At 50.7% G+C, this 131,358-nt stretch overlaps 1 protein-coding gene across 1 annotated transcript; it reads right to left on the reverse strand.

Annotated features, from left to right (window-relative positions):
• Positions 1 to 50,008: 50,008 nt before the first annotated feature.
• Tsnare1 (t-SNARE domain containing 1) lies at positions 50,009 to 120,597 on the reverse strand. The gene is given in 13 exon segments (XM_036207575.1): positions 50,009 to 50,143; positions 50,145 to 50,183; positions 51,088 to 51,204; positions 55,830 to 55,886; positions 56,524 to 56,600; positions 57,770 to 57,959; positions 58,180 to 58,296; positions 58,819 to 58,876; positions 72,732 to 72,816; positions 73,602 to 73,634; positions 78,802 to 78,948; positions 100,097 to 100,228; positions 120,553 to 120,597. Coding segments are annotated over 12 exon segments (1,143 nt in total). The 5' UTR covers positions 100,185 to 100,228; positions 120,553 to 120,597.
• Positions 120,598 to 131,358: the final 10,761 nt, after the last annotated feature.

The following is a 131,358-nucleotide window of genomic DNA, read 5'->3' on the forward strand; positions in this document are numbered from 1 at the left end:
AGCTGACCAGGGTCCAGGCGCTCAGTCCTTCCACATCAGAATGTCTCATCTCAGTTTTTGCTGTACAGGAGATCTCAGGGTGGCCAAAGATGCTGCCCCTGTGTTGGAAAGATAAAGTCTGAACTAACAGGCTCCTAGCCTGGACTCTCCCCTGGCTATAGACTCTATCCATGGTACTTAGACTTGGCTGTGCCATCAGAGGCAAGTGTACCACTGGGACCTATGGTGGGCTTGGGCAGGGGCATCAAGAGTGAGCAAGGCACTAATGTTCCAGCCATATATCAGTGAGGCGTGGTGGGGGCCTTGGAGCCATGAAGTCTCCCATCTCGGCTGACCCTGCATCTGGGACAACTGTCAGTGTTTTCTGTGATGGTGGAGTGCATAAATGAAAGAATGAGTGAATGGTGATGGAGGAGGGACATAGAGCCCAACTATCCTGTTTGCTCCTGAGTGACTGGGCTGAGAGGTTCCAGGGTCTTACCTGGGTTTCCTAGCAAGCTGAGGTCAGAGCTCAGAAAACAGGGCATCCTGGTTATTCCTTTCCCTCATTTGCATACGGATGAGTCTCCTAGGCTCCTACTGCCCCAGCTAGACCAAGTTTCTGGGTGGGGGACAACGCCAGCTGTGTCTTCTCTGCTTCCCTGGCTCCTTCAGATCTTCAAATCTCAGGGAGAGAGGGCTACGGGGTAGGGGACTTCCAAAACATAGCTGCCAGGAAAGCCTACATTAGGTGGGATCCCCAGAATACAATACAACAGGCTAAACTTTGATAAACAATGAGCCATTGGTTGACTATAAGACACCCTGAGTGTCATCTGGGGCATATTACACTAGATGACCTATTCTATCTCTGAAATTCAAAAGTCACTGATCATGCTTTGTGGAGCTCAGTCCCATAGCAGGGGGTACTACAGGCCAGGCTCTCCCCAGTGTTTCTCAGAACCTACATCTCTGTCCCGCCACACCAACATGCCCAGTCATCCACATTGAATACAAGGACTGAATCAAGGAGAATTGCCAGCAGCCTTGAGACTGTCAGGTACCAAGACAAGTTCCATCCCAGAGTCCAGCACATGCTGTGAAGGACACAGCAGAGCCATCTGAGGCACTCACTGTTCTGTGGGTCTGCAGGTGCAATCCCTTCCTGCTCTGGTCCCAGCCCTTGCAGCTATCATCACAGGGTTCTACCACCATTACAGAGACAGTGCCTAGCTCCCTATACCCTTGGGGCCTCTCCTCTCCAGATGGAGAAACTTCCCTGTACCTCCTCATCTTCTGGAGAACACAAGGGCTTATCTGAGCCTTCTGACCTCTCATGTGACCTCTCAAGGGTCAGGGATAATTCACAGCCAAACAACCAGCTCAAGATTGAGTAACCAGGACCAGGCTCAGGGTGTAAGCAGAGCCAGGGATCAGTGTGTAATCAGAATCAGGGATTACAAGTGCTCAGGTCACACTCAAGGGCTGCTCCTGAGTTCTGCATTTGTAGGGATGAGTCCTAACCATCTATGGGCTACCTGGGCTACCCCATTGGGGTTCAAGATCTCCTTGGATCATGGATGACACACAGAACTTAAGCCTGGTTTGTCAGAGCCAATGTTCCTCAGGTGACTACAGTGTCCCCATCTACATTATCATCCTGTCTCACTTATCATGCTGCCTGATGGCACTGGGCACCCAGCCTGCTGGGAGCCTCAGCCACAAGAGAGGTGTATTCTGATGGGCAGGGGCCCTTTTGTGTTGGTAGGGTGACACTGGCAGTCTGCCAGGCTCCAGGCTGGTGCACCTGACTGCCACCGTCCTGGAGTAAGGATGGGCATGGCTCAGTCCCACCCCTCCTCACTGGTAAGGAAAGACATTGGGTCTGCACAAGAGGAGAGAGAGGAGCGGACACATTCTCATTCGGCTGGCAACACCCTCCAAAGAGCTTATTAGAAATTAATATTTAATTCTCTTCTGTGGATTTAGCTTAATTATTCAATTTATTATTGCAATTACTGAGAAGCACCCGGAAGCAAAATTGCTTGCTTTGAACCGGGGGGAGAGAGTCAGGGAGCGGGTAATCTTGCCGAGAACATCCCAATTTTCAGAACGTTCATTTTGCAGCCGTCACCTTAGGGATTCCTCCTTGTGTCCCTCTGAAGTCTCTGTTGCTGCAGTTTTAAAAAAAATTAAAAATTAAAAAATTTTTTCCTCTGCTACTCCTGCCTCCTGAGTGTTTTTTCCTTGCATCTATGGGGAGGGGGCACTGAAGACAGGGCCCCAATTCTCCCTTCTGCATGATTATGAAAATGCCAAGAGAAACAGAGGGAGAGCATGAAAAAGAGGAGGGTGGAGGAAGGAGGGGCAGGGAAGACGAAGCAAGAGCCACACACACAGGACCTCTGAGCTGTGTCCCATGCCCTCATCTCCGGGCCCTGAGGAGGGAACGGTCTCATTTTACAGATTCTGACTCTGACAGTGCTCTACAGAGATCAGCTGAGTGTCCCTGTCACCTAGGTGACTGTGGGTGAGCCCAGAGCCACCACCCAGTGCAGAGGAGATCTGCCCTGAGTTTGGAGCTAGTGTCCTATCCCAGATATCTACACTTCCTGCCTGGTCATTTCCTGGAGGAATGTAAAGGTCATGGAGCAGGCAGAGGCAGGTTGGGTGGCCTTCGGGACTGAGACCATACGCAAGAAGAGGAAGAAAGTTCTACCCTCCTTCCCACCCTCCCCAATGGGCTTCAAGGCCACCAGGCAAGCCATCCTCCAGGTCTCCACAAAGGCACAGTACTTCCAGGACATCCCATGGCTGCTATGTGGCTGAGTACTGTCCCAAGGGCAGGAGTGCATGCTGACTGAGGGGTGGGGATGGCTGCTACTCTGCCTGGAGATTCAGAGTAGAGAATAGAATAGGGAGAAGGGCAAAGGTTTGGATGGAGTGGTTCAGGTTCGAGGCCCAGGACTTGGTGGTCAGCAGAGGGGTTGCGGTCCACTTCTGGTTGGGGATGCAGGTCACTGTCCAGGCTGGGACAGTTCTCAGAGGTGTGAAGAGCAAAGCAGGCCAAGTCAAGGCTGAGTCAGAAAGACAGACCTATTCCCAACTGTAGCCCCCAGGCTCCATGACCTCACCTACCAGGGATTACCAACACCCTATAGCGCTGAGCAGGTCAGGCCTGGGAGGATGCTGCCAGTTCCACCGCTCAGAGGCCCTCCATGCCAGGTTCACCTGTCCTTCATCCTTATCCCTTTCTGGGTACACACTCACCCAGCAAGGGTCTTCCCCAGCCTGTTGCTGGCTCCTCCCAGCCCACATGCACAATAGCCTCTTCTCCTGAACACAGCCTGTGGACATCCTCCCTGTCCACCGTGAGCTCACTGCATGGCATCTCTGTGCCAGCAACCGGCAGGTGGGCTGTGTCCGTGAATAGGCAGGGCAGCTACAGATACAGCAGACAGATTGCAGAGCTAGCTGCCTATGCTGAAAGCAGCCTCCTGTAGGCATGTGCAACTGGTGTGAGGACCCACCTCCCAAGGGTCAGAACCACTGCAAGGGAGGGAGTCCATGTTCCCACTCCACTGATGAAGAACTTGAGGCTCAGATAAAGGAAGCCACAAGGCTACAGCCCCTCCAGGCTCAGCACTGTCCAGTCTCTTACCTGGTTCCGCTCTCATGGGTAGCCCACCATACAAACTCCATCTCTCCTGGGCCAGGAGCTCTGAGAAATGGGCATGGGACCCAGGTATCAACCTGGACCAGTGGCTGCCCACAGAAATCAGGCCTCAAAGGTGGAGGTTGCCTGGTCAAGGAGAACAGGTCGATAGTCACTCAGCAGTATGGCTCAACCCAGAAGGCTGGCACCTGCAAGCCATGGTCTCCAAGCCAGAGATTTACATTCAAGCCACAGTGTCCCTGACAGCCCCATGGCAGAGGGTCCCACAGGAAGGTCCTGCACTCACACAGATCAGCCTGGGTGCTGCCCTGTCCTCTGAATGCCACCCATCCCCTGAGCAAGCCCTTCAGCTCTATTCAAAGTGGCTTCCTCACCAAAGGTGGGGAACAGTACCCCCTTTTCTGGCTGATGAGGAACACCTACTAAGCATGCTATGAACAGAATTCTGGCTGCAATGGCTAACTCATGGCCCAAGCTGTGACAAGCCCAGGTCCAGGACTGAAAGCAGACATCAAGACCCTTACCCTGGGAAATCAGGCATAGATGATCATGGCTCTCCCAGCATCAGGCAGCTCACACAGGTGCATAAACATGTACACACAGGTATGTGTACACACAAAAGCATGTGGGGCATATGGAGACCAAGATTCCTCCTGCAGGCTTTGCAAACAGAAATCAATAGCTGTGGGATCGATACTTCACGGCTTTCAGAAAACATTAAAAACATGATTTGCTATGCACCTCAATTTAGCCCTTTACATTTTTTGTGCTTGTGAAAAATACTTCATTGATCACTGCCCGGATACTGTAATTTTCTATTTATTGTAGCCCAGCCTTGCAACTCCCACAGGGAGGCAGGGACCTGTAGATGGAGTGGCTGGCCCCACACCCCTCACTCCCACCATATACTCATGGGTCTTGTGTGGGCTGAGCCAAGCCAGGCCTTCAGTGTCAGAATCCTGTCTCTGGGTCTTGCACCCTGGGAAGTGTAAGCCACCAGTAGCCAACAAAGGGCTATGTGAACAGAGGTCCTGAGGTGACAGCCTGGGTCGCACCAGGCTCACATTCCCCCACTCCTACTCAGTTTGGGCTGCAGCTTTTGGTGATGACCTGATTGGAGACCAGGGTTAGACAGAGTATCCCCAAAGGACCATGCCCAGGCCTGTCATGTGTGTGTGTGTGTGTGTGTGTGTGTGTGTGTGTGTGTGTTTCAGGAACCATTCTGGACTGGATCTGGAGCCAAGTCCAAAGGTTAAGAAGCAGGAGACCAGCCAGCTCATACACTAAGTACAGATCCTGGTCCCACAACCTGGATGCCTCCCAAACAGATCAAGCTATTCAATTGTCTCACTTATCCAGAGGGCCTGATCCAGCTGGGGGCTCCACAGCCTTTGGTTCATAATTCATGTGCTTCCATTCACTTGGCTATTTGTCCCTGTGCTTTTTTGGGCTTACACAGGGACACTTTGCTCAGTCTGGAAGGAGGTGACAGGACCTGCCTGTACTGAATACACCAGGTTTAAATGAATCCCCAGGGGTGCCTTGATCCTGGAGGACATGGGAATGGAGGGGAGGGGCTGGGGGGAAGGTGGGGGTGAGGGCGGGAGTGGGGAGGACAGGGGAACCCATGGCTGATGTATAAAATTTAAAACACATAATAATAAAGAAAAAAATTTTAAAAAAAAAGAAGCAGGAGACCTATGAAGCTGCCTGAGCTGGAGTCAGTTGGGCATGTGGGACACCCAGCTTCCTCCCCTCAAGCTGGGGGTCTTGGTTGGAACCCTTATTAGCACTTGGGTCTTTGTTGAAGCAGAAGATGGTGCCTTGGACTCCACAGGGGACAGCTGATCCTTAAATAAAGCCAAGACAGGCAGAGTCTGCAGTCAGAGTTCTGGTGAACACCAGTCTTCACCTATATTTCCATTTGCGTCTCTGTGGTCATTATAAGCCTAATAGCTCTGGGCTCAAGGCCAAGGATCTCAAGGAGAAGAAATACAGTTAGGCAGTGCTGGGGACTGATCAGGGTGGGAGCAGATGGGCTGACCTAAGAGACTGACCACAGCTGGACTGGAAGCTGCCGGAGAAACACGTGCTTCATCTATATCCAGAACGGGGCATGCAGCTCCCCAGACAGACCACGGTGGAGTGCCTCCCCATGCAGCTACTACTAAGACAAGCTGGGAGAGATGGGCAGCCAGTCAGCTGTGGAGACAGGGGAGCTGGGAAGTCCACTTAGGGAAGATGGGTCTGGCCTGGAGTTGGGAATGCTGTCCACAATGAGCTTGGGGGGAAGCCTGATGACCAGCTCGGTGTCCTTGATCTGCCTTGGTGTACCTAATTGCCAGCCCCCAAGTCAGTCCTCCTTATGGTCTGAGTTACAGCCTTGCTAACCTACGCTCCAGGGCCAGATAGGGAAGCTCAGAGAGGCAGGATCTGAGTGCAGATGTCACGGCAAGCGTGTGGCAGAGCTGTGTAAGACCCTGTCCCTGGATGATGTGAAGGCATGCTTGGTCCAGAGAGGCCACTTTCAAGTGGGGGTAGGACAAGAAGCATATCAGACCGCTCCAGAAGAGCTTCCAGCTTGGGTGAAGAGGGCACCATGGATCATAGCCTCTTTGTAGGTGCAGGCTCCATATCAGGACCCAGGATGGTCCTCATGGCCAGCAGGATATCTTGGCTCCATGGTGCTGGCTCACTGGCCTTGATACCATAAGCAGTACAGCACCTTGTTTCAGGCACTGGCTAAGCACATGTTGGAGGAGGGTCCCGTCACATCCCATTGGCAGCTGAAGTGGTGGCTTAGAGATGAAATGGCCCAAATCACCACCTGGGGGATTACAGAGCCAGACGATACTGGGAGCTTGGCACCCGATTTCATGTCTCTTGCTGTGTTAAAAATGCCTTAACCAAAAGGCCACTGAAGGGAGAAAAGGGTTTCTGTCGCTTAAAATTTCAGGTTACAATCCAGCACAACAATAACCAGCTTGTCATAGCCACAGTCAAGAGCAGAGAGAAATAAATGCATGTATGTATGCTTGCACACTTTCTTGCACTCAGCTCCATTTTCCACTCACACAAGTCAAGAGCCTAGGGAATGATGAGCCCACAGTGGGCTGAGTCTTTCTACATTAATTAACTTAAGACAATCCCCCCACGGGCACACCCACATGCCAATCCAATCTTGACAATCTCTCATTGAAACCCTCATCCCATGTGGTTCCAGGCTGTGGTCACCTTGACAACTAAAGCCATCACACCAGGCAACAGGGCCAGAACCTGGCTTCATGCCCCTTACAGAAAGATGACACATTTAAGCTGGATATGCTCATATGGGTGCATGGCCCTTCCCAATACTAGGTCCCCTAGGCTAAGATGGCATCGGGGGTGGGGGGAGGGCACTGTGTGGATCTCCTAGATGCCAAGGGTTACCCCTTAGCATATCAGGGAAACAGGAAATCCCTGCCTGTCATCACTGTTCCTCTCTGTGACCTCGAGTGTGTGCACTTCCAGGCTGTGAGAGACCAGTGCTGAGAGACTAGAGAGTATACATCCAGCTGCAGCTTGACTTCTCAGTGTCCAGCCCCAAAGCCCAGGCAGTAGCTGCCTTAGCCTGGACTCATGTTGTCTGTGGTCAGTGTGTATACCATATTCTGCCTACTCTGGCATGCTCCTCCTTTTTGGAAAAGCAGGCTGCAAGGGTTTCAATCTATCATCCCACGGTAGGCCTGTCTCCTGATATTCTTCTGTGCCTACACTACCTTTACATCTCACTGGGCTTTATAGGGTAGGTGAGGATGACCCCTAGGGAGCAGGAAAGAGATCCTAAGCCACGGGGACAGCTGAAGGGTCCCAGGCTTGAGCTGAGAATGTACTGCAGAGTGGAAAACGTGCACCTAGCCTCCTGTAGCATCCCCCACCATTGCCCACCCCACCCCACAGCCTCCTCCCCAACTCATCCACCAACAATCACTGGAGCCTTTTCCACCAACTTCAAGGGAAGAGGCGGGCTCCATGGTGACAGCAGGACCCAGGGGTACCAGATGCACGGGCTGGAACATATGGCAGAGCAGAGGCAGGCCTTTGATGTGAGCTCCGCAGCCCCCGCCTCACTGCACCAGCCTCTCTGGCCCCTGCAGCCAGCACAGCAGGACTGGGAGTTGCCCAGCAGGAGGATCTGAGCTCCAGCAGCTGACCCATGCCCACACCAATGCCTCCCCATGGGCTAGACCAGATCGGGTGGGGCACCACCTGCTGTTCCTCACTCCACTCACCCACACCCTGTAGACCAGAGACCGACCACAGCTGTGTGCTGGGCTGATATTTCCAGCTCCCTGGTGGAAAGGCACAAACCACGTTCCTAACCTTGGCAGAGTTGAAGAAAGCTTGCTTCTGGAGGTGAAACCCAAGGTCCTCTAAAATCCCACCAAATCTAGCAGCACTTAGGGAGACAGTACAAGGGACTGAAGAGACCAAGAGTGGCTTTTATGAGGTTAAGTCTTTAAGGGGATGGGAGAAACCCTGGAGCCAGGCAGATGAGCTGCCGTAAACTCACCACTCGGAGAGCCAGGGAAGCCCACAGTATGGGACCCCCTTGCTGGAGAAGTTACCTTGTCCATGCCACATCCTAGAGACTGCCCAGTGGTCACACTGCTGCCCACCCAGCACATGTCCCCAGAGACAACACACAGGTTCTGTTGGGACACACAGGACCCAGCTTTAGCCACACTGTGTTGGGAGCCATGGCTGTGATGTTGCACCCAGCTGAGCACCACCTTCACTACATGGGCCACATCATACCCATTCCTGGTGTTCCAGTATCAGGGCCCAGAACATGCCTCACAGTGGCATCAGGTGACCCAGAACACTGCAAACTGCCCACTGACCAGCAGGGGCAGCAAAGAACCAGTGTTAGGAAGGGACAAGGCAGAAGGGAAGCAGAGAATGGAGTTACCTCTGGTCTCTGGGCCAGAGGAGCCCAGGTATGGAAAAGGGATTTTCATTGCATCCCAGACGGAGTCAGAGACAGCCATGTTTCTGAGTGAGGCAACACTTGAAAGCACAGGAGCATCTACATCCTTAGGGGGACAGAAATAGGCAGAGTATAGCAGAAAGTATGAGGAAATCCCTTCAGCCATCACCACCCCTGGAAGGGGCTCCTAGCTCCCTGAGTGTTTGGTCTCTCCAGCTATGGACCCCTAGAGCCTGTAGTTAATTACTCCTAGGTGACAGCCTGTGGGAGGGGCTGAGCTGAAGGATGCTGGCAGAAAGGATCCAAATTAGCCTCAATTACTCTCTTGATTGGGGACAATTAGTGTCAACTGCAGGGTCAGGGGTCATGGCATAGTCACTATTTAGTTAATTAGGATTACTTCTGATCACCTCCAAAAGGAGGTGGCCCCCATCCCCATTTGCTCCTTAACCCCTGTCAGAACTGGGGGGATTGCCAGGACCTTTGGGGTGCATAGTCAAGGCCTTGGAGGGGACATAATCAGCACCTTGGGGGCATGATCAGAGCCTTGCAGGGCATGGTTGGAGCTTTGAGGAACATGGTAAGGGTCTTGCAGAGCATGGTCAGGGCTTTTGGAGAGACTGTTGGGGCCAGCTCCTGCCTCCTCATGCCTTGTTCCTTTCTGGAAGGTTCCTGCTCAGTCTTCAAAGCCCTCCCTCCCTCCAGCCCTGCTCTGGGTTGTGGAGCCATTGGAGTCTCCATCTGGAATGTCTTCTGAACAGATTTCTGCAGTTCCTCTCCAGCTCACCTCCTCCCTCATCAGCACTGTGGAAGAAGAGGATGAAGTTTAGCCAGGGTGCTCTTGTAGAGAGGATGATACAAGTGTCAGGGCCTTGGTGGGTAGAGACTCCAGGCCTATCATTGCCCTCACCCAGAGGTTGGACCAGCCCTGTCTATTGTTGGGACAGGCCCCAAGACCTCAGCAGACTCCTATCATGTGAGGACAGACAGATGCAGAGCTGTAGTACCAAGGACCATCTTCTTAGTCCCTGTCTAGCAATGTGTAGGCCTGGGGTATACAAGAAACAGCCAAACCTGGCAAGAGGCAGCAGGTGGCCAGACAGCACAGGCAGTTAGCCCTCACAAGTGAAGTCCCCCTCTATGACCACCTCCAACCTGCTTAGTGCTAGCTCTACCACATAGTAGGCAGTTGAGCCCTGGGCAGTGGAAGAATAGCCACAGCATGAGAGAGAAAACAGCCAAGAAGAAACTCAAGAGGCAGAGGGCTTAAACACACAGGAACACAGGGATGGAGGGAGGTCACAACCCACACAAGCAGAGTAGGCATTTTGAGGTAGGCTGAGCCAAGAGTTGGCAGAACCAAGGTCTTCCGCCTGTAGGGACACCTGCTCCATCCAGAGTGGCAGCAGCTAGTCTCCACAGTCCAGGATGGGGCACACCCCAAAGAGGGCTAATGACTAAGCTGGGGCCAGGTGGTGACATGGGTGCTGGACTCTGGATGCTGGCCCAATGCCCTCTTGAGAGCCAAGTGCCTCTTTGCCCACCTTCCCCACCCAGCTTCCCATGCCCTGCCCCCCTCATCCCACCCCAGGAGCTGTTTCCCCTTGCAAATATATTCAGATCACATGACATAGGAATGCATTTGGATCACATGACACTTCAGGAACATCTATTTATATAAATTTAGACTCTGTTTCAAAAGAATTATTCAAAATCGGAGCCATTTGGATGAATGGGCATGGGACGGATTGTTTCTTAAGTATTCACATCAAAAAATGCCCAGATTGCCCCATTTCTAAGTGGATTCCCAACTCTGTAATTACCGAGACAGGCCGTCTGAGAAGAAGGGGCTTCAGCAGGAGTGAGAGAGGACAAGAGAAGGGAATGAGGGTGAACACAAGACATTTTATACATGTGTGAAACTTTCACAAAAATAAAAATCAATTCAAAATGGTCTATGGACTTAATAGTACAACATAAAATTATAAGACTACAGAAAGAAAATATGAGAGAGAGAGAGAGAGAGAGAGAGAGAGAGAGAGAGAGAGAGAGAGAGCTGGGTGTAATGATCTGAGCACTTGGGAAACGGAGGCAGAAAGATCAGGGATTTAAGACCAGCCTCAACTATATTCAAGCTCTTGGCCATCCTGGACTGCATGGGTCCCTGTCTCAAAAACACAGCACCAAACAGACACACAGGAGGGTCAGATAATAATTCAGGACACAGGTGTTGGCACAGTTAGAAACTTCAAAAGCACAGGCAGAAAAAGCAAATGTCTTAGTCAGTGTTCTGTTGCTGTGAAGAGACACCGTGACCACGGCAACTCTTATAAAGGCAAACACATAATTGGGGCTGGCTTACAGTATGGAGGTTTAGTCCATGATCAGCATGCTGAGGAGTATGGTGGCACATAGGCAGACATGGTGCTGAAGAAGCTTAGAGTTCTGGATCTGGATCCACAGGCACCAGGAACAGAGAGAGCCACTGGGCCTGGCTTGGGCTTTTGAAACCCCAAACCCTACCCCTAGTGACATACTTCCTCCAACAAGGACACGCCTCCCAATCCTTCTAAGTAGTGCCACTCCCTAATGACTAAGCATTCAGATATCTGAGTCCATGGGGGCCGTTCCTGTTCAAACCACCACAGCAGACAAAGGAGAAAACATTCCACACAGCATAGGAAACAGCAAAGCAAAAGAGAGTGGGTGAGGAAAAGAACCTGTCATATAGTCATCCAGTAAGGGGTTAATACATGGGGAAAATGATCCCAACAGACCAGAAGAAAAACACAACAGCCAACAGAGTCTGGAAAAGTGTGCAGTGGCCATCAGCAAAATGTAAGCCCAGGCTGGCGGTATGGCTCAGTAACAGCTACCATGCACCATTTGCCAGCTTTGGGCTCCATCCTCGGCACTGGGGGACAAGCCGTGTATCAAAGTGACAGTGAGGTGTCATGTCACCCCAGTTAGAATGGCTGCTATGGGAAAGACAGAAGCAAATGCTGGTGAGGATACGAGGAAGGGGACCCATGTGCGTTGGGTGGAAATGAAATCAGGGCAGAGATAATGGAAAATGCAGATTCACTCAAAATACTTGAAACAAAACTACCACACATTCGGCAAAGCTGCCACTAGGTATAGAGTAAAGGAAACAGCACCTGCACCCCACGTCTGTTCCAGTGTTACTCCCACTAGTCCCTACCAGAATCAAACTGCATGTCCATGGACCATGTGATGAAGAAACCCTGCTATGTACACACAGTGTAATATCCTCAGTTTCCATCATGTTCAGCAAAATAAGCTGTGGTGATATTTTATTTGTGCTGAACTGTAGTGATATTTTATTTGCATGTTAATAAATAAAGTTTGCCTGGAGATCAGAGGACATAGATAGCCAGCCACAAATAGAAGTCAGGCAGTGGTAGCACATGCCCTTAATCTGATCACATGGCAGGCAGAGTCTCTGTGTGGTCAAGGACACAGCCAAGTGTGGTGACACACGCCTTTAATTCTAGTACCAACCATAGAGACCTAGAGGTCTGTATAGACAGGCAGCGACAAGGAAATGAGGTGGCTGGGCTTAGAGTTAAATGAGAAGGCAGAACAGCAAGGCAATAAAGGTGCAGGTTAGACAGGAAGAAGCTGGTTCAGTTCTCTTGGGAAGCTATGGCAATATGGTGAGCTAAGGTTAGTTGGTGGCTATCACTCTGATCTCTATGGTTTGTACCCCTGTATTTGGCTCTGTGTTTCTTATTTAATAAGACTATTTAGAAATTCATCTACAATAAGCCAAATACAAAAAGGGATGTGCACACTGCACTGACACCCTCGTGTGTGGACTCTGGACCCACTGACCTGGCAGAAGCAGAGTGAACTGGTGGCCATCAGGGACCAAAGAGGATATGTAGTGGGTAGCTGATCCAGCTTTGACCTGCAAGTACTACCTCCATCGAGGCTTCGGTAACTGTCACGCCTATAAGGCGGGGCCAAGAGAGAACCCTGAAGACCTGAGATCCCCATGCGCTGGCTCTTTTGGTTCCTGGACCCTGGACGCTGGAGGTAGACTGAGCAGAGTTCTCCAGAGAACACTGCCGGACTGTGCTACACCTTTCCAGACCCTGTAAACTATCCCTTCACTTGTAAGTTACTCCACAAAACAAACCTCCCTTTTAACTATGTGGAGTTGCCTTAATATTTTAACCAAAAAGGATGGGGGTGGGTCAATCAAGGGGAGGGACATTTTGATTGGACAGGAGGGCTAGATCTCAGAGTTCAGTTGAAAGTTGATGCCCGTATGGTTGTTTATCCTCCTTGCCAACTTTACTAGATGAAGATCACCATGGAAACACATCTCTGGGCACGTCCATGGAGGATACTTCCTGAAAGGCTTACCTGAGAAGGGATGACAATAAACAAACGTCAACCTGAATATGGGGAGCACACTCCATGTGCTGGGGTGCCAGGCTGGATAAAAGGGAGAGAGCAAGTTGAACACCAGCTCTGTCTCTCTCTGCTTCCTGACTGTGAGCATCATGTGACCAGCCGCCTCACGCTCCTGCCACCATACCCTCTCACCATGATGACATTTTCTCATAGCAAGAGAATAATAGGCAGAGGGCATTGTAAAGTCCTCCTCATAAAAGCCACAGTCAGCTGAGGGGATGAGTGTTCTAATTAGCTTAATTCAACTATTCCACAGTGCATGCCCAACATCATCATCATCCTGAGGCTACAAATGTGGAGCTCGGCATTTGTCCTGTGTGATACAGAAGAGTAAGGGAACCTTGGAGTGTTGCAACTGGGGAGCAGGAGGGAGATGTCTCCTCACAGGAGGAGCCTGAGGGGGAGGAAGAAATGGCAGACACAGAATATTAAGAAAACATTAAGTCTTTCGAAGAAACGAAGGTAGGAAGCTCTCAGGCCCTGAATGTAGGGAGCTTGCAAAGGAGGCAGGATCCCAGATCATCTGCAGACCCGGAAGGCAGGGCAAAAGAAAGGCAGTCCTCACAGCCTGCGTCAACTCATGGAGATTTGGACCTAGATGGGAGCTCACCATGTGTGTGCAGACATCCCTCAGCCATTAAGGCATAAAAACCCAACAACCCAATCGTAAAGATGGGCAAAAGGCATGAACAGACTTTCCACAGCAAAGGAAACACAAATATAAACACATGAAAATTCTAGCCTCGTTAGTAATCAGGGAAATGCAAATTAAGACTACAATTAGATACTATTTTACACCCAGCAGATTGGCAAAAATTAAGGCGTCTGACAATATGGAATATTGGAGGAGTGGGAGCCGGTCAGAGCGATGAGCTCATACACTTGGTGGAGTGGGGGTAACTCTGACCACTGTGGAGACATCCAGCCTCCGTTGATAAAGTCCAGCCACCCACACACTCAAGACCCATGTCACAGGAGAGGACACATCTACAGAGGCCCTGACCCCTGACCCCACCAGCAGCCAGCCATGAGGGCCATGGCAGTGCTGTTCATGGCAGCGAAACTCGTGTCCAAATTAGGAAACACTCACACTATGTAATGCCAAGCCTGGTGAGAATCTGAAGCTAACTGCATACAGCACATGGCTGCAGCCCGGAAACAAAGCTGGATCTGAAAACGCCAGTCTCAGAAGACGCAAATATTGTGGCATGAAGCAACACTAAACAATATATTGTTTTGCAGTAAACACATTTTACCAACATTGTCTGTGCAAAATGATGGAAAACTATTTGAAACCACACAAAAGCAAGGAAATGACAGACATGAAATTGAAGGAACAGAAAGCAGGGTAGGGCTGGGTGCTCACAGCTGTGCATGGCAGACACTCCAGGTCTTGGGGCAGGCTATGGTTAACAGAAGGTTCCAGAACATTCTTCCATGTCATTTCTTAAATATATGCCATGCACACCCTTGCAAAGATGTCAAATAGAATATAGAAGCAAGCAATCATGAGCTGCTAGTGCCTGAGTGACATTGAGTCTGAATGTGTCAGTTATAATTTTACCATGATTCCAAAACCCAAGGGTTGAGTTTGTTTCCTGTTGCTGTGATAAGACCATAACCAAAAGCAACTTGAAGAGGGTTTATTTCATCTTAAAGTGTATAGTTCATTATGAAGTCGGGGCAAAAACTCAAGGCTGGAACCTGGAGACAAGAACTGATGCAGAGGCCATGGAAGAATGCTGCTTACTGGCTTGCTCCCCATGCCTTGCTCATCCAAGACCACTTGCCCGTGGCTGGCACCACCCACAGTGGGCTAGACCCTAACACATCAATCATCAATTTTTAAAAATGCCCTCATAGACTTGCCTACAAGCCAAGATGATAGAGGCACTTTCTCAGTTGAGGTTCTTCTTCCCAGATGACTCTAGCCTGTATCAAATAACAAATAAAAAACAACAGTAACAACACTTTTAAAAAACCCACCTAATCAAGATGTGGAAGATTCTTACTTGTGAATACCATTCCATCAGCCCAAGATACACTGCAAGTAAAAAGATGAGGATTCCCACATTGCATCAGAAGCCTTCCTATCCTTTGGTCCCAAAGTCCCTACATAGGAGGTCCCACAAAACGTGTATCTGCCTCATCTCCACTGGTATCAAGGTCTGGCTTCCCACAGAGGGCCCCAGCACAGTCTCTGAGCTGTACTGATGGGCCCAGCCCTCTGCCACATCATGTGAGGTTCCTCCTCTTTAGCAGGACTGCTGATAAGCTCAGCTCCTGACTCTCCCTGTCTTCCCATCCCACCTCTCCCCATCTGAGGAATCAGTCAGTTGCCAAACTTCTGATGTGCCCTGCAGTGTGTTCTCCATTCCCCTCCTGGGCACAGCTCTGGCTTCCTCTTTCATTCATTCATCATCATGGCACCAGCATCCGCTCCCCTGAGTACATGGCAGACTGACTCCCTGAACCCAGCATCAGCACAGGCTCTTACCAGCTTGGTAACTCTCTAGAGAAAGGGAGGCTTCAAGTGAGCTGAGCAGGCCCTGCAGTGTCCACACCCTCACATGCTACTCTTCTGCCAGGCTGTGCCATGGGAGAGAGAAACACGAAACAGAGAAGCAGAGGCAGAGCATGTTCAACTGAGCAAAAGGAGATGCGAGCGCGCGCGCGCGCGCGCACACACACACACACACACACACACACACACACACACACACACACACACACGGGGCACAGGAGGTGACAGCTAGGTTAGCTCCAAGGCTGGGGTGTCTGAACAGAAATGCTTGGAGGCTAACACCAATTCAGGGAAGACTTCTACCTCCCCCCTCCCCCAACACACACCCCAAAACACCCAAAGTGGGCTGTCTTTCCTTGGGGAGAGGAGGAGACTGATGAAGTATTTGAGCCTGAAGTCTAAAACAGAAAAATACAGATTCTCAGGGTCCCAGGCCCATAGACTGGGACAGGAGCTGTCCGCGGTGCTGAAGCCACATTCCTGAGTCCAGTGCCCTGGCATGGGACATTTCATGCAGCAAAATGCTACTGCCCAGAGTCTCATAGAAAGCAACTGATGTTGGTGTTGAAGGGAAGTCCTTCCACAGCCCCTCACCTTCCTTGAGCAGGACCAAATATTGCCTCCTGAACCCCATGACCAGGACCTCACCCTGAGCCTGTGACTCCCCTCAGTTAGTACTGTAAACAGCAGCAGTCACAGAACTTGGCTCTTGCTGAGGATGAGGATGAGCAGTTAGAGAGAAAAGGCTGAGAATGTGGTCTTGCTCACACTCATTTACATTACATACCTATGCTGGGAATAGTGACCCTGGGGGCGTAGGGTTTAAACAGGGAGTGGTACATACCTGCCCATTGCTGGGCAGTGCCAAGCAATTCTACCTTATAGGAGCACCATCCAGGTCTCATCCACTGCTCCTAGAACTTGCTATGGCTCTTCCAAGGACCCTGTATTCTCTGAGGTCTTGGCAGGGCTGGTACCACATATGATTCTTTAACTGCAGATCATGTTTGCTATCAGGGTGATTTGCTTGATTTGATTTTATTTGATTTGTTTGTTTGTTTGCATTCACTGTCATGAGGTAAACAGATACAAAGCATAGCTTCTTCAGGAGGCCTGGATCCACGAGGCATTGGCAACACACGGGAGATGGAAGGGCCACCTGCTGTGCGGTCAGACCAAGATGATGAATGAAGATCTTTAGGCTACCTTTAAGTTTGTATCCCCGCCCTGGCTGTGGTTTGGGATGGTGCTAAAGGTGATAGTATGGGTAGAAGATGTGCTGGGCACTCTGGTAGCTATCTGTAGATGCCTTAATTCAGTGAAGGGACTGTCTCCCAGGTGAGGAAAGGACAACTCACAGATAATCAAATGCCAAAGTCAATGTCATGACTGGTGTCTTAGGGCTTCTATTGCTGTGGTGAAACACCATAGCCAAAGCAACTTGGGAGGAAAGAGTTTATTTGGTGTACACGTCTACATAATAGTCCATCACTGAGGGAACTTGAGACAGGAATTCAAACAAGTCAGGGATTTGGAGGCAGGAGCTGATGCAGAGGCCAGGGGCGACCTCCTTCACAATGTGCTGGGGCCCTCCCACATTAAGCACTAATTTAAAAAGTGCTCTAGAGGCTTTGACTACAGTCTGATTTCATGAAGCATTTTCTCAACTGAGATGCCCTCCTCTATAGCTTGTGTCAAGTTAACATAACCCTAGCCAGACCATAGAAGTCACTTATCCCTAGTACCCTCCCTGGCCCACTGTCCCCCATAGTTCTGAACTGGCTCCTCAATCAGCTTACCTTATGCCTTCTCTATGCCTTTAGCTCACCTCAAAAGGTATGTGGGAGGCCAGGAGGCTGGATGATTCCCAGTGTGGATTTCACCTGCTCTCCAACAGGCCCTAGTGGAAAGTGATACCCAAAAGAGTATCTGCCTCCTCCTTGCTTGCCCCTTGCCCTATGCCTCAGCCTGGAAGAGCATCCATCCTCTGGCACAAAACAGGGTTCAGCCAGACACATTGAGTATATGATGAATTTTTCTTTCTTTCTTTCTTTCTTTCTTTCTTTCTTTCTTTCTTTCTTTCTTTCTTTCTTTCTTTCTTTCTTTCTTTTCTTTTCTTTCTTTCTCTTTCTTTCTTTCTTTTCTTTCTTTTCTTCCTTCCTTATTTCCTTCCTTTCTCTCTCTCTCTCTCTCTCTCTCTCTCTCTCTCTCTCTCTCTTTCTTCTTTCTTTTGTCAACTTGATACAAACTAGAGTTATCTAGGGAAGGGGAACCTCAATTGAGAAAATATGTGCCCAACAGATTGGCCTATAGACAAGTCTGTGGTGTGTTTTCTTTATTAATGATAGATATGGGAAGTGCCACCCCTGGGCAGGTGGTCCTGGATGGTGTAAAAAAAAAAAAAAAAAAAAGTAGGCTGAGCAAGCAAGCCATGAGTAGCAAGTCAGTAAGCAGCTTCCTCCATGGTTTCTGCTTCAGGGCCTGTCTCCGTTTCCTAGCTTGAGTACCTGCCCTGATTTCTTTCATGATGAGCTATAAATTTTAAAAGGAAATAAATCCCTTCTTCCTCAAGTTGGTTGTGGTCAGTGTTTCGTCACAGCAACAGGAAGCAAACTAGGACCACCGGGTAGCATTTGAGGAGGAACAGGGCCGGCAGTGGACCCAGCAGGAACCAGACTCAGTGTTGAGCAGAAAGAGTTCTAAAGCCAGACAACAGCCCACCAGCACCAGAGTGTGACAACTCCTGTGAGGTGGCTACAGGGATATTGGTAGCAAAAGAAACAGTAGTCATGATTGATTATAAGTGAAGGAACAGTAAAGATCATGCCTTAAGCCTGGGAACTAGAGAACAGAGGTTCCTAGCTCACCCATCTGCTGAAAAAAAATGGGAATAATTGTGGTGGTATTGTGTTCCCCAAAATATGGTGCACCCTAATAAACTTATCTGGGGTCAGAGACAGAACAGCCACAATATTAAACATGAGGCTAGGCGGTGGTAGCACATGCCTTTAATTCTAGCATTCCAGAGGCAGAAATCCGTCTGTTCAAGGATACAGCCAAGCATGGTGACTCGTGCCTTTAATCCCAAGGAGTGATGGTAGAAAGCAGAAAGGTATATAAGGCGTGAGGGACAGAAACTAGAAGCATTTGGCTGGTTAAGCTTTTAGGCTTTGAGCAGCACAGTTCAGCTGAGATTCATTCCGGATGAGGACACAGAGGTTTCCAGTCTGAGAAAACAGGATCAGCTGAGGAACTGGCAAGGTGAGGTTGCTGTGGCTTGTTTCTATGATCTTCCAGCATTCACCCCAATAACTGGCCTCAGGTTTGATTTTATTAATAAGAACATTTAAGATTCCTGCTACAAATAATGTGGGAACACCTGGCCATGGTTCTTCTGGCTGGAGTGTGTCACCATCTCTCTTTCTTGGCCCTGTGGCAATCTGGGGCATGGTGGTCTGCATTCTATGCCTCATTCGGAATCAGTGTTAGCATTAATGTGACCACCCTCAATGCTATGGGCATGAGTGATTTCCCAGAATTCTTACCCCTTTCTAACCAAGCTACAGCAATGTCCTCCCCATCCACTGTCAGGATTTTCCCGGAGATTGAGGAGCAGTGTCTGACTGCTGCCAGGACCTGGAGCATGGCTGTGCCTAGTGGCTGTACCACTGTGGTCATAGATTTTAGGGCATAGGAGGCTGGCAAGGGAGAGAGGTAGACACGAAGCTCAAGCTGTCCCACTTGATTTCCTTAGCCCCTTCAGATCCAAGCTGGGAATGGAAGGACTGAGGGGTGCTGCTGTGCCTTTTCCAGAAGACAGTCAATTCCAAGCGGATTCCTGGCGTTGCATTTAGGCTCTCTTGGCAGACAGTGCTGGGGCTACAGGCTCTGTCCAGCCAGGAAGCTGGCGGGGCAGAAGTCTGGCTGATGTAAGGCTTTTTAATGAGACCGATCCATATCTGTACGTGGCAGAGGGAGCTTTTGTGGCTGAACTCTGCTGGGTTTTCCAGGCACTGGAGGCTGCAGATGGTTTCCCCGGGGGGCCTTGCTTGTGGGCTGGGCTTCCAGGCAGGAGCCCCACCCCACCCCCAGCCTCCAGCCACTGCCTCGCTCTGCAGCCTGAAGCAGCCACCCAGACCATGACCTGGGTCTGCACCTACACATGGAAACCCTTCCAGAGGGCTCCAATCCCCTCTTTACACAGCTAGCGTAGGAGTGGGGGTGGGGTGCCTTGTTTCACCTCTTCTCTAGCTAGCCTTCTAGAATATCCTAACTTTATAAAAATTGCAAAAGTCTATGAGGAAAGTGTGGGCATCAGCACGACCAGGACCCTGGCTCTCCCAAGCTTCGGTGTCACTTTCACAGACCTGTGACATTCAAGGAGGGTCAAGAGAACAAAGTCCAGCACTCACAGCACTGAAGCTCTGTGTCCCGTGCCCTCCACTGTCCAGCTCTGCTCCAAGAGAGCTCTGAGAAGGCCAAACCAGCCCCTGTGTAGAATCCTAGGCACACCCTCTAAGCTCAGCCCTGAGCTGAGATGGCAGGGAGACTGGCCTCTGCCCAACTCTGAAGAGCTTGAGGCTGTGAGTGGGGCAGGCCCAAGCAGAGCTGAGAACAGTTTGTTTGGGGAACCAGATTGATCCTATAAAGAGGCCCCTAGTGGTTGCAGGGTAGTGAGACAAGCTGGGACCTTGTTCCCACCTTGGAAAGCTTTTGAATAAGATATGAGCAGTTCAAAGACAGAGAGTTTATTTTCTCTATTCACCCAGTGCATTGCACAGTGCTTAGTATGGAGACCCTTCTACTATCACGAGATCACCATCATCAGCCAGTACCATCATTAACCATCATCACTACCATCACCATCACCACCAATAAAAACAAGGATCACCACCATCATAGCGAACCATCAGCACCATCAGCACCATCAGCACCAACCATCACTATCATCACCAACCATCACCATCACCATCACCATCATCACAACCATCACCATCACTATCATCACCAACCATCACCATCATCACCAACCATCACTATCATCACCAACCATCACCATCATCACCAACCATCACTATCATCACCAACCATCACCACCATCACCATCATTACCAACATCAACCATTACCACCGTCATCACCAATCATTCCCACCCCCATCACCAGCCACTACTACGTTCATTCTGACAATGACACCACCATGCTACACATTACTGCCCACACTACGCTGTCAATGGGCCCATTCTACCATTTCCACTACTAGCACCAGCGGGGGCTGCTGTGCTTCACAGGTAGCCCAAGGCCTCTGTGGTGTTTAGTTCACAGCAGAGATGAAGAAGGGGTTAGCAGTGTGCTCCAAGCTGGAGGTAGAACACAGTCCTGTGACTTGGGGACAGCACTCACTTACTAGGTAAACATCAACAACTGCCCAGACTCCCCAAGATTTCTGAATAAGAGGACCATGCGCCATCCCTGAACCATCCTGAGTAATCATAAGTTCGGTCCCATCTAGAGTTCTCATATAGTATCAGCCTCTAATACTGCTTGCTGAGGGAGATCAAGGTGCCAGCACTGCCTGTGGCCCTTGTGGTTGCTCTGAGATACAGGTACTGGGGAAAAAAAAGAAGAAAAAAAAAGAAAAAAAAGAAAGAAAAGAGATTTGCATGCAATTTGAATACAGCTGCCGAAATAAGCCAGACTCCCTACCACTTCAAAAGTGTATTGTTTCTGCCTTGAAAGGTACCTTCCTACGCACACCCATCCCCCAATCTCCCTCATGCAGAGACCCTGACTGGGACCATGTCCCCAATTCCCTGCATCACCTCTTTAAAGAAAGCAGTTCCCACTCCTGGCTCAGCCCCAAGCCGAGGGTTTACCTTAGATAGCAACCCTACCATCTGGGCCACAGCCTTCCCACCTCGGGCAGTCCTTGGCTAAAGCCATGTGAAGATGGACAACATGAGGGCTGATCAATGCTCTCCACCATTCTGGAGCTACCAGGACAGATAGCCCTGAAGTGCATCTTGCCAGCCCAGGGAGTTTCTGGGAGCCCTCTCCTCTCCTCTGGGTTGCCTTCCTCCCCCAGCGCTCTCTCAGCCTACTCCTCCCAACCACCCATCCCAATTCTCTGCTCAGGATCTGGGCGGTGCCTCACTGCTGTAAGACATTGGACCTTCACAAAAAAGGAAGCTGGAAAGGCTAGGCCTCCAGGTAGGGATTTCAGAGGTTCTCCACAGGGTAGGACCCCAGAAGACACTGAGCTGATGAGTTCTAGGGATGGCTCAGGGCCTGGAGGCCTAGCCCTCAGGCACTTCACCCTTCGCCCAGCATACCCTTTCTACCTTTTCTGTTCCTCAATCATTTCCTGGGGACCCAGCCATCTCCTAGAGAAACCTTCTGCTTCCGTCTGGCACTGCTTATGTGTGGCTGCTTATCCTGCCCTTGAGTGAAAGGAGCCCATGCCCATGCACACACGAGCCTGCAAACACACATGTCCACATACAACACCTATGTTCTCGTGCTTACATAAATACACTTGGCTGCAGCATGTGCACAAGCACATGTGAATGGACATGGAGACACACAGGTGCACATGATACACACATGGGTATACACAGGTCGCCACACAGGTCACACATACACCCACTGCCACCCTAAGCAGAACCAGCACCTGTTCCCCAGGAGGTGAGGGGGTGCTGGATGAGCATTCCTTGTCTCAGAAACCAGCCTCTCTGCCTCTCTGTCCCCCTGTGAATCCTATTGTGGGGACAGAACAGGAAGGCAGTGACACTCATTGATGCTGGCTCTGACAGGCATGGCTGCTCTTCAGGCTTTGGGGGGGGGGGATCTGAGCCTACCTTCACCTTCCTACCCTGGAGGCATTTGCAAATTGATTAGGCCACATTGACTTATCCCCCATCCTTCTGCTCTCAAGACCGGCATCTGTTTAGCCACTCTGCAGTAGCTTCTAGTAGACCTCAAGGACACTTCTGGCCCTTTCCATCCAGCACAGAACACAGGCGATGGGAACAAAGCCAGGCTCACAGACAACCCACAGGAAGTTCCCCATCTCACTGAGCAGAAGTGTCTCAGGGCTGAGGCCAGGACATTATTGTCATTCAGACCAGTATCACTCCCCCACCTCACCTACCAGACTCCAAGCTTAGGCAAGGGCTGGCTGTCCCGCGCAATGGCTGCAGACTCGGCATGCCCGGCACTAAGTCGGCTGACACCCCAGCGTCAGGAGCCACTTTGCCAGGTCCCCCCTGTCTGTGGGACAGACCCACTCAGGCTGGGCTCATCATCCGGCCGTGGGAATATTGAATACAACAGCCAGCCTCAAGCCGAGATCTGCACGCTCAGAAAGAGCTCTGGACAGGCCGAGAGAACTCTGGGGTGAGGTGGGCAGGACAGAGCACAGGAATGAGCCTGGTCACATACAGTCTGATGTGAGAGCCCCGGGTGGCAGAGGACACTGGGGCGGGCTGGCATTCTCTTCCCCTGCACTGGGACTCTAATATTATTAAATACAGGATGATTGGTTCAAGTCTTTGCCTGGGGTTATTTTTCTGCTCAGCATTCTCCCAGGGACGGTAGATTAGGTAGGCATCCATCTCTGGGGACCTCTTTAAGACAGGAAAGGGCCCCAGCCTGAGAGTGCTGAATTCAGACAGGTTGCCCCCCTGAACCCCATGCCCACCCCCACAAGCTGCCTTTCACATCGCCTGGAAACACAATTCACATTTACATTTCTCAGCAGTCTGGGAAGAATCTATAATAATCTGATCACCAAAATGAGATGCTCCAGCATTCTTTCTACCCAGCGACACCACATACCACCCAGCCTCAGCAGAATCCAATTGCTGTTTATTTAATCTGGTCAGCCTCCAAATTAAAAGGCAGCCTCCTCAGCCTTCAACACACACCCTCCCACCCTACCCCGTGTAGGTTCCTACTCAACTCTGGACCCTCCCAGGGCCCTGTCTGCCTGCAATCTGCCTAGGATGCCACTAGCCGCCACTCCTGGATCTCAGAGGTACAAAAGGGAAGGGCCTAAGAAAGCCATGGAAGGAAGTCAAGTAGAAGGAAGTCTCATCCCACACCTTCCAACCAAAGTGCTCTGGGGGAAAGGGCCTGATCCATGGGTTCAAAGCCCCAGTGGCCTTTCCAACCAGCAGCCCAGACCCCCTCCCTACAGCAGCTCAGGCTCCACAGGACCTTCATAGCACCTGGTTTCCATACATATGTCAGCCTCTTCTTTCCAAGACACTGCCACTCAAGTGCAGCTCAGGGCCGTCCCTTCCTCTGGGAAACCTTCCTGGTTCCCAGAGTCCATGGAGAACTCCTTCCTTAGGCCTCTGCTGCCATGAACTCAGGGTCCCACATCTGACTGGCATCCAACAGAAGTATGAGGCATGTTGAGCTTGTTTTATCTGATTTTGAGGAGAGGAAAACGGATGAAGTGGGGAACAACTGCAGAATGATGTGCTCAGAGTGGACAGAGAGAGGGAGGCCAGCACTGGCTAAACTCTGCAAGGCCAAGTGGCATGTAGTGTTCGCCATAGCTCCATGAGGTGACAATAACAGTTCTCACCCTACTGGCCAGTCAAAGGTCGGGGGGATCATGACTCAGGCTGTCAACACCAACAGAGCCCCCTGCAAACAGTATTCACTTCAGTACCCAACAGACTACTCAAACAGGACTCAGCACTCCTGCACTCACAGAGTCTTCTAGAAGAGTACCCTGATGAGTATCCAGCACCCCCTTACCAGCAGAGCCCCCTCACACAGCCCCAGCTTGGTTCTCAGAAGAGCACACTGTCTTGAAAGATAGATTTGAAGGGTCCTACTTGCTACCACTTCTGCTGGGCAAAGCTACTCAAAAATGGTACTAGACGGACAGGGCATCTCCAATGGCCATTCCTTCACTCCCACTGTATCTGGGCAGATGGCTCCCAGAAGCCCTCAGCACTCAGCCCATCTCCCAGGACACAAGGCCAGTCACCTGATCAGCCTGCTCAGGGCTGCAGGGGTCCTCCACAGCCTGGAAGATAGGGTCCCAGCCTCCTGTGGCCAGGCGTTGTATTCAGATTAATGCTGTCTCGGGCCCAAACTGGCTAAACTCTGCAAGGCCAGTCAACACACAACGTTCTCCACAGCCATGCAAAGGTGACAATAACAGTCCTCACCCTACTGGCAGGTTAAGGAGGCGTGTTCTCCAATCTTCTCTTCTTTTCCAGCATGTCCATAGTTATAAGTCTTCATTCACTCATAAATGTTATGTTTGCCAAACTGCTTGAATAATGCTGTTGGAATCTTGTTTGGGTTGTTTTGAGCCTATTAGTGGACCTGGAGAGAGTTGGCAGCTAACAGCACGACTCCACCATTTGTGAACACGTCACGCATGTGTCCACCTTCTAAACATCTTTGATAACATTTTGTCATTTTCTTCAGAGGTTTTCCCTCATATTTCTATGTGGTTATGCATTACTTTTGTTTCTGCTAGAAATAGTGTGTTTCAAATGGCTTATTGACTACACACAGCAAGATATTTTATTCTCACAATTTGATCTTAGCATGAGCCATCTTACAAAGCATGTCTATGATTCCTGCTTCACCTAGGGATTCTATGAACAATGACTCTTTACAGCCTTTGTCTTCTCTTCCATACAGAGCTAGCTGGGACCCTTAGCTTGGTGGTGGTGTTCACTACTGCTTGGCTTGGTAGATCTTTCTTATCAGTAAAGCAAATCCAGACTTTCTTGTTTCCCCGGTTTTCTATTTTTTTCAATCTGTTATTGGAATGACCGTCATGGACTCCCCAGGCTTATCCTGTTAATGTGGGGAATTAGGTTCATGGATCAAATGAACGCTAACCAGTGTAAAGTCACCATGGTGTGACTCCGTCTGGTACACAGTCCACACCGGATGCTGTCTGACACCACTGTGTTTCGGTTCATGGCTCCTCGCTTGGATTCATGTGACAGATTGTCTTAGAAGTTTTATCAGCTTTGACTTCCTGACATACATTAAAGAATGCCCCCTCTTTTCCTGAGCTCTAAAAAAGATTCTCAAAGTTGGCATCTCTCGCTTGAAAGCCAGGCATGCACTTTTGAGATCACCCAGGTTCAAGGCTTTCATGGGGGGGTGGGGGGGCAATGTGTTTTCCTACTGGTTCTACTTCCTTAATGGGCTCACAACTATTGAGGCTACTTAGCCTTGAGGCAACATTGGCAAGCTGCGTTTTTAAAGGATCTTGTCCATTTCCCCCTCAGTTTCCCAGTTTGTTGGCATGATTATTCTTAGGATTTACTTACTATCTTACAAGGTATGCTCTCTAGAGTTCTTGGATCAATCTTACTAGCCCTTTTTTCCCCCAGTTTGAATTGTGGTTTATTTAGAAGCATTCAAGAGTTAGAGTGTAAATAAACAGATTATGAGTAATGAAAATCGCCATCTATTAGAAATACCAATTAAGTTAAATAATACTGTTTTAACTCTCTTTCCCCTTTGAGCTGGGGTCCAGGTCCCTTCTCTTCATGAATACAATCTTTAGTGTTTGTTACCTTTTCTCTCACCACCTGTACCCAAAGCTCCCTTTGATAAACTAAGTGGGACCTAGAATTCCGGAAGCAAGCTTCTTCCCATTTATCCTAGAGTCAAACGAACCTTTTGGTGGGTTAGCCTCCATCCACCACTTCCTGTTCTCCTCTCTGAGGCGGGCCACCTCGGAAGGGGATTACAAACTTTCAGAAGTCACCAGCATTTCCCTGTCCTTCACACACACAAAGATCCCCAGTGGTGCAGTTGAGTGGTCACCTGGCAGGATGGAAGAGCATGCTAGTTAACCCACCAGCACCCACTGATCAGTGATTGTTGAAGTAATTTTGCAAAAAGTTTTATTTAAGGAAAAATCCTAGGTAGTGTGAAATATTTCGCTAATCCCATAGAGAAGAGGGACCCCACCTGTCACACAAAAGGAAAATTTAACAGTCTTCTGTGACTGTCAGACAGATCTTAAGAACAGATAAGTGCAAACATTCATCTCGGTCATTTGCCTTTTAATGGTCGTTGTAAAGAAAAAGTTTTGCTGGACACAACCTATGTCAACTTGAATAAAGAGAAAAGTGAAGTCAGCCCCTCTTTAGGAACTCCTCCTAGTTCCTTTGGGTCAATTGTCCTTTCACATTTAAAACTCTTTTCATTTATTTATTTATTTGTTTGTTTGGTTGGTTGGTTGGTTGGTTTTTTCCGAGACAGGGTTTCTTTGTGTAGCTTTGCGCCTTTCCTGGAACTCACTCTGTAGACCAGGCTGGCCTCAAATTTACAGAGATCCGCCTGGCTCTGCCTCCCGAGTGCTGGGATTAAAGGTGTGTGCCACCACCACCTGGTTTAAAACTGTTTTCTTAGCTTACTCATTTGCCTATTTCTCTCTCTCTCTCTCTCTCTCTCTCTCTCTCTCTCTCTCTCTCTCTCTCTCTCTCTCTGCATGACTACTTAAGATGATCAACTTACTTTGAGGTACCCGGTACATTTTGCTATGCAACCTGGCTGAACCTCCGCAATTTGAAAATCTCAAATCCCAAACGCTCCCAATGCTGTAACCTTTGGAATGCTGGCAGAATGTTCAGTTTGCAGGCTCTTCAGGTCTGCCTGCTCGAAGCCAATATCACACCCAGGCTTTCTTTTGCCTGGCATTGGGCCTGCACATCTGTTCTCACTTTTTCACTCCCAACTTTTCCCTGTGTTGTGCCTACCAATTACAAACAGCGAAGTCGTCCTTTCCTCTCAGGTCTCTCAAATCTTAGCTGTCGGTTAGGATTTTAAAAATCTATCTCCATTTATTTTGCTGCCTGGACAGAGCTGACAGCTTACTTAGAAAGTCTTGTTTCCTATTTGTTCCCCTTTTCTATCTCATCTCTCTATTCTTTATTATCATTTAATTTGGTACTTCCTCCACCGTAATGATTCCATTTCTACTGTCTTGGCAGTTCTGGATTCTGACATTATTTCAGCATCTGGCTTTGTCTTAAAGTTTATTCCATCCTGCTTCTCCCACATACTTTCTTATGTGTACTTCTATGACATTTTGTCTCCTACAAAAATTTGTGTAACCACCATCAAAATTCAGGTGTGCTCATCAGCACCAGAGGCACCCTCCTGCACCCCCTTCACAGCCTCCAACACCCCACCTCTCAAACGCAGCAAGCAGCTGGCCCGCTCCCCACCTCTACAGTTTAATCGCCCCTTGGAGTCAGATACTGCTGGCTTTTGAGACACACAGCTTCTCCTTTCTCCTGAGTGAGATTCCATCCTACGGAAAGCACGCAGTCTATGCACGCATCTGCCAAAGGACATTCGCTTTGTTTCTGATTTGAGGCAATTACAAACAACGATGCCGGGTGCAAGTTTTCATGTGACCATCAGAATTTACTTCTCTTGGAAGAATGCCCAGGAATACAAGTGTTGGTGTGCATGGTGTCACATTTAGCTTTCTGTGGAACTAACACCCAGCTTTACAAAGTGTTTTGCCATCTTGTCCCCCAGGAGGGCCCGGATGCCCCATCTCTCCACAGCCCTGTGCATCACATCACATGGCTGTTCGAGTTGCAGTGGGGCGGGGTGGGGAGGGTCACTGTAGCCTTTGTTTGTGTCTCCTGTGGGCTGGCACTGCTGACCAGCTCTGCAGGTGCTCTGTCTTCTTTGGGGAAGTGCTTAATTGAGGCTTTTGCCTATACAGTTGGTTTTGTTTGTTTGTTTGTTTGTTTGTTTACAGCTTACCATTGAACTCTTCACATATTTGGGCTCAAGTTCTCTGCCAGATGTATGAGTTGCACATTAATAACAACAACATCAGTAACAACACAAAACAAGTCAGGGACCTCTTTTTCATCCTCTTGTAGTTCTGAATTCTGAAGAAGGAAGCTTGGATTTTTTTTTTAATCATGCCAAGTTTATTAATAAAGGCTAATATTAATCAATGTTTAATTTCTCTTCAAATCCATGGAGCTTGGAGTATTTAAAATTCTTCCCAATTAATATTCCACTGTGGTTCCGTGGCTGTTCTGTCTTTCCTAAACTGTAATCCCACACATAGGCATCTTGTCATCACCAATTTTTCGTGGTTTGGTATGTGGGTCACTTCACACAGAGCTCTGGGCATTCTCCTCTGCACTCCGACTCTTCCCATGGGAAACCTCCGTTCGTGCTAAAGTTCACATTTTGGAAGGTCCTTTCAATATGCCTCTTGATGGTAAATGCTCAGTTTTCCCTTTAGACTGCCTTTTTTGTCTTCTCCTTGGAGACAAGCTTGGGGGTGCAACTTTAGAACTGTCAAGACTCCTGTCAATGCTTCTGTAAGGCAGCTTCTTCCCAGCTCACACCCTTCCTCATCCTTTTCATCTTTGGGGGCTCAGGATCACTGGGGGATATCTGGTGCCTGCAGTTCTGGATCACATCTGACACCCCATCTGTATACATTGTTTTTTCTCCATCCAACTTACTCTCTTCTCTGAGGACTCCCATCCTAATTAACTCCCACACCCTCCATCTTGGTCAGTCTCTATCCCCCTGTCCCTTTCTGGGGTTGCAACCTAAAACACTGTGTATGATAGATGAGTGCACTGATACAAGGCCACATCCACAGCCTGATTTACTTTTTAGACAGGGTCTCACTCCATAGTGTAGGCTGGCCGTGAACTTGTAAGCCTCCTACTGCCCCCTCCCCCCACCGGAGAGTAGCTGAGCCTATAGGCCTGGTCCACCAGGCCCAGTTGCTATAAGCTCTTTAGACAACTTTGCACTGGCTCCTTGCTTTGTCACACACAGCTAAGTCCGCTTACTGTGGTCTGAGTATGGAGAGCATCCCCAAAAACTCATATTCAAAACTTGGTCCCTAGGGTGGTGCTTCAGTGGAATCTTCAAGGATACAAGGACAAGTGGAAATATAGATCTGGAAATGTACTCCCAAAGGACTACCCCTCTTCTTCCTCTCGGCTTCCTGGCTGATCAAGCAAGTGGCTTTGTTGTCACATGTCCTGCTATGATATACTACCTTCACAGAGACCCAGAGCCACGGGATAACCGGATCTGCCCGAAGCCAGAATAATCCCTGTATCTTTGTAATAGACATCCTGGTATATCAATAGTAAGGTGCCTCACATCCTTCACACTCTACCCATTCAGATCAAAGCCATGCTGGCTCTCTGGACATGCTTAGCTACTGTTATCATCACCTTCTGCTCAATTGTTCTGAATTATTTCTTTTCGAAAATATTTCACAGAAATGTCTGATCAACCCCAGGGGCTGAAATCTGAGGTTGAATGGTCATTTGCTTTTTTGTTTTGTTTTGTTTTTGTTTGTTTGTTTGTTTTGGGTTTTGTTTTTTCAAGACAGGGTTTCTCTGTGTAGCTTTGCGTCTTTCCTGGAACTCACTCTGTAGCCCAGGCTGGCCTTGAACTCACAAAGATCTGCCTGCCTCTGCCTCCCGTGTGCTGGGATTAAGGGCGTGCGCCACCACTGCCAGGCAGTCATTTGCTTTTGCTGTCGGGTTTCCCTCTCTCTATTTCCACCCAGTGGCCTGGGTCATTTGGGGCTCACAGAGTCCCCTGAAGACCTATCTGTGTCTGCTTTCATAAGCTTCCCGTCAGCACTTCTGACGGAGAGAGAGGAAAGGATGGAGGCAAGGGCTAGGGTAGCATGCCCATGAACCCAGCTTCAAATGATTGAAAGCTGCTTTCCCAGTGTTGAGCAGTTAGCTGTGCAGTCCTTTGGGCTCTCCGAGGTCACGTGGCATGGAAGGTCACCCAAGTTCCTCCTTCCTGGTAAGCTGGGACAAGGGGTGAGGGAATGAGGATCATAGGCAGCACACAACCTGGCCAGGCAGCATGAGGGCAAGGGTAGGCTTGGGACCCAGAAATCACAGCTCTTCCACTTTAGATGGCGCCCTGACCCTCTGTTCTGTCAAGAGGGATGCCTGGTGAAGCGATGGGGATCTTCTGGCTCTGTAAGGCACCCTCCACCCACCCTCTTCTGAAACACATTGCAGCCCTTGTTAGGCCCTGCACAGAACATCTGGAAGTGTCATTACCTGCCATGCTCACTGACCCCTCCAGCTGCCCAGTCAGGATCCTTTCTCTCATTGCTCCGCTGGACCTTCCCAAGGTACCTGAGGCTGCTGTGAACTCTCTAGAAACCCACCCAGGCAGCCTCCGGATGCTTTGAGGTTACTCCTCCTTGTCCCTCCTGCCTTCTTTTGTTGACCACTTCTGTTACATGGAAGGTGTTCAGAACCTTGCCCATACACACGCTCTCTCCTCAGGGCCCAGTCCTAAGGCATCTTCAGCAAGCTTCAGGCTGGGCAGGCCCACCTAACTTACGTGATATATGCTTACCTGGCCTCCCGAAGGCCACCTCAGTGTGGCTCAGCTAGAACTCCATCAGACAGCCAAGATACTCCATCCCATATCTCTGAGAACACCTTCAAATACTCAGGCTGACAACTCTAAGTTTCCCCCCACCTCTCCCCACCACCCCATTCTCCTTCCCAGAAGTCTGGGCCAGCCTTGCCCACTCCTGGGAGGCATAGCATCCAATCCAGGTCTGTGTCTGAGGATGGTATCCCTGCACCCACTCGGTCTTCTCACCACACATGCTCCTGAGCTGGAAGCCAGGCCAGTGCCTGACCCCCCCCCCCCCCCCAGTGCTGTCTAGACTCTCAGCAGCTGCTGGCAGGAGCCCTAGCCCAGGGGACAGCCAGAGCCAGTAACCATTCCGCCTCTGCTCAGAGCCCTGCTCCTCAGCACTAGCACACACATGAAGAGCCATTCTCTCAGCTCTCTCTTTGCTCCAGGTTGATTCTGCCTCCTCCTTCCCCATCATCTGCAGAAGTCACTAATTTTCTCCAAAATTCCTGTTCTGGCCTTGCTGGACCATCTTTTCTTCGGGGAAGCATACCCAGCTCTCTAGACCATGCAGGGCCCAGCTCTGTCAACTACCCAAGTTTGGCAGATTGCTGGGCACCTAGCCCAGCATGTCTCTTTCCCTTTAGTAACAAAATCCCTACTGGGGGCTAAAAATATGATCTATTTCCCAGCTTCTATGGCAGCTAAGTGTGAGCATCCAATTTCCAGCCAATTGGATGGAGCGGCAAACAGACATCCTTCTGGAATGGGCAAGCCTTCTTCACGCCATCCCCACCTCCAGCGACTCACAACACCAGTGTGATGGTGAGAATCCTGCAGATCTCTTGGGCCACTAAGAACCTCCGTGGATGGGGTAGCTGAAGCCACCTGAACCTCAGGCTCACGGTCAGCTGTGACTCCCAGCCTCCACGTTTCTTTCACGTGAAGGCCACCATGCCATCCTTGAGACCAATTGAATTTTCTGTCACAGTTGGCCGTTTTACTGGCTAAATGGAGTACTTACCACACATGTTCTTGCTTGCTTAGAATGCATTCTCTGCACCATACTGTGAGTCCTGAAGGGGCTTTTCATCTGCTCTGGTCACCTGTGTCCTCAACACCTAATAAAGGACACAGCATAGGGATGTTCCCATAGATAAAAGGACTAGCTCAGTGTGGGCTCCATATTTTAAGGGTTTTGTATGACCAGGACCAGGGCTCAGTGGGAACAGGGTCAGGACTCAATATATGACCAGGACCAGTGTTATGTGTGAGTGGAATTGGGACTGTTTAATCAGTATGTGAGGAGGGTTGGGCTCATTTTCTAGCTGGAACTACAGCTTAGTATATAACTATGGCTTTATTTGTGAGCAAGATCCAAACTCAGTATTGATAGGATAAGGGCTTAGCTGGAACCACAGTATGACCAAGATAAATTCCTAACACTAGAAAGTATTCTTTCCAGGAGAGGCAAATGTCAGCCACATTGCTGTTTTCAGTGGACCAGAACCTGAAATGGAGACTCCCAGAGGCTTCTCAGAGCTGGTGGCCCTGAGATGGACCTCTGGGATTCATAGGGCAGAACAACAGGCTGGCCTTCCTGAGAAGGGACTACAGTTACAGAAGGGACAGGAACACATACCCCCAGGCAAAGGTAAGGCAGGAGAGCCAGACACTGTGTCAAGGGCAGCAGAATGTATGGCCATAAAGTCTAGATTTTTCCTAGACAAAAATCATGGGCACTGCCTACCCATGTGACACGTTAATCAAGAGAAAGCTTCCTTCCATGTCAAGATACCATCCTACCATGTTGTCCCACCTAGGCCAGTACGGCTTCTGATCTTCTCCATAGGGGTCAGGCTTGGGACCCAGGCAAACCACAGCCTCTGGTGTCCTGTGCCCTGCCAACAGGAACAGGAGACAAGAAGCCAGGGGAGACAAAGGAAGGTCTGGAGAGCAGAATACCCAGCTGCCTGCTGGAAGGCTGGAAGCAGAGCCATTCACCAGGGTAGGAGGCTAGTCTCCAGGAGCTCCCTTACTCTCCACAGTGCTACTTCTACTTCTGCCATTGTTTTGTGCTCATATAAGACTTTTTTTTTTTCTAGGAAAAGTCAACAGGTACAAGATGGCAGCCTGCAACACACAGGGCTGAGAGTGTAGCGCACGCAGGTACCTGTAATCACAGGGATGACACTGAAGGGAAGCCTCTAGAACAGTGGAGCAGGAACCCAGGCTTCCTGGCTCACCTAAAACTTAGGATGGAGGCTTTAAGGAGGGCCATTCCACATCTACTGGGGTCTGCAGGGAAATGCCCTACAGTGGCTCAGACCATTGGCGCTGGCTGACTAGGACGGTGAAACCCAGCTTCCCTATGATTGTCCTGCCTCGTCCATTAGGCTACACCCTGGTGTTGCAGGCCCATGCTGAGCCTTTCCCTCAGGGTGCCACAACCCACAGAAAGACCAGGACAGAAGGGAAACATGGGGAGGTGTCTCCTGTCAACTCTCAACTTTCCAGCCTCTAGGATCCCAGCTGTCCTGGCTCCCTACTGGTCATGTCACCTCTTTCCAGCCAGCTACTAAGGTGGGAGTAGAGCCCTTCCTCCAACCTACATCTCCTCTTCCACCTTTAGGACCATCTCTGAGGAGACCTCCAGGTCTGGGTGGGTACTCCAGGGGGCATTAGGTAGGTCTCTGGTACTCCAGGAGCATCGGGAAGGTCTCTGTGATGCTCCACCAGCTGAGACACTGACTGGACCAAGGATAAGGCTTCCTGGGTGAGGCATCCCGCCATCAAGTGCTCAAGGGCCTGGTTGAGGCCTTGATGCCACCAGTCAGCCACTGGTTTTTCTGGGCCATCAGTGTGATCTGTTCCTGGGACCAGCTGACCAGGAGGGTGCTCTGCTGCCTATGTGAGTCCAGCAGCTGCTGCTCAAGGGTGGAGGGCTCAGGTGCTGTTTCTAGGTCCTTCCAGAAGGCAGAGGAGGTATATATAGGAGCTGGCATTGAGGAGAGGGCTGGGCCAAAGGTCTCCATGCATGTGGCTGCAGGGGGTTGCTGAGGTTGGAAATGCAGATGAGGTACATGGGTACATGGAAGATTCTACAGAAGTCCAGGGTTCAGATGGGCCATTGCCCATCCACAGTCTGTATAGGTAGCCATAGGCTGGGAGGTAGGAGTGCTCATCCTCCTGGTTGGCTAACAGAAGGAGGATACAGAAATATCAGACTATGCTGACCATTACTGAGAAATCCCAGTGGCAGAAGCATGCAAAGAACCTTGTTACTGAGATTTGTAAGCTGAGATTCCATGGGTGATATGCTTTCTCTAACACCAGGTCCAGACCACAATCCCTCCAACATCATCCACTATCTTAGATTCCTCCATCATCTAGTCAGCTGCCTTTGTCCACCCACCTAGTCCATTGATCTACTGCTATCCTGTAGACATCTGCTCCCTCTTCCATCTGTCCATCCATTTGGTCATCATCAGCTTGCTGGCCTCCATCCATCCATCTTCCTTCCATTCACCCATCCATCCATCATCTATCCATCCTCCTACTTACCATGTCTGTGGATTCATCCATCTGTGTACCCTCCCACAAGGCTATCCTTGACATTCTACTCCATCCCTTCATTCACTCATTCATCTATTCAATCAAGCTTCTTTCTCATGCACTCATCCATATGTCATCCAATCTACTGTTTGTGCATCCCAGAGGATGTCCCGCAGGTAGAGAGACCACATTTCCCCAGAGCCTGAATGTGGAAATCTGTGGGCTTGGATCCCAAAACATTTGTTTGTCTCTGTGACCTGGGACTCTGCTTGGCTGGGAACAGCACAGAGGCTACTATAAGTGAGACAGTGGAGATGACAGCTGATGGACCATTCACTCCACCAAACCAAGGCCACTAGCCAACACTGGTTCAATCAGGTCCATTGTGGTGACTTTGGGTTGGCAGCTGTGAGCCTTGGAAAAAAATCCTCCTGGACCTTCAATTCCTAGCCTTAAGAGGGAAGGCAGAGATTAGGACCTAAGCATGTGGGAAGCTGGTATCTCTGGGTGGAGAACAGGCACTTTATGACATGTGTGATGTAGGCAGAACATCTCCAATGCTGAACCCTATTTATTTGGTCTACAGCATGGAGCAGTTCCTATCTTTCAATGCAAATGAGATGGCACCTAGGGGAATCCCTGGGTTGGTTAGCATTCTCATGTAAGGTGGTTATGGGGAAAGACAAGGGCAGAAGGAGCCCTAAGTAAAAACCAAAGACCTGGCCCATGCCTATCTCTTCCCTAATCTATAGACAGAACCCTGGACAAGCTTTCCTAAACTGGCTCTTCACCAGTTGTCGAAAAGCCAAGCTTGGACAGCCTTCCCTTGGGTCTTACTGTTAGTGACGGTAATGGGGGCAAACAGCCATGACCCAGTCTCTGTTGCCACACAAGCTCTTAGCCAGCACAAATCTGGGCCTATGTCCCAACCCAACCTGAGGGTATACCCCTGCCTGAGCCTGAAGTGTGGGAAGCTGGGTATGGGGGGCTTTTTCTGTCTCACATCTCACTTCACCTCCACCCCTCTCTCAGGCAGGCCCTTCACACTTACTCCCCAAGATGACCCAGGGCCCTCTCCTATACAGATCTGTCCTCCTGGGGCCCCAAGAGGATTAGGCATAATGATTTCCTCCCATATCACAACCACACACAGCTTATTTGGGTAGACTCTCCCCCCGAGCCTTGGCATAGTCTGTCTTCCCACCTGGCCTCCAACAGAACATTCACTGTCTTAAGGAGCCATCTCTGTCCAGGCCAGCTCAACATGCCCTACCTTACCTTACTGGGCTGGATGTCCACCTGGCTGGCCCATCACAGGCTCCTGGAGTGATGAGTCATGAATGTCAGGCCCCATGAAAGCAAAGGGTGAGCAAGGGAGATAGTGAGGGCACAGTGGCTACTGGGCCCTCCTTCTTAGGAATGAGACCATCATCCCAAGCCAGGCAGGCATCTCACGGGGCACGGAGTCAGCAGAAGGCAGGGAGGTGACCCTCAAGTCTCTTCTGAACCCTGTTTAGTGACAACAGGCTGAGGTTTGCTCTTCCACTAGAAGCTGTCACTGCCTGAGCACAGGCTGTTTGCAAATTCCCAGCCCAGAGCAGTCACAGAACCAGGCACTCTCATCCAGTGGGAGGAGCTTACAACACTTACAGGAAGGAATGGAGCAGAGCCAGAGGTTTCCTGAGATGAGGGAGAACTCAACTCAGGGAGGAGCAGTCAGTAAGAGCCACAGGAAAACAAGTCCCCACACCTTCCTGGCTAGCCTTCACTATGCCAGCCAGGAAGATATCCTACCTCTTGCCTCGAAGACCTAGTGAATGAAGGAACCAAGGGAGAAGGCAGCAGGAGGTTCAGATGTGGAAAGACATGGTGTAGACCATGTGGACACCATGCAAACCACACTACAGGGTCCCTACTCATTGTCCGGGCTTGGGCCAGTGGCCCGACTCAGAGAAGACCCTGTGGGCACATCCATCCCACACATGGGCAAGGCAGAGCCTCCACATACAAGGAGCAGCGTTGGGGTCAGTGCAGACTGAGATAACAGAAAGCCTTCACAGTGGGAACTGCTTGCTGACCCCCAGGACAACACCAGTGTAGCCCCAGGGGTGTCTGGGCACTAGGCTGGCTGGCTGGTAGGCAGTGGGTTCTATAGGCTCTGCCATGGGGTTCCTACACTCACTCCCATGTGAACTGCCAGGGGGTAGAAGTTGCAAGGCCGGCACATGGGTGTCACTCAGGGATTGAAGGAGCTCCCTGGTGTGGGCAGTGATCAATGGAGGCAGCAGGACAGGGTATTTAAAGGTGTGTCTCCAGGTAAGAGAATTCCTTAGCAGAGCCTCTACCTAAATACAGTGGCAGCAGCCCAGGAAGTCATGCTGGGGAGCCAGAGATTGAGTAAAGGTTTACTCTGTTAATTCTGTGCCCTTGGTTGGCCTGCCTCCCTGGTAAGGGCTTCCCCTTATGAAGAAGCTAATCCCCAACCACAGAGTCTACTCTTTGTTGTTGTTGTTGTTGTTGTTGTTGTGTTGGTATTTTTTTTTTTCGAGACAGGTTTTCTCTGTGTAGCTCTGGAACTCACTCATAGCCCAGGCTGGCCTTGAACTCACAGAGATCCGCCTGCCTCTGCCTCCTCGTGCTGGGATTAAAGGCATGTGCCATCACCTCCCGGCTTCTGCAGTTCTACTCTTGAGCATGGTCTCTATATATGGGGCTCTTGACACGAGGAAGTGCTGACCACACAGCACCTGGGTCTAGAGCAGCTCATCTGATAGCACAGGGGTGGCTGTGCTGGACACCAGTGATTTAGGGAAAGGTAAAGACTGATGGTGGTCAGCATAGCCTCGAGATATCACACCTACAGGACCAGATGCGGCTGGAGGAAAGTTCTGGGGACCAGAAGATTCTCCACTTAATCAGAAGTAGATGTCAAGTTGTCCTGGTCCTACTGGGCAAGCATAGCTCTCTGAGGTGTGTGAAGTGTCAGGGCCAGGCCCTCCACTACAACAGAAGCTGAAGTTGAGCCAAGGCAAGCCACCTGGGTGGTGCTCAGTGCTCAGGGAGAGAGGGAGAGAGGAAGGAAGGGATCACTTACTTGTATGTAACAGGTGGGCAGCCATGCAGCCTCAGTCCTCAACAGAGCTCAGAAGCAGGTATGTACAAAGGCAAGAAGATGATGTCCTTAAGGAAGGGGCAGTTGTCCCCTGGAAAGTGTGCCTACACTTTGGACGAACTTCAGACACCTACACCAGAACCCTCCACCTGTTGGGCACACCAAGGCATGCTCCTGAGCTTCAGAGACTGAGGCAGGAGGGAACAGGAGTGGGTTATTTTTTCTAACCAGGGGGTTAACAGCATAGCACCATCTCCCTGTCAGGGGGATCTGGAGCCAGGGAGCAAGATCCTCAGAAAGGAGAGCCATGCTCTGCCCTTCCAGAGGGGACCCTTGCTCTGATGAGGGAAACACTGTCTCATTTCTGGAGCCCTAGGAGGGAAGATCATGAGCCCTGCACTCAGAAGCTTCATGCAGATGGGCCAGCCCTCTCCTCTCCTAACCACTGACTTCACCATACCTCCATCCTAGCCAGAGACTAGACTAGAATGACCTCAGGCCTGGAGCATGCCTCCCAATGGCCCTATCTGGAAGTTCCTACACAGACAGGAAGGATAAGCCAGAACCTTCATGGGGAGTGTCCGTGGGGCCATCACAACCCTTTTCCTTGAGGACAGCAGTTCTCAACCTGTGGGTCACAACCCCTTTGGCAAACCTCTGTCTCCAAAAATATTTACATTGTGATTCGTAACAGTAGCAAAATTACAGTGATAAAGTAACAACAAAAATAATCTTATGGCTGGGGGTCACCATAACATGGGGAACTGTATTAAAGGGTCGTAGCTCAGGAAGGTTGAGAACCACTGGTCTAGGAAGTTGAAACCATCTGATAGAGCTCAGCTCTGATGTCCTACCACATGTAGAAGACTAGAAGGAAGGATGAGACTTTGAGATAGGATCTACATCCATAGCCCCTTGTGTAGGTTCCCACTAGGGCTGCCCTGCTACTGTGTACCACAGACCCACAGCAGTGGCTGCACCGATGCCTGTTGTGGAGAAAGGTGACTATTTAAGGCTAAGCAGGTATGTGTGCCATTGCACACAGGAAGGCCATAGAGGAAGACCAAGCAAGCCATATCTCTAGCTAAGTCCTTTCTCTATTTCAAGACCTCACACAGCCTAGACGGTCACCTGGCCCTTACCTGTGGACTTGGACTCTTGTTTGCACTGAGAAGACTCTGAGGACACTTGGCCCATTTCCAGGAGATATCCCCACTCGGAACAGACCGAAGCTGGTGCCGTAAGGGCTCTGCACACAGGCTGCAGGCCACAGGCAGATGGGTAAGCTCAGTCGGCTATAGCACACCTACATTCAAACTAAGTGCTTCTCTGGGGATATCAGAGAGCCAGAGAGCCAGCTCTGCAGCCAGCAGCCTCCCATGAAGCCCTCGGGGATACTGGTTGGCATGCACTGCTCTACTCTATGCCAATGTTCAGGTGAACAGGAAGAGTACATGTCTTGGATCTGTGTGGGGACATGGCCATCTCACAGCTGATCAGCCAGAGCTTTGACCCATTCCCAGGCACAGGTGGCTTTTAAAAGGCCTCTGAGACAGTCCTGTGATGCATCGTGGCTCTGGGAGACATACTCGATCACTTGGGCCACAAGTCCTCCTCTTCCCAGACACATGAGCCTAGCAGATGCTCTGCTTGGTCACCATAAGGAACAGGTATCCCAGGGGACCCAGGCACTCTGCCAGCTCACAGCTTTGATCTTCAGCCCGAAAAGCCTGGCCCTACCCAATATCCAGGCTCATGCTAATCTTGAGGGGTATGGTCGGCACAGAGTCTGGGCCTCCAATGGGATGTCCCCACCCTGTCCCAGGGCTCTGGAACCACTTCCCTGCTTCTTGCCTCCAACTCTCAGACAGTAAGTCAACAAATGCAGGAAGCCATCAGCAATATGCAGAGCACTCCCATGAGGAGCTCAGAGCATCAGGGACCACCCTGTCAGTTACAGTCCCCGAGGGAGGCGAGCCCAGGGCATCGGGGACCACCAGACAGTTACAGTCCCCGAGGGAGGCGAGCCCAGGGCATCAGGGACCACCAATGTCGATGATGCTTCACGAGGGAGGGGTGTTCAGGGCTGTTAGGGCTTGGGAGTGGGCTAATCTAGCAGGACTCAGGGAAGTCCAGGCTAGTCCTCACCCCAGCAGATGGCACTACAGGGGGAGCTCCCGAGTTCTTGCTGCCCCTCCAGGTAGGAAGGGGGCTTGCAGGATAAGCTCATCCTAGAGCCATGCATCTCCTGGGCCCACTTGTCATGGCAGCAAGCAAGCACCATGGGAAAGAGAACACTGCAGAGCCATGGCTGTATTCCTACCAGACCTGTTTGCTGGAGAGCTGAAGGCGCCCCTTGGTTTGTGAGAGGTCAGAAAGGAGCTAGTCCTCTTCCTGGGGCTTCATCTCAGCTTCCTCCCACCAGCTCCCTGGGACAGACAGTCTAGCAGGATTGGCTCTGAGGTGGGTGGTAAGGGGAGGAGGCAGCAGCAAACACCTCAGCCAGGGTCACGCGTGAACCAGAGCACTGTGAGCTAAAAGAGGCCCAGCCAAGAACACAAACTGTCAGCAAAGGGTCCTTGGAGCAGGCCCAAGAAGGACAGTGGAGGACAGCACATTGCAACTGAGAGCCGAGTCAGCCCAGAAAGAACCTATAGGAGAGGGGTAGTTAGTTACCCAACTCTTACTTCAGGCCCAAGCATGAGGAAGGTGTGAGCATGGGCCATGAGGCCTGTGCTCCATCCTGGCTCCATCCCAACTCCACAGCAGTGAGGACTGGCCCATGGGATGCCTGTACCTGAAATCACAGAGAGGGACACTAGGTGGCAGCTTCATCTGGATACCCACCCTCCAGGTCTGGGTTCAGCCTGCAGGAAGAAGGAGGGAGGAAGAGAGTGGAAAAAGGCCTTCTTCCTTCAACTGTCAAACTCCATGGCTAGTTGGCCTGCCATTCGGCACAGGGAGTCACTTCTCTCTGCTGTGACCTGCAGGTTTTCAAATCAGTTGGCCTATCACAGCCATGCTCTGAGCTCTGCATGCCAAGTACATTCACTGGAGCACTAGGCGGAGTCAGATAGTTACACTATATGTTAGCTGTGACAGGGCAGAAGCTGAGCTGGAACCCTGAGGGGAGCCTGTGTAGTGCCAAGCTGTGCAGGACAGACAGTTAGGCCCCTCTGTGGGGACAGGAACCCAGCATTTCCAGCACTCCTCACCCCCTGCCACCACCTCCGCTCTAGTACAGTGGAAACAGACCATTCCTCACCTGAGGGAAGACCTGGGGGCACTGTGGACCTGCAAGTGAATTCACGAGAAGCCTCCGGGGACTTGGAGGCTCCTGGCTATAATATGTCAAGACTAAAGTAGGCCCTAAGTTTAAGGCCAAGAAGTGGCTCCTGAGTTTCCCATCTCAGAGAAGTGCCTCCCACCAAACTTGGGATCCAAACACTGAAGTGGCTGGTACCGGAGGCTCTCAGCTGGCAGGTTGTGTGCAAGGGCCCACTTACCTGCTTGGCCTTTGTGTTGAAGGATAGAAGCTGGGAAGGTCCCAGCTACCACCTCTCAATGGGAGTGAGGACACGGCCAGGGATGGAACTCTTGCCTACTTTCTTGCGCACAGCACCACAAAGGTCCCTCCACTTGTGCTTGAGGTCACTCAGGTCATGTGCTGCAGTAGCACAGAGTTCACGGCCTAAAGGATCCTCCTACACACACTGGAAGCTCCCGTGCTGGTGTGCCCCACGGTGCTCCAAACAGCAGTGGATGGTGGCATGCCGCCCTTTGGACCAGCACCTCCATCTCCTGGGGGCTAAAGTCGGGCTTGCATGTCTTGGTGCAGAAGTGAGTGATTGGCAGCAGGACTGTCTCTGCTGGCTCTGGGCTGAAGCTCTACTGTCATGTGGACATCTTGCTGCTGGACCCTGGAATGGCACCAGAAGCTGAGTGGGGCATGGGATCCTCCAGTGCACACGTGGCCCATGCCCACCATGCTGGGGCTTTGGGCCAGCTGCTCTTTCTCTACCTGCCTGGCCTCCAGGTGCTCTTGCTGTCTACCCTGCAAGCAGGTCAGCCCTGCATAGCTCTCTCTTCAGGACAGTTTCCTGCCCTCAACTGCTGGGATGGATGGACATCCTCACCACTGTAAGGCGGCTCCTTCCATCAGCCTTCAGGGACTGGGAGGCATCTGGGGTAGACAAGCCATTTGGTGCTGTGCATCTCCCAGCCCTGACCGTGAGCTCAAAGGAGCAATGTCTGGAGTCACCACTCTGGAAGTCCATAGTGGGTAAGGGGACAGGGGGAAGAGACCTTGCCCTGGGCCTTCCTCAGCGGCCAGGGAAAGGGGACTCTCTGGCTGACAGGTGGCTGGAGTGAAATGTCCCAGTGACATCTTGTTCTAGTATCACTGAGGCCAAGTCCTTGATGATCTGCTTCATATCCAGCATGTCACTCTGTAGAAATAGGAAGAACCCTGTTAGGAGCGGGGAGACCACAGGAACTGGGGTTGGTAGTATAGAGCAAGCCCATTGCTATCTAGCTCCTGGAGTTCAGGAGAAGGTCCCCTTCCTGTTAGGAGTGCCTGAGGGCCAGAAGGGGTGGATGGGCAGGCTCCACTGGCTCAGATCCTGACCCATAGGTAGTCACCCAGAACCACAAGCACCCACTACACATGCAGAGATGCCAGGGCCTACACAGCCCAGCTGCAGTCTAGAGTGTCCTTAGTACCTTGGTGGTGGCTTGCCAGGAAGGCCAGAGACTATCTATCCATGGCACAGCATGCCCATGTTACCTCCTGTAGCCAGGGTCTCCCTGGCGGAAGGCTCTGCCTTCCTCCTGCGTATAAATATGGGTTGCACTTGTGCTGCTGAGCAAATCCAAGAAGCAGGGAGCAGGAAGGTGTATGAGAGATGGAAGGATGAGCAGTCATCAGGGAGAGGTGCACAGGTTGGTAGGGGGTATGAGCCGGTAAGTCTGTGGGGGTGAGTGGGGAAGTAAGAGTGGGTTGGGGGTAGCAATCCCACTTCTATCCAGGCACAGAGTGGTTCTATAAAGCTAGAGAACGGTGTAAGGAGAGGAGAAGCCTGTGCCAGGAGAATTCTGGATGCCAGCTTGTCGTCTGGTCTCTCCCATCCTCCACATCGCCAAACTTCATCTTAACTCTTTGTCCACTGAAATAGCCGAAATATCCATGAGGGATATGCTCACACTGCCAAGGACTGCAGGGGCTGTGCCGATGGCCAGGCGCATACTGCCACCTCCACTCCTTAAGGGGTAAGAGGATTCAAGAGGTCCTATGACCTCCACAGCCTTTCAGGGAGGGGTACAGTGTCCACTGCCTGGTTCCCAACCTCTCCTGAGTACCGCACTGGCCACTGTGAGACCCTGGACAAGGAGTCACGTCTGCTCCCTTATCTGGATCATGCGTAGGTCCAAGCCCAAGGCAGGCAAGGAAGAGTGCAGGTGGCCCCAGCACACACATCTACTCATAGCTCATCATGGAGCGAGGATTGATTTCCACAAGGGTCATTTCACCCCACTGCAAATATTACAGGGAAATTCATTTTCTTTTTAAGAGTGTTCTGGGAAATGAAGCAATTAGCATGATCTTAAACCGGCATGTACTATCAATTGCAATTCAATTACTGGGCTTAAATATGGTACAGGGTGGGTGGCAGTTCTCTAGAAACCAGCCATGGACAAGAAGGTGGTGAGGAGCTTGGGGTGGGGTGGGGGTGGGGTCTCAGCTCTGGTCAGCTCCGATCTGTCAATGGTCGCAGTAGATGGGACAAGTGGGTGCTGACTGGTCAGCTTCCAGGCATGCTCTCCACATGTGCGTGCTCTTTTCTAGGTGTCTGTCTCTATAGCATCTGGATTGCACCAGTGACCCCACAGCACCATCTGGCATATGGTTTGGCTACAGGTACTGGAACAACACAAGCCCTATCCTCTGGCCCTGGCCCTAATCCCTGTTTGTCCCATGATCCCTCCGCAGGTGTCACTGACTAATGAGTGGCATCCATTTTGGATATACAACTTGAACAAAAGCAACCCCTGACCTGTTATTTGGGGAGGAGGCGGTTCACTGCAGGTAGCCATCCTCTCTATAGACCCTCAGCCCTCCAGGAGTGTGGACAGGGCAGACACATGCCCACCACAGACCAGGACCCCTTCCTCTCTTGTGATCAAAGGCCCTTCCAATGCTGTTCAGAGAAAAGTATTTGTTCCATACCAGCGAGTCAATGTCATAGCCCAAAGGCTGGAGACCACGTAAGCACCCTTGTTCTGAAGACTGCCTTGGTGATAGCGGGCATGCAAAGATGGGCCTATCTGGCAGGCAGGAGTCTCTGTGGAAGGTGTGGTAACATCTGCATCTGTGCACCCTTCTTTCCTAAGTATCACTGGGAGGGGGCATGCAGAGCAGGAAGCGGTCCCATTGTGGCAGAACTGGGCAGGTGCAGCAGGGCTGGGACTTCAAGCTGGGCCTATTGCTAACACCGGGAAGGCAAACCCTGACAGTGCTCAGGAGCAGGGAGCTGGCACAGACCAATGTCTTTCCTGTCAGTGGCTACTGGGAAGACCTCAGCTTCTCGTGGGATCCAACTCTCCGGGCACAGTGGGATATGTGCCAAAGATCTAGACCTCACTCTCCACCTCTCTGTGGGAGTTGGCCAAGAAGCCAATCCCAGGCAGAAGTTGACCCACAGTCCTCTGGTGAAAGATAAGGCCTGGGGGGGGGGAGGGAGTCTACAAGCCCTGGAGCCCTCTACCCAGATCCCAGCTAGCTAGGGTAGAGCAGCCCTGAGCCAGTGTGCTGCTGGAAGGTGCAGACTGCACAGCTGCCTCGCCCCACCATGAGCAACAGAGAGTAGAAAAGCAAGGGATGCTGGGAAGCGCCGTAACTTAGTGTTTAAGTTGTGCAATTACTCCTTCTGATTGCTTCTAAAGCTAGAACTCATTATAAGCTCTCACAGAACTTCTTCCTCTCCTTCCTCTGGTACCATGGAACCACTTCACATAAGACATAATAAGATCCCTCTTTCTCAATGTGTGTGTGTGTGTGTGTGTGTGTGTGTGTGTGTGTGTGTATGTGTTCACTAAAAAAAAAAAAAAAAAGAAGGAAAAAAATCACATTTTTCTCTGTCACAAAACTCCTTCTCTAATTAGGAGCTTGGCAACTGTCTACCCGCAAAGGCAAACCGCTCCAGTTCACGGAATAGCCAACTTCTATTTCGCTAGGTGTTTGTTTATCTGTTTATTTGTAGCTAGGACAGGCAGGATCAGCCTTACCCTGTGCAGGGCTGCCTGTGCATGCCAAGTACAGGGAAAGGTGGTGGATGCTCTGTCTGGGGCCTCCAGTCTTTCCCTTCTTGCATCTTCTCACTCAGTCCTCAGCCCTCCCGGGCCTATCATGTAGCCATGGCAACAGAGCAGCTAGTATGCTGGGAGCCTGCACCCAGGTCAGGTGACAATGGTTGGGGACCTCCATCAGGTGAGAGCTTGGTGTGGGGAGCCTGGCGCACCCACGGCAGCTGGCAGCAGACAAAGAAGAACCCAACTCCAGCTGTCCACGGTGCAGTGCCCAGCAGCACGATGGCAGCATCTCAGGCATGTGCCCATCTTACCTCTCACAAGATCAGGGCGCACCATTCTGAGACGGGAGGGTACACTGCATCAAGACTCAGTCACTGGCTGCTGGGTGCTGGGCTTTGTGGGATAGCTATTAACGTTCTGGCCCTGGAGTGGTCCTCCTCTGAGACAGGGCTAACCAAGAAGCTCTGAGAACTTCACAGTTGGGACAGTCCTGTCCAGGGGTCAGGCAGCCTGGGCTGGGCCCACAGCCTCATCACTCAAGAGTTGTATGACCGGAACCAGGCAACACAGCTTTTGGGTTTCTTCCTGATAGTGTCAACAGCTGAGCAGGGCTTGCTCAGGGGTCCTGCTGTGGGCTGAGGTGCCCAGAAGCCTTGGCTACAAGGTCCTTTACTACAGGGCTCTTCCGAGAGTCTCATCACATAAAGCCACCTTCCCACCGCCACTCTGGGGCCCTAGCTAACCACAGTGCCACAGTGGCTAGAAGAGACCACACCACTGCCTCCAGCTGGACGCTTTACACGTTCTACTGGAGGAAGATGAATAGAAAGAAAGTATTAAACTGGGTGCCAGAGAAGGCACAGGAGGGACTGTCTGGAGTGAGAGTCTCCAGGCAGTGTGCATGCTGCGCCAGGATAGGACAGCAAGGCCACAGGCTGAGGGTCAGGTGGCTGGGAGGTACACAGGCTGTAAGGCAGGTACTCAGGCTGAGGGAGGAGGGGGAAAGAAGGAAGGAGGGAGCTGGCATCTCCCAGAGGTGAGGCCAGGCCAGTCCACAGGACACTCTTCCTACAGAGTAACATGGACAGCCTTCCGACAAGAACAGCATGGCCTCTGTCTTGGGCCTGAACTGAAATAATCTGGCAGAGATACTGTGTGGCCTGCAATGTTGGAGCACAGTCTTACCTAGCTCCCTAGTTAGGACCCAGCCTTGGGACCAACCAGTAATGAGGAAGCCAGATCACACCAGACATCTGGAGTTCAGGCCAAAAGCCCCAGTTCTGCCTCGGCCAACGGCCAGCAGGAACCCAAGAGGTCAGCAGAAGCAAGAGGTCAGGTTTGCAGGGCACAGGAGGCCACCTCAGATTAGTCCTGCTATATTTCTGACTAGAGTTGGACAGATTCCCAAGCAGACAGGCAGGGAGAGGGCCAATGACTAGGTTTTAAAGGTAGAAACTTCCAAGATGGCCAGCTTATTCCTCACCCTCCTGACCTAAGAGAACAGCCTGGTAGCTGAAAACAAAGACCTTAAGGGCTTTTCCCTTGCACCAATAGGACCTCCCCATGCTGACAGCCCACCAAGGAGTTCAAGGTGGATGACAACATGTTACACAAGAGTTACAGGCCAACTGACTACCCTAATTTCCTTCAAACAACCCTAAACTAGGAAAGGAAGAGCCTTCAAGGGATTAAAGATCTTAGTCCGTGAGAAGAGACTGGAGTTTGGGGCTTCTGAATCTGAGGTCCCCCTGATTTGTGGGGGGTATTTCTCTGTGTGTCTGCTGCGTGTGTGTGCTTCCTCACCCTAATAGATGCCTTCCTTCAACTGCTGATCTTCCTGCTCCTGTTGGCTCTATTCTCAATTTCTCAACGTCACGCTCAAGCTTTTTCTTGCCTTTTAATCCTTTAACAGGCAGAGAAAACAAACCCCACCGGGACCCCTAGACAGTAATACACCATTGGAGTTCCTGTAATTCATGATGATGTCACAGTATGCAGCAAAGGCACCACCACAGCCAAGGTTCCCAGGTGCATCAGCATGCCCTGGGTTCCTCACACTCTTGCCTCTGGGCCTAAAGCCCTCCTTGTGAATCAGGGAAATTTGTTGGTTGCCTTACCAACAAAGTGGCAGGAAATAGCGCAGTGAGCTTTGGAGCCTTGGAGTCCTGAGCAGCCTGCTTAGAAGTGTGAGCAAGCCTCAGCCTTGGGAAGTAACCAAGGGGAGACAACCAAAGAGGCAGCCCCAGCCCAGCTTAGCCTGTGGGTCCTCCCAGCCCAGATGCAGAAGAAATAAGTCTCAGCATGACTCCAACTTCTAGCTGTCTGCATCACTCTTGGCCACACAGTCTTCCTACCAGAGACCCTGGAGGCCTCAGAGCAGACAGCAACCATCCCTGTAGAGCCCCCATCAAAATGTCTGCTGTGGAAATCCATGGCCCTTTCCAATGCCACTGAGCTTGGGGGTAGCACACTGTGCATGACAGCTCACAGCCTCCTAAGCCCCAACATTTTCTCTCCCCGTGTGCAGGTTGTTGCAGGGAATGCTAAACCCAAGCACAGCATGACTGGCCCCATCTCCAAGAAGCACTCTGGGTAGGGGCTGGGACTGAGGAAGGGGAGGCGGGTGGATTGCATAGAGGAGGCAGAACAGAAGAGAGGGCAGCGGGGCAGGTAAGAGACACACCAATGGCACCTGTTAGAAGATGGATGTGCCTGTAAGAGACGGGGAGACGTTGGGGTGCCCAAGGGCCTTGACCTTAGCTAAGGTAGGAAGGGCAAGGGTCTCAGTCCTGGATCTGAGGAGACAGGCAGGTGTGGGCTGTCTAGGGTGCTGGACACCCGCATCTGGAGTTCAGGAGAGCTTGGGCTCTTCGTGGTCCCTGAGAAGTCCCCTGCATACATTCAAGGACGTAAGACTGAGCAGACCACAGGGAGGAAGAGCAGGAGAGAGAGGCTCCTGATGCCCCAGCCAAGGAGACTCAGGCAGGAAGGAGCATCGCCTGAACACAATGGAAGAGTCTCTGCAGAAAGAGGAGAAGCAGGCTTCTCACACCCAACAGGGACAGGCACCAGCGGTTCATGGCAGCTTGGGGCAGCTCCCGGAAGAGCCTTCACAGGGAAGGAATGGAAGGCCAGAAAGAGACACTGAGAAATGCATGTCGACTGAGGGCACTGGGGTCCTTCTGCAAGGGAGCTTTCTAGGATGTCAATGACAGCAATCTGGCCTGAGGGACAGAAGTGGGAAAGAGGGAGAAAGTGAGAGAGGACCAGAGGGCTGGAGGGAGCATGGCCTGGGACAGGAGCTGCTGGAAAAAAGGGGATCTCCAGCCTAGAATTAGCCCCGTGCAAAGCAGATGGGCATGAGGAAGGTAACTAGTGAAAGGGGCTGAGTGCTGAGAAGACAGAAAAAAGAGAAATGGGGAGGCTTTTCTAGCCCATCTACCATGTGGGGGCCCTGCCACCTTAGAATCCTAACACCTGAACACGGGGTCCACAACTTCAGGGCATCAGACCCAGTAAGAACCCTGCAGGGCCACACCCCCCAACACACACCTCAATCCAGCTCATCATGACACAGAACACATGTCCCCAATGCTCTCAGACAGATGGCACCACTATCCCCCAGGGGCTCTGCACAGGTACAAAGGGCTTATGCCCCCAGGCCAGGAGCACAGAACATGGGGTATGCTGAACTCCATAAAATGGGAATCTTCTTGACTCCCCAACATTAAGAAGCTCCAAGACTTAGCTTTACAGATCTACTTTAGAAAGTTGTTGGCCCAGATTGGAAGTACCTAGGCCCCTGCCTTAAGCTACAGGGCTCTCCCCATCCCCAGGAACCATCATGGACAGACAGAAGAATGGACAGATAGACAGACATGAGTCCTTCCATGAGAAGGAGCCTCTGCTGTCAGCAGCACCAGCCCCTGATCTGCTGGGGGCTCTGTGATGTTAGTGTTAAGGAGCTGCAAAGCTAAGAGATCCCAGGCCAATCCCCTCACTCCTAGGCCTGGCTCGCATCTAGGAGGGATTCTCAGGGGAGCTACAGCAGGGCAAGGAGGGAAGGAGGCCCCAGTAGAGGAGGGCTCTCCACAGCCTACACTCCTACAGTGGCTGTTCTTGTGTAGCCTTTTTACAAGACACACGACTGTTGTGGGGTTTTTCACCTTTTGGCTGAGAGAAGTCTTCATATTCACTTTCTCTCAACAGGCAGGTTTGTGCCAGGGTACCACTATACAGATAAATTGAGGATCCAAGAAAGCTGTTCAGATGGCAATGTGTAACTGGGCCTGGGACCTGAATCAGACTCACACTTCCTCTATGCAGGCAGGAGATAACAGGGCCCTGTCAGGTCCCCTCCCCAGGGACTAGGAAAGCTTTCTGGGGTCCTACATGGTCAGGGCCTGAAGCAAGAGCTGCACTCCCCAAGCAGGCTCAGGGGTAACAGCTACACCAAATCCAGGGTCCTATTAGCATGCAAATGTTATTTGTAGTTGGCTCTTCCCAGGCTACCCATGCAGGCACCATGTGCCTCTCAGATCTCACACTCAGTAGCTGCACCAGATTATCTGCAGGTTCTGCAGAGACAGACTGCCAGCAGGTACCACACATAGATAAGCAAACCTTATGAAATTAGAACATGCAGCATCCAGCCCCACACCCACAACACAGACAGCTCGCCTGCCACCTGCTGGCAGCACCGTCAAATTGCAGGGTCAGGTCTGAGCAGTTTGCAGACCACCTGAAGACCACCCACTGGGAACCATGTCAGGCACTCAGTCTCCTCTTTAGAGCCAAGCGATACTTGGGCAGAGAGTTGAATGCTGAGACATCACTCCATCAGTGGCCCAGGTTGATCAGAGCACCTTGTCCTACCACAAATGCTGAGGAATCCCAATACTCTCCACCATGCCTGGAGAGTCAATCAGTGCCGCAAGGCCAGATACAACTCCAGTCACCAGGAAGAGATGAGAGCTTACAATAGGCTGACTCCTTGAGTCCTGAAGTTCTTGGCAGCCCCACGGTGGAGATCTGAGAATTGTCACATGCAGGGTCTCACCACCATCTGCATGATGGCCTCCTTGCACAGATGGATGGCCTCCAGGTCCTCCTTGGTCGTGTCTAGAAGCAGCACCCGCTCCTGGCCCTGCCACACGCTGTTATTTCCATTAAAGGTTCTTTTGGCTATCTGCCAGGTCTGTAAATGAGGCCTCAGGCTATTACCACCCCACATCCTTGGAGGTCTTCTTCCCAGTCCCAGTCAGACCACCTCTGTCCTGGGGCCTGGAAAGCCTGGGAAAGCCTAAGAGAGCATGCTTCAGTCCAGAGGTTGATGTGTAAAGTAGGCAGGGGGTAGGGTTGATGGTCCCTGGTCACCTGTCCTATGCTGTGTACATAGCCCCTTCCCATGCATGAGGAGAGTGCAGCAGACTTGTACTCCATGGCCATGCTTGTAAACAAAGCTGCCATGTGCTGGACCACAGCAAGCCTAGGGGTATACCCTTGACACCCAGGAGCACACACTCTTTGTGCCCAGCTGTTTAGGATCACAGGCCTCTTGGTGAGTCCCCCAGGACATGCTTGTGAAAGGGACCAAAGCCACCTTCTGACAAAAGGCTGCAACCCCATCACAGGCCCAGCTATAGGCAGAAATTGTGATGCCAGACTCTAAGAAACAATTAGCCACCTGACACCGCGAAGTCAAGGCACAAACACCGCCCCAGGGAGCCTGTCCCCACTGAGTGGACTGGGGATGGGGGACTTGGGGGATTTTCAATTTAATTCTTCCTTGACTTCTTTAATTCACCAAATGTTTTAATACAATAAATGATATTTCTCCAATTAACCCCATTTGCTCTCTGATGGGACAATCTGGGCACATTTCCAGAGCCTTCTGTGGCAGTGGCTCCGGAGAGACAGTAGTCACTGGGCATCCATCTGGTCCCCAAGCACTGGTCAGGATGGGAGGAGTTTCAGAATGAGGGACTCCACTCCAGCACCAAGCTGCAGCCCCACCCCAGCGCCATCTGCCCCCCTTATCTCTATGGAAGGCATGGTCAAGGTCCTCTCTCCAGCCCCGGAAGCCTCCCCCTGTAAAGCTAAGGCCCAGCTAGCTTGGACCTCTCCCTTGGCACCAAAGCCCTCAGGCAGCAGGATGGCTGGAGCATGGCTAGTTTCTCTGGGACCTGGCTTGAGATGTGGCTGGTCCTTGTCTCCAGTGTCATTCTGGACCAGGGTCTAAGGAACAGAGGCACAGCGAAGAATGGGTACGACCTTGAATAGATGGTCTCCAGCTGGGCCCAGCTTATTTGGGGTAGAATCTATCCCGGGTAGGCACATAAAGCTAGGACAGATGTGTGCTCCTGTAACTACATCCGGGGACATGCACTGGGGTCCTCGTGGCTCTACCTAAGAGAGTTGGGTATGAAGGAGCTAGAATAGCTTCTTTTGAGAGAGAAGGCAAGAGGCCAGGTGCTTTTTCTCAGGACCCACAAAGTAAGCATAGCCAGTGCCACTCAGAGTACAAATGAAGCCACCCTCATCATCCAGGTCTCCTTCCCAAGTCAACGTCCTTCCCACGCATCATGGGAACACAAGGAAGCCAGCAGAGGCCTTTAAATAAACAAATATGTGGATAGATGAATGTAAAATAAAAGATCTAAAAATCTGTTGACAAGTGCTCTCATCCAAGGCAGTAATTATCGCCTCCCTTCCCTGTGGGTGGGAGGAAGTGAGCAGGGCCTGAGGGTGGGGGAGGCTCTGGCCCTGTGCCAGACCTCACTCTGCCCCACCCCCACCTCCTGCTCTACACTCTCCTGAGCTTCTAGGCTCATGGAAAGAACTCTGGCAAGGGTCCTGCTCCAGCACAGCACCTGCTGTGAGATGCAAGCAGGGAGCCCCGACTCTCTGGGTCTCAGTGGAGTCCTCTGTCAACTGGGAACGATGCTGCACTGTACCGCCCCAGCCTGTGATCTGAGCTCAACAAGCAACTTCACTTCCTGTGGACAGCATGGAGGGAGACCTTTATCAGGGGCCCTGCCTGCCTCAGAAGAGGCTTCCTATTGTGTGCTCAGAGAAAGAGTTCTAGCATCTTCTATACAGAGCCGCTACCACCCAGGCCCCTTGAAAACACAATGCATAGTCAAGAGCCTGTGCACAGCAAGAACATAGGACTGAGAACTAGCACCATCACTTCCGAGAGAGGACACTAGGAAGACTGGTCCCCTGCAAGCCATGGGACTCAGTGACACAGCTTGCCGGCACTTGTGGCACTTCTCCCCAGAGCCAATGCACAACCTGCAGCTGTTCTAACAGGGGGCCCAGCCCAGAGGAGAGAGCTGGAAGAAATCGGGTCCAATCTCAATCCCGGATGCTATGGACCAGTTAACAATGGAGTAAGACCTGCTGGGAAAAGAATGCCAGGGGACACTCGGTGGGGCATCACCTGGAGGTTGAGTCTCAAGAGACAGCTAGCTCCCTGCAGGCAGAAGGCAGAGGGGGGCCAGACTACCATGCCTTTGATTGACTCCCCAGAGGGCACAGAGAGGGGATATGGGGCTGAGTTTGCAAGCGGGGACAGAGCAACCATGCCAGGGAGGACCCTGTAGGGTCGTCCTTCACCTCCACACAGGTCCACCTTCCCCAGCACACATGACAAAGGACAGGCGTGAAGAAACAGTTTAGCTGATTGCCCATCCTCCAGCAAGGAAGACAAAGGCCTCCTTTATGCTGCCTACAAAGGCTCAATTTGGATCTTTAGCTCTGATGCCCAGACTAAGGATTTGCTCGCCAGGTGCCAGGGTGCAGAGTGGGGCCTGTGATGGCTTTCCAGCAAGAGGGGGATGGACAAAGACAGCTTTCTCACCCCTAGCCATGGTTAGAACACACGCAGACTTAGGAATAAAGGAATCCTGCCGTGGGACCACAGGAGAAAAAGCTTGTTTTCCCATGAGAAGATACAAAGTTGGGACTGGTATCTTTGGGGACAATGATACTGGCTGACCCTGCCTTCCTCCTGCAGAGGAAGAAGGAGCTGGGAGTTTCAGACCAGGGCAGTGTCTGGGGCTCAGGCTCTGGGAAATGGGCCATTTTCTCATGCACTCCAATCCCAGCCAAGAGCAGGGATCAGGTGTTGCCACTTCCTCACTTGGGAAAGGCACCCAACATCTGGTTTGAACTTCTCCAAATGGCACAGACCGAGAGACAAGAGGTAACTCTGCCCTATGCCCCAAATATGATAGCATGACAAGTGACCTCTAGCTAGCCTGTGCAAATAAAGATGTATGGCTCCTGTGGTCAACATAAATAAAATAAAATAAATAAGAGTTTTTTTTAAAAAGAGAAAGAAAAAAACAACCATTCTGCTATGCCAGTCAATGGTGGTACAAAAGCAGACAGCATGATCCCTGAGGCTTGCCCCCAATACCAAACCATCAGCTCTGCCTGGGGCCAGACTGTCCAGAACAACCAGGGCACACTCACCATCTGAGACTGCATGGGAGCCCCAGCAGCCATGGCTCATCCTCAGAACTGCTATAAACCTTCCTATTATCTGAACCCAGCATGGATGATGTCTCTGTCTCACTATAAGCCAGCAGCACCCAGCCACATGTGAAGTTACCATGATCATACCGTGACTTTCGGTGAATGCACACATAGTTTTCCTCAGGGCAGAACTGCAGGGCCACAGTAAGCAACGCTCGGCCTCAGTTGACCTCCCAGCACTCCAGATCAGGGTACAAATTTATACCCTGTCTTCACTGCCCCTCTCCACAACGCTGGCAGAAAGTTCTATTTTTTAATTCAGGTTCTTGTTCAAGTAATTATTTGGGGTATGAGGTAGTGTGAAGTGACCAACACTATGACAATCCTCTCCTTTTTAAAAAGTTTGAGACAAAGCAGCATTCTGTAGCCCAGGCTAGCCTAAAACTATGTAGCCTACACTGATCTTGAACTCATGCCAGTCACCCTGCCTTTGCCTCCTGAGGATTACAGGTATTTGCTGCCACTGCCAGCTACTTTTAGTTTTCCTAGTAGCCACTTCAGTTGAGTACATACTCACTGCTCATTATTCATTGGGAAATCCTCTTTGGGAACATCTCCACATTGATTTGCAAGAGATATTCATGAATAGTGGTAGAGTCATTTTCAAAAACACACTGTGCAAAAACTCTCTAGCTCTGGGCAGCTCTTACTCTCTTACTGGTGTGATCATTTCGGCAGTCAGCAGTCTGCATCTCTGAGGTCAGTGCCCTGCCGCTGCAGAGTTGGGGAGTACCTCCTGCTTCTAGAAGTGCCTCTGTTTCGCCTCTCCCGTGGCAGCTAGGGTTTCAGAGGGAATGTTTCTATACATAAAGGATCTCTGCCTCTAGTTCGGTTTCAACTAAGCTGGCATCAAGCCCTGAATAAGCCTCAAGTTCTTGCAGGGAGGCCACCTTCTCAGACCATCTTCTCAGGCCACCTCCATAGACCACTTACCAGCCAGCACATACCTGGGCTGCAACTGGACTGTCCCACATCAACCTGTGCACCTCACAGATGCCACACCACCAGTTTGGCTGGTGTCTGCGGTATGAACGAGCTCTTCCGTTCTACAAACTCATCTTCACTACTTCGTGTCTCTGTGTCTCTTCTGTTCACACACACACACACACACACACACACACACACACACACACACACACCAGCAGAAGCAGCAGCAGCAGCAGCAGCAGCAGCAGCAGCAGGAGCAGCTGGCACAGCATCAACCTAGCCTGGGTGTCTATCTTAATTGGGTGGAATCTACCGACTTCCCTCTAAACATGGCACCCTCCTTCCTTAGATCTTCTCTACTTTCTCGGCAATGATAGATAGATTTCCACATACAGGCCAGAAGCAGCCACCCCGGATCTCTTCCTATATTTGATGCTATGCTAATGCAGTCACTTTTTTTTTCTTTTTCAAGACAGGGTGTCTCGAGGTTGCCCTGCCTGGCCTCAGTTCCTGGGCTCAAATCACCCTGGGACCATAGGCACACGCTACCATACCAGCTCAGAATGATATCTACCACTTCCTACATGCCATGTCCATGCTCACTGTCTTCCTAAATGCTGACCTGGCACAAGTGACCTCATTTGGGGACATGTCATCAGTTCTAATGTCCCTGCAGTGCCACTTGGTGCCAGTGTCACAACCATGCTGCCCCGGACCCCCAGCTTTGGTCTCCTCTCCATACCTGTTGCAAAGCTCCATGAGATGGCAAGGGAGGAGACAAGACCCCATGCTCTGTCCTCAGTCTCAGGAGAATGTTTCTCTGGATGTGTAGCATCTACTGCAAGCTTCCAAAGACACCTCTGTAGGGCAAGGCCATTCCCTTTTTGGAGCTCAACTTTATCCTGAGTTTTCTCCTCTCTCTCTGTGGTAAGGACCTTACAGCTTTCTTCATGTTACACTGACTGCCTCTGAGTGCAAACCAACTGCGTCTTCCTGTGGACTGCTCTGGGTGTGAAGCAGTCTTGCCTTCTGTGGCCTCTATCATGATGCTGTTTGGCAAGAGACACTTATCAGAGGCCGTTCCACTCTGGGCCTTCAGCCTCCAAAATGGAGCTAACTAAATTGCTTCTCTTTCTAAGGTATCCAGCCAGCCTTTGGGAAGCAGGTTAAGACCATCTGAACACCAATTAGTCCTGCACGGCACACAGAACCACCAATGGCCATCTCTTGGATGCTTCACTATGCAGCATGGTCCAGCAGAGCTTTGAAGGCTGTCAGTCAAGGCTAAGCCCCATGGAGCTCCTACCTCAGCCTTCCATGCTCTTCCCCACAGCATAAACAACAGCAGGTTGTCCCCAAGGCTCCAGATACAGTCAACACTTGGTACTTACCTGCTTGCCACCCCGCTGCACCCCGGAAAGCAGTGCTCTGAACTCTTCTGTAATCCTCTGTTGGAAAAAAATACCAAAGGGGAAACATGGGAAAGATATAAAAGGAGAGAAAGAGGACCTGGCACCAGGCAGCAACCAAGACCCACTTAGGCTATCTGCCCCTGAGAACAGGCTGCCTCTGAAGGGATCTGCTGGATGGCCTCCACTAATTCACATCATCTTCCTGGATCTCAGTTTCCCTGATGCTCATCCCTGATGATCCCTGCTCTTCTAGACTTCTGGGAGGTACTGGGAGGCAATGTCTGGGAAGCACTTCAGAGAACACACCCTAAAGATGTGCCAATGAGATCACGGTACCTGTACAATGTTCCCAAAGAAGACCTATTCTTCTGTGCTGGGGGTAATGCTATGTCAAACAAACCCAGGGCAAGACAGCTAGTGAGGCATGTTCAAGGAAAAGAGTAACAACTCGCTGGATACAATCTGACTTCTAGAACATTCTATCCACTGGACCAATGGTTGCCACCTCTACAGCACCTTCTGTTAGTGTAACTCAACACTGGGAACCAGGATGGATGCCTTCACCAATTGTGGCTCAGTACTGCACAGATGCACTATGGTTGCCACAACCCAGGCTTAGAACATTAGCATTGCCCAGTGCCCTCATGCCCCAATGCAGCTAGTCCCTGCCCACATCAGTCCCTGCAGCCACCAGTCCATGTTCTGTCTCCATGACCCCTACTATCTGGGTCATGCCCGGGAGACAGTCTCCTGAGATTGAGGACAGAGCATGGGGTCTTGTCTCCTCCCTTGCCATCTCATGGAGCTTTGTAACAGGTATGAAGAAGAGAACAAAGCTGGGGGTCCGGGACAGCATGGTTGTGACACTGGCACCGAGTGGCACTACAGGGACATTAGAACTGATGACATGCCCCCAAATGAGGTCACTCGTGCCAGGTCAGCATTCAGGAAGACAGTGAGCATGGACATGGCATATAGTAAGTGATATCATTCTGAGCTGGTATGGCAGCATGTGCCTATGGTCCCAGGGTCCTTTGAGCCCAGGAACTGAGGCCAGGCAGGGCAACATAGAGACAGTCTGTTTTGAAAAAGAAAAACATCCCATTGTCACAGGCGTATACCCACATGTGCAAGCTCCATCATTATTCCACACTCGTGCTGACTTAGCCACTCCCACCTAGGCAGGTCTCCTCATTTCACCTCCCGCTGTGGCTGACAGTCCCTGCAAGTGTGGGCCACAGCACTCATAGCTCGACAGTACAGAGTGGCAGACATCTCCTGTCAAGGGCAGATGTTTGGTATCCCAGCCTTTCCAAGGCAGACAGTCTGCCACAGATATGTAGTAGCAGAGGACAATGGGACCAACCAGCCAGGGAGGCTAGCCATGGTGAGCTTCACGGGGCAGTAGGAGCTGGCAGGCAGCAGTCTATTGCTCCACAGCCTGCAGGCTTGTTACTTGTGTGTTGCAGGTACTCTCCAGTCTATGGAGGCTCGGGAAGGGTGTGGCTAACAGATGGAAAGAGTGGTCAGGACAGGAGGGATGGTCCTGGGAGGGGTAGCAGTGGCTGGGACAGTGTGTGGCAGTGGTCTGCGAGGAACATCGTGTGTTCAGAGCAATGCCAGTGTGACTGAGAGGGCATGTGTGGAGACGAGGTAGGGATGGCTGCAGGCAGAAGGCTAGGAGGCAGGAGGCAGGAGGCAGGGCAGATAGGAAGACATAAGCAGCAGAGGCAAGGACTGTGAAGCTGAGGATGGGGTGCTCAGGATGTCCATCTTCAGGAAGACTAGGTCCTCAGGCCCATTGCACCATGGGCCCCAGAAGAGCAGGCTCTCGCAGTCAGTGTGCTGACCACAGATGGAGTCCAGACGGAGCCCAAGCTGTCCTGAGTATCCTTCTGCACATCAGTCTAGTGTCTTGCCTCTGCCATGCCTACGCCCCACCACAGGCACCAGGGAACCCTCCCTTCTTCCCTCCAGCCCCCACCTTTGCCAAGCCTCAAATCCATAGAGAAAACATACTGGGTAGAAGGCTCGCAGCTCTGACACCTGCTTCATGGCACTGGTGCTGGCAGTAAAGGTTTTGTTGGTGTCATGCCTGGAGTAGAGAAGCTAGGTACAGAGGGGTGGGCAGAAATCCCAGGGATAGGCCAGAGTGGGAGAGAAGAATAGAGAGGGTGAGAACAGCGAACAGGACAGAAATGGGCAGACAGAGTGTGGGGAGGTGTGTAGATGAAAGGAATGAGGAGCTAAGGACAGTCAGGAACAGCAAGGCAAGGCACAGAAGCAAGGACATCACTGAAGGACAATAGGGTAGACAGAGGCTACTTACAGGGTGCTTACAGGGACCTAGAGGTGCAGGCAGAGAATGCATAAAGAGACGAGAAAGGGTGAGGAGGTGTATAAATAAGGGTAAGGCAGAGCAGAGGGGGAGACATACATGGTGGCTCTGGGAGGTGGAAGCCACCAATCCACCATGGCCCCTAACCCTTCCTAGACAAATGACTAGACATTCTGGCCCCACTGAGGCCAGTGCCTGTCACACGGAAGGGCCCACCTGCACCCACCCCCCTGCCTTGTGATAACCTAAACCTGGGCAGAGTAGGGGGGCCTCTTCCAGGAGCAGAGCCCAGGTCCTTCCAGCAAAACAGATCTACCTACAATGTCATGTGACACACCCACCCACTGCCAAACACCATCAGTCTGCTGCTTAAGGATGACCCTAGACACTTTACCCACAGTGCCACCCAGGACAACCATGGCCCAACCCCAACACACATACAAGCTAACAGAAAAGGAGGTCACTTGGCTGGCAGGAACCACAGAACCCCTCAATTGAGATGTTTCCCTGAAGACCCACCTTACAGGCATCAAGTCAGTACTTAGCTGTACATGGACTCCTCAATGCAGTGGTCAGGTGTATACTATGCAGCCCTGGGCCCTCAAAGGCCACCTACACCCTCCCTGGTACCACAGAGTAGCCTGCCCGATAGATGCCATGGATAACTGCAGAACCATCACATGAGTCCCTGTGAGGACAGGGGAGACAAGCACAGGAAAGTAAGTGCCTGTAAGCATGGGATAGGTTACTAAGGGGGCTGGGTGGAGCTGGTGTATAGCAGGGCTCTCCTGTCACATGTCACTGGCCCATATCTCTGCTACGGCCCAAGGCCATCTGCTTACCAGGCCAACTTCAAAATGTCAGAGCACAGAGTTCCCCAGGACCGTGTGTCACCAGCCACTCCCTATGAGAACCTCCTCATGACCTCTCGAGACTGACACCATCTGAATGCCACCAGTAGGCAAAGCATGCTGCTTAGAGGTCTCCCCAGCCTCAGCCTATATTAGCAGTTCTATGTTTCATTCCTAACTATGTCCCAGCACCACCAAGGACACCACTCTACAGCCCCTGGACAGCCAGGGAGGGTGTATGCTCCATGCTTCAGATCCAGGACAGTGGGCAAAGCCCTAGTGCCAGCTACAGGAGCCACACTAGCTTCCTCCCATATGGACCTCTGAGCTTCCTCTCAGATTTCATCCCGAACAATGGCAGGGGGGCTGCTGGTGTGGCTCTCATCTCTCTGGAACCCTCAGCACTAGATTGAAAGCAGTCTACTTCTGTGTCCCTCCTAGGATGTGTCTCTCCTCCATCCCCAACAGACTGTGGTCATCTCATAATAGGAAAGCAAGCCAGCCCCCATACCCAGCCTGGCATCCCTCAGGCATTAGGTCACTCTGCCATGGCCTTGGCAGACTGTGGCTACACAGCCAATGAACCCAAGAAACAGCAAGGAGAGAGGAGTGCATACCACCAGTAAACCAGCAACCAGAGAAAGCATTTACAGATTCCTCCCCTTCAAGGGCACGCATAGTATTGGCAGGCCCAACCCGGAGACTATGGGCATCTGTGGCCCAGACCAGCCCGTCTGATACCCCATCTACTCTCAGAAGCAGAAAGCAGGGTTATAAGAACACACAGCAGAGAGACTCACAGTGCAGCTGGGACAGCACGGACCGGAAGTCACCACTTGGAGCCCTAGTATCTGAAAAAATGAAAGGAGTCCCCCCAGAAGTCCACCTCAGGGCTGTGTCTCGGGTCTGCCACCTGCAGAGAGCCCCGAGGAAGACAAAGGAAACCTCCAAGGCTAAATGAAGAAATCTTCAGTGCCACAGGGCAGCAGTGTACAAACACCAGCCATGTTTCTGAACTGTGGCCAAAACTGGAAAATGAAATTTAAACAATACCATTTGTGCCAGTATAGGAAGCATGAAAACATTCAGATGAATTGAACATATGTTACAACATTAACAAGGCACGTCACTGATAACTACAAGGCATTGCCTAGAGAAAAAAACAAACAGAAGAAAAAGTGGATTTATGGAGTGAAAGGCAATATTGCTGAGATGTTAATCTTCAAAGCAATCACAATCAAAACTGTAATAGTTATAAAATAGAAATTAACAAGCTGATTGCCCAACTCAACTGAAGCACAAAGGATCTGGGTGTCCAGAAGAGCTTCGGATTGGCCCAGCAGCTGAAGGCTCACACCTGAAGCCAGGTCTCACAGGCCTGGGATGCACCACGGCATCAGGCTCCAGCAGCTTTCCAGATGGGTACCTACACAGTCAATAGCAAAAAATGGGTTTTTTTTTCAACAGAATAACAGGATACATGCATTTTTTTTAATGAGCTCGGCCTTACCTCACTGCATACACAAAAATAAATTCCAAGTGTGTCAGGCCCAAATGTGAGAGCTGAAAATATGAAAACTGTAAGACCGCAAATATATGAGCCATTAATACATTAGTGCATTACTGTAATGAAGTACCTGAGGCAGGCTACCTAATAAAGAAAAGAAATCTCAACAGCATGGCACAGGCCCTCTTGAGGGCCTTCTGGGTTCTGAAGCACATGTGTACTTCTGCAGTCTCTTTTCGTAAACTCACCAGCATTCTATCATAGGCCTCCACCCTAGTGACCTGTATGTAACCACCCTGCAAAGGCCTCACCATGCACCAAGGCTGGACTGAGCGCCTACCTTCCTAACGGTACCTGAGTGAGTGGTAGGGGGAAATCATGTTCACACCACAGCCGTGGACAGAACACTCTAGGAACCTCAAGCAGGTTAGAAATAGGATACTCTTAGGAAAGACAAGTCTCCCCATAGCACCTGGCAGAGGACCTGTATTGAGAATGTAAGAGTTTTAATAACCCCACACTCACAAGACAAGAGCACACAAGTGACTGTCATGTACCCAAAGGAGGACATACTACCCAGGAGCCACCAAAACTCCACACTGAAGCTGTGGAGCTCCCCACATCTGCTGCAGGCGCTGGAGAGGACACAGAGCTGTAAATGACTCAGCTGCCTTGGAAAGCTGAATGGATTCACCCAGAGTTAACACACACCTTGTTATTTTGCTCTACAATTGTGCTCCAGGCAACTCAGAAGTGGGAACACACAAAAACCTGTGGAGACAGCACAACTTTAGCACTAACTGGAATCAGCCCTGTGTCCCTAAGAAGGTGCTGGATAAGGAGAAAGTGATAAAGCTGCACTGCAGAATACTACTTAGCAATAAGAAGGGAAGGACTCAGCATGGCCACCATGGGTGAAACGTAACACTGAATACAACAACAAACCCATGACTGAGCATGCATATAGTTCACAACAGACTAGAAACTGGGTGGGAAAGGACCAGAGGGAGTTTCTGAAAGGAATTAAACACTTAGTATTCAGACTTCAGGGCACACGCAATATCTGCTTACTAAATGGATGCTAAATGGTGGCATGTTCATCAATGAGGCAGACTTACACACACACACACACACACACACACACACACACACACACACACACACTCATGCATACTGGTGCCAGTGGCAGGAAGGACAGGCTGACAGAGCTCTGCCTGTCACTAACACCATCTCAGGACTAAAAAGACAGGCAGGGTCAGGTATGCCTTCTGCCACCTCAGCATGGGTGAGGCCCACTAGGATATTGTAGCCTCATCTGGAGAGGCCCTCTGACTCCTGTAGGGAAGTCCTGGCACCAAAAGCACCTGAGGAGGAATGACAAATGTACCCTCCCACCACACCAAACAAGACCTGACACCCTAGGCTGACACCCTTCTGAAACAAGTTGTCTCCACAGGCTAAGACAGAGGGCTGATATCAGAGGGCATGAGGTGGTGGTGGGGGCATTCACAGCAGCCCTGGGTTTGTGCACAAGCCCAAGAAAATACACAGACACCATCCCTGCCATGGAGAAGCTCTATTATCCGCTCCATTTTCACTCTGTAGCTCCAGGAAAAGTCCTCCCTCTGGGCCTCAGTTTTCCTTTGTGGAGTGAGAGGCCCTACCTATATCTGTGAACCTCTGGCCTCCAGCGTGCCTCTAAAAGTAAGTCTGCATCTTCCCACAGCCGCAGCTAAATCAACCGCAGATCCTTCCAGCAGCACCCGAGAGGAGTGGCTTACTCCTGCACCTGAGCTGACAGGTGTGTCTCTGTGTCTAGGTGTACTCAACCTCAGGCTGGGAGAGGATACACTCAGGCTCTGTGGTCCTGATGCTGGAGCCCTTGGGCGGCGGCATGCTGAGTACAAAGATAAGCCTCTAAAAGAGATGTTGTGTACCAGCCTGTCGTGCAGGATTACCCCGATCCCTTTGCTGCCTTTTCATGTACCAATCCTGGGCCAAGGAATGGAAGATGATCTGTATAAATGGAGGCAGGAAGCCCTGCCTGCTGGGCTGTGAACACATCCTCAGAGGTCACTTCTAGCTCCACCTCCTTCAGGCTTCTGACTCCCTACTCCAGGGTCTTTTTATTCAATGGTTTGGGAACTGAGTAGAAAGCACCACACCTTTCTGAGAAGATTAGAAGTGGCCCATAGAACATTCTAGCAATTACAGTGGCCAGAGGGCAGTAGAGACCCTCTAGCACATACCAGGAGAGGTCACAGCCCTGTCTCACACCCTCCACATCCTCTGTGATGGCCTCTGGGGTGGAACTACCAGAACCAGCAGTACACACCTCTTCCAAGCCCCTCTGGTGCCTATGCAAGTACCTACGCATGTACCCATCCCTAGCAGTAGTGGGCAGAAATGAAAGGTGGGAGACAGAAAGGGCCCAAGGAGGGCAGTTGGGTACAGGCCAAACTTGACTAGGACAACAGAGACTGTGGAGGGAAGAGAGACGGGGTGTGAAGGGCAACCATGAGGGGACCTCCCCCAGCTATGTAATGGCCCTCTGGAATGACCCAGAGCATCCCCTGAGACATGCTGCTACTATTTCTGAAACAACAGATGTCCCTTATGAGAAAAGTAGCAAGAGTGATCTCATCAGGCAACGAAGTCCAAAGCAGGAGCCACAACAGATGGGCTGGTCCCTGTTTGCAGCCCACAGGAAGTGGCACCTGTCTTCCGCTGGCCAGGGGGCAACAGAGTCCTAAGTACTAAGAGAGGCAGGAGGTACTTTCCAATAGAGGTCATAGGCTCTGACAGGCATGTGAACCCCTCACTCACTCAGAGGAACTAAGACCACCCAGGGCATCAGGGTAGGGTGAGGAGGTCTGGTCTACTGGCTAATCTTATGTCAACTCCACACAAGCTGGCATTATCTGAAAGGAGGGAATCTTCCCTAAGAAGAAAATGCTTCCCTAAGATTAGGCTGTAGGGCATTTTCTTAATTAGTGATTAATGGGAGAGGGCCCAGTCCTTTGTGGGTGGTGCCATCTTTGGGCTGGTGGACCTGGGTGCTATAAGAAAGCAGGCTGAGCAAGTCATGATGAGCAAGCCAGTAAGCAGCACCCCTCCATGGTCTCTGCATCAGCTCCTGCCTCCAGGTTCCTGCCCTGCTTGAGTTCTTGTCCTGACTTCCTTCAGTGATGGGCTTCAAGGATGGATGTGGAAGTGTAAGCCAAATAAATCCTTTCCTCCCCAACTTGCTTTTGGTCATGGTATTTTTGTTTTTAATTAATGTATTCATTTTACTGTTTTTACATCCTAACTAAAAATTCCCCTCCCTCTACTCTTGTGAGACCTGCACCCCATCCATTTCTCCTCCTCTTCAGATACAAGCAGGCATCCACCCCATGGATATCAGCCAACCGTGGCAAGATCAGGCACCCTCTCTTCCACAGAGGTTGGATGAGGCAATCAGGCAGGAGGAATGGGTCTGAAAATCAGGTAACACCTTCTTCCTCTCCCTGTACTCAGGAGCAGACCCACCAGCCAGAACTGGTGAGTGACCCTCCTGCCAGCAGAACTGCATCCCTCTCTGGATTCTGTTCCCTAGGCCCCTTCCCCAGGTCCAAGCCTTCCCAGCTTGTCCCTGGACCTGCTGCAGAGCTCTGCCCCCAAACCCCCAGGGATTTTTCTTTAATAACATAATTCTTTATTGATTCTTTGCTAATTTCATATCATGCACCCCAATCCCACTCACCTACCAGTCCCTCCATTTCTTCCTCTCACCCCTTCAGTGTCTCCCCAAAAAGAAAGTCCCCCAAAATTAATTAAAAACAAAATAAACAACAACAAAAAGCCTCACCTTGCTCCTCTGTCTTTCCCACCTCTCCAACACCTCTTCATTCATCTGAGCAGCATTGGGAGCTGCGGTGTATTATGCAGTACACGGTTCTGTCCAATCAGCCCCACCTGCAAATGTTCATTGCAATGAGTTGTTGGTCTGGCTCAAGGCCTCTGGCCTCTAGCACATCATCATCACTGGACCCCCATGGAAACTCCTCTCAAATATCCTGCTGTTGAGTCATGAAGATCCTGTGGTTATCATTCCACAGGACCAGTCCCTTCATGTTCTCCAGCAGGTCATAGATGGGGCAGATGTTAGGGTTGACCAACCCAAGGTCCAGGTTGTGGGTCTGGGTGGTAGCTGAGCTGGTTGGGGCTGCTGGGACCTCCCCGCCTTAGGCAAGGGCAGAACCAGCTCACCTACCTGTGGTGAGGGATGGGGCTGTCTCTCCCAAGTGCAGGGGTGGGGGTGAGGTGGGGTAGGGGGAAGCTATCCCATGAGGGGTGGGGCCAACCATGAACATCAACACAGACCCCCCCCCAGCTGGTGATCTATTAAGAGAAACCTTCTATTCCTTGTAAACATAGTTCAATGATTGTACAGTGTCTGCACATCCAGTTTCTTCTAATAAAAGCTCAGAACAAGCACACTCTAGGTCCTTGAAGCTTCCTGTATGCTCCTTGGACCCCAGCCCACCTACTGAAAACTCACATCCACATCCATAGTGCCTTGGAGTAAGAGTAGAGAAAGCTAGCTGAGCAATAAGCATGCATACATTCATTCCTTCTCTGGTTCTGACTATAATGTAACTGACCAATTCAAGTGCCTACCACCACGACTTTCCTGCAGTAACAGACTGTACCTGACATTGTGAGTTAAATAAACCCTTTCACCACAAAGCCATGGGGTTTGGGGCCTATTTTATCATAGTGACAGAAATTAAACCAGGATGTGGGTAGATGTGCTAAAAGCACTGATACTTCATCAGTGTGGCTAAACCGATGATTTTGGCGCTAGGTAAATTCTATCTCAATTTAATAAAACCTTAAAGTACACTGTGGAAGCATCAAAAAATCACTCCACTATGAGCAAAAAGTGTCAAGGCCCCTGCAATGAAGGTGCGCCGGCTAGGTATAGGCCTACCATGCCCCAGTGGCTCAGAGAAATAAAACTCTCAAGTCTAAGAGAAACTTGTATAAGAATGCCACAGCAGCTTTACCAGAGCTAAGAAAATGCCAGTGGCAAGGGGATCAGAGGGTGGACAAATGCAAGTGCCCAACCGTCAGCATCAGGGGACAGAGGGTGACAGACACAGTGTCACAGTCAGCACCAGGGGACAGAGGGTGACAGACACATGTTACAGTCAGCACCAGGGGACAGAGGGTGACAGAGGGTGACAGACACATGTCAACGGTCAGCACCAGGGGACAGAGGGTGACAGACATGTCACAGTCAGCACCAGGTGACAGAGGGTGAAAGACACATGTCACAGTCATCATCAGGTGACAGAGGGTGACACATCACAGTCAGCACCAGGGACAGAGGGTGACAGACACATGTCACAGTCAGCACCAGGTGACAGAGGGTGAAAGACACATGTCACAGTCAGCATCAGGTGACAGAGGGTGACATGTCACAGTCAGCACCAGGGACAGAGGGTGACAGACACATGTCACAGTCAGCATCAGGTGACAGAAGGTGACAGACACATGTCACAGTCAGCATCAGGTGACAGAGGGTGACAGACACATGTCACAGTCAGCATCAGGTGACAGAGGGTGACAGACACATGTCACAGTCAACACCAGGTGACAGACACATGTCACAGTCAGCACCAGGTGACAGAGGGTGACAGACACATGTCACAGTCAGCACCAGGTGACAGAGAGTGACAGACACATGTAACAGTCAGCAACAGGTGGCACACAGGGTGGACAGATGCAAATGCCCAGCAACACTAGGTGACACAGGAGTATAGGGGTACCGCAATTTCTCCAGATACCCTGAACAGAAGTCTGGGGATTTATTTAGCTTAAAGGATGCTTGCCTACTGAGGCCCTGAGTTCTGTCCTCGACACCATAAAAAGAGTAGAATGCCCAGAATGCTCTCTTGACCTCTGAGCAACTCCTCATGGGTAAACAGGAACTCAGAAGAAAAGGCAAGGTGGCAAGGCATGAGGAAAACACCACCATCTGGTCCTATGAGGGGACCTCTGGCCCTGCCGTCAATGTAGTGACCAGCTGCACAACCATGAGAGCAAATGGGCTCCAAGTCCACACTGACCACCTGAGTGCTACCCAGGCAGGTGTAGGGAGACACTAGAATGATGCTCTCACAAGGACTCGAGCTGTAGGTGGGGGCATGCCACAGCTGCCACACATGGGGCCATCTCCTGGGGAGATCAACCCAGTGTGGATACCTTCTTCACCATGTACCCTAGAGGCCCAGTGCTGCAGGGAACAGGCTGACTGCTGGGCAACACCAGGGGCCAGAAGGTGATACACAAGTCTTCATGGCCACCCTGCTCTCCAGAGCACTCCAGGCTATCCATCACACTACTGCCAGCCATCACCCTATACAACAACTGCCAGGCCTCAGGCTGTGCCCTTACTCCCTGGCCCTACACTGCCTACAGGCCCAATGAGGGCATTGCTTCTGCAAGGAGAGTTCTCACCACAATGGCCTGGGTCAAACTATTTCCTCTGATCCCAGCCTCCAGAAACTGCCAGGGTTTCCTCTTGTAGAGCCCTGAAAATTCCCAGTACACCTCACTGCTCTGCTCAGGTACACTGCCTCTGTTGTCTCCTAACCAGCTTGCAACGTCCCTACATGGCCAGCACTCCACCAACACAGGCACATGGCAGGCCGACGCTAAACTTAAGGGAAGCAAAAGAGCTTCTGCAAGGCCAGGATGCCCCCTACCTGTGAGGCAACAGAGTACAGAAGAGGGGCATCTGGTGCCCTCTGCCAAGCACAGGCTACCAGGAAGGCAGAATTGCAGGTGGGCATTGGGGTGCGTGGCTCTTGCCCTTTGTGGCTGTTAGGTGTGATAGCCATACCTGTAATGCAGCCCTCAGAGGCTGAAGCATTAGGATAGAGAGTTCAAGACCAGCCTGGGCTACACAGAGACTGTGGCAAAACTAAGCAAAATCTCACTGTGGTGGTGCACGGCCTGGAGCTGCGTCTGCCGCAAAGGAGCATGGGCCTGAGTGCCGTCCTGTTGCTGGAAAGCCATCAAACACTGGAAAGGACTCTCTGACCAGTGACAATCCACAGAGTGAGACATAAAGGAGCTGCTCAAATGTACGAGCCTGCCAAGCAGGGAGGGGCCCCGGGAAGACCCAACTGCTTCAAAGCTTGACAAAGTCGACCCCAGGCATGGTGAGGCTCAGTCACGACAGGTGGGGCCAGCACAGTGGGTGAGAGCGGGGAAGACAAGGAACTCTGAAGCTCTGCCCAGGGCACCAGGCTCCAGCCAGGCACAGATTTGTGCCTACATAAGCCAAAGCCCCGTGAAGCCAAGGAAAGAATAACTTCAAGGAAGCACGGACTCCCAGGGAATGGGACTATGAATATATGAAGAGGATGCAGCTCAGCGGTAAATGGCCTGTTGCGCATGGGCCAGGCCCTGAGTGCAACCCTCAGCACCAGAGGAAGAGGCAGGAACACTGACAGTAGTAACTGTTCACTGCTAGGGAGCAATCACGGAGTAGAATAAAAGGATTAGTGCACTTGAACAAGAACAGGAGACACTAAAACAAAAGAAAAAGGCCAAGAAGAGGTAAAGGCGATCCAGGATCCCTGGCCACATCCCGAAGTCTAGGGTACACATGAGAAGAGGGGTACACAGCAAGCATAGGGGTTTTGAAAAATAATGACCAAACATATCCAAACACTATGAAATTATAAACAGCAGCAACTGTCAATAAGCCCCACACAGAGTATTAAAGACACCCACACCCCCAGGGCACAGGACAGCGAAACTACAGGAAGCCACTGGAAAGCAGACAGCTTCCAAGAGCTGAGGAGGATGTAGACTGCCCATGGGGCAGCGCGGGAAACACTGCAGTATGGGACCTTTAAATGCAAAAAGAAAAACTTCCAACTGAACTCTATACCCACTGGAAACATATTTCAAAAATAGATGTGGAGTAGGTATTTATTTTCTACAAATAGGAGCCGAGAGCCCGTTCCAACCAGATGTGCATCGCAGAATGTGTTGAAGTAAGTTATTCAGGTCGGAAGCACCAAGCAAAGGAAATCTCAGTCTAAATAAAGAGCTGAAGAAAGCCAGGACGGGAGCAGGGGGAGGTAAGTTTAAACAGGCATTTCTTGCTTCTGTGTCTCCAACGGACAACTGACTGTAAAATCGGTAACAACATGCCACTAATGCTGGCTGTAGCATACTAGGAGGAACACACAGGATAATCATAAAGAGTCGGGAAGGGAATGGACCAGGGCAGTAGGAACCATGCATGCAGAGGGGTGCATGATCAAAGGCAGGCTTAAGAGTTAAAGATACATGCTGTGAATTAGAAAGCAACCGCTAAGATAATATATATATAAATCGTTAACAGGCTCTAACAATGGCAAAAATGGATACCCTTCAATGCTCCATTGATCAATTGCTCCAAGAAAAGGAGGAGCAGGAAAAGAAAAAAGGACAAGAGGGAAATACCAAGAGGGCAGAGTGGAACAAACACCCCACACTGGCGGCACAGGAGGTGGCGAGGCCAGCAGCCCACAGCCAGGGTGGAGTCTGAAGGTAAACTGTAATGAACTGATAGGAAATAAAAGTGTGATTCATTTCCTCAGCTTCACAGTCCCATCTCAAGTGTTTGTGTACTACTTCACAGTGGAGAAGGCAGAGCACGAGCTCTCCAGTTTCCACAGGCTCTATCCGGCAACAGCGACTCAGTCAACAGCGACTCAGTCACGGAGCAGAGGCTGCCAAGTAAGACAGTGAGAGGCAAGAGTCCACACAGAACATGCATAACTCTCCTGCTACAGAATGTACATAGCTGCAGCAAGGTAAAAAGAATGGACCATTCACCATGGATACACCAACAGCACACAGCAAAGTTCAGAACCAATACAACCAGGACCAGAGAAGGACATTTATACAGCCTGGAAATCTGTGAAGACAGACAAGGCTGGGGAGAGAAACTGCAAACCCACACCAGAGTGGAGTCACAGAGGATGACAGGGTACATGGGCAGAAATCAGTGAGGAGACGGAGACTTGAACACAGCACCAGTCAATGCCGCCCATCAGGGGCTGAGAACACGCTCCTATCAGCGCATGGGGATATTCAATAGGATGTGTCATATTTCAGACCACAAAACAAGTCTCTGTAGTTTATAATAGTAGTTGCCATACACATTCTCTGAAAAGAAGAGAACTAGAAATCCGCAGCGCAAAAGTGCCTATGAATATACATAACTACTTGAAATTAAGTGCCACACTCTTTTAAAAGGTAAGTAAAGTAGGTCAGGCAGGGGTGGCACACCCCTTTAATCCCAGCACTCGGGAGGCAGAGCCAGGCGGATCTCTGTGAGTTCGAGGCCAGCCTGGTCTACAGAGTGAGATCCAGGACAGGCTCCTAAAGCTACACAGAGGAACCCTATCTCGAAAAACTAAAAAGTAAGTACAAGTAAGGAATTATAAGAGAAATCAAAAAATATTAACTGAATAAACTGGAAACAGTATGTTTAGTTTATACAAGTAAAACAATACACAGAGGGAAATTTGTATCAACACATGTCAGAAAAGAAGAGTGGTCTCAACTGAAAAGAACAAAAGCAAAATTGACCCAAAGGAAGCAGATGAAAGCAAGCGATGAAGGTGAGAAAAAAAATCAGTCAACAGCAGAGAAACACCAATGCAGTCGAACCTGCTCCTTTGAAAGGGTAAAACTGAAACCTTCACATTAGTTGCATTAACTCCAATTCTTTCTGAGATTACCTAAAATAATAAAGTTATACCAGACAATCAAAGCAAAAGAGTAAGCCCAGGTGTGGAAGTACACAGCTCTAATCCTGTGATCCCTGGGAGGTGGAGGGACAAGGGTCAACTCAAGTTCCAGGTCAGCATGGTCTACATAGCAAGCTCCATGTCAGCCAGGGCTATGCAGCCAGACCCTGCACACACACACACACACACACACACACACACAGAGCAAATACAGACCAACAACACAAGCCATAGAGAAGGAGACATCACTGCAGATCCTACAGACACACAGCCATCCCACTGTCCTGACAGCTTACTTGAAATGGGTAAGGCTTTTAAAAACCAGGTCACTTGAGAAGCAGCAGACACCATGGTGGCACTGCAACCAGAAGGAAAATGAACTGAACAGATAATTCAGCATCTCTCCCTAGGGAAACTCCAGGCTCAGAAGGCTTCCCTGGCAAATCCTGCCAAATATTTACAGGAAGGATCACATTGGTTCTGCACAAACCCCATCAGAAAACAGGAATCACTTCATAACTTATTTCAAGACACACTTTATAGACTCTGCAATCAAGACAGTGTTCCTGATGGGGGCAGTTATTCAGACAAACACCCACCTCAACTGAAGAAGACAAAAGAGCTGAGTGATCCATAGAGAAAGAAGTGTCTCTCAACCAAGAAAGCCAGAGCCTCAACTTCTCAAACACAGATAACAACATGCATCATAGGCATACATGTTGGAGCTTCACCATCTGAAATAGAAGTGGGGAGACAACACTTGGTAACCTTGTGCTGGTCAAAGTCTCAGGCAGGATACAAGGAAAAAGGCCATGGAAGAGGCTACACAAACAGCAAAGTGTGTGACCTTCAAAAAACCATAGTTAAGAAAAGTAAAACCATCAATAGTCTATAGGAAAATATTCAAATACAGGCACTGACAAAGCCCTTGTGTCCAGAAGCAGCAAACTCGAAACATGACCACCCAATAGAAGACTGACAATGGGGATGAGTAGAGAGTGCAAATGGCCAATGTGTGGGGGCCCACAGAGGCACCCTAGTAAGGCCTTACTCAAGGTCAGGAAGTCTGAGCTTGCTTTGCCCAGCAGGGCTACATAATAGGATGATTTGGCCAAGGCTGTGGTTACCAGGTGTTTTAAAGGGTCTATACTTGTTGGTACTTTATACCTCAACCTTGAAAGGGGGGAGGTCTTTTGCTTCTTCCCTTTCTGATGTATAAAAAGCCCATCATGATTAAACTTGGGGCAACTGGGTATTGACCCAGGGCCCTCCCAAAGCTATCCTCTGTCTCTGTCTTTCTTGTTGTCTCTACCTATCTAGTACTCCTCACTCCTCTCTCCTCCCCTCAAGAACCCTTCAAAAGATCAGAGCAGGTCTCTGACACTAATGCCCATGAGCATGCAATACCAGGAAAGTGTAGATTAAAAACCACATGTAATAGCTAGCCATGAGCATCCAGCATGGTCCTGTAAGAGTGGAGAGCCAACGAGCATCTGCTGTTTAGAGGCTTTCCTAAGAGGGCATTTCTTTAAAAGTCAACGGGAGGCAGAGGCAGGCGGATCTCTGTGAGTTTGAGGCCAGCCTGGTCTACAGAGTAAGTTCCAGGACAGGTGCAAAGCTACACAGAGAAACCCTGTCTCGAAAAGCCATATATATATGGACCATTCTGCACACTCACCCCCAAACTCCTAGACTGGAGTCCATCTCCCTATAGGTAAGAGAGGACCATTCTGTGCACTCATCTCCAAGCTCCTACACTAGAGTCTGGTATAATTACACACCCCAGATATGACTGCTGGGATAGTATAAACTCACAGCTCAGACCACACCCCAGAACACCAGGTAACCAGGAACATCTGGCCATGTGTCTCTGCACAGCCACCATACTCCTGGGGCATAGCCACCTTGCTGAAACCCAGCACAGGTACCCTACACTATCTCATCCCACCCTGTCAAGTTATTGGATTCAATGAGCACCACAGAAACACAAGATTCAGCATGGCTTCAGATAGTATAGGAATTCTAGGAAGAAGAAGGAGGTGTGCCTGGTCTGTGTTCTCTCCTAGCTAGGATTATCATTGTGGTGATGAAACATCATTACCAAAGCAACCTGGGGAGGAAATGCTTCCACATCACTGTTCATCACTGAAGGGAGTCAGGACAGGAATCCAAACAGGGCAGGAACCTGGAGACAGGATCTGATACAGAAACCATGGAGGAGTGTTACTGATTGGCTTGTTCCCTCTGGTTGGCTTAGCCTGCTTTCTTATAGAACCCAGGACCACCAGCCTGCTCCTTTGGAACAGTAAAACTGATAACTTCACCAGTACCTCAGTCTCCTGAGGGAAGAAGTTGGGCTTCCTCTTTTAGCTATGGAGCCCAGGGGCAGAGTCTTTCCTTGGGCCCATGGAAGGCAGCAAGGTGAGCTCTGGTATCTGGCTGCCTTCAAGAGAGACTCCTGGCCCTAGATGGGCACCAAAAGGTGGGTGTTTGTGGCCTGGGTTGTGGGGAAGCTCCTTAAGAGTCTCTTCAGCTTCTAGGTCAGGACACAGGGCCCACTCCTAGTCTCAACCCCTCCCCACCCATGTCTAGAGACCTGAATGCAAGACCTTCTAGCTGGGTGACAGCAAGACACTTTACTTCCAGCCCACAATGCTGCACTGCCACTGTCCCAGCATGCCCTTCATAGTTACCATCAGAGTAGACCAGGACATACAGGCCTACTTGTCCTGCCAGCTGCATGGTGGGCAATGCTGTGGCCCCTCTCTGGCTTGTGGGTGCAAGGCAGGCAGCTGGGAGACTGTGGTCAGCAGCACACTGCAGCTCACTGCCACTTAGGACCTACAGCCTGCCCACTCACAGAACAGGGGTCCAGCCTGGACTCCCAGTTGCCCCCACAGTAGCTTCCTCTCTACTTACACAATGGAGGCAGGGAGTCTGATACAAGGGATGACTCAGTAGGGACAAAGGTTTCCCAAAGGCAGGAGCAGACCCTCTGGTCCCCAGCACTGAAAGGCCTTTGAATATAGCAGAGGTACCTTGGAGCCCTGCAAGCTGGGTCCCACCTCCTCTAATCACATCTCTGGAAGCCCTCCTAGGACCCTTCCACAGCTAGCATCTGAGTGGAAGTACCTGGCTTCCTAGCCCTCAGACTTGGGGGCATGCTCAAGATCCCAGATTACCTTCACCACCCTTCCCTGTACAGGTCTCCCATGGACTACTCTCTGGAGCAGGCAGAAAAAAAATGACCAAGTCCCTACTCAGTCCAACATGTAGCACACTCTATGGGTGACAAGGGACAGTCATGGCTGCTTCCCGTCTGTCCATACAAATGGCCCCACTCAGGTCCATCTCCTACAAGAAGCCCTCCCTGACCACCCTGTCAGCCACATCTCCCTGGGTTCAAAGCTGCCGCCAAATTCAGAATGTCCCATGCTCCAGACTGTGGTTCTCTGAATCACAGTTCTTGTGAAAGTTGGCACCCAAGCTAAATAAAACCTTTACATCGAGACCCTCAGGTGTGACCCAGGGACAAAGCTTTGGACATCTGCCACCAGTGTGACAAAGCACAAAAACTGAGAAGTGTATCTAATGGCAACCAACACCACCACAACACCCAAGCACAGACTCACTCGTTCTATAGAACCATACCCCCAAACCTCACTTCTCCCACAGCAGAGGAGTGGCAGCTCCCCCAGCTCTGGTCTCAGGAAGCTCAACATGAGTGTGGACCCCACAAAGAATGTGTCTTAATTTTCATTTCCTGGGATGACACTTGTGGACACAGGCACTGCTACTCCTGTGTCCTCGGGTATACCTACGTTTATCTACTCTGGACCTTTCAGCCCACCACAGCTGACAGGTGGTGTGTTCTGGGACAAGGCCACTTGGTAGAGTCTACAAGCACCTGTCCGCAGCCTGCTGTCTGAAGGTGCTCCACATGAGAAATGGGGGCCCCGTGGAGAGAGGACTCTGAGGTGCTGCATGATTATCTGTATATGACTCTGTATATGGCTACAGAGTCAGCAGGGACCGAGTGAACGGAGCTGTTTTCCCAGAGCCATGTGGTCCCGCTCTCCTGCCTGGAAGGCCTCCTCAGCTCTGGGGCCAGCCCCACAGGAGCCTCCACAGGCCACCCAGGACAGAAGACAGCACAAGAAGGCAGATCGAGGTGTACGAGGCATCCCCAACAACCCCCCACATGGAAACGCCAACTCCTCTGCATGGTACCCCCACAGCCTCGCTAGTTGCTTTAAAACCAATTTTTTTAAAGACAGCCGCCGAGAAGACAAACACTCTTGAAAATGATGAAATCCACTTCAAAATAATTCCTGGGTCAAAGAAAAAAATCACAATGAGATTCAGGAAATATTTATTACTGAACAAAGATGTAAAATGCTACATGTTTTTTTTTTAAATGTGTGGTATTCAACCAAATCAGTGAGCCTTTGGAAATGCATAACTTTAAATGCTTTTATTAACAAGAAATAAAAGGCAAGCAGTGAATATGCAGAAGGTAAACATCCAATCTGGGAGTCAGAAGACTGAAAGGCGACAGGCAGGGGGAGGGAAAGAAAGAAACAAAAGCAGAGATCAACAAAACTTCAACCCTAACTCAAGCAGGAAGCTGGGAGAAACAGTGATTCGCACACAGTCCCAGTTTCAGGGAGAAAGTGGCAAGAACCCTGTTCCAACAAGAACAAAATACCAGCAGTGGCAATTCACCCAACCCCTACAGGGCCTCAGGGATGGGGTTATCTGGCCCCTTCTTTAGGTGAAATCAAGCCGTGAAGAAGCATAGCAGGGGGATGTGGACCAGAGCAAGGTGCGTCAGGGCTGTACACCTGATGTCCGCAGAGCTGACCTCTTGATACTGGCAGGGAGAGGCACTATGTACAATTGTGTTTCAACAAATCTGAATATATGAGTGACACGGACACATTTTAAAACTGCCCCCCCCCCCAAAAAAAAGAAACAAAAATACTTAAATGGCTTTTCACATCTTGGAAGATTGACTGAAGCCAGAATGTTTCTATGCACAAAATAGTTATGCAGCAAAATACCAGGAAGATTCAAGGAACACATATCCCTTCCTCCATGACTTCAGAGGAGGCTTAGTCCGCACCAGGTGTTTTTGCTACAACAGCAACAAGGTGAACATGTCTCATGGTGGCCTGGCATTGCAGCTGAGACACAGATCCATGGTGGAGCTTTACTCATGCACTTGGGATTTTGAATAGTGACCTCTTCTGGGCTGGTGATGTGTAGCACAATACCCTGGTGGCACACACTGTGGGTGGCTCCCAGCATGTCTCACCAGGGGAACTGGCAAGGCCAGCAGTGTGCTGTGCTGCCCACCTCTTTGGATCCTGTCTGCAACTTCGCATCCCGCCAAGTCTACACAAGCTATGTGTGCAGAGGACAGCTGGTGCTGGTAGACAGCCTGCCCACTATTGACTGTCCGGTGAGGACTCGCAACACCTCTGGCTATGCTGTGAGACTCGGTGAGAGGTACGAATCATCAGCTGTTCCCTGTGGTGTATTGGCTTATCAAGGAGCACAAGAGGTCCCATGTCAATCCAACACCCTAACAGCGGCCCCAGCTGGCTCAGGAAGAGAGCAAAAACATGAGCAGGTGAAATTGCTGGAGGAGAAGAGAAAATGGCACTGTTCACAAACATCTACAGAGCAAACTCAAAAGATCTCACAGACAAATTACTGCAATTCATAAAAAAAAAAAAAAAAAAAAAAAAGACCAGCAAAATGGCTGGGTATGAACTCAATTACACTCCACAGGAAAAGCTGGTTCCTTCAACAAATAAACTTCAAGGGCAAAAGGGAAAGAGATGGAGGTGAGCCTGGAGACGTGGAAGGACGCAGAAGGCTCCAGATGGGTGATCTGCCAGGCTTGCCTCCTCCCACAGCGATCCAGAGAGCCCAGGGCCGGCCTCAGCAAGTGGCTTCTGAGGAGCATTGCTTGGCACGGTCATCACAGAGACATGTGGAGATGTTAGCAGATGAGACAAAGGCGAGAAAAAGGTTCAGATGAAATCTGACCAACTCATTGGGAGCAGACGACAGTGACAGGGGGCAATAGGGGGGGGCACCATGGAGCTGCTACATCACTGTATCTCTTTTGTGTATGTGAAACTTACCATGTTTATAGAGTTAAGATACAAACATTAAATTAAGAAAGACCTCCAGATTTTGCTTTTCAAAAACAAAAAAACAAAACAAAACACAAAACAACAACAACAACAACAAAAACCACATAAATACATGTACATACCAGCAACAAACACTTGGAAAAACTTAATGTTCAGCTACCACTGATAACAGCAAAAACAACAACAAAAAGATTTTATGCTTTTTTTTTTTTAATTAAGAAATAACATATAAGATCTTGATGGAAAACTGCTTGGGGCTTTATTGAAGGACAGGACAGAAGACTCCACCCATACAAAGACTGAAGACAGAATGATAAGAATATTGACTTCCCCCATGTTCACCCAGTAGACATACAATCCCGATCAGACTGCCAATGGCCTGAGGAGACTTCAGAAAGCACCCTTCTCCAAGCCAAAATGGCCCTGGGTATCTCTGTGAGGCTCAGCAACCGGAGCTGTGGTGGCAGGAAACAGAAAGCCAGCTAACACCAGGCGGTGGTGGCGCAGGCCTTTAATCCCAGCACTCTGGAGGCAGAGGTAGTTGGGTCTCTGTGAGTTCAAGGCCAGCCTGGGCTACAGAGCGAGCTTCAGGACAGGCTCCAAAACTACACAGAGATACCCTGTCTCGAAAAAATAAAATAAAATAAAAACCAACCAACCAAACAAACAAAGCCACCTAATGTCCCTGGGGTGTGGAGTGAGCAGAGTGGCCCCAGCGTGCCCTTAGCAGAACAGGACAGGGACAGCTAAAACATGACAGCTATGCATCACACCAACCAGCCTCAGAACAAGCATGGAAGCAGCAAATCAGACCTCCGATCCCATTCGATGAAGCCCCAGAGCATGCCAAAGCCAGCAGGATGCTGTTAAGGAAACAAACACAAGAAAATCAAACTTAAAAAAAAAGCAAGCAGAGAAATGGAATTCAGGGCCAAGAATGAAGGAGCTGGGCTGGAAAAGGCCAAGTGATGACAGGGTGTGCATGTCATCCATTTTTAAACCGTGGGCATGATCTGTGAGCATCTAAAGAGCACACACTGCATATAGGTACCCTTTGTACACTCAGCGTCCAAGGACACAGTAACCTAACACCCCTGAAATCCAGCTCTCTCTGTATCTTGCTTAAGCCCTCACCTGCTGTCTGGCTTCCTGGAAGGAAGCATGGGGCCCAGTGCTGGCCCTGTGCCTTTCTACCCAAGTCTCCCTGTGGCTGCTCCTCCAAGCGTCTGCTCCGTCCCACCCAGTCAGCTCAGGCTTTGTCTTTGGTTCTCAGCATGCATCCCAGAAAGCCTCCCAACAATACAGTCTTTACATCCAGGGTTCACCTGCTTCCTCTATTTAGGCCCCAGATCCTAGAGCCCAGCCTGGAATACAGAAGGACCCAGCATTTCTTTCTGAGAAGGAATCAAGCATCCTATAACCAGGTGGGAAGGCAGGCCTAGGGTGGACAGTACCTGAACAGCACTTCCTCGCAGTTGAGGAGGTCCTACATTGTAGCAGCACCATCAATAGGGAGCATGCAACTGATACCCTCCCTGACATAGTACACACCCTAGCACAGGCAAGGTAGAGACCAGCCACCCTTGGCCAGGGAGGCACAAGAAGGAAATAGACTACATCTAGGTCCTCACCCAGCTTCAGAGAGCCTAGGGAGAGCTGAGGAGAAAAGATCCCTCAACCCAGAAGGGTCCTTGAGCTCAGTGGCCCAACACAGAGCTATTAGGCTGAGCCCAAGCAGATCCCAAATTCAATGTTGTCCCCACTCCAAGACTGGAAGCTTCCCCTAATCAGAGGCTGGGCTGAAATGGAGCAGGGTGCCTTCCAGGCCAGCCCCACAGCAGGGGAAGGTGGCAGGAAAGGCATGGGACTCAGTGCAGCACAAACACAGATACCTACAGGAGGAGCCTAGCTCCGCAGATATGCAAGCCCAGAGAGTGGCTTGTTACCCCCAAGGACCCCAGTGTCCCCTGCTTTATGCCGTGCAAAGCACAGCTGCTCCAGTGCCATCAGGAGGTCCAACCAAGATCATCCACCCCTCAGTCACATCCCCTCACACCTAGAACATTCCAGGAGTGTGGCAGTGGACCCCTGCTGCCATGCCTCATAGGCATGACAATTCCTCAGTGCCCCCACACAGAGCAGCCCTCCATCTTCCCTCTCCCAGGGTACCCACCCTAGCCTCAGCCGTCACTCGTGCTGGTCACTCCTCAGAGGAGTGTGACCCGATGGAGACCATACACTGTTAACACCTTCCCACCTCTGGGTGTCTGATGAGCCATTACTTAGGGGCTGGTAGCCTTCTCTTGAGGGTCCTTTCAAAGGGCCATGGCTCCCCAAGCCACCTCTGCTGGTGATGGATTCATAGGACATCTTCTGGTGGGCAGGGCAGGCGGGAGGCCTCCTTGCTGAACTGGAAAAACACAAAATCCCTGAGGGACAGGGAGGGAGAAGAGGAAGGGATCGAGTTCAGGTTCAAGGCTCAGAGCACAAGCCCATCCAGGCCCACCTGGCTCCTCTGCACCCATTCCCAGGGCCACCCCAGGCTTTTCAACAACCCCAGAGCTGTGGCCTCTACCAAATGGCCACTGTAGATGGCTATTTGTTCTACCTGTGAACAAATGGGAACAGTGAAACAGGAACAAGAAGAGAGTGCACCCTATTTTCTCTCCCAAGGACTCTGGGAAGGAGCACTCTGGCCGCCTCTAGAAAGATCACAGGGGAGGGCTGGAGAGATGGTTCAGCAGCTAAGGGGACTTGCTGCTTTTCCAGTATCCAGCACTCCTGTCTGGTGGTTCACAACTGCCTATAACTCCAGCTTCAGGGGATCCAACGCCCTCTTCCGTCCTTCACGGGTACTGCACTTGCATGCACAAACACATATATACAATGAAAAATAAAAAAGATCTTTAAAAAAGTTGGAGAAAAAGAAAACACCCCACAGAGGAGCCAGTAAGATGGCTGAGCAGGTAAAGCTGTTGGCGATATGAGTCCAGTCACTGGGACACACGTGGTAGAAGGAAAGAGCCAAGTCCTCCAAGCTGTCCCCTGATCCCCACATGAACTCTGTGGCTCCCCCACCCCAACATATATACAAAATAAATACATGTAAAGATGAAACAAAAAAAATGCCCACCCTGGGAGCCTTGCTTTCCTTGCTCCTTGCCCCTGCAGGCCCTCCCAGCTCACACTTTGGATTACTGGGTCCCCACAAGCTCCCCGATTTCATCCACCAAATACAGGGGGCCTGCGCTCAGCCTTGAAGGCAAGTACTCAGAAAAAGCTCCAACCATTTCAGCTTCTGGATGTGTGCCGAGAATCAGAAACCCTTGCTGTGGATATTGCTCTCTGTATAAATAAAATGCTGTTTGGCCAGTGGCCAGGCAGGAAGTATAGACGGGACAAGAGAGAAGAGAATTCTGGGAAGTAAAGGCTGGGTGGAGATATACTGCCAGCCACCGCTATGACAAGGAAGATGTAAGGTACTGGTAAGCCACAAGCCACGTGGCAAAGTATAGATTAATAGAAATGGGTTAATTTAAAATAGAAGAAGTAGATAACAAGAAGCCTGCCATGGCCATACAGTTTGTAAACAATATAAGTTTCTGTGTGTTTACTTGGTTGGTTCTGAGTGTCTATGGGCCTGGCGGGTGAGAGAGATTTGTCCTGACTGTGGGCCAGGCAGGAAAACTCTAACTACAAATGGCACCCAACATGGGGCAAGAGTTCCCACCTAAAACCTGACAAAAAAGATTCTAGAACGTAGCTAAAAACAGCTTCCTAGCTGTCTCTCTCAAGTTAGTGGCAGCCTGCCAGTTTGAGCTACTATGGTGGGTTCCTGGCGTGTGTGTCTGACCTGGCGGGAATGATGAATCTACAAGTGGCACTTTACTCTGCTGCATGTTGGATTTAGCCTTTGCTAGTTTAAAAAAAAAAAAAAAGTTTCTGGGCTGTGTGCTGCTTTGATAGAACTGCTTCTGATAGTTGATAGTACACATGGCTTCAGACCCAGATCTGGCGGTAAACTGTACCACCGCCATGTTTGGAAGCTGAGGTGGGCGGAGCCAGCAGCCACAGTTGCCGTTTCAATCTTATAAAGATGGATATTACACAGAGAATCTGGTTTGTGTTGTCTTTGGGATTTTTAACTACAAAAAAAGATTTGATCATAAAAGCTGTTGAGTTAAACAAATATGTAAATTTTAAAGGTACCTTGACTTTAAAATTTGGATATCAGGATATGTTGCTTTGGAAAAGAGTCTCTGCTTTTGTTTCCACAGAAAGCCAGAGGTTGTGGATTTGTTCCAGATTAAGATACATCAGGTTTGATCAGCCAAGACCACCTGAAAGGTCTCCGATGACACCATGGCTCAGATGATCCAACATACAGAATGGTTTCAAGGCAACTGGCTCAGAGGTCCACCCTCACGGACTACTCCATAATCCTAAAATTTTCTTTGTGTCTCCATAAGATATAGCGCCCCCTCCAGCAGGAAGTAGTAAGAGAAATTACGCCTAATTTCCCAAAATTATCAAGCTGGCTTTGGAGATGGAATTGGCTCACTCCTTCTCTAAACCCAGACATATTGCTAAAAGAAAAGGTTAAGAGATTCTTGTGTCCCAAATCAGAAGAGCCCTCTGGTGTGGGACAGAGAAAAACCAATATTTTTATTTAAATCAGATTGATTGTAAATGCGATCTCTTTCTAAAGAAAAAAAGGTGATATGATATAGATATAATAGGATGAAAGGGTAGATTAATGAACTACTTCTAAAGAGCAACAACTTGTTTAAAATGTTTTACATTGGTATAGATTTTAGTCTATTGATACAAACTTAAAGTTAATTTTGTTATACTGTGTGTATATTTCTACTCTTGTTTAAGGTATTATGTTTGTACAGCTCATTTAAAATTGTAATAGATAATTTAAAATAGATTAATAATTATTCGTCTATGATAATCATACTTGTAGCCATGTTAGTTAAGTCTTCTAGGTATACACAGAGATATTTCAGATAGATAAGTAATCTTCAAATACTTCAAAGACCTATAGAATATGGCATTTAAAATATTTTTAAAATTTAGCCTTTCTGGACAGTGAGACATGTCTGCTCCTGGCAGCACCAGATTTAGTTCAGAGAGGAGGATGGGCATCGAAGACACTTCATATGGAGTTTATCTTCACCTTGGCAAAAATAGCAATTTGGGCAAGAAACTGTTCTTTCCTGGACTGCTTGATCAACTGGACATGCAGGACCCACAGAAAGGTGGCCAATGAACTTTGCGTGACAAAATGGTCCTTTAGGTTCCTGCTTCATAGAGGAAACTGCCACACATTCTACAGGACACTGAAAAAAGTGACCAAGAGACTCTAGCTCTGTGGGCTGAAGACAAATGCCCCAACTTTACAAAGGAACATTAGATGACTGTCCAGGCTGCCAGCTGTCTCTGTCTACCCTGCAAGACTCCCGAAAGTTGCTTGCATCCTTCTCTCGGTTCTCAGGTAATATTATATCCTTCTGAGGTCTTTGATGTGGTTGAAGACTAGATAGTTATAATTTCCTCAATTATGATAAAAGATAAATTAGATATAAAACCTTAGACTCACAAATATAAGAAAGATAGGATATCTTCTATAATATTGTAACTATAATTCTTGCTTGATAATTGTTTTGTTATATGTAATTTTACTATGTAAAAGTTAAAACCTTCCTTTTTAAAAAAGAAAAAGAAAAGGGGAAGTGCTGTGGATATCGCTCTCTGTATAAATAAAATGCTGTTTGGCCAGTGGCCAGACAGGAAGTATAGGCGGGACAAGAGAGAAGAGAATTCTGGGAAGTAAAGGCTGGGTGGAGATATACTGCCAGCCACCACCATGACAAGGAAGATGTAAGGTACTGGTAAGCCACAAGCCACGTGGCAAAGTATATATTAATAGAAATGGGTTAATTTAAGATAGAAGAAGTAGATAACAAGAAGCCTGCCATGGCCATGCAGTTTGTAAACAATATAAGTTTCTGTGTGTTTACTTGGTTGGTTCTGAGTGTCTATGGGCCTGGCGGGTGAGAGAGATTTGTCCTGACTGTGGAAGCCCAGATTGATGCAATTCTATCAATGGAATTTACTATTAGAAACTAAACCGGATTTCTTTTCAATTGCCTACCAGTTTATTTTGAAGTAAGTAACAAGAAGCCTATCACTGTTAACATACACAGCATATTCATAGGAAACATAACATCTTCTCAAACAGGGCAACTGTGACCACAGCAGCACCACACTGCCTATCAAGTAGTTTCCAGGGAGGCTACGCAGGCGCTCACACCTGCTTCCAGGGCATGCTGCATGGCTCCAGCTACAGCCCAGGAAGAAAGCCAGCCCTGGAGTGGAAGAGAGTTGGCAGAGGGAGGCCTTAAGGGACCCCTGAAAGCACCCAGGAACCCCCTCTCACTGTGAGCCCCTTAGACCTTGTATCCTGGGACCTATATAAAGTTGTCATTAGGTCTCCCTTCACTTTCTAGATGCTTCTGGAGAAGGGACAGAAAATAACCACAATGGAAGAAGGTGATCATTATCTCTTGGTAGAAGGGACAAGGGACCAGAGGGCCCAACAGCTCTAAGTGTTGGTCAAGAGTAAGAAGTAAGGCCCATGGAGCAGAGTGGCCCCCATGGCAAGACCGCAGCCTGACATGGGGGACCTGGAAGTGGAGCAGAAACTACCTCACTAGAGAAAGCAGGAATGGTGCAGGTAGCAGTCAGCAGTCAGCTACTGAGCAGGCCATTCACAGGCTCCACCTCTTAGCTCTGACCTGGCAGGTATGGACACAGAAGTACACGGTGCGGGAGAGGGGGGGAATGATCTGTCCACGGCCATGCAGCTGAAAACTGGCCAAGAAAGGTTTTTGGTCCAGGCACTCTGGTTCCTGTACCCAACCCTTCTACGTCACACACTGGAGGAAGAGACAGGCCCAGGGCGTCTGTCTACTACACTTAGGCATACCGTGTCAGGCCCCAGAGAAATGCGCCAGGGCTCTTTACCCCCCATGAGATTAGTGGCAGGCTTCATCCAGTGGCTAATGAAAAGCTGGCTCAGACTGCCAGAATTCACAGAGAGATGAAGGGAAACCAGAGCAAAGACTGTGATTAGGCAAGATGAACCCTTGCTGACCAGGTCCTGCAGAAGCTTCTGGAGAGGCATTGAGAGGATGAAAGACAAGTGGACCCTTGAGTGGCAGGAAGATAAGACACAGAGAACTGGAGGAGGGACTCCGGGTGAGTGCCCGAGAAGAACAGAAAACAACCTACACACGCAGAGGCCATTACAAACTCTGGGGGAGACCGGAAGTGAGACAGAAGATGGAGAATGACAGATACGCATGCCTCTGCATGCTGTGTGTTATGGACGCCTTGGCGCTGTGCGAACCTGCTTGTGAATGAGTGGGTGTGGGAGAGTACATGCCTGTGAGAGGCATAAAGATTGGAGTTTTTCATCTTGCAAGTCAATAAATAATGTCTAAATGATTTTTTTTTAAATTAAGTAGCAATACAGCACATCATTTGGAGAAAAGATAAATATCAAAGGAATCCAGTGAAAGAAGCTCCTCTGGGGAGGCAGAAGAGAGGCACTGGGGGTTATGCTGTTCTTAATTAATCTTGTAGAGCTCATTTCCTCCCTAAACCCTCTGCATGTATAACTTTAAAGTATTAAGCTGCGTGGGTATGATTTCAACAAAACATCAGTCAGACAAATGTGTCTGGAAACAGTGCAGGCTGCAGGGACATACAGACAGGAGCCAGGTGGGGAGCCAGGTGGGGAAACCAGGGCCCCTGGTCCTCAAGAAACGTAGTCTGCTCTGGGCGGCTGTGTGGACCCATCCCACAGACTGGCCCAACACATCCACTGTGCACAGGAACCAGGCTAATAATGTCCCCTGCCCTCAGAAAGAGCTGGGTTGAGGGTTGGAAGAGCAGAGAGAGGGAACCCAGGGAACTGGCTGTCAGCGGAAGAGCAGAGGACCAGTCACAGACTTTCACAGGCAGACAGTGCTGTGACCTCCTCACACCAGAAAGAGTCGTCCAGAGGGAGGACAGGCTGACTGGGCAGAGTGGGGACAGTCAGAGAAGCCACCTAAGGGGAAAGCTAGAGAAGAGAGTAACCCAGATCCAAACAGGAAAGCCGGGAGCAGCAGAAATGGTCGCCATTAAGACTGCAGAGTGCAGAGCAGTCTGACAGGCTCCTGGGGAGGCACAGCAAGCTGACAAAGGTCTGGAGCAGCAGATGACCCCTTATAGGAAGATGGGAACGCGTTTACCTCAGATAGGCTCTCTGTGCCAAAGCTAGGGCCCCTGTGGCCTGAACACAGTGGGATGACTGGGAAAGGAGTGCGGGACCAGCCCCAGAACCTAGCAGAAGCAAGAGCTGTCCAGGTGGGTGCAAGCTAAGACATATGCATGAGCTGTGACAGAAAGAGGCAAGATCCCCAGCTCAGACTTGCAATTTCATTTTGCTGCATGCAGAACTTGTTTGCTCAGAGGCTGACAGTTGATAGAAGCACAGAGAGCTGAGATACAACAACAACAAGAAGAAGCTGGTCTAAGAACCAGAAATGCCAGTGTGTGTCCTCTACCTCCTAACCAGCCATTCTGGGCTCCAGGTGGATACTAGGATCCAGCAGATGCATGTCTCCCTTAGTTACGGTTTCTATTGCTGTGACGAAACACCATGACCAAAAAACAAGTTGTGGGGTGGGGAAAGGGTTATTTGGCTTACATTTCCACATTGCCGTTCACGACTGAAGGAAGTCAGGACAGGGAATAAAGCAGGGCAGGAACCTGGAGGAGGCAGAAGCTAATGCAGAGGCCATGGAGGAGTGCTACTTACTGGCTTGCTTCCCCTGGCTTGCTTCCCCTTGCTTGTTCATCCTGATTTCTTATAGAACCCAAAGCCACCAGCCCAGGGATGGCACCACCCACATTAGCTGGGCCCTCCCCCATTGATCAACAATTGGGAAAATGCCTTACAGCTGGATCTCGTGAAGGCTGAGTCAGCTGAGGCTCCTTCCTCTCTGATGACTCTAGCTTGTGTCAAGTTGACACCCAAAACCAGCCAGTACAATGCTCATCTCTGGGAGATAGTAAGATGTAGGGGCGTTCTGCTGTACCAAGCAGAATGGCAGGCATGGTATAGCCTCAGTGCGAAACTTAAGCCGTCTACCCTCCCAAAGTCAACCAATGGGGGTCCAGGTCTATCTGGACTGGCCCAGCCTCTTGCGGATGGTCTGCAGGCACCGGTGCCCTCACTGGCCTCTGGACACAGGGCCACTGCAGTCCCAGTGCTTCCTGTACCCTAGCCTGCTTTCTGGGATCCCACTCCTCAGCACCAAGGCTGTCTTCCACCCCCGTGCCTTTGCCCACACTGTGCCCCCCGCTTCCTCGCTGTTGCTGACCATCACCCTGCAACCAGCTCCTACCCCACCTCAGTGCAGCCTGCCTGCACTCCTGTCATGCCTCACCTCAGAATCCCAGGGGACTCTCATCTACCGGGCATCTCTGTGTTCTAAAATTTGAGTCTGGCTGGTGAGCAGGACACTGCCCTCCTTGGGCAAACTGGGTGCCATCTGGAGTCGCCCTTTCCCAGAGCCAGCCCCAGTCCAGTGCCTCCTCAGTCAACCACCCTGTGTGTCCATCAACCCTGTTCCAGTAGTGTTGTGGATATCACTCTGTGTAAATAAAATGCTGATTGGCCAGTAGCCAGGCAGGAAGTATAGGCGGGAGAAGCAGAGAAGAGAATTCTGCGAACAGGCAGGCGGAGGCAGAGATATTGCAAGCCGCCGCCATGAGAAGCGAGATGTAAGGTACTGGTAAGCCACGAGCCACATGGCAACTTATAGACTAACAGAAATGGGTTAATTTAAGATATAAGAACTAGATAGCAAGAAGCCTGTCACGGCCATACAGTTTGTAAGCAATATAAGTTTCTGTGTGTTTACTTGGTTGGGTCTAAGCGTCTGGTGGGTGAGAGAGATTTGTCCTGACTGTGGGCCAGGCAGGAAAACCTTAACTACACAGTAGGTCTCAACTGAGGACCACTTCCGCCACAGTTCAAGGATGCTCTAATGCTGGTCCATCCCAGAGTCATCCCTGATCCTTTACTTAAGTGAGCAGGGGTATGGGAACAAGGTGAAAGCAGGGGCTGGGCATTTCACAGGGTACCCTCAAACTCTACAAGGCCAGTGCTCACATGAGGAACTAGGAAAGCCAAGAGGCAGATAAGACATATCTGGATCCAGGCCTCAGGAGACTGGGCTGGAGGTCAAACCCATGGGCCTCATCACCTGCTCCTGCTCTAGTGAATCTCCTCACCCGTATCAGTGATCTTAATTCTCACAGCACCCTTGTAGGAAACACGGGCTCTACTTAAAGAAACAGAGGCTAAGGCTCAGCTTGTCCAAGGTCAGCTGGCCAGTCACTATAGAGCTTAGAACAGGGCAGAAAGTCGCCAGACTCACTGCAGTATGCAGCCTTTGTCCAAGCAAGCACACTTCGCTTCACAGACAATGTGGCCACCAGGAGGGCTAGTCTGCACTCTTGCAAGCTCAGCAGGACCTGAGACATAAGAGCCTCCCAAAGCCAAGCACTGTGGTGTAAGCACCAGAAGGCAGAGGGCCACGGGGGAACACAGCCACCAGGGTACCAGGCACTCAGCTAAGGTGGGGAGGGATCCAGGCAGGCCTCAGGGCTGGTTCTGGTCTCACCAAGACCGTGGCTCAGAGTGCTAAGTGTCCAGGACCTTGTCGTGTGTCTAAGGTCTCCAGAGGGTGGCCTGAACTGGTGACTATATACAGGCAAGAGATTTAGCAGGAGCCAAGGGTGGAGGATGACGGGGCTGAGTACCCAGAGGATGGGGAAGAAGGGGATGGGCCAGGCATGTGGGCATCCAGGAGCCCTTGGGGGCATGGTAAGGTTAGAGAAAGCAATGATGAGCTGGAAGAAAAGCTCAACAGACTACAGAGCCGTTCACAGCCCAGGCAGGCGGAAGCTGGCAGCAGGGCCTGGCCAGAGGGCTGGACGGAAGTTGCTAGGCTGTTGTGCCCAAGAATGGCCCGTGCTCTGAGGCTGCCCCAGTGAGGCTGAAGAGAAACCACGGAGACAATGTTCCCTTGCTCCCAGGGAGGTCTCCTACCATGCGGTTTCTGTGACTGCCGCCAAGGCCAGCCACCGGCCCCTCCAGCCTTGGTTCTCCAGGCCGGCGCCACCTCTTCCCAGGGACCCCAAGCCCCTGCCAGCCTAAAGGGAGCCATCTGTCCTTGCACTGCCCAGATCCTGTTTACAGGGTGCCAGAGGAAGTGGGGGTGCCAGGGAACGCCTACCTCAGGCCTGCTGCTGCCCTAGTAGCTCAGCCCTAATCCAAGACAAAGCACCCAGGCCCAAGGACAGTGAGACCTCAGCCAACAGACTGGCATCTGCCAGCCCTCCTATCCATAGTACCAGGCTAGGGGCCCTGGGTCTGGCCCCTAGGCCAGGCTCTCACTTCAGTTTCCATGCCCTGGCTTCCAACCCTTCCAGAACCCACTCCTATAGAGAACCCCCCAAGCTGGGACTGCCCTTCTCAGTAGCTGCCAAGGAATCATAATCCCTATGATGGGGCTCCCCAGAATGGACCCTACCTCTTCCCTGAGCTGAGAGGCCCCCTAGTACGTGGTGGGGCTTGCCACATCCCCAGAGGGGATGTCATATCTCCAGTCCTGGGTTTTGTCATTTGTCAGTGAATAGTGGCCTCTTTCCTAGGTCTGGAGGAAGAAGTCACCCACATAGGGGGAGGGGGCGGGTTTCACAGCAGAAAAGGACAACCTGGTTGGTTTGCCTTCCCTTGGGGCACCGCATATTCAGGGACAAGCAGAGAATGGCACCACAGTCGTCACACAGATGGGGAAAATGGGTTGCTGCTGACTGAAAACATCACATAGGGAAGGCCCAGCTGAGTTCAGATATTCTTGAGAACTTAAGCCGGAGCTCATTAGGTGACCCCTGGAGGACGCCCACGCTAATTCCACACCAGGCCTCTGCGCATATGACTTCTAACTCTCCAAAGGGCTTACATATGGGCCTACCATGGGTCCTGTCCTTCAACATTATGTCCCTGGCACAGGCCAGGCAGGCCAGCTCACATCTGTGGTCTTCATGGTACCTGGCCTCCCCTCATGCTTCAGGCACAAATGGACTTCAGTCTCCTAGAAGCTCAGCTTGGATAGCCTGCAGGAACATACCTCTACCTTCACATTCATCTTAACTGCCTCATGAGGAGGAGTTCCAAAGACATTGCCAAGACAAAGGGGAGGAAGAGCAAGGGATGGGAGGAGGGTGAGCAGCAAGGCCAGAATCAGCAGCTGGGTCAATGCCACCATTACTGCAGATGGCCTGCACCCCTGGGCCCTGCTGTGCACGCAGGGGAGACACACACTGCCTCCAAGCCCTGGAAAGCCTTTCTCCCAAAGCTTATGCTGGCAGAGAAAATTATTTTCTAGACAAAATGAAAATGTAAAGTTAAAGAAGAAAAACTTAATGAAGTTTGTCAGAGCTCCAGCATGTGTAGCTCAAAGGCCAGCTGTGCAGGGCACCTCACTGGCACAGCTCTCCACTTGCTACCACAGAGCACCCCACGCCCTACACATGGCCCTGAAGTTCACTATAGGAGGGAGCAGACAACCACACAGTGGGGAACCTCACCAGCTCCTCAAGCACAACCTGTTGTTCCCTCACTTTTCTGCAGCCTCCATGGAGCCTGCTAATAGCACCTGCATCCTGCACTGGCCAGGATGCTTCCAGCCTCTCTGGACTTCTCTGCATGATGCCTTCCTTGGGCTCAGCTTAAGGTGGAGGAAACAGTTCTATCCTAGGAGTAGAAATGTGGGTCAGGTTCCCACTTGGACAATGTCTCAGTCAATCCTACAGCCCCAGAATCTGTTTCCCTTTTGCAAACTGGTAGTCAGAGGGCCTAGCAAAGGGGAGACATGCATACCAACAAGATAAAGTATGAGATGTAGTCTGTCCCCAGACAGGAGCTCCAGGCACTGACCTCCCCCAAGTTCATGTTCCAGCCCTTCCCCAGCTCTGATCCTTAGCAAGGGTTCCTGGTTCCAAGCAGCTCACAATCCAGGCTTACAGAGCAATCTCCCAACTGCCAGCTTGTAGCAGTGTTGTAGCCTCCCCTGGGTCAGCTAGAGATGGAGAGAGGGTTGAGAGGGTTCTCCTGCACTCTGTTCCTCCTTGGCATGCTATGGTGCAGACAGGGAAGCATGAGACCCCAGGCTGCAATGCTTCCCCAGTGAAAGCAGTGTTGGGAGGCCTAGATGCCTGGCTCCTCCTAGGATAGTCCGGTTGCATGATGAACTCCCTAGCTATCTCCCAAGCCAGGCCGATGTCATGACTCAGCCCATGCCAGAGCCTCCAAGCTGTGCCTAATGCCATCTGGACCCCTCACCTCCTTCCACTGGCCAATGCCTCCTCAAATATGAATGCATTTGGGAGGACATGAAGCCACACAAAGAGATCTTATAAAAAGACCACAAACCTCACACAAGACTAGGTGACCTGCCATAGTAAGCCCCAACTCAACCACAGGCTATAATTTGAATCTGCTCATGCTTACTCCTGAGACTGCATTGTAATATGGGAAAATGTCTACTCTAGAGTCAAAGGAGTCTTAGGTGACAGCAGATGTTCCACATGGGCCAAGCAGATGCACCCATACTAGGGTCCTCCAATGCGATTCAAGGCCCAGTGTCTCAGGTAAGGAAATTGGATCTAGGGAAGACATGTACAATGTCACAGAGATGGAAGGGACCTGGAACAAGGTCCCAGTACACCACGTAGTGGCACAAGCCACAGCATCCCCTCTGCTCCCTGTGGCCCACATCAGTGTTCTCTACACCAGACTTGAAGGTCTCCAGTGTGCCACACAGTGTCTTCCCATCTGGCCCAGAAGCTACAGGGAAAGAGGACAGCATCCTCTCCCTTGCCATATCACACTGGCCAAAGCCTTGCTCATTTACAAGTGAGGAACTCAGCATCTAGAGGGACTGGCATGAATTCACCATTTCTAATAAACACAGAGAAACACCGGCATCGGCTATGGGAGTTACCTGCGCCCCCGCCCCCCATGTGTCTGCACACTCACTGATAAAGCTGTGCCAATACACAGCCACTTCCAAGGCTTTAACCAGCACATCCATCTGACCTCCTATTTATTCTTATTTATTCTTTAGTAAGAGATTAAGAGGAATCGAGAATCCTGGGCTGCAATGGAAAAGGAAAAGAAGTCCTATGCTTCCCTCACAGGAGCTTGAAGAAGAGGCTAAGACAAGGGCAGGGCATCTCAGGAGGCCACGAGGGCTCAATCAGCTAGGACAGGTGGTGTGAAAATAGGTAATGGCGAAGTACTGGCTTTCCATGACCGTGACAAAATGCCTGAGGAAACAAACCAAAGGAAGAACACGGGATCTCTCTCCACTCATGGTTTCAGAAGCATCAGTACATGGTCACATGGTGCCGTTATTTCTAGGGAAGAGAGTGTGTAGGAACAAATATGCTCAACTCACGGTGGAAGTAGAGAGAATACTGGGAACGAAGTTGGTGATGTAACGTACACTGCCAGTGCACCCAGTAACCCTTCCCCTACCTCCTAATAAAGCCATCCAAGGTGAATCCATCTACAAAGTCTTCTCCTGGTATGGTGAAAGATCTCAGGGGACCAGCTGCTTCCTCAGAGACTCCCCTCTAAGGGCTGCTGCACTAGGGACCAAGTGAACACATGTGTGAGGTGGGCACAGACAGAACACATGTGTGAGGTGGGCACAGTCAGAGGGGAAAAGAAGTCTAACTCACTGACCAAGACTCACAAAAGATGATCTCCCCTAAGTAGAGGATCAGCTAACAACTGTGGAGGAAGGCAGAGCTACAGCAATCATGAAGGGCCCTGACTTGGTAAGAATGCCCCTTGAGCTATAAAGCCAATGAGAGAAAAGCTAATAAACAGGAAAACTTACAAGGTTTCAAAGTGCCTTCATCAAGTTATCTTCCCTTTAAAACATCAGGGAAACACCCAGACATGGGCATGTACTTGAGAGACTGAGACAGAAAGATTGCTAGGCCTGGCCTCCATGGCAAGACTCCATCCCAGTCAGGTGGGGGCTTCAAAGATCCCGCCTACCTTAGAAACAGGATCAAAAATAAACACTGGCCCTGGCAGTTCGAGTGTATATTCTGGTATTTACTAAACCAAGAAGCCCTTTCTACATAAATATCATCGACGAAACAGCACTTGGGGAAAAATAAAAACCATAAACAGAAGGAAGAGAGGTGGTCTCTCCCCATAAAGCACCAAGGTCAAGCAAGTGGTCTGAGGGCAACCACTGACCCAGGGCCTGGAACATGCAGGGTATTCACTGGTGTTAGGAAAGAGCAGAGAAGGACCCTTGAGCCCCTAGAAGGGGGCAGGAAGTCTTCGTGGGAGGAGGGGAAGGAGATACCACTCCACAGAGCAGCAAGGAAGGAACTGCTAAAAATAATGACAATGAAAATCCTACATTTAGAAATCAGTAAGACAGATTTAAAGAAGGAATCAGAGGAAATGGCTAACGCTAAACAACATTTTATGAAAAAGTGAGAACAGATTAACTAATTTTTAGCTCAAAAGGTTAGAAAAAGAACAACAAAATAATTCAAAAATAGCCACAAGGAAAGAAATAATGCAAATAAAAGCAAAAACCAATGAGGCAGAAAATAGAAAACATGAGACGTAATTAATAAATCAAAATGCTGTTTTTAAAAAAATGAACAGATAGACAGCCAACAACTAACTTAATCAAGAAAACTAGGTGAGGGCTAGGATGTGGCTCAGTTGCTAGCATGCTTGCTTAGCATCACAGGCCCAGGATCTGGGCCCTAGAACTATGTAAAATTGAGTTCGATGACCCACACCTACTGTCCCAGCACTCAGGAGATGAAGGCAGAAGAATCAGGAGTTCTAGATCACTCTTAGCTAGGCAGCAAGTTCAAGGCCAGCCTGGGCTACAAGAGACCCCCATCTCAAAACAGAAAGAAAACTGAGAGAACCATGAGCATGCCATTGTAGCAGCTGAAAGAGAAAACCACACAGAACATGGAGTCGGGAGCCCTCCCACCCCTGAACAAATGAGTCACAAGGTCCAGGAGAAATGGGAATACAGCAGGCAAGGGATGCTCACCCTGGGACCTGCTGGAGAACAAAGCTTCTGCCAGGGAAAGGATGGGAAAATGGTCAAAACATGCCCTGACAAGGAGCTCTGAGACAATGCAACTGGGATACAGGCAGCTTCCTACCACTCATGACTTCTCATGGCTCCAGACCACTAGAAACAAAAAGTTGTGATTATGTGGGATTTTGTTAACTATTTTTTTAATTCTTCATTTGTTTTGTGTGTTTGGGAATGGAGGAGGTTGACATACATGCAACAGAGCACAGAAGACAACTTGCAAGAGTCAGTTCTATCCCAGGGATCAACCTTGGGTCAGCAAGGTTGGCAGCAAGTACCTTTACCCACTGACCCATCTCACTGGCCCTGGTTCTAATTGTTTTATGACACGCATGTAATAAACACGTAATGAACAGTCCAAAATCAAAAGAAAATCCCAAATCAGTATAAATATCAACTGGAAAGCAGCAAGTTAAACACTAAGAAACAAGATTCAAAGTCTTGTTGATTGGAATTTTTTCCAGGAATGAACAGCTGGTTCAGCACTTGGAAATCCATTTAGGTAACATCACCTATTAATGGACCTACAAGAGAATGCTCATGGGGTTCTCCATGAATGCTACAAATACACACACAAAACTCAACCCTCATTCCTAGTAAATGGGTCAAGAAGCCATCTTAAGTGATAAATACTTGTGCCCCTCTTAACAAGCACCTCATTTAACAAGGAGGTACCAGGCACAGCTCCCAAAGCTTGGGAAGACATATGGATTGTCTCTGTAAGGTCCAACATCCTCTGAGTGGACCGGTCAGAGCGACAGAGAGGAGGAAGAAAGAGTCACATAGCCAAAATGAAATTGTATTTTGCAAGTAAGCAGCACAGTTTGGGGAAAACCCTAGAGACACCAAGTTAAAATCCAAACACCAAGCTGTAACATTAATATGCTGAGCCGGGCAGCGGTGACACACGCCTTTAATCCCAGCACTCAGGAGGCAGAGGCAGGCGGAGCTCAGTGAGTGTGAGGCCAGCCTGGGCTACAGAGCAAGATCCAGGACAGGCACCAAAACTACACAGAGAAACCCTGTCTTGAAAAAAAAATCAAATAATAATAATAGTAATTTGAAACCAATAGCCAAGATTAATTCAGCGCTTAAGAATATTTACCTGGAGTTCAGTTCGCAACCCCCACACAGCACATCGCACAACCACCTGTAAATCCAGCTCCATGGAATCAAAAATCCTCTTCTGGCCCCCATCAGCACCTGTCTGCACTCACACAGACACACAGGCATGCACATGAATAAAAATACAATAAATCTTAAAGAAAAAGAAACGAGGGAATGGAGAAATCCCAACTCCAGCAGCAACAGAGCAGTGGACCTGAGAGGAAGTATAGCACGAGATTGGAAAAGGGCCTAACAGGAAGTCCCAAACATAGCTCCACAGAGACACACTCTAGTCTTTGGCCGCAACAGCTCTGTTTCTCAAAGACACTCACTCTCCCACCACACGGAGGGAGTGCGCCAACAGCATCTTTATGGAGCTAGACAAATTGACAGGGAAGTTCATGTGGGAAAACAAATGCATGAGAACATACAGGAAGACACCAAACAAACAGAAAGGCCTAGAACTGGCAGACTTGAGGAGATCCTCGAGCGGAGTCCTGGCGCATGCCTCAACGTGGGTGGATCCTGAACGCATTCCACAGCCAGGCACCAGCAGCTTCATGCTGTACAATTCCGCCTGCATGAAATGTCCACAACAGGCCCACCCAAGACACAGAAAGGAGCTGGAGGAGGGCATGGAGAGGCTGCTGAGCAGGATGGAGAACGTTCTAGATTTCAGGAGTAGTGATGGGTCCACCAGTCTATGAACAGGCCAAACCCTCTGAATTGTACACTTGAAAGGGGTGGGCATCAGGTATTCGGATGGCACGCATGACAATGGTGCTGTGATGAAAAGCAATGCTCGAAAGCCCTATAATTAAAATGCTGTGCATGGAAACACAAACAGACCAGGGAGTAGGGAGGGTCTAAAAATAGGTCCCTGCAACTGTGGAAATGCAGTGGTGAGATAAACGAAGCACCCAGGATCAAAGACGGAGCTTTCCCTAAGTGGTTCTGGGACATCTGGCCAGCCATGTGGAAAAATCAAAATCGATTCACGCCTCACATAATAAAAAGGAGTATCTTCCAAATGGATCATGGTTGTCACCGTGAAAAGCAAAACAACGCATGTGCAAGCCCCAAACAGAAAGTATTCCTGTGGGAAAGGGGCAGCTTCTCTTTGGGGGACGAGGCCACAAGAGAGGAGACAAGGGGGACGAGTCACGGTTTAAGGAGCAAGGAGAGTCCAAACACAGTGAGCAGCACTCGGGGCAGAAGCTATGAGCTATGTAAGCCACAGAAAAAGAGCTATGATGTAAGCCGCATGAAAGGGCAGTAACATATGTGAGCCACAGACCAAGGGCAATATCATGTGAGCCACATGAAAGGGCAATAACATATGTGAGCCACAGACCAAGGGCAACAACATATGTGAGCCACATGAAAGGGCAATAACATATGTGAGCCACAGACCAAGGGCAACAACATATGTGAGCCACATGAAAGGGCAATAACATATGTGAGCCACAGACCAAGGGCAATAACATATGAGAGCCACATGAAAGGGCAATAACATATGTGAGCCACATGAAAGGGCAGTAACATATGTGGGCCACAGACCAAGGGCAATAACATATGTGAGCCACATGAAAGGGCAATAACATATGTGAGCCACAGACCAAGGGCAATATCATATGTGAGCCACAGACCAAGGGCAATAACCACCCCAACATGAGAGCTCACAGACACTGGGCAAACAAGAAGAAAGGGTCATTGGTTTTTCGAAGAATGCTCACAGGTGTTACACAAAACTGGGGCTTAAAGACATGACTCAAAGTCCACATCACTGTGAACTGGGGATGTGCCGTTCAGAGTTAGGGAGGACTCCACCCTTGTGGACCACACAGGAAGCTCAAGAGTTGTCCTAACCCAACAAGATGAAAAGGTCCAAAGCTGCTCCACTGCCATTTTCTAGACATCGGCTGAACCTGTTCTCAGTGGAGCAGCCTGGGTACCACAGACACTCTGCCCTCCTTTCCATGAGCAGATGGGGCAGAACCCCTGGGGTGCAGGGACAAGGACTATTGTAGCCCTGTCACGGTGGGGTTCCCTCTCCCCTACAACACCAAGGCCGGGCTAGAGGTCTGCAGGCATCAGCTGCTGATCCCTGGACAAGGAGAACACCCACAGACACCAGGAAAGAAGAGGAAAGAATGTCCCCTCTGCCCTGGAAAGAAGGTAGGGGGACTTTGTGGGGGTAGGGAAAGATTGTCCCATAATACCAGCAAGAGCACAACTGGACAGCCACAGGGGGAGGGGTTCCCAAAAATCCCACTACCAGACCAGGCCTGCCATGACAGAAGCTGCAATGGGACCCCAGGATTGCGAGCACAGAGAGCCAGGCAAAGTAGAAAAAAAGAAAGATGGGCGAGAGGCTGGAAAGAGACCACCCACCTTAGGCTGAGGTCACCAGAAAAGCTAGCACCAACATGCCCACCCCAAGCACAAGGTGACTTTAGAAGAATATGCATCTGGGGGAGGCTGAGGATAGCTACCACAGTGACTAGGCAACCCCTCCAACAGGACTCAACCCCCACACAACAGGCCGAGCAAACAGGATGTGCCCAGCTCTGAGCACGAATCCTGCTGACCTCTGACACCCAGGACACAGTCAAAGTGAACTGGAGCAATCCAACACCATGAGATATTCGAGAGCATGAGGCCGACCAGACCTCCATCTCAGACTGGGACTCTAAAACGACTGTGACACATCACAGGCTCTAAGGGGGCAGACAGCATGCTGGAACCCTGGGAAACTTCACGGAGAAGTGAGAAGTCTGAGAATCATGAATGGCGGAAGTAATAAACATCAGCAGCAGAAATGAAGGGTGCCTGTGAGGAGCTGGTAGGCGGGCCGACAAAGCCAGGAGACAAGGTGCTAGATCCCCCCCACAGAGAAGCATGTGGACCAGGCAGACAGAGGGCCGTTAGAGCCCTCCTCAGACAACAGGGGCCCCAATAATACTTACATGGGTAGCAGAAGTGAGGAAAGAGAGAACCAAATAAGAAATGATAATTAGATAAATATTTTTTAAAAATTCAAAAATTACAAAGGCCCAGAAGTTGACGAGAAGAGGTCTTCAGGACTCTGCCAACCAGAAACACAAGTATGATCAGGCTTCCCTCAGGAACTCTGCAGCCAGTGGAGGGCCCTCTCCGAGGAGGTGAGATAAGGACACCAAGGCAGAACCCCTATTCTATTCACTGACCACGCTCCAAAGAAGCCACGGGGAACAAAAGTGTTGACTAAGGACTACCAGAAACGAGTTCTCACCGCAAGTGCTGGGCACAAGATGGGGCCACCGTGGAGTGCCGCTCCTCGGGAGCACACAGAACATCACTGTCAGAACCGAAGGCTACCAGAAGGATGATGTGACAATGTTACCAGCAATCACAGGCACTGTGAGTCTACCAACTTAAAAGTCAACAAATCCCCCGCAAGACACCAGGTCAAGCTCACCCAAGAACAAGACAGTCCCGACCTGTCAGGAGAGCATCCACGACAGTCACTGGACACTTAGAAGAGGGATTTTGCTTCATGACAACAGCCTCATCTGTGACGGCACATAGGCACTAGGTCTCCTCACGGGCGGTGCCACCATCAAGACGACAGGAGCAGGCTGGGGCTATAGCTCACTGGTGGAATGCTGGCCCAGTATAAGGTGCTGGGTTCAGTCACAGTGTTGAAAAGGGCAGTGGGGTCATGGGGGTTGGGGGAAGGGGGATGCAAAGGCTGTGGGAAGAGACAGTTTCAGGACTGGGCAGCTGTGAGCTCTAGGAAACCACCTCAATGGAAACGCTGGAGCCCAGGGACAGATCCGCAATGAGGACACGCAGGAGGATGGAGACCAGCAGGGCCTCTAGAGCCCAGAGGCCGGGCAGGCAGGACAGCAGGTGGCCAGGGAGGAGGCTCAGCTGTGGTTCACTGCAGCCTCAGCTGCCAACACTGAGCACCTGGCTCCGGAGCTGGGGGTTCCTCTGCAACTGTCTGTTAAGTGGACGAGAAAAACAATGGTGAGCAAGTGTCAGGAGAGAGAAGAGGACTCTGGGGCACCCTCCAACTGTCAGGTGAGTGGGCCACTTGTTCCCACACACTCCCTCTGGGCTCCACTCTGGTCCTGTCTGTGTCTCACTTTCCCTCTGGATCCTCCTCCAACTCCCACCCCACCCCCCATCAGGCGGCCTCTGCCCCCTGGGTCTCTCTGAGACTTGGTAAGACAGAAGAGTGAGACAGCTCTCAGGGCTGGCCAATGAGCACATGACCGTAGCCAGGTGCTGAGCCCAAATCCCTTGGGAAGCAAACGAGCTGGTCTTTGAAGACATCATAGGGCACAGACCTGGCCTGAGGCCATGGGAGCTGGCTCAGGACTGACCACTTTCAAAGGACAGCTGGGATGGTCTTAAAGGATCTTGAGCCCCTAACCTAGCCCAGCTGGGCCTCATCCACTAGGGCAGAAGTAGTGGGACAGACTTCCCATCGACTTCCACCTGGCTCAGGAAACCAGGACCCAGGCTCTAAAACAGAAGCTCTCAACCTGGGGGTCACGACCCTTCGAGGGGGGTCACATATCAGATATTTACATTACAATTCATAACAGTAGCGAAAGTACAGTTGTGAAGTAGCAATGAAAATAATTTTAAGGCTGGAGGTCACCACAACATGAGGAACCCTATTAAAGGGTTACAGCGTTAGGAAGGTTGAGAACCACTGCTCTAAAGCCACTGGGCAGGACTCTGGGAGGAGCTAGCTGCTCTCTTAAAGGGATTCCTGCCTGCTACTCATCACATCCCTCTCTGGTTTCCTGACTGAGGCCCCCACACATACCCAGGCACAGCATGAGCATGGTTTGGACTGGTGGGCACCTTGAGAGTCCTCCCAACAGTGGCCTGGCATGTGGGGTCGAGACTACCACACACTGTCCCAACATCAAAGAAACACTAGCTTTGCTGTCTGATGTGACCATACCACCAGACTCCCACCACAGCACCAACTGGATGTAGGCTGGGCAGGAGGTAGTAGTCAGCCCAAGAAGGGACTTGGCACCAAAATCTGGCCCAGAATCACCCAGGCACCTGTGGATCCAGGGGCTAGAAGATAAAAACTTGGACCAAGGTAGGAGTTGACTTCACCACATGGTATCTGAGGTGGGGCAGAGACAGGCCTTGCCTCTAGGGTCCAAAATAAGAGCTTGACCCTTCCAAAGTTAGCTAGGAAAGGATAAAGGGGGGTTACACCCACAAGATCAAAACAGAGACAAGGTACCTGGTCTGCAGTCAGTGTGCAGAGTCAGGGAGGCTGGTCTCCAGCAGCTCCTGCTTTCCCTCCGAGGGAGTCCAGGACCCGAGAGCAGCTCCAGAACTCAAAGACTGTCCCCAAAGTCACATGCTGAAACTCTTGCTAAAAGTCAGGGGTTTTGAAACCAAAAGACTAAAGACTCACAGAGGGCTTGACTTACAAGCAAACTGCTTTCGAAATGGGAAATCCATAAATCAGATTACTGAAGAGTTCTCTTACATGTGAACAGTTTGTGATGAGAACAGAGAGACCAAAGAAGCCAGGAACTGGAAGGTGGCAGGGCCAAGGCAGAAGGAATCCCTGGGCAATAAAGCCTCAGGAAGTACCTAGAGCCCTCTGTATTTCAACACACACACACACACACACACACACACACACACACACACACACACACACACACCCCAATGTTATTGCTGGGCTAGTCTACATTTGGTAAAATCCAGTGGACCTCAGGCAAGGTTCCTGAACACCAATAGTCCCTGTATTTTTTTCCTTTGATGGGTGGAAAGAGGAAGCCCAAATTTAGAAGTGCCACACCTCACAGTTACAGCAGAGAAGAAGGTCTCTCCCACCAAAGGTAGCTTGTGAACAACATGCGAACATTCATGTCCTTGCACATGAGGGCAGGAGAATACCTAAGAGCAGAGGAGCAACAAAGGACAGCATGGCACCCTGTGGGTGACAGAAAGGGGCATGACCCTAAGCGTACACAGGCAGAAGCGAGACCTACAGAGGACAGGACAGATCCAGGACCCACAGGGTCCAGCCTACTGAGCAGTCTTCAGGGCACTGCCTTTTAAGTCACCATGTGCATGGACTGTTCTCTTAAGGCCTTTACCCTCACTCAACAGAGACATAGAACTTGCGATTCCACCAGTACTCACCTACCTGTCAGCCTCACCATACAGAGACACCCAGGAAAAGCAGGCAAGGTCCCACAAAAGCCTACTCCCTGCCCATGCCACTGGCTCCTCATCCAGTCCAAGAAAGCATCCCAGAGCAGGCTGCAATACTGAAGATCTGTGGAGGCAGAAAAGACAGCAGAGAAGAGGAAATGGATGGAGCTTGTATCTCACCTGCAGGTACATGGTGGGGTCACCATGCCACAGAATTATCTGGCAGCCTCTAATAAAGACCACCTGCCCTACCAGGCACACTGGCACTTACCAGAAGAGTTGGAAACATGCTTCCCATGTTCAAAGCAGCCTTGACATAGCCATCCATCCCAAACATCCACAGGGGAAGAGAAAGACCACAGAGGGAGTGCACTGGCCCCACAACCATACCCAGGTCTCATGAGCACGCTAAAGCACCAGAGGAGAGCAAAGGATGCCTGCCATACTGGACATATACAGGCCAGGTCAGGTCAACTCTACATGGGGAAAGGCCGGCAGGGGCACAGAGATATTTTAGCGATCAGCTCATGTTTACAGGTGCACCAAGACCATATAGTTGCCACAACTTGGCAAGACACAGAGCAGAGTGTCTTCTCATTGTACTGGCATCGTCAAAACGGCACTGTCTGAGACAACCAGAAGGAAATGTGTTCCAGTGCCAACACGGAGCTGACAGACATCGTAATGGAGCAAGCCTTACATGGAGAGCAGGGTACAGAGCCAGGCCCAAAGGATGCTGGGAGGTTGGGTTCCATTTTTAGATGTTCAGAATGAGTCCACAGAGCTAACCACAGCTGCCAGGCTGATCGGAAGTATGAGTAGAGTATATGCTTGTGGACAAAGGGTTTCACTCTGGGATGATGGGACTGCTCTGGAGTTAGAAGGCAGTGATGGCCACCCATCTTACAGTACTAAATACAAGGAAGCAGATGTTCTAAGAGGGATCTCACTGGTGCGTAGATTAGATCTCAGAGCTCTGACACACCACCCAGAGTGGCTATGGTGTAGGACAGGCAGGGGAAGCTTCAGGAGGATGCTTCATTGGAACAATGGCCCTCATTCAGGACCCTGACCCCAAGGGGCACACAGATGTTGCTCCTAAGACTCTCCAAGCCTCTCTGCCAGCTGCAGGTATCACTGTCTACAATCAGGAATGGAGTGAGGCGAACTCAAACACAGGCTAGGCTGTTACTATGTGCCCGGGGCCTACAACAGCAACACACAGCATCTGGCAGTGCATATTTACTGGTAGATGATCCCAAGTCATCCTGACCCTGCAAACAGGCTACTACTAGGTTCCCAAACCTGGGTGGTAACTACCAAGGACAGCTGTTTCTGCAAAACAAATGGATAGGATACAGCAACCAAAGTCAAGTCAAGTCTCAGGAAGTACCTAGAGGCCTCTGTATTTCAACACACACACACACACACACACACACACACACACACACACACACACACACACGTGCTCTTCCTATCCTCTTCCTCCATCCTTGCCTCAGCAGACACACTCAGAGCTCACCAGTTTACTTCCAAATTACTCTGTTCGTTTCTACTGGCCACAGCATGGGCTGACAGGGACCACACATGCTACAGAGGCTTCACCTGAAGGAAAGTTTCCACCTACGCCAGGTAGTTGGTAAAGCCCTGGAGTCCCAGGCCCCTGATCAAGTCACAAGTGAGCCAGTCAGGAGGCAGCCTGAGCCCTGGAAAGTCCTGACTCCTAGACTCTTAACTCCAAGACTCCAAGGCCCTTAACCTTGCCCCCCCACCTCCTTGCATCCATATCAAGGGAAGAGTATAGTCTCTGACCTCAGGGTGGCTGTGGAGCCTGTGAGCAATGCCTTCAGCTGGTACTGTCTCCTCAGGTCCATCCCATGGCAGGGTCCAAACCTGAGCTGTTCACAGCCCAAGGTGCTCTCTGCCTCTACATCAATACCTAGCCTGGTCCACCCTGGTGTTATCCCTGAGCTGCTAGCAAAGTGCCAACCTCAGCTTTGCAGAGTTCTCAGCAGCTTTGCATTTGCTGGGGTGAAGCCTCAGAGAGGAGCAATGTCCTCCTGCCCCCACATGTGGCCCTGGACATGGGCAGGGGCAGGGGCAGGGCCAGGACCTCACCCCAAGAGCTTCCTCTCATCTGTGCAATGGACTTATGCACATAGCAAGCTCAAGCTAGCATCGTGCCAGAGAGCGAGTGTCCCCATGGCTGTAGCATGGGTCAATTCCCTTGCCACTGTCTACAACCCCTCCTCCCAGCCTTGAAGGTCCCATCCTGCTCTTCACAGCCAGGAACAGCATCCCACACATCCAGAAGTGACATGTTCACGCTTGGAGCCACTGAGCAGGGAGACAGGTGTCAAGGGGAGCACGTTGGTCAGGAAGACAAGCAAAGGACACATGGTTCATTGCTCCTAAATGAATGGATAACTCCCTCCAGGATCCCCAAAGCAGGGAGGCCCACTCAAACTTGCACTCTGGACCCAGCATAAGTCAGGTACCCCCAAACCCTTGAAAGCCCCTTTCTCTTGCAGGGAGACATGCCAGCAGCTATCCCTGGCCAGAGAGAAGAGTGGGTAGAGGCTGGAAGCAGGTCTCCAGTGCCACAATCCCCATGGATCACATTCAGCTATCCTTTTCTCCATGCTAGGATGGCCTCAGGTGCAAGTTCATGGCTGCAGTCAGCCTCTGGGGATACCCACTTTGACCCAACAAAATCTACTGAAAAAAGAACCTCTGCAGGTGCATGAGCCCCAGGCAGAGCCCTGTGGTCCCTGGAGGAGGATGGGCTGCCCACTCCTGCCCTCCCAGGTTTCAGCAACCCCATGTGCCACTGCCTAGCATGGAGGAAACTCAGTGTTCCATGCACTTACTCCTGCCCACTCTACACTGGAAGTTTCTAGATCACAGGGACAATGATGAACACGCTGGAGATAACAAAAGAGGAGACTCCGCTCTCCAGCCTTGGTGGCACACTTACCTGATGCAAAATGTTCTTTCTAGTACTCAGAAGCACAAACACACTTTCACACACTAACATACTCCCACAGCTCTACAGATGAGAAAATGAGACACACTAACACACTTCCACAGGGCTATAGAAAATGAGGCACAGAGATGAAACAATAGGCCCAAGGCCCTGGGATATCAGCAATGTGGTCCAGCTTGGCTCTTAAGCAGACCAACCAGGAAGATGTCAGACAATGGGATGTGAGGGTAGAGGTGGAACTCATGGGTCTGGGCTTTGATAAATCACAGAGACTCGTGCTGCCAGGAAATGTTCCAGAAGCTGTTTAGAAGACAACTCTAGGTCATGTGCTCCCTCACAGACATCAATACAAACACAAGTCCAGACCCTGCTCTACAGGACTACAGCCTAAGCCCTTCCAATTCCCCCAACCCAGGCTAGCCCCACTTCAGAAGGCAGCCATTTCACAGGCTTTCACCAGGTGACCCCTGCTCAGTGCCATCCCTGAAAGCCACTCACATACTTCTCTGCCTGTCTTGCAGAGAAATAGCAATGCACAACAGACACCCACATAAAGAGAGGGGGAAAAGACTGGGAAGAAGGTTCTAGAAGAAACTATGAGTGATTGCCACCAGGAGATGAGGACATGGGATATACTTCATTCATTCACTTATGAACGTTCTATAAGGAAGAAGTTCTACTTTGGAGGAATTGAAATGAAGTCCTCCCTTTTTAGTGTGTGTGTGTGTGTGTGTGTGTGTGTGTGTGTGTGTGTGTGTGTGTGTACAAATGCATGTGGGTACAATCAGTATATGGATGAACAATCAAGCATGTGTGCAGGCACTTAGAGTCCAGAGGACAACCTGGAGTGTTGTTCCTCAGAATTCATCTGTCTTGTTTTGTTGTTGTTTTGAGACAGGATCTCTATGGCCCAGGGCTCATCAGGAAGGCCCCAATGGCAAGCCAGCAAGCCCCAAGGTTCCTCCCATCTCTACCTCCCAAGCTCTCGAATTGCAGATGCCCACTGCCATTCCCAGTTTGTTCTACATGGGTTCTGGGGATCCAACTCAGGTCCTCATGTGTGCATGTAAGCATTTTGCCAATTCAGCTCTCTTCCCAGCTCCTCTTTTAAAAATAAAGGATAAAAATGTGTCAAAACTCTCCAATGTGCTTCCTTCCCACTCTCCCACCCATACACATGTGAATATACACACACCAGCCCAGCCAGTGCCTAGGACCTGGCTCTGCCTCAAACCCAAGCATTGCAATCTTGAGAGCCCTAACGAAACCAGGGCTGTTCGGGCCCAGCCTGAGATCTGCCAACACCCTGGTGCCTGATGCTCATGCTGCACCTAGGAGACGCTGAGTCAGAGCACAGCTCACACTAGCACCATATCTTGGATGTGGAGTCCTCCAGTTGGGGAGCAGGCCATTTTCCACTCCTCTGTTACCTGATACCCCTCAAACAAAGGCCACATGGTCTGAGGCACAGTGCCATGGTAGAATGGGAGGCACACCCACACCCAGCCCCTGGCCCTCTCCAGTCTCCTGTTCATGTGCATGTACAAGCATGTGTGCCTGTATGTGCAACCAAGAGCCAGACAAGGGCCCTGATGGGGGAGCTACAATTACATGAATCAGTGTTGTTATAGCAACTTCGACTCTGCGTCAAACAGAACGCAGCCAGGCACCCCCAGGCACCTTGCAAAATGACGCCTAGAATCGGCAGCAGAGAAGCCGGATCACCACCACTGTGAAAGGGTGGTCAAAATGCCAGCGGTGTACACCCCTCGCCCTCCACCTGCCCCTGCCAAGGCTGTCGTCCTCACAGCCTCCCTCCCTCCTACCTTTAGGAGACCCACAAGAGGCCAGGCATCTGTTCCAGCTCTGCCCACAGCCCAGCTGCCTGTCACAGCTACCAGTCCCTTTTCCCTAGGATGGCAGCTGTAGAGAAGTAATCTTGTCTACATCACAAAGGCACAGATAAAAAGCCCCACTAGCAAAGTTGGCAAGCAAGGGGGTCGCGCTAGGGGTGAAAGGACTACAGGGGAAGGGGGAGGTGTGGCCCTCATTCCTTTGGGCGCATCCCACTCATGGGGAAAACCTACTCCTTCAACCATGGGGCCCAGCCTACAAGGGGAGAACTCAGCCAGCGGGCTATAAGCCGATAGCCACTATGCAAACCTCAGGCTTAAGCAGATGGAGAATCTATGTCACCATATCCCAGCCTACAAGCTGAGCCTCATAGAGGTCCAAGCCTGACCTAGGCCATCTAGCTGGTAAGAGGCCAAGACAGATTCCAGATCCAGGTCCCTCTCCCGCCAAGGTGCACTGGCACTGTACAGGCTTTGGCTAAGTCTGGGAGCAGCCACAGCCATGGAGCTTGAAGCCTGCAAGGCTAGAACAAGTGCCTGAGTGTGCCAGATCCAGATCCCCGTGAGGTCAGCAAAGCTGGGCACAGGTTCAACTTGGTAAGATATGGCCTGATGGGAAGGCTGCTGTGCCATGCCCAAAGCCACTCTCAAAGTCTGGAGTGGGACTCCTGAGAGAGGCAGTGTGCCATCTGCATGAGACTCAGAGGACATTCCGACCAGGTGCCGGGCTGAGCAGCCAGGCTGGGGAGAGATGGGCCAGCCCTGACCACGGATGGCTACTGCCCACAGCGACGTTGGCCCAAAGCCAGAACCTTCTCGGCAGACTCAGCCAGCTCCTGAAGCTTCACAAGGGAAATGCTAGGACAGGGAGACACTGGGATAGGAGGCCAGCCTGGCAGTCCAAGGGAGGCTCATAACAAAGCCAACCTACTGGATGGAGGCAGGAAGGAAAAACCCTGGCCAGTACCAGAGCCCTGGTGCCACACTCCACCAGGAGTTCAGAGAAACCCAGACAAAAGATGTGAAGATCAGGACGGACTAGAGAACTTTACTAGGGCGCCAGGACAGCTCATGCACTGTGCAAACATCTGGACAAAGGTAGTGCTAGGGGCAGGCTCAGCACCAACAACACGCCACAGAAGCACATGCATCAGCAGCAAGTCAAGACATGCACCTTCGACCTGAGAGAACTGCTTCCATACTGCTCCCTTAACTTCCCAGAGCCTGCATCCCCTTCCATAAAAGGCAAACAGCAGGACCCTTCTGATACCTCCAGATGAGGCAACAGTACTGGAGAGCCTGCTACATTATCATCCATATGATGGCCGCTCTTCACACAGCCTGGCTCTTACCTCCCTCTTCCTTCTCTCCTCTCCTATCTCCTGCAACCCACTGAAAACTCCTGAGACTTTCCCAGCCCCAAAAGCAAGCCCCAACCAGCAGACACCAAGCAGTAGACGAGGACAGGGAAAGAGACATCAGGACAGCTCTGTGCCGTCATTCACCCAGTGGCCTTCAGGAAGGAGGCGTCAGGTAGTTAAGACCAGTGGCAGCCAGCCACAGGCACCACCCTTTGAGCACTCTAGCCAGTTGCTATCCAAGGTTCTGAGAGCATAGGCCTTGCGTAACATGCTGGCCTGACCCACAGTGGCCTCTTCCTTCGCTCTTGCAGCCTGACTGGCTCCACCTCGGGCTCAAGCTCAGCTTCTCCCCTCCCCACAACCATCACACACGGGGACAAGAGCATAGGTGAGTCTTTGCTAAGCGTTTCCTGTAAACAGCCTCCGGGACAGGCACGTGAATTCTAAAAGTCGCTAATCCGGGTCATTAAAGAGACTCTGAGGACAAGTATAAATAAACCCCTCCGTACATTAGCATGTCTTCCCCCCCCCCATTTCCTTCTAGAGACCAGGCTAAAACAACAAGGGGGGGAAGCCCCTGGACTAACAAAGAAAAGGTTTACAAATCCAAACTTCATATTTATAGAAAACAGGAAACAAAACCTGCAGGACCCAGGTCAGAGGAGAGCTCCTACCAGAGCTGGGAAACTTACCATGCTGTGGACAGGAGCATGCCTGTGGGGAAATGTCAAGGCCTCTGGGGTGGAGTCTGGGGATGACAGGGAGGCAGCAGGACTACAGAGGCACGGAGATGCTGCAAGACCTCAGGGGTGAGACAAGGGTAGAGGAACATGACAGAGCCAAAGAGACACAGTAGGAAGCTACGGGGCTGGAGGAGGGGCATCAAGATTGTAGAGGCAACCCCCTTAGGAGGACAGCTTGACCCTCCACCACCTCTAAAACCCCAGCCTAACAGGAGCTGGATAGATATGTAGCAGCAAAGCCTCCTAAGAAGTCGCTGGGCGTGAGCAGCACCCAGAAAGGGCTTTGGCAGAGCCACCAGCCATGCCCCCACTGCTCTGGAGGGAGATTTAAAAGAACTGACCCAGAACAAAAAAAATTTCATTCCAAAATAAATGGTAAATCCGAGTGACTAACAAGACTTTGGACTTCCAGATTTTAAAGCTTTCCCAAAGCTCTGGTCATCCAAACAGTGTGGCAGTGATCTAAAGACAGAAGCACAGACCAGGAGATGAAAACAGAGCCCAAGAGTGAACTCCCATGTGGTTGGCCATGTGATCATCAACAAGGGTGTCAAAGCCATCCCACAGGAAGGGACAGATGGTGTTGGAAAAGCACACGTCCACATACAGAACACCACTGGGCTCTTACCTTGAACCCCTGCACAAATTAGCACAAAATGTGTCCTGGAACTAAATGTGCATGCTAAAATTATAAGACAACACTGGGGGAACTTCATGACATTGGATTTGGCAATGATTTCTTAACTATGACACCAAAAGCACAGAAAACAAAAGGAAAAAAATAGACAGATGGAACTCTATCAAAACTAAGAATGTGTGTGCATCAAAGCACATTACCAACAGGGAAGAGGCAACTCCCCACGCAGGAGGAAACGTCTGCAAAGCTGTACCCTTGAGGGCTGACTTCACAGAATATGCGGTTTTAAACTCAGCCAAAAAAAAATTAAGCCCTATTTTTAAAAGTATTACAAATATAATGACTAGAAAAGTGAAGAAAATGAGGTGAAAAGCAAGAAATTAAACCACGTATACAAGGAAGAGAATGAGGCAGATTTCTCAGACATCTCCAGAGTAACCTCTCAAATCAGATGACAGCAAGTGAGGCCTCCATGACAGGCAGCAGCTGGGGACTCCAAGCCAACCACACCGTCCCTCTGCTGCCATTGGAACATTGCAGCACTTGGGGACCCCATTTCCCATGAGCCTTCTTAAGAAATGCTCTAAACGAGCTGTCCGCCTTGCTTATCTGTCAAGGGGAGGCATGGGTGGGGAAGAGAGCTCCCCCTCCCGCGTCAGGTGGGAGAGCTGGCCCTGAGGTCACAGGAAAAGGAGAGCTGTCCCTGCCCCTGATCGGCTCCAGCACTGGGGGGGGGGGGGTCCAACCACCACTCTCGACCCACCACTCTCGACTGAGCAACACAGTAGAGCTGGCCCTGAAGGAGACAGGGTGGGAGAACTGACCCCACCTGCCCCTTGCTCACTGCTGCAAGGAGTGAGCTAGCCAGGGTAATATTGGAGAGCTCACCCTGGGGCAAAGACAGGGGAGAGCTGGCGGGCTGACCAACCCTGCAACTCCAGAACCAGTAGTAAGTGTTAGTTCACCCCAACATCCATCCCATCTGTCATCTGCTGGAGCACAGGTTAGCCGGGGAGTGGTCCTGTGGACCCAGGGCTACAGGATCTCCATGACACAGGGCAGCAATGGAAGAGTCCTAGTGAGGGCCTGTGTCGGGATTATAGTAGAGACCAGGGGCTTTGAACCAAACCGCTGATTCTGTGCGATGAACGCCTGCATGTAAAGATGTATGGATAAAGGAATTTACCTTGCGACTCACCGCCACACTGCAGCTTCCGTGATGACATTTCCCCTTCTTCCCTTTTTTCTTTCCTTTTTTAATCTTAAAATTTATTTTGTTTTATTTCAGGGGAGAGGCTGCAGGGGCAGAGAGCAGATGCAAGGGGACGGAAGATGGATGGGATTGGGATGCATGATATGAAAGACCCAAAACGTTACAGTGGCAGAGCAGGAAGACAAGGCAGTGCCCTGCTAAGGAGCAGCAACTACTAAAAACCAAGAGGACATGAGCAAAGAAGAGGGGCAGAGCCATTTAGCTCATTGGCTCATCATCAAGGACGGGAGTCAAAGGATGTATTTAAAGCTGACAGTTCACTAGCAGAAATACAAGGCGATTTAACAGCACAAAGGCAGACAGACAAAATACTACTGTTGACTAGCACCAAGCGCTGTGAGGAAAGAGAGAAAGCAGGCTAATGTGATAATCACCCACAGAAGGTGTGCTGGCTCCCCGCTGCTGCCATACCACAATTACCACAAACTCAGCTGCTGAAACACCAAATCAGCTGGGTCACGGGGCTATACTCCTCCTGGAAGCTCTGGGAAAGGAGCCAGAGCTTCTCCAGCCCTGCGACTGGGGGATGGCTGGCAGGGGCCAGTCTGAGTGTTCCTACCACACCTCACCCAGGGAATGACAGTCGTGGCCTCTCAGCCAGACAAACAGACAGATGGAGGGCGCTGTGAGGGTCTGTGGGGCCTTAAACAGCTGTTTCCAGTTAACACTACAGACCTCTCCCTCAAAGACCAGAAAGCAAGTCAGATAGTACCGACAGGCGACTCCTCTTCTTCAGGAACAGAGGCAGAAGGGCATACACAGCTTACAGTTAAGGGAAGGGACTTGAGTGGCTGTGCACATCCAGCCTCTTCAAGCCAGAATCTAACATCACCTTCCTTTCAAGTCCTGGCAGGACCTCAAGGAAACAGACACCACAATGGGCCACAAGGGAACCTCCTGAGAACCAAACATGCGGCAAGAATAACCAACAGGCTCTGCTGTAGGCTATTAAATCCACAACAATGGCACAGGCTGGAAACCAAACCCTGTACTCAGAAAGCTCCACAGCCCATGGACCCAAAGGGCAAAGACTCAGACCGCAGAGTGCTAGGGGAGCCGTTCAGAGAAGCCATGCCTAGGGGAATTCCTTTAAACAAGAAACCAGACTAAATGCAGAATGTTTTCAAATACTGAGAAAAGGGGATGATGATAAGCTGGGCATCGCGCTGTGAAAGTGAAGTGTCCCCCATTGTTTAGACTACTTTGGTCTCCAGCTGGTGGCACAGTCTGGAGGTGTATGTAGCCTTGTAGGGTGGAGGCAGGACTTCAAGATCATCCTCGTTTACATAGCACGTTGGACACTAGGCTGCATGAGACCCTGACAGGGGGGGGGGGGGGGGGGAGGCAGTGAGTAACAAAAGGGAAAAGATTCTTGACTTTTTCTTAAAAAAAAAAGAAACACACATAAAGCAAAAATAATTATGCACTCTACCTTAGTATACCTACCTCAACTCAAAGCCACATTTTACTTAGTAGGGTAATGGCAGTGCCATTGACTAAGGATACTAACAGTGTTGAAGGTCCCTGCTGAGGGTCTCTGTCCATAAGAACTACAGTTGGAAAGGGGTTTAACCACTCTCTACCACTGATAGGACTCCATGCCCAGGAAACCCAAGAAAACAGCCAAGAGACAAGACTAGAATCTAGAAACCAAACATAACTACACTAATTAATACACAAGAGAAAGTAACCAAAAAATCCTCCTAACAGTAAAATAACAAAACCTTGAGACTAAAGAAAATGGGATTAAAAGCCAGAGAAACTACTGCATCCAAAACTCTCCAATGCCTGCAGAAAAATACACAGACCAAGAAGAGAATATAGCCCAGAACTAAACCAATGTGTTTCCAGTCACATGACTTCAGACAGACTGCCACAATCCCCCTGATGGGAAGGGACAGTCTCTCCAAAAGTACGGCTGGGGATACTGCACACTCAAGAGACTGAGCCCTGATCTCACGCCACATGCAACAATCAACTCACTTGCAGGGAAGACTGAAAGAGCGGGTATAAAACTCTAAAACCACTGGAAGAAAATACAGAGGAAGAACATAAAGAAAAGGTCAGATCAAACTAAAATGACCTGCACAGTGAAGGAAATAATGAACAGAATAGAGCAGGGAGAGTGGGGAGAAACACCTATATACTACAGAAGTTAAACAAAACAAAACACGTCTATAGGAAACTGAACCACTCAATCGCGAAACCATTATTGTAACATGAGTAAAGGACTCAGACATTTCCCAGACCAAACGCTGACAGCCAACACATGAACATGCCCAGCATCACAGTCACCAGGAAAATACAAGTGCAAGTCACAGTGAGCTGCCCCCTCCCCAAGATTGCTAGATCAGCTACTACCAAGATGATGAGAGAGAACCATGCGGGCAAGGGTAGAAACAAAAAGGAATTTTTATACAAATGAGGACATGGTGTGGGATATTTGTACACTCTGTGAAGATATAGTGCTGTGACTGGTGTAATAAAAAGCTGATCATCCAATAGCTAGAAGACAGTATAGGCAGGACTTCCAGGCAGAAGGGAAGTAGATGAATCTAGGTATTCGAGAAATAACAGGAGACACAGACGAAGCAGGATGAACGAAATGTGGCAGAATGTAGATTAATAGAAATGAGTTAATTTAAATTATAAGAGCTAGCTAAAACCAAGCCTAAGCTAAGGACAAGCTTTTATAATAAGTCTCCATGTCATTATTTGGGTTACTTGCAGGACAAAGAAATACTCATTACAAGGACATGGTAATCTGGTATAGCCATTTTTTTGGAAAATGGTATACTGATCACCTCACAATTAAAACACGGGATATCATCACCATAAGATCAGCAATCCCCAGTGCTCAGAATACAGCCAAGGAAAACTAAAGGAGTGTAGAGGTATCGATGCCCCGTGTTCAGAGCCGCACTGATCCCAGCATCCAAGAAAAAGAATCAAGCTGTGTCCATCAAGAGTTGAACAAAGGAAGAAAAGGTGGCATAGAAACACTACTCAGATTTCAAAAGTGAAGGACTCTCATCATGGGTGACAACACCAGTGACCCCAGAAGGCACTGCATTAAGTGCAATGAGCCAGGCACACAAGGAAAGGCAAATATGGCATGAGCTCACTATATGGAATTCAAAGTCACAGGAGCAGAGTGGAACTACAGGATGGTGAGCTGGAGAGCACATGCCAGTCCCAAGAGGCACAGAGGATGTAAGGGGCTCAAGACATGTGTGCGACTGCAGCTTACGTGGAATCAGTAAGAGATAGGCAATGTTCTCTCCATAAAAATACGTCAGCCTGTAAGGCATTCCCCTGTGTAGCCCTTTCCAGCCAGTCCCCAACACATGATGCATGCCATCAAGGTCCACAACTTGTCAGTTAAAACAGAGTTAAGGAAATGAGGCACAGCTCAGTGATAGAGTGTTCGCCTTGCATGGGCAAGGTCCTACTACCCAGTACCTGAAAAAAGGAAAATGTGAACTTGGCATAGTGGCATCCCAGCATTCAAAGAGCAGGAGGGTGAGAAGTTCAAAGCCACCCTACCTTATGAGTTTTTAAAAATTAGTATTTTTCTTTAAAAGTGACAAATACTGGGTAAGATTCAACAACCAGAAGGATATGCCATGTTCTGAAAATGGAAGACTCAGTATCATAAGGGTGTTGCTTCCTAACACCCTTACAAACTAATTAAAAGGGCTGGTAGACACTCAACTGTCCACTGCTTCTTCACACATTGCTGTTGGATAGTACGAACAATGCAAATACTAAAATAAGATGACCTCAGGATAATTCTGCTGAGAACTGCCCATAGTGTGAAACAGGACTCAACAGTCACAGCAGCTTCTGGAACTCTCCAGGGAACTATGGGAAAGCAGAAAAGCCACTCCCCAGAGGCCACAGACTACATGATGCCGCGCCATAGCACCCTTAAGATGACATCATAGGCACAGGGAGCAGACAGTGGCTCGGGACACTCAGGAAGAGAATGGCAGATGCAAAGTGGGGGTGTTGCTAAAGAACCCCCTCTCTGTGATAGAGCACCAAGGTCCTGGCTACACCAGTTGCTCCCCTGACCACACTACTGGTTCTATAAGAAGCTATTCCTGGGAACAGGTACCCAGGTTCTCTCTCTTACTTCTCATAACTGGACATGAATTCACAACCAGTCTGTAATAAAAAGTTTAGATTTTTTTTTAAGACATTACATGTCAAACTCCCTGCCAAGGCTCCACATTGACAAAGAGCAGAGCCATCTCCAGTCCTAAAGATCGGGACCAGAATGCAGGTCTACCACGGGGTACAACCTATCCTTGTGCAGACAGGGTCCCCAAAGGGAGAAGGGGAGAACATCCAGGAGGAAGGAGCCTGTCTGAAATGCAACACTGCTCAGCCAGATGGCTGGCATGGGTATAACTCACACACACTTTACCCAAGACCCTCTGGAGAAGTGTGGCTCGGTGCTATCTACCCTGTCCTCTGAAGGGTAGAGACATGTGGTTATTTCTAACCGCTGGTCATCAATGCAGACTTTGCTTTCAGGCTGTGGAAACTCAGGGACTACCTGCTATGAATATTACCCACCTTCAACAGGCTGATGCTCCACCCATCAGCCATAGCTTGACCTCCCTCTGGCTCCTGACTTCACTCCCTCCTGACAGAGCCCCACTGGCTTTTGTGGGCCCATCACTGACACACCTATCCTGCACTCACTTCCACACCCACTCACCTCCACACCCTCTTGCACAGGTAGTATGCAGACAGTATGAGCAAGGAGCAGAGACACAGAAATCCTGTCGGACCCAAGAAGGCAGAGCTGGTCTGCAAGCCATAATGGCAGGGCCACTGAAATAAACAGCTATAGCCTCTGATATTCTGTCAGAAAGATGGGGTACAGTCAGTTACAGACATACTCTCAGCTCCACAATTGCTCATCCTAAAAGATGAACAGATCAATCAGGGCGGTCCCAGTATTAGAAGGGGTCAGTGCTGACACCAGGAGTATTTAAAGCCTGATAGCTCTGGGAAACCACTCATACCCACTCTCTACCTAAAAGCAACTTCTAATCCAGAGCGCTAACTCTGGAGCAACAGTGGAAAAGCAAACAGTAGACATGATGGTTGGACCCCAGTGGATCCCTACTCCCAGCTCTGTTCTTCACCTGTTCTGAGCTCTTAGAAGAACACGTCACCTCAGAGGTCAGAAAGAAGACGATCCCCATTGCCATGCTCTCCTCTGGCACCATCTTGAGTTGTGGCATGCTCCTCCCGGTTGCCACATCATTGCCCACACCCCACCTATCAGTATGGCCTGTCTGCATCCCCTGTCCAGTGCTCCTGGCATCCAGGCTGTGTTCACATCCTGGCAATGCCAAGGTACACAAAGAGCAGCAGAGGCCTGAAAATGAGCCTCCTTGCTCAAATAGTATGGTAGGTTATTGCCCTCAGCAAATCACAGCCTCCCTTCTGCAAGGTATGGATGGGGGTGGCTTCGGACTGCCTTGCTCAGTTCCTGTTTTGGGGGATGTCTGCTGTCAGTGCCCCCCCACTACCTCCTGCCATGTGGAGGGGTGGGTGTCCTGGGGGCATCAGGAGCCGGATTGCAAAGATGCGTGTTCCTACCAATGGTCAGGTCATGCCAAAAACAAGTGCCACTGGGTGCCTAACTGTGCGTTTTATTACAGCGAGACCATGGAGACAGACAGAACCCTGCCAAGTCCTAGAGGAGGGCAACACAGAACAACACAAACACAAAGAGCAGAAACCAATGAGGAAGCAACTGATGTCTTACTGGCACTTTGGGGATAGCTATCTGTATCTCTAACCCACAACACACACACTCAGAGTCCAGCAGCAGAAGCAAGCTGAGGGATTTGCTCACAGCAGCACTGTGCCATGCTTAGGAAGGCAGGGAGGGGTCTCCAGATGGGGGACACAGGAAATAAAGGGGTAGCCTGGGGGGAAAAAGACACCTGAGAACAGGTCAGGACAGCCATCAAAAGTGGGCCCAGGATCTCCCAGGCTAGAAGGACATAAAAAAGCACAATGCCAAGCGAAACCCAGTCTTTCTGTGGCCAAGATGAGGTACCTACAGTGACTGCTCGCTACAACCAACAGGCCAGAGCCACACTGTGGCCAGATGAGCCAGCACCGGTAAAGCCAGGCTGGAGGCCACCGACCAGCTAGAAGAGGCTCATGGCTGCCACCGGTCTAGATCCCAGACCAGGAAAAACAGAATCAGCAGCATCCTCTGCAGGCACCACCCCACCTCAGTCCCAGACTCTTTTTTTTTTTTTTTTGATCCCAGGACCAAACCCAAGGCCTTGCGCTTCCTAGGCAAACGCTCTACCACTGAGCTAAATCCCCAACCCCAGACTCTATCTCATTAGCACCCTGGCTGTGTGGGAGGCAGCCCAGGGAAGGAGGCCAGACTCAGAAATGAACCTAACTCCTCATTAGTTGGTGCCTCTAAAAGTCCGTGCCGAAAGGATGGCCAAGCCAGGAAGGGGCTGCTGGGCTATGTGTTTATTAATGTCAGGAGACCAATTCTGGACTTCCGACTTTAAAATGTGTCCTTTTCCAAAGAATTGGCTAGAACAAACGATGAAGTAGAGTACAGTCAAAGCAGGCTGTGGCAGGCGAGGCACTGCACCCCTTCTCCAGCTCACCAGTGTTTTCCAGCACAGATTCCCTGTAGTCCTTGATGCCAGTGAGTCCTTAAGCATATCACTGAAACCCCCAGCTCTCCCAGAATACCTTCATACTATATCCCATCAGTGCCCCACATTCCACTGATACAGGCTCACCTGCACCTTTCAGACTGTACCCAGGATCTTGTACAGGAACAGGATAGACACACAGGCACACACAGACAGACCATATGCCCCAAACATGGCACCTGCCCCACAACCTCAGGTGATGCACGACCCTGAAATGATACCTTCCCCAGCACCAGCCACCATGCCAGTAAACTCATTCACAGAAACAAGAATCCTGAGTTGTGCCCTAGCCTCCCCTCTCCATCAGAAATACAGCACACGTGCCTCCTTATGCGCCCCCCAAAACTTTTATCACATTCACCCTGAGAACGTCCTCCTCACAGGGCAGAAGGCCAGCACGAAGGCACTATATAACCACTGCCATTATCAACATCATCACTAGTTCACGGGCCTCTTCCAGCCTTCCAGTAATGCTGTTTCTTCCTATCTGGACTTCCCAAAAAGCAGAGGAGGGTACTAGGGTCCATGCAGAGGGGCAGAGCAATTAGCAGGCTTGTCTCCAGAGCCAGAATGCTGGGGTTCAGGAAGGGCCAATCATCACAGCCCTGTGAGAGTATGATAACTCACTCAAACACAGGAAGTGTGCAGCCCTGCAGTGTTTAAGGAAGCTAGCAGACCCAGGCAGATTCCCAGTGGTCAACAAACAGGAGCCAACAGACTAGGAAGGGACAAAAGACAACAACCACTTAACGACCACAGTGATGATGTAATCCACTTAGAGGCAGGCCATGCCCCTAGTCAGCTGGACAGAAGACACCAGTTTGTCTGGAGCAGGAACTGGAAAGTGGGGCAATCAGAAGATGGCTCGGAAGGGGGCTGCCCCACTGCCTAAGGACTACTGCATTCCTCTGCTGCCACAACCCCCTTTTCACCCCTCAGAGCTCCCCTCTGACCCTCAAGCGTTATCTCAAAAAGCTGGAGGTTCTTCATCTCTGGGATGGGCAAGATGAACCCCTGTAAGCTGTGATCACGTCAACAGAATGAGAGGGTAGAGCTTGGCACTCTGGAAAGTGACATGGCTAACATCTCATTGCTAAGAAGTTGCAATGTTGGTCTCACACCAGAACGTGGAATAAGTCAAGCCTGGGATCCATCCTTGTCTCCGGGGAAATCAGAGGCAGAAAACAAGACAATCTTCCATCGATCCAGTGGAAGAAAATCATAAAGGTTTATTGGGTCAGAGCACTTGGCCAGGGTCTCTCAGGGCCAGCGTGACTGCCTGGCCCTGCTTGCTCATTTCCAGTCAGGAAGGGCCACTGTTTCCAGGAGCCAGAACACTGACCAGGGTTGCCAGGATAATGTGCAGCCCCTGCCACGAGTCCAGGAAGGACCCAGCTGCCCTAGATCCGCTAAAGGATACACAGAGCCACTGCACTGAGGGGAGTCCAGCCACACACAGCATGGAGCCCTAGAGCAGACCAACCTGGACCTTTCAGCTCCAGCCACGAGACCCTGTGTCCAGTCCCCTCCAGCAAATCTCAGCAAGATTCAACAGGCCTTTCTTGAAAAGCACCAATAGCTACTGCCAAGTCCAAGCCTCCCTTCCTGCCCAAGCTTCCCGGGTCACTCCCCATGTACTCTGTGAGGAACACAGCCTGCAAGCAGCTCCTTTCTGTTGAATACCGTGTCTGGACCTCCTGCAAAGGCCTGACCACTGTATAGCCCCACAGAACACTATTCTTCTGTGACAAGGCCCCTCACTAGAGAGTCCATAGTCAAGGCCTTGTTGGACCCCTGTCCAGGTGGGCAATCCTCGCCAGTACACCACCTACCTGCCTGCCTGCAGCAGCCACCAACTTGACTAACAAGAGTCCTAACATGTTCCACCCATGCCCCTGCGTATGCTCCGGGTATGAAAGCAAGCAAAGCTTATCTCCACCCACCCTGAACTCAGAAAGCCTTGGGGCTGATGGGAAAATCTGACAGCTGGGACAAATAAAGCAGCCTGGAGTGATGGGTACCAGAGGGCAGCCCTAGATCTCTGACAGGGCACCTTGAATGATGGCCTCAACTACCCAGAGGTACTCTAGACGTGAAAATCTTGGGAAAACGCAAAACACCTGTTTTGTCAGCGGGTACCACCTGCTGTGCCAGAGGACCTGGCCCATGGAGAAGTAAGAAGAGTTCAAGTTCATGGTCAGCTCCGGCGCAACCTCCCTGTGAGTGGGATGGCAGGCAGGCAGGGAGGCAGAGAAATGACTGCAGTTGGTGCCGGCAACTTGAGTCAGGATGCACGTTTTTCTCTCCTAAGAATGTAAACTGTATCTCCTCCCTGCCTGCCTTGGCACACTGGAGGAGGCAGGACCAGAATATTCCATGTACAGAGTGCAAACTCAAAGAGAGTAAACAGTGAGCAAGTGAAGGCAGCAGCAAGTCCTGGAGAAGACAGCAGTGGCCACGCCTCCTCCCCTTCTGTTCCCCGGTCTTTCTGCCACCCGGCCGGCCCCCCATTCACAGATCCAGCGACCGCTTGGGAGCCAAGCCGTGCGGAGCATGTCCACACACGGATGAATCCGACCTCTACCTTCAGACTAAGAAGCTCACTGTTACAGATGAGCACGGTCAGAACTTGAGGGACACAAGGGAGCTACAACCGGACGGAGCCCCAGGCGAAATTCCACTCACAAGATCAGGATAGATTCCCTAGCCCCAAGCCCAGCCACCACATGTGCCCTGGAAAGAGAAGCAAGCAGCAGAAGCCTACGCCTGACACAGCAACACACTCTTCCCCAACACTGCAGAATGACAAACTCCTCCAACAACCTCAGGACTGTGTGTGTCTGGGGTCCAATGGAAGGCAACTCAGAACTCCACAATGGGAGACTAACCCAGTTCCTTCTCCTGGACCCCAGGCTCTTCACCTTTGGGATGAAATCACAACAGACCTTCTCCTTGGGGTACCCCCAGAGTACCTACTGGGTGGTTGTGACCAGTATGACTAGTGTTACTCCTACAGAATGCGCCCATCTCTCCAACAATTAGACTGTGCCCTATGACCTGACCCAACCCAAATCCCACACCATGAGAAGATCCCCCTTCAGGGCTTCCATTGCATTATCTGTGACTGGCTGGCTACACCTGAGGTCATAGGTCAGTCCTCAACCCACTGCTTAGAGCTTCCCAAACTGTACACTTCAACATCTATACTTCTCCTCCATGCCTTCTCCTCCTACAGCCTGCTCCTTTATTCAAATTTGCCCTTTGCCCACTCTGCTCTAGATGCTGTGCTGGGTACCAAAGGACAAGCAAGGCAAAGGCAGCTACACCACAGACTCACAAGAGCCTGAGGGAGTGAAGGGCATTGCAAACAACAGGCTTGGAATGTACATACAGGTGGGCAAAAGAAAAACAATACAGGGTATGCAGGAAACAAGGACCTGTGCACAGGAAACAGAGCCCTAGATTCAAGTCAGATGCAGAGAGAGCTTCAACCTACAAACAGGGAACTATGGAAGGGATATAATGACTTCTGACTATATGTGAGCTCCCAGACACAGACAGGGCCAGAGATAGGGCCCAGACTGTTGTCCCAGCACCTGCATATGGCCAAACCAGGAAACACCCAAGGAAACTGGACTAGGCAAAGTCAAAGGAGCCATGGGCTGTTAGATGTGAATGCCAGCTAGCATTAGTCAGGGACACAAGTGACCCAGCTAAAACTCAACCTCCTGCAAGAATCCTCCTGGCCTTTAATGGGCCTCCCCCAGCCATCTGGAGTCACAATTTGCTTGCAACCTCCCAGATACTGGGTCCCAGTACCTGGTGCATGAGATTCCAACCACAAGCTTATGGTGGATGAAGCTGTATGACTGGAAAGTACAATGTTACCCCTGGACCTTTACCACTCAGATTTCGACCTGCACCTCTAGCCTATGAGTACAGCCACAGTGCAGGTACATGCCATGCAGCAATCCCAATCCCTGTCTCACAGGCACAAAAGGGAACCCAGAGAGCAAGCAATGGCAGTGTGCAAATATCAGGTGCCGGGAAGAAAAAGAGAAGCCAGGAAACACTCAGAGAGGTCAGGAAGTGACTGTGAGACAGCTGGCACCAGGCCAGGGCCTAAGAGAAAGGCAGGCAGGCACGCAGGGGTAAAAGGAAGGGATGCCAGAGTGTGCGTGGAAAGGTACATGGCTGGATGATGGATAGAGGAGCTGCACGGGGTCCAGGGAACTTCCTGGGAAGACTGCAAAGGTCCTCCTACCTATGCTGTCCAACCTGCATGTGTGACTCCGAGGCTAATTTAGTTACAAGTGACTAGAGACTGCCACCCCTGCCACATCTGAGACAAAGGTTCCCGGTGGAGAGAAAGGTGGGACAGGAGTCTACAAACAACAGGTGTCCCCCGATGGGGGGGATCCCGCGGGGATACTGCAGATCCAGACCACCCGGAAGCCCCCAAAAGGATCCCGCTGAGGCACTGTGTGCAATTTGAGAAAGGGAATATGGAGAGGCGCACAAGATCGTGATCTCCAGCAAAGGCTCAAGAGCTGATCCTTCCTCAGAGCCTCAGGGGATACCCCTGGCAGCTACCAAGTGAGTTCGCGGGCGCTCCAGGTGCAGCAGCGCAGTCCTCAAGAGTGGGTAGCGAGGACACCAGCCAGACTTGGAGAGACTCTGCCCGCCAAGACCGCCCTCCCCGACGCGGTGCCCAAGCCAGGCACCGTAGCCCAGCATCCCAGATACATGGCCCTCACCCGGTGCCCGGCACCAGGGTTGCAAGCCCCGCACTCTGGTCTTGCACCCGGCCCCGCCCACTCAGGAACTCCAGGCTCCGCCCCGCCCTCTCCCAAGCCCGCCCCTTCACCTGCCTCACCTGCCTCACCTGCCTCACCTCTGGGGCGCGCTCCAACAGTCGCAGAGGGAGGGAGGCGAGCCCGGCTGGCACCCAAACATCACGTGACGAGGAAACCAGCCAATGGAGCACAGCCCTCCGCACGCAGGCCGGCGGACTGCGAGTCCCAGTGTGCCCCGCGCACTGACGGCGGCTGACCTAGCCAAAAGATGCCGCCGGAGGGTTTATTCTTTTTCATGTCCAAAAAGACTGAGGGTGAAGCGAGAAGAGGAAGCTGGACTTCAGGCGCGCTGGGTTACTGGGTGCCTGGGCATGAGCTTCCCTCGGGGACACAGACCGGGAATTTGAGGATGAGTGCAGTTAAAGGACCATGCATGGGAGCTGCGTATTGACTTGGGGTGGCCCTTTGGGGACCCTACCTGGATATTCAATCAAGGCCTGGCACTGGGCTTCCTGAAGGTTCTCCTCCATTCTCCAGTGGATACACAGGAGGAAGGGCCAGACCTGGGAGGAGCGTGGGCCAGGATGTGTCACCAGCGGATCCTGAGCCCCACAGATGAGCCCAGATCATGCAGGGGGCAACAGAAGAACATGACTTGCCCTGGCCCTTGCCGATCATGTGGTCCTACCTAGTGGATCCTTCTTTGAGCCCAGTCTCCAGCAAGGTCAAACATCCCTGCTGGTACTTCCTGCACAGGCTTCCTGAGCTCCCCGACACTGAGCATGACCCCTGCAACTTGTGCGGGGTGGGGTGGGGGTTGAGGGGATCCCTGAACAAGTAGAATCGGGAATATGACCACACACCAAAACTTCCTGTGAAGGGTCTGGGTGCAACTGGGCACCAGTCTGTAGATCTCAGTGTTGGCTGAGATTTCTAGAGCAACTTCTGGGTCCTGATGCTTGATGTTTGTAATGTGTGTACAGAGGTTTAAGCATGTGAACACTGTATGCATGTGAGTGCCAAGTGGCTTGTGAACCCAGCTGTGTACCTGTGAGGCGTGTGAGCAAGTTCTTCATGTAGAAACCTAAATACCAGCATGTATTCCAGACACTGAGGCACTAGTGCGTATGCACACTATGACGGGTATGTGCACAGAGAGTGTGAAAATATGAGGGGGCATGAACCTGCACACCAGAGATGGGTGTCCCTGCCTGTACTGGAGGTGACTATGGGTTCTAGCTCACATAAGTTTGTGTCCAGGCACATGGAATAGTTGTTTATGGTACCATCATGCATGAGGAGAAGTCTGAGTGTGTGGTTCAGTGGTCCAGGCCTGGGTTCCATCCCTAGTAGCACAGAAAAAGAGGAAAATGAAGTGTGTTTTCCATAGGGTGACCCCTCCAAGATGGCTTCCTCCCTTACACCATAGGCTACATGGTTTCTGGGGGCTGTGAAAGGATCCACCTTGGGCAGGAGGAAGGGAGGCAGCCAGCCCAAGGCCTGGGGAGTAGGCCTGGGATCAGAGCTCACTTGGGCAGAATTGACACATGGTCTCCAGCAGGTCTGGATTTCATTCCCCCAGATCACAGACACCACAGAGTTAAGTATCTGAGACTGGCCTCTTAAAGGTGGACTCTGCTACTTAAGAGCAGGGTTAGCTTCTGACAGCCAGGATTTGGGACAACAGGTGGAGATAGTTCCAAAACCTTTGGAAGGACCCTGGGCTCAACAACTTCAGCTGCCTGAGAGGCTCATGAAGAGACCACCAGACCCTAGAAGCCTCGTGGGTGGCCCTGGCCTAGACTGCACTTTCAAACCCAGCAGAAATGACTGCTCAGTAAGGTCTCATCTCCTAATGTTCCTTCAGTGTGCAGCAGCACAAGATGTCTGAGCCTTCCCACTCTGCCCCCACCAACAGTCTTCATCCTCTCATTAAATCATTTCAGGCTCCCTTAGCCTCTTTCCAATAGAACCACAATTTTTCTCAGTATGGACAGGTGCCCAGCTCAGCTGGCCATGTGCCTCAGTCATGGCTAGGAAATACAGCAGGGTAAATAGTCTCCAAACCCTTCAGAAGGACAGAGGTAGCTGACCAGCCCACCTCACTGCCTCTTCCTCTCCTCTAGCCTGAAATGTAGGCACAGTAGTTTCAGGTTAGGGCCATGGAATAAGGCCATCGCCTTGTTAGACTCAGCCAACACATTTATCCCATCTCCCAGCCTGAACCTCCTGCCTGGAAGTGCCTCCTACCCAGGGCTCTGTCTCCACACCCACTCAGGCACCAGCCCAGGCAGCCTTGGGTGTGCCTACCCTCCTCTAGCATAGAACTGACCCTATGGCCTCCCTACCCCAAAGTGAGGCTCCTGTTTGGTGGCCCCTGGTATGTGAGTATTTTTCATAGTATGTTTGCTGAATGAATATATAATAGATCGAAGTGACTGAGCATGAAGGCTGAAGATCATGTAGCATATTCTAGAGAAAACAGATCAGAAGCAGGGAAAGGGTTCCAGGGCCACGGAACTCCACCCCACCCCAACCCCGGTAGAAGCAGGAGTCCCCACAGACTGAATATCTCCTGGGTGGGCAGCCTCTTCCCTGTCCCAGGGTCCTTCAGCTCTCAGCAGCTACACTGTTTGTCTGAACAAGATCCCAGCTACTCTTCTCCGTCCTGACATTTGTTTCTGAATGAAGAGCAGACAGGCAAGGACGGAGAGCACCAGGGAACGGCCCCGGGCCCCGGGCCCCGGGGCCCGGGGCCCGTCATCCTGCCAGTTAGTTCCATGAGGCCTGTGGGGAGATCAGGATGTGTACAAAAACAGAATCAGTGGGTCTCTTGGGCTCCTCAGGTGTCATAGGAAGAAGGTAACCCAGGCTAAACCTCACCTGGCTGTGTCTCTGTACCCTTTATGGAGAGCTCCCAGGACCTCAAAGCCCATAATAATAGCAGGTATACTAGGAGAGGCTGTCTTGGTATTGGTGACGCCATCAACCATGGGACTCTGCTCTCTGTGTTCACCAAGAAAACACAGGAATTACACAGAAAAGAAGCCACAGGTTAGCAGAGGGTGGGAACTCAGGACAGAGAGGGCAGCAATGGGCAGCTAGAGCCTGGGCTGGGACTCACGGCTACTCTGGCTATTCCGTTCCCTACTCTAGACAAGTTAGGCCCTCCTCTTGTTTGGTGACAAGTCAGAAGGTGGGGAGCTTAGCCTGGAGCACCAAGCAGCTCTGGGTCCTTGACAAGGGCACTCCTTACACCCCTATCCCTCAAAGGAGAGAACTTTGGTCTTTAATCTGCTCCTCAGTGGGAAGGGCAGAGGAGGCTATCCTGGCTGGGCCCTGGTTCCCTTGCTGAGTTTCCCACATAGCCTTGAGAGGAAGAGCTCTCTCAATAGCTCCTCCCTGCAGGACCAACTCCAGGCTCCCAAGGGCAAGTCCATACACTGTATTTCTAGGGCCTGGTGGCTTCTGCCATCTGTGATCCCATTCCCACGAAGGCAGAAAGCTCCTGAGTAGGCCCACACTCATAATACCTGTGCTGTGGGCAGTAAGGGGCAGACTCCTCAGGCAAAAGACCATGAGAGAGGGTAGTAGTGTCAAGGAGCTCCCAGCACCAACCTGGCAAGGCTGTAGGGATTCTCAGCCGATCTCTGTTCAGGGAGCCCATGGAAGAGGACCAAGCTTTCTCTTCCCCCAGGCACCATCGCTGGGACCCAGCCTTGACATCTCCACCTCACCCTCAGCTTCCTCGCCTTGACCCAGGGCATCTCTTCAGTGTCTGCAAGAATCTAATGTGCCATAAAACCTTGCTGGGGTTCCCTCATATGCATGGCCACATCAGGATCACACATTTACAGGGGAGAGGAAAGTTACTTGCGTCGTCCTTCATTGGAATCAAGGAAGAACCTGCTGCTGCTGCTGCTGCTGCTGCTGCTGCTGCTGCTGCTGCTGCTGCTGCTGGCTTTATCCTGGAGGCCAGAGCTCAGACCTCAGGCATGCTGCAGAGTATCTGCCCAGCTGATAGGGGACTGGTAGCCTTCTGGACCAACCCATCCCTTTGGCATTGAAGTCCTCCAGCTGGAGCTCTGTATCTACAAATCCCCACCCAACAGTGTGAGAGCTTGGGGTGGCAGGAAGGAGGCTAAGAAGCCTCATGGACAGAGGCCTGAAGTGGACTCCAGCCACAGCATTGTCATGACAACAGATAAGTGGCCTATTAAGTCTTAGCTCTGCTGTGACCAGTTGGGCCCACTGCCCAGCCCAGTCTGGCCTGAGGAGAGCAGTGGCCACTTGTTTTGTCTTGCTGGGCAGCTATGGGCAGTAGTTGCTCCTCTCGCTGGGTCTCAGCTCCATGCAAGAGAAGCACATACTTGAGAGCCGTATAGGGAGATGCTTCCAAGGAGCCTGGGCCAGTGGTAAGTGCCACACAGGGTTGGTTGTTAGCTTTTGTAATCCCCCATCTCATCCCACACCCTCACAGGCCTTTGGGTTTGCCTGAAGGACCATTTTCCATCCATGCCATGATGGCGGTGTGGGGCCTTTCCATCTACAAGGTGGGTCCTGGATGGCAGAGAGCAGATAGTTTCCGGGTAGCCTGATGGTGTCACCTCCACATTCCTTTGCATTTTGACTTGTAGCACCAGGCTCCAATCTAGCTGTCCATTCACTTACTTGGCAGGTGTCTGCAAGCTACAAGCCACCATCAAAGCCCTAACCTGTCCTCAAGAAGACACTGCAATGAGGGCTGTGTTGCATACACCCAGACATGCACCCTCTGAGTCTCAGGCAAAAGAATCAGGACCCTGAATCTCCAGCACAGAAAAACAGGCTGCTTTGCTTTGCTCCTTAATAAATGGCAAAGAGCAGGTGTAGACTGCCCGCCAGGGAAAGCACAAGGATCAGAACTGAGTACCTAACACCCCCGTGATGTCTGCTTCAGGTCTGCTCAGCAGCCTCCCCCCACACCACCCCCACAACAGTGGGCCAGCACCAGGGCGGGAGGCGTTGGGAGTATTGACGGTATTGGGCGATCGTCACTGTATTTATAGGGTTTGGAGGAGATAAAAATAAAGTGAGGAGGAGCCCGCTGAGTCACAGCAGCGTTCACAGTGTGGTCTCTGCCTCTCGCCTGATGCCAAGATGTGCGAGAGCACAGGAAAGGGGGACCTGCTGGTGCATCTACGCAGTGATGTGTTCCTTGGGCGCCTGTAGCAACCATCCCACCAAGCCCAGAGCCAGGTCACCACAACCACACCTTCTGCTTTTTAGATTCAAGGCCTGTGTTGGTGGGAAGTCCCACAAGGTAGTGTTTAGTAAGCGAGCGGGGTCAGCGCTTAGTGTGACCAGGGTTAGGGCTCAGTGTAAAGCTGGGATCAGGGTTCAATGAGTGGCCGAGGATAAGGCTTAACTCGATCCCTGAGTAGGAAACACTGCTGCAGCACTGAACCCCCCATGGGCTCGCTCCTCAGGTTCTGCTCTTGGAGCCTGCCTAGCCTTGAAGTATCCCCTCCACACACTCCCACGTGCACATAGGCTTTCGTGTCACCAGGTTGTTCGGAGGGCTTGGTGCACTGCCAGGGAGCTGTGCCATTGTGTGACGTGTCTTAACCTGCCAGGCCTTCCTTGCCGTGTTCTCCCAGGGAGCCTTGCTCTCTCCCTGTGCCTGGAACTCTGTACCCAGTGGAGCCAGCTAGAAGGTGAGCAGAGCATCTCTACTGAAGCTGACTCGTGGGAGTGCTTAGAAACCCCTGATTCTGGTTCCAATCCTGTCCCCATCTCGGCCTTGGGATTTAAGGTATCTTTGTAGGGATGACTGATCCCCATCAGGCTGAGGCTCCTCTTCCCAAAATGTAAGTGTCCCCAGCTCTCAGTGGGTCCCTCGATGGACATGATCTGAGATGAATCTTTTTGCTATCCACAGGACAGCCCCACCCCAGGACTGCTAGTGTCCTGAGCCTGCCCCAAGGGACCCCAGACTACAGGGATGTCCCAGGTTCCCAGCATCTTCTCAGGTTGGGAGAGACCTCAGGACCCCAGTATTAGTCTTTCAGTGTCTCCCTCTGCCTTTGCAGCATTCCCAGTGAGCCACCGGTAAACGGCGCCCTCAGCAGTTGCTTTCATAATTCATAAAAAGTTTCCATGTCCTTATTTGGGAGCTGGCTGGCAGGACAGAAAAACTCATTTACACTTGCCTCCCGATAGGAGCCCCTTTTTCTCTGCTGGCCCCCATTGGCGGGGTCTTCCTGTTGTTCCCTACGTTTTTCAGGCTGCGAAGAGACCTCACTGCTGGGGCAAGCAAGATGATACCAAGGTAAAGATGCCTACTGCTTAACAATCTGAGTTCAATCCTTGAGAGCCATGTAAAGATGGACAGAGAGAACTGACTTCCCAAAGTTGTCCTTTGACCCACACACATGCACCTGGTAGAATGCCCCTCCCCCGATAAGTGTGTGTGTGTGTGTGTGTGTGTGTGTGTGTGTGTGTGTGTGTGAGAGAGAGAGAGAGAGAGAGAGAGAGACAGAGACAGAGACAGAGACAGAGACAGAGACAGAGTTTTTTGCAACTTTCTTTAAGACAATCATCACTTTGAAATAAGAAGGGAAGGCAAAAATCATAAACAGATGCTTCACCAAAGGGGATATTGGTGAGATATTCAACACCATCAGTCATTGAGGGCTGTAGATTCCAGCCACAATCAGAAGCCATCTCACATTTAGAAAGGCTGATAGGAAAACAACTGAGCTGTAGGCACCCACGCTTGCCATGGGAGAGCAAAATGGCCCAGTCACTCTGGATGGCTTGGTGGTTTCTCACCACCAAGTGAGATTGCAATGCGGGGAATCCCATTGGAGGCACTTCCCTGTGTGAAATGACATCTGAGTTTACAGAAACTCACCCAGGGACCAGCAACTCTATGCTGGTGGGTGACTGAGCAGAGGGCACCACATCTGTGCAAGGCACCAGTGTAGAAGGGCACCAGTGACAGAGAAGCTGACCTCCATGCGTGAACATGGTGGCTTTCAATGGACTAGGAAGCCATCTCAGAAGGTGGCCCTCTGCACCATTTTGGCTGACAGTCTCAGAGAGACAAACCTAGCCCAGGAGAACAAAGGAGTAGCTGCCAGGCAGGGCAGGGAGAGTGGGTGGCAAGGAGGGTTGGGGGTTAAAGAGATCTTCACTGTCTGGACTATGTTCACCATTATGTAGAAAAGGATCAGAAAATGCACAGAACCCCATGTTAGGGTTTGAATATGAGGTGTCCCTCAGAAAGCTTCATGTGTTTAAGGTTTGGTCCCCAGTTGGTGATGCTGTTGTGGGCTGGCTGGATCAAAAGGGTGCTAGCCTAGCAACAGCTTAACCCATACAGAACTTGTTATCCAACTCGGGGATGGGTCACCACGTGTGCCCCAAGTCAGGTCCAGCCACCTGCCCTCAGGAACAAATTAAAAGAGCCAAATTCAAAGTGGAAGGCAGGAAAGGGGAGATGTATTGATTGTGGCCACATCAGGAAGAGGGACAAAGAGATCCAGTGAACACCCCGAGTCCATCTTCTGGGTCCTGAAGTGAGATAGAAGTTTAAACAGAGAGCTAAGGATGTGCACGTCTAAGCAGTCCTGGTCAAGGTGTGGTCCTGCCCACCAGCGACCCATCCTCCCCTGGGCTTCAGTGTCACCCTGTCAGGTGATCTGAGAAGTCTTAAGAACCTTTAGATCTTTTCCTGGGAAACAGGTTCCCACCAGGCTGGCACTCTTCCCTTCTCAGCAGAGATTCCTGGGGAAATTCCCACTTATTTGGGGGACCCTTCTTTCAATAGCCCGATCATCAGATTGAGAGACACTAACATCTCTTTCGAACATCTTCATTTCTAACAAACTGGGCCTAGTGGCACACACTAATCCCAGCTCTTGGGAGACAGAGGCAGAGGCAGGAGGATCTCCATGAGTTCCAGGCCAGCCATGGCTATATAGAGAGATCTCATCTCAAAACAATCAAAACCAGAATATCTTCATTTCTGCCATGCCAGTTAACAAACTCAGAGCTGAGGGAACCATTATTAGGAGGACCATTAGGAGGCTATGCCTTTGAGGGGTATATTTTGTCCCTGGCCCCTGTGTGTCTCTGTCTGTCTGCCTTGCCTGCCCCAGGCACCACCAACAACAACAACAACATATACCACCACCATAACTATCACTGCCATAACTACCACCACCTAACCACCATAACCACCGCCACCACCATGATGCTCTGCCATGGAAACAGGACACATGAAGCCTCTGTAATCCTTCTTCCCTTAAGTTGTTTTCTAAGACATTTGGTTACAGCCATAAAAAACCTGTAACAAAGTCCACAGGGAAATCAAATTGTTTCAACTGCCAGAGCTGATAGCCTCCAATGAGAGAAGTCCCTAGAGACTCTGAAGCATCTCTAGGGGTGCTGGGGGAGTCCTGGGATCTAATTGTTATAGCACCATGGATGCCGACACCACTTGTTCCCTACAATGTTGCTCTCGGCCTCCACCTCTGCACCCTCCCCTGGTCACCCTGGCTCCTCTATGGTCATGAGACTGGATCGCTTCCCAAGGACACTGACCTACACACTCCTTGAAGTGAATGTCACCAGGCCTCAAGGATGAACCTGGGGGCCAGGCAGAGGGTTTTAGGGGAGCACTTGACTGGTGTTTGAACCCAGTATTGGCCCCATCTGTCATGTTATGTCTCTCCTCTCCTAGGCTTGTCCTCCACCCACCCACCATCTACTCTGACCACATTGGATGATCAGGGTCACTGAGGAAGTATGGAGTCACTGAGGATGCTTCGGGTTGCTTGAATTTGGGGTCACTGTAGGAAGTCACAGAGGGCTGAGGAAGGAAGGGCCAGTGAGAATGGTGAGAGCTGGAAGCCAAGGCAGGAGTCTCTCAGTCATAGGTCACTGGGGGTGGCTTTTTGTTCACATATAGGCTCCTATCTGCCAGGGGCCATGTGTAGAAGGCTAACTAGGTTGTGCTAAAATCCCCCAGGTGCTACAGTTGGAGACTTGCTAATTAGTTAAATGACACTTTAGCGCCACCATTTGTGGCCAGTGAGTGTGAATGGTCCTGCTACTTCTAGGGATCTGGGGCAGCACCCAGGGATCTAGGGCAAGACAGAGGGCAGGAGCTGGCAGTGTGGGTGACCACAGGCTGGGGGGTGGGAGAAGCTGTCCCTGTCCCTTCCTGTCAGTTTCATGATCACTTGGCAGGCAGCTGGGCCATCCTGCATGCTTTGTGCACCCTGCCTGCTGTAAGCCACTGTCCCCTCCTCTGAACAATCTGCCTTGCACCACAATTGAAGGGCAGCCACTGACAGATCTTCTAGGCACAGCCTGGGCCAAATGCAGATTTTTTCCCATCCTGGTGCTCCCCATCTGGTGCTCTCTACCTGATGCTTCCTGCCTGATGCTCCTGTGCAGAGCAGCTGCCCTGACCATGGATGACTACAACAGCCCCAAGAGTCCCCAGTGGCCCTGAGTTTTTACAGTGACCCTGACCTGAAGTGACCTCAACTCTAAGCCTCCTCATTGACTCTGAGCATCTACAGTGACACCGACCTCCTACAATGACCTCAACCTCAAGTGTCTGCAGTGACCCCCCCCCCCCCAAGCATCCTCGGTAAGTCTGTAGCAACCCAAACATCCTCAAGTGACCTTGAGCTTATTCACTTCAGTGACCCCAAGCATCCATAGTGACTATTAGCATCCTCAGCATTAGTCCTACATCCTCATGTCCCTGAGCCCTTGATCCAATCTTATTTTTACCTCAACAGATTGGGCTGACAGAGATGGAAGATGTTTGGGTCACCCCAGACTCTGCCACTCTTAGCAGATACTAGAAGGGGATGCTGAGACCCTAGTGCAAACTGAAGCCCTTCACGAAGGCCTCCCCGTCTGCAGCAAGAACTGTTCTAACTCACTGCCTGAAGGCCCTCCTTGTCAGGGGTAGAACTTGGATAAGAAACTTCTAGAAAGAATACATGGCCTCCCAGCCTGCCATGTGGCTGACCAGTGAAAATGGGAAGTAAACTTCAGAAGCAGCATAAGCTTTTCCCAGTCCCTGCTGCTTCCTGGTGGTCAGAGGAGACCCTAGACAGCTGGAGCTCTAGAAGTCTTGTTGAACCACGAGGCACAAGACACAGGATGAGTAAAGGCCATGGAGTACTGGGGAAAGCCAAGGTCCCTGGAGTCACTGTGCTCTGGGAAGAGTGCCATCACGAAGACAAGTCAAAATAGAAGATGATGCAGAGCCAGGAGAGCCACCACAGTCAGAGATCCAGCACTCATCACCTGAGGTCTACAGCAGCCTGGTCATTCTGTCCTCAATGCCAGTCTGCTCCCTGGCTGGTAAGCCCCCTTGAGCTGGGTTTCTGTCAGAGGCCAAAGACACATGTGCTGTGAGCTATGCCTTGCTCAGTGGTCCTGTCGTCATGTGAGGGACCTGAGGAGGGAAAGGAGCCTTGACACACAGGGATGACTTTCCACAGAGGAGAAATGCCAGGTGGATGACAGCAGGGACCTCCACGCAGTGGGGCAAGCCTTGGCCAGACAGGTCCTGGGCATGTCCCCAGTCTCAGTGGGGTCTAGTGTGATTGTATAGTCTGGAACAGGACTGAGCACCTGGCAGCCCCAGTGTCCAAAGCCTGGGGCACCTTACTCATCCCATTTGGCCCAAATTAATATTCTCAGGTATCAGCTTGCCTTGGAGCTGTGAGTGACACAGTGTGGCCCTTATATCCCTTATAACTGCTCATTAGGCCTCCAGCCTCTCTAGATATACACATGCTAAACTCACACATAAAGAGTACACAGACCCATGGCACATAATACATGTAGATGTTTATGACCCATGTGTATAC

Source organism: Onychomys torridus, chromosome 16, assembly GCF_903995425.1.
Source record: "Onychomys torridus chromosome 16, mOncTor1.1, whole genome shotgun sequence".
NCBI classification, from domain to species: Eukaryota; Metazoa; Chordata; class Mammalia; order Rodentia; family Cricetidae; genus Onychomys; species Onychomys torridus.